At 47.4% G+C, this 144179-nt stretch overlaps 1 protein-coding gene and 1 long non-coding RNA gene across 2 annotated transcripts; one reads left to right on the top strand and one right to left on the bottom strand.

The window, feature by feature from the left end:
* Positions 1–1930: 1930 nt before the first annotated feature.
* Positions 1931–116075, top strand: LOC146833664 (polyisoprenoid diphosphate/phosphate phosphohydrolase PLPP6-like). The gene is made up of 3 exons (XM_085601548.1): positions 1931–2034; positions 101462–101927; positions 111799–116075. Exons 1-3 carry the CDS (start codon positions 1942–1944, stop codon positions 112167–112169), a joined length of 930 nt encoding a protein of 309 aa, XP_085457674.1. The 5' UTR covers positions 1931–1941; the 3' UTR covers positions 112170–116075.
* A 4710-nt stretch (positions 116076–120785) lies between these two features.
* LOC146833665 (uncharacterized) lies at positions 120786–122983 on the bottom strand. The gene is made up of 6 exons (XR_014960263.1): positions 122864–122983; positions 122316–122384; positions 122145–122205; positions 121933–122032; positions 121507–121599; positions 120786–121122 (listed from the first exon to the last, which is right to left on the bottom strand). It is a non-coding gene; the product is annotated as an uncharacterized LOC146833665 (long non-coding RNA).
* Between the last annotated feature and the right edge of the window lie 21196 nt (positions 122984–144179).

Here is a 144179-nt window from a genome sequence, read left to right on the forward strand (position 1 = left end):
TTAGAACAAGCATTTGCAATGCAGTCGGTCTCGCATTTATGCGAGTTAAAGCTATTGGGAATGTAAATGACAATGACTTTTATTTATGTTTTTAAAAACGACAAAAAAAATAAAAGGCATTGTTATATGAAATTTCAATAGCTCAAACTCGCATACATACGAGACCTATTGCATTGCAAATGCTTGTTTATATACAATATTGTTCTTCAAGAGTCCACATCCCAGAATGCACTTTGACTGGCGGGCATGAATAAACCTGGGCCATTTGTCAGTTTCTGCTCCGTGCGTTATACAAGCAAAGGGGTAGCTACTATCCGTCTCCCAGGGCTTTAAGTGGGATTTAAAAACTGGGGGGTCACTCAAAGGGGAGTGGCCAATATAGTTAAGGCTTAAAAACACATAAGCTAAAAATCTGTGCTTAGCATAGTGTGCCGCCCGACTTGAATTTTGCTGTCAGGACTATTGGCTTTGTCAATGGTTGTTAGTTGCATAAGATGAATAAGCAGCAACTATGGCTTGTATATAATATTGAAAAAGCTTCCACTTAAAGCCCTGTTGACACAACAACAATGTTGCTTCTCCTGAGTTTCAAAAAGAGAAGGGAAATCCAGAGAGAAAATGACTCTCTTTAAAGGATTTCCCTTCCCCTACAAGGCTCACCTGGTATGACTTCATGCTGTACCTTCTCCACTAGTTAGCAGTAAACCGTGTGAGCATCGCATATCGATGTGCCTACTGTCACTACAGTCCGGAAAAAAACGGACCGCCTGTGCCAGGGCACAAAAAACTGCCCGATAGAGACCCGTTTCGAGGCCCCTTTAAAAAAGCTGCCGGTGCTCAGCACCGGTGAGACTTGGTACACTTAAAGCCCCGCGTCCTCCCATCTTGGTACGTTTATGCAAATGCAATTCTCTGATCAGTCTTCTGCGTCATCTCATGCTTAAGCAGTCACAAACTGACAGTGATAGGGCTAAGACCCCCCTCCAGACATCATGTGGGTGCAAAAACTCTTTCTCTGTCATACTAACACTAACATGCAACCTACTGGGTCTCCTGTCATACTAACACTAACATGCAACCTACTGAGTCTCTTGTGAAAGGCCTTTAGGGCTGGGCAGAGTCAGTCACCTACCAGTGGCAGCCTCCAGGTCAAAGGCCGTTACAGATCAAGCACGCGCAGCACAAGGGCAGATTAAGTCCCATATCAGAGCCAGGGACATTTTAAGGATTTAGGGGGCCCTGGGCCAAACATATTTTGGGGGCCCCTGTTCTGAACAGGTTTGGCTTAATGATCCTATTTCTGCCCTTTCATGCCCTCTTTTGGCCAGGTCTTTGACCGTGCACAGGAACATTCGTCCAAATTCTAAAATTGTTGCATATGATATTTAGGGATAGTGACGTGCGTTTTCAATATTGTAACACAGCAGCATCTCGCCAATATTACTGCAAATAATATCTGTGACACTCTCCCATTTCTCAAATGTGAGGTTCTGTTTTGGTCTAAAAGGAACTTTTTTAAGGATGCTGCATGCAACATAAATGCAACATTTCTCTGCAAAATGTCTATAATAGACTCACTCATCACTCACATTAATAAAAATACATTGAAGGTAAACAGTATTCAAAACAATCTGTTTGAGAACTATTTAAGGTAATCAGTGCAAGACTCTCTGCAGAACAGAGCTGGCTCTATCAGGGGGCCCTGAAAAGCTGGGGCTCTGGGCCAGAGCCCACTTTGCCCATGCCATAAAACGTCTCTGATCAGAGCGAGCCTGAACAGAGAATAGGTGGCTACATTGCAGGCCAGGCCCACAGGTGGAGCCAGTCACGTCAGGCATACCCAGTCAGCACAGTCACTCACATTTCAGGAGGTGTCTAAATGCAGAGCCATTTGTGTGAGGCACAGCCCGAAGGCAGAGGCGGTCACGTCTAAGGCACGCCATGAACGTTTCAAGTCGAGCCCGGAGACAGACTCAAATGCAAGGCACAGTGACAGTCCCAAACAAGGGTGAAGAAGTAAAGACTACTACGGAAGTAAGTGTTAAAATGCACTGCATTTACCGTGATGCATTGGTGCAAATTGAGTGCTGGGCTGTCTCTGTTTTCTCACGTGTAAATTAAGCTGTTTATTCGTATAGCATTTTATGCTACTCAAAGGTCCTCTCAAAGTGGTGAAAGGAGACATGGAAAACAGGGAGCAGGAGAGAAGAATGGAGCAAAGGAGAAAGGCGAGGGAATGATCACTGTGTGGAGTGAGCTTCCTCAAAAGCTAATTCCTCACAGGAAAGAGCGAGAGAGCATTGTGGGTGAGAAGGGCCTCAGAATTACGAGCAACAGGGAGGCACAGAAAGATTATGGGGCAGGGAGGAAACCAAGATTATGAGTGAAAGTACCAGTGCCAAAGGAGCTGATCACAGTCTAAAGCTTAAGAGCTCAGGCGGGTTAAAAAGTTTAAAAAAATTAGCAAGAGCTGGAGGGGCATATCGAGAGAGATGGGCGGGGAGGGAAAGTGTGAGTAGAGAGAAAGGGTGTCGGAGTTCAACAGAGGGAGAGGACGAAAAAGAGTGACAGATCGAGAGAGCGTGAGATAGATAACAAGCATTTACAATGCAATGGTCTCGGCATTGTTAAAGTTAGAGCTATTGGCATTGCTCATGACATTATTGTTGTTTATGTTTTTGTTGTTGAAACATTTAAAAGAAACTGCATTGTTATTTACAATGTCAATAGCTTAATCACTCTCAAATGCGAGACCTATTGCATTTGCGCCCACACACAGAGCCACACACACAAACCCACCCACACACAGCCACACACACAAACCCACCCACACACAGAGCCACACACACAGAGCCACACACACAGAGCCACACAGCCACACACACACAGCCACACACACACACAGAGCCACACACACACACACACACACAGAGTGCCACACATACACACAGAGAGAGCCACACACACACACACAGAGAGCCACACACACACACACACACAGAGAGACACACACACACACATAGATCTAGACACATACACATTGATCTTGGGAGCCAAAGCAGAAGTGGCACCCACTTCACCTCCTGTTCAAATGTTAACTGGTCTCTTTGTTGCTTATGGCTGTACTTGCGTGTTAAACTGGTACTAACGGTGTAAAACCTTCGTTCATGCAGTATTAATATGTAAAAATGACAAACTAATTGAGCAATACCATCACAACATGCACCACATTATGATGCATAATGTGCCTTGCTGTGCCCCATAATTTAGTCAATCCTGCAACATAATTGGCTCCTTTCCTGTTGCATAATTCAAATGGCTTTTATTTATGCTTTGGTTTTTTAAACTTTAATAAAACGCATTGTCATTTACAATGTTAATAGCTCAAATCCGGTTAAAAGCGAGACCTATTGCATTGCAAATGCTTGTTAGAACTGCCGGTAGGACCCGGCCCACTTAAATAGTATTCCCTGTTTTGTTTCCTGTCCTTCGATTGGGACATTTCTCATGGTTGAGGACGAGGGGCGTAGAGGTAACGAGTTGCTCTCTCCTTCATCAGTCCTGTGGGATGCTCGTTCCTCTATCGCTACTCTTGCTGGTACCGTAGGTGTATATCACCTTGGCTGTTTATAACCAGAGCACTGACAAAATCAATAGGTGTTGCTTAAAAGCGTGAAAATGGATCTGCCGATGCTATTGTTAAAAAAAAGCTAACGACAGAATGTGTTCTAAAAAGCTGTATAGAAACACCAGTGACTTAATCCTATGCTCGTCTCACACGAAGAGTTCAGAAAAATGGATTATAACTTGTATCTACTACAAAATATTATTTTAAATAAAAAACACTGAAAATACGCCACTATTCGGAGTAGTTTAGCATAGTTGCGTCTCACCCTCATCCCCTAGGATTTTATTTGGGCTCCGCTCCTGACGATAAACTGTAAACATACTCTGGGTAGTAACTCATTTCCTCTGCTGGCGGGCAAGATACCAAACATTTTTCTCCCGTAAACCGCCTACACTGGGGATTAGTACTAGTATTTCAAAATCAATAGGGCACACGCACACAAAGCGGACCATGAACTAGAGGGCGTTTTGGTTGACAGTGGTTGAGTGAGCAGGTCCCGAACCTTTGGAAGTGAACACCTGGGAGCCGCATGTGTCACTGCGTGGTTAATCGCTACGGGGCGTGAGTGGCGTTACATAGCTAACTCGGCTCGCGCCAGTAACAATAGTGGTGTTTCTAAATCCCGCTGATCCCTACTAAATAAAAGTATCTTATAGGATATCGCTCCCTTTCATTACGCTGGGAAGGTGCAGTTACCATGCTTCGGAGGTAGCCGAGTTTCTCCTTCCCCCCTTCGTCCTGCGTCTCCAGCTGGGGAGATCAGCAGCAGAGATCTCGGTCAGAGAATCGGACGACACTGCGGAAGTAAGCATGGGCCCTTCTTGCAGCAGCCATGACTGTCCCTCTGACCGATGGCCCGCGGAGGAGGAGTGTACTTCTCTACATGCACCGAATAACAGTGACGGACGCAGGCAGTGACACTAAAAAGGGACTAAGATAGCTCTCGCCAGTGTAGTGTAAACCTGTCCGCCATGATGTGGCGGTACTGGTGCTTGTCTTAAGTGACCATAAAAAAACGCTTATGAAATTAGTTCCGTTGGAGTTTTTAAAGTACGTCATCGCAAAAGAATTAGCGTAAATAGGTAAAAATATTTGGAGGTTTCGCACTGGTGACGCAAGGGGCTTGTAGATATGCCCCTAAATTGATGGGTTGATCCTCCATAAATTAAACTGCGACTATTTAGTTTTGCAAAAATGAGTTGTTTAGTTGATGCGGCGCTCTTCAAAAGCACCAAAATCCAGATTCCAAAATTGCTACAGTGTTTATGCAAAAAAGAGACTAGGTTTAGTGGCCTATATGATTCGTGACATGAAATACGATAATGAATACTTCTAAATACTTCGGAAAATTCCGCTTACCAAATGTGACACTGTCACGCCTGTTTTACAAACATTCCTTTGCCCGTGAAGTTTCACATTTAAACATCATCGGTACGGGCTAGGAATTCACATCATGCAAAGTGGTAATGTTTACAACAAGGCGTCCGTCAATGGGTGGCACCGAGGATCAGAGGCCCACCGCCTTTCTCCGAGGCAGAGCAGAAATGCCTCGGAGAAAGGCAGCGTCCTTTTCGGATTCGGGGGCGTGTTTTGCTGTTGTCTCCTCCCTGAGACTTCTCGCAAAAAACACGCCCCCCGATCCGAAAAGGACGGGGCCTAATCGGAGTGACTGACCTCTTCTCCAGTGGCTGGCCAGCATTTACGAGGCCAGCCAATGGAGAACAGGGGAGAAGAGGGGCGGGTTCAAGCCCCTCTTCTCCAAGTCATTAAATCTCGGAGCGAGACTGCGCAAGCGCAGCCTTCGCAGCCGAGACCTAAAAAGCGATGAAAGGAAGAAGAGAATCAGAGAGAAAAATGTCGGATATAGGGAGAGAAAGCTCACGAGAAAAGCTTGGAGGGGGGTTTACAGAGCAAACGAAAACAATGGGAAAAGAAAGGAGACAAGTAAAAAGGAACCGCGGAGAGAGATTTGCTTGTGAAATGAGTTTGTGCTCAGAAGAAAATATCGACCATCTTCCCGCCCCCCCAATCCCACTCGCAGTCAGACACCCACTTCACAGGTACTTTGGGTTTGAATGTCAATGCATTACAGGTGATGAACTAACCTATTGGTGGATGGTATATACTCAATTTACATTCGCTATGATATTGTCTGCTGAGACTAAGCACATGGGAAGCCTATATTACTCGCAGGAAGGGTTCCATGACAGTTTCAAAGCTATTGGCTGACAGCAGTAAAACCAGAAAAGTGGGTGTTAGTCACCTAACATTATCGGGATTGAAAACAGCTTTCCAGCTGCAGAGATCACCAATAATTAAACACCCCCTCCTCCCCACTCAAGGCCCAGAAAGGGACAGGAGAGAAGTTTGGATGCGGGGGCGTAACACCCCCGCCGTATTTATTAAACAAAGATTAATAAACATTTATCAAAATTTACAATATTTACATAATGTAGCAGAAAATATACATTACACTGATTACAATTGATAAGTACAGACAGGGCCGGCTTTAGTGCTGGTGGCGCCCTGTGCGACAATGTTTGTTGGCGCCCCCCCCCCCCCCCCAATGACCACCTCCACCACGGATTCTCTCACTAGCACCCTTTAACAGTGACCAAGTCTCCATAACCACACTCTCTCAGATGCATTGAATTAGTTATATAGCGCCACTCATACCAGCGTAGGGTGTCAGAGCACTTTGCATCACACACACATATTACACAGAGACAATCAATCAGACGTGTGTAAATCAGTGTATAGGAAATGTTACTTAAGCCAAAGGACTAAAAGTGTAGGAGTCACATGTCATCCATACTGGGAGGCAGTATAGTTTAAGAGTGCTTGGTGTGGAGAAGCACAAACTCAGAGTCGAAAAACAAACAGCATAGTTGGGAGTTTTCTTTAATAATAAGAATCGATTTCTAGCCAAATTAACCCTTTTTGCAACATTAATCAATGTTCTAATAATGTATACTTTGCAGTGTGTATGCAGTTCTGGGATGAAAGTTAATAGCTCACTATCCTATATTAGGACTTTAAGTTATAAATTGCAAGTAACAAAAGGATGTCTCTTTTGAAAGCAGTAATCTGTTTACATCATAGGCACTCTGTAATCTACTTGGTACACGTTCTTTGCAGCAGGCATATTAACCCTCTGCACTAACTTCACCTAAGTCAAAACCTCAACTACACAAAACTTATCTCTCTCCAGGAAGATAATTAATCACACGAGGTATCTTGACATTTATGTGAGGCCTGGGAATTGCCGGCGGAAAGAAACGCTGCAGCAGGTGCTTCAAAAGCATAATGAACTTTCAAACACAGCGCCCCCAGGAAGCCAGCACCCGGTGCGGTGGCTCCGGTCGCACCGCCCTAAAGCCGGCCTTGAGTACAGATGTCAGATGGCTAACCTTAACATAACTTCTAATGCAAAGGTTTCCTATCTATATCTAACATATCTTTAATAATCATTACATTATTTATTTTCTGCGTACCTAATTGAGCCTACGGCAAGGCCACTAACTGGTGTCAGATCCTTATCAATTTCTAACCACGCCCTCCAGCCAGAGTGCGCATGCATAGAGGGTCCGTTCACCGTGAGGGTACTTCCCCCCCGCCCCCGGTTACCCCCGTACGCTCTGTACCTGATCTTCATAAAGTGGCCCTTGCAGCTGTGTGCCATTTACTGGCGCCGTTGTGCACGTGCAGGATGGCCAACCAGCCTAGAGAAAGCGTGACTCCCTCCTCCCCTGCACCCAACTGCCCCTGGAGTTCTAGGAGAGACCACTTGTCCCTCCCACTTGAGCAACCCCATTCAAGAATGGCGCCGCCCTCTAAGGACCTTAAATTTACTGCTCACCAATCATGACCTTACCGCCTGACCAAAATTAATCATAAATACTACGATTGAAGACCTGTGGATGAAACAAATTTGTATTTTATACAACCATGAAAATATATCTCATCATCTATATACTACTAAAATTAATACTAACACCTAATTAATACGCCTAACAACCAACTTGCTTTTAAGGGGATGGTGGGTGGGAAAACAAAGTTACAGCCTCCTAGCGAGGCTGGGGGCAGGCTGGGGAGCAAGGAGCGAAGAGACACACTCCTGTGCTCCCCAGCCTTTTATTGCCTCAGGTGGCCAGGCCAGTGCTCACTGGCGTGACGTCGCCCATTCGTGTGACCCAGAAGTGATTCCAATCACTTCCGGGTCACGCCTCCGGGCCTGGACCTATGGTGGAGGAGGCACGTCTGTCGCGTTACTCATGCGCGCGACAGGCCCGCCTCCTGTTCGTTCCGGAGGGAGGAGCCTGCTCGACCGCCATACTTTTGGCGTGGCCGATGCCGGCCCCGCCTGTTCTATATGGCCAGGTACTACCTACACCCCCTTCTCCCCACTCAAGGCCCAGAAAGGGACAGGAGAGAAGTTTGGATGCGGGGGGCGTAACACCCCCCGGCCGTATTTATTAAACAAAGATTAATAAATATTTATCAACATTTACAATACTTACATAATGTAGCAGAAAATATACATTAAACTGATTACAATTGATAAGTACAGATGTTAGATGGCTAACCTTAACATAACTTCTAATACAAAGGTTTCCTATCCATATCTAACATATCTTTAATAATCATTACATTATTTATTTTCTGCGTACCTAATTGAGCTTACGGCAAGGTCACTAACTGGTGTCAGATCCTTATCAATTTCTAACCACGCCCTCCAGCCGGAGTGCGCATGCGTAGAGGGTCCGTTCACCGTGAGGGCACTTCGCCCCCAGTTACCCCCGTACGCTCTGTACCTGATCTCCATAAAGGGGCCCATGCAGCTGTGTGCCATTTACATGCGCCGTTGTGCACGTGCGGGATGGCCAACCAGCCTAGAGAAAGCGTGACTCCCTCCTCCCCTGCACCCAACTGCCCCTGGAGTTCTAGGAGAGACCACTTGTCCCTCCCACTTGGGCGACCCCATTCAAGAATGGCGCCGCCCTCTAAGGACCTTAAATTTACTGCTCACCAATCATGACCTTACCGCCACAGGCTAGCATAGTTGACCGACTATCTAGCCCCCCCCCCTGCGCTCACTAGAAGGTCATCCCCTGCGACTAAGGCCACCCAACCACGCCAATATATTCTGTAGGAACACCTCATTGCCTACTTTGGACAGGTGCACACCGTCTTTTAGGAAGCATGGTTCACCGCTAATGCACCCATGGGCGATGGTCTGTAAGTGGGGAGCTCTGAAAAGTCTCTCTATTTTATTATTTATGCTCCTCGCGGAGTGATTCAGAGCCTTTACAGATTCCCCTCCCCTCCATTGGAATCGGGGTATCATCTGAGACCACCCGATAGTGCAACCCTGGCATGTCTTGGCTAACCAGCCTATTTCTGTGACTATAGTTTCTACTAACCCTCTTCTCCCCAGCTTTGCTGGATCGTTCCCCCCAAGTGCAGCACGATAATATTGGGAGGACCTCCTCCCATCCTTAATAGGTCCAGTATGATACCCCTGAACTGACTGAAGCAGAGACCCTCTTTCCCATGACATGTTATTTCAAAACCTGCTTGCCGTGCCCTGTCCCTATAATTTCCTGTAATGAAAAAATTAGACAGACGCCTTACATACGAATGGCCTACAATCCAAACAATCTGTGGTCTTTCCTTTGGTGCTGATGGTCCTTTCTTTGCCCAATGCTGCTATTGTGGTGTCCTCAGTTTCCCCCCTGCGTGAGAGGTTTGAGAAACTGTAATGAAAGCAGAGAAAGACACATGCATCAGCGTTTAGTGAACTATCCCACTCACAGCATATGTAGTCGCACATAGCGTTTATAACAATTGGAGGACCATCGCCCAATCCTTTGTACGTTGTTGCTAGGCAGACCCCTGGCTGTCGCTTCAGTGGCAGCCCCTATCCTAAAAGAGTGAGTTCCAAAACTGCCTGGGTTCAAACCTGCCTTTTGGATTGCCATGTCCAGTACTCTTTTGAATTGAAAACGTCTCAGTGGGACCCCATCCGCATGTATCACAGGGTCTAACCTGCAGGAAACTCTCCACATGTGAAAGAGGACAGCATGGGTTACCATGTGCCCTGTGCGGTACTACAATCAATCAAGGCATTTATACAGCGCACTACTCACCCGGAGGGTCTCAAGGCGCTTGGGGGGGGGGGGGGGGGGGTGCCGCTACTGCTCGAACAGCCTGGTCTTGAGCTTCTTCCTGAAGGAGAGGTGGTCTTGGGTCAGACGAAGGTCGGTCGGGAGGGTGTTCCAGGTCTTGGCGGCCAGGTAGGAGAAGGACCTTCCTCCAGTTGTTGCTCTTCGGATGCGGGGGACGGCGGCGAGGGCGTGGTTGGTCGATCGGAGGTGGCGTTTGGGAGCGTAGAAGTTGAGGCGGTTGTTGAGGTAGCTCGGGCCTTGGTCGTGTAGGGCTTTGTGTGCGTGGGTGAGGAGACGGAAGGTGATTTTCTTGTTGACGGGGAGCCAGTGCAGGTCTCTCAGATGTCCGGAGATGTGGCTGCGTCGGGGGATGTCGAGGATGTGTCTGGCTGAGGCGTTCTGGATCCGCTGGAGTCTCTTCTGGAGCTTGGCGGTGGTTCCAGCGTAGAGGGCGTTGCCGTAGTCCAGTCGGCTGGTGACGAGTGCCTGGGTGACCGTCTTCCTGGTCTCGGTGGGGATCCACCGGAAGATCTTCCGTAGCATGCGCAGGATGTTGAAACAGGACACGGAGACGGCGTTGACTTGTCTGGTCATGGAGAGGGAGGAGTCCAGGATGAAGCCCAGGTTGCGTGCGTGGTCTGTCGGTTTCGGTGCGGTGCCCAGGGCGGGGGGCCACCAGGAGTCGTCCCAGGCGGAGGGCGAGGAGCCCAGGATGAGGACTTCCGTCTTGTCTGAGTTCAGTTTCAGGCGGCTGGTCGTCATCCACTCGGCTACGTCTTTCATCCCTTCGTGGAGGTTGGTTCTGGCGGCGGCGGGGTCGTTGGTCAGGGAGAGGATCAGCTGGGTGTCGTCGGCGTAGGAGATAATGTTGAGGTTGTGTTGGCGTGCGATGGCCGCAAGGGGGCTCATGTAGATGTTGAAGAGGGTGGGGCTGAGCGAGGAGCCCTGGGGAACGCCGCAGATGACTTCCGTGGCTGCAGATCTAAACGGTGGTAGGCGGACTCTCTGTGTCCTTCCAGCGAGGAAGGAGATGATCCACTCCAGTGCCTTCTCCTGGATTCCGATGTTGCTGAGGCGCTGCACTAGGGTGCGGTGGCAAACAGTGTCGAACGCTGCGGAGAGGTCTAGGAGGATGAGGGCCGCTGTTTCACCGTTGTCCAGCAGGGCTCGGATGTCATCGGTGACAGCGATGAGGGCGGTCTCGGTGCTGTGGTTGGCTCGAAAGCCGGACTGTGAGGGGTCGAGGGATCCATTCGTCTCGAGGAAGGCGGCCAGCTGCTTGTTGACGGTCTTCTCGATGACTTTGGCTGGAAACGGGAGGAGCGAGATGGGGCGGTAATTCTTGAGTTCGGTGGGGTCCGCTGTTGGTTTCTTTAGTAGAGCGCTGAGTTCGGCGTGCTTCCAGCTCTCAGGGAAGGTGGCGGTGTCGAAGGAGGTGTTGATGATGTCCCGCAGGTGGGGTGCGATGACAGCGTCGGCCTTGTTGAAGACGTGGTGGGGGCAGGGGTCGGTCGGAGATCCGGAGTGGATAGAGTTCATCATGCAGATGGTGTCTTCTGTGTTGATCTGGGTCCAGGCGCTGAGGGTGGTGGTGGGGGGCGTTGGTGCGGTCGTGGGGAGCGTTGTTTGTGGGCTGAAGCTGTTGTGTATGTCAGCGATCTTGTTGTGGAAGTAGGAGGCGAGGGAGTTGCAGAGGTCTTGTGACGGGGTGATGTCGTTGTTTCCGGCGTTGGGGTTGGAGAGCTCTTTCACGATGTTGAAGAGTTCCTTGCAGTTGTGCGCGTTGTTGTCCAGCCGGTCCTTGAATGCTGTTTTCTTGGTGGCGTGGATCAGTTGATGGTGCTTCCGGGTGGCGAGCTTGAGGGTGGTCATGTTGTCCGGTGTTGGCTCCCTTCTCCAGGCTTTCTCGAGGGCTCGGCAGTTCTTCTTGGAGCTCTTGAGTTCGTCGGTGAACCATGGGGCCTTCTTGCTGCCGGGTCTGCTAGGCGGGGTCTTCAATGGGGCGAGGTCGTCTGCGCAGTCGCTGATCCACTTCGTGAGGTTGTCGGCGGCCTGGCTGGGGTTCGCTGAGCTGGCGGGAGGGTGCTGGCGCAGGGAAGCGGCGAGCTGGTCTGCTGTGATCTTGTTCCAGTTTCTTCGGGCAGCCTGTTGCTGGTGGTGGTGGATCGTGGATCTTCTGAAGGTGAAGTGGACGCAGCTGAGGTCCATCCAGTGGAGTCCGGTGGCGTGGCTGAAGCCGATGTCCTTGCTGGAAGAGAAGACAGCGTCGAGTGTGTGTCCGGCGAGGTGGGTGGGGGTGGTCACCAGCTGCTTGAGTCCGAGGTTGGCGAGGTTGTCGAGCAGGGTGGTGGTGTTGCGGTCGTTGTTGTTCTCCAGGTGAAAGTTGATGTCCCCCAGGAGGATGTAGTCAGCGGAGGGGAGGGCGTGCGGGCTGATGAAGTCGGCGATGTCTTCGCTGAATTGTGTGCGTGGTCCCGGGGGTCGGTAGATGAGGGTGCCTCTGAGGGTGGTCTTGGGGTCCGTGTGGATCTGGAAGTGCAGGTGTTCGGCGGTTGTCAGGGTGTCGTCGGTGTTGGTTGTGATGCGGATGGTGTCCCTGTAGATGATGGCGATCCCTCCTCCCGTCTGGTTGCCGCGGTCTCTTCGGGTGATCTTGTAGCCCTCTGGGATGGCGATGGCGATGTCGGGTGCTGAGGAGTCGTTCATCTAGGTTTCCGTGAGGAAGGCGACGTCAGGAGCTGTGGTGTCGAGGAGGTTCCAGAGCTCGATGGCGTGTCTGTGGACGGAGCGGGTGTTGAGTAGGATGCACTTGAGGTGGTTGCTGCTGGTGTTCGGCTTGGCGGGTGCTGGTGCGGGGCTGGTCTGGATGCAGGTGAACTTGCAGGCGCGGCAGCTGAAGGGTCCGTGGGTTCGTCTCGGGGTGGCTCGGTAGCATCCCGGGGTTCGGCCGGTGTTGAGTGCGTTGAGGGTGGTGGCGTCGTATGTCCGGCGGGTGGGCTGAGGTCTGCGGGGGCCAGGGGTCCTGGCACTGGGCACGGTCCAGGCGCGGACGGGCGCAGACGGGCTTACCTTTGGCGCACCTTCGGCGCTCAATCGGTGCTCCCGCTGCACGCGTCCGCTGCGCGGTCGCTCTGGGGGCGTCATAAGTAAGGAGCCGGGAGGGAGGGTCAGCTGGGTGGCGGGAGCGGGACGGCGAATGGGAGGACACGTGGGCGTGGCCGCCGGGGGCAGCGGCGGGAAACAGATCAGCTGGGCAGCGGCGTGCGGGGCTGAAATGCAGGCAGGCAGGAAGCGGCGGAGTCAGCAGGGCAGCGAGCAGGCAGAGGTGGCAGGAGGGAGAGGAGCGACGGAGCCTCGTGCCTCCTGATCCGTCTTGGACTTCCTAATTGATATTAGTAATGTGTCACCCTTCACCCTAATGCGGTCAAACTGTAGGCCGCCGTGTACATCCAGTTTGTTTTGGGCCACTAATTCCCCAATCCTGAATGCTCCGTAAAAGGCCAATGAAAATGCTGCTGTGAACAACCGCACTTCCCCTGAGGTGTTGCAAATTGCGGGGAGGGTCCCTAGTAATGATGTCAGGAGCTCCACTCCTATTGGCTGCCTTGTGTCTGGGGCCGACCCTTGGAGGCGTCGCCATCCTTTCAGAGCCTTCCTAACCGTAAAACTGTTAGTGGGATCCCCTTTTTCGCTGATCTGGGCAAAGAAAGAGATCGCCGCCACATGCCGCTTAGCTGCTGCAGCGGAGCGCCCATCACCTTGTAAAAAACCCAGGTTCTGAAAGAGCGCCCCCGTGTCGTGCCATCTCTCAGCCTACCCCATTCCCAAGAAAGATCAATATTTCCAGAAAGCCCCTTCGTATGCTTTCCTGGTCCTGGGTGCTAGGCTAGCTGCCACGAGGTCCGGTAGATGGGGGCACCAATCTGCCAGAGTCGTTCTGGGAAGGGGGTGGCGTGGACCGCCGCTGCTGAGAGGTGCCCCCTGAAAACCTGCATCTTAAAGCGAGAAAGTGCATCAGCAGCATGATTAAGGACACCAGGCACGTGTTTAGCTCTAAATTGTATATTCAGTTTCATGCAACTGAGAACAATCTCCTTCAAAAGGCGGAGAATCATCTTACACTGGGCTGCTTGCTGGTTGATGCATTCGACGACGGTCATGTTGTCGGACCAGAAAACCACTGACTGATTACGCAGTTGCTCTGGCCATACCGTCAACGCCACCCAGATGGGGAAGTGCTCCAGGAAACCAATGTTACCCGTCAAGCCAATCTCCACCCACCATGCAGGCCACCGTTGTGCCACCCACTTGGTACCGAGTATGGCACCAAATCCCTCACTGCCCGCGGCGTCAGTCATTAAACCCAACTCCGCGGAGGCAGTGGGCGGACCGGGCCACACTACCCTGCCATTGAAGTCCCGCAGGAATGCCTTCCAAATTCGCATGACCTGCCGAACCTCAGCTGACAGCCTTGTGTGGTGGTGTTTCTCCCTGAGCCCCGCCATGGCCTGTGAGATGGATCAGGAAAACGGTCTTACCATCGTAATAACCCTTAAAGCAAAATTTAGTTGCCCCACTGTCTGCTGCAGCTGGTGGAGTGTGACCTTCTCTTTGCTCAAACATACCTGTAAAGCTGCTCTGAACTTGGTGACTTTGTCCATGGGCAACTTAAAGCACCTCTGAATGGAATCTAACTCGATGCCCAGGAACTCTATCGTTGATGCTGGCCCAACTGTCTTCCCTGGGGCCAAAGGAACCCCAAAAGCCTGCATGAGCGTGCAAAACTCCTGCAGCGCCCACCCACACTCCGGGGAGCCCTGTGCCCCCAAGATAAGAAAGTCATCTAGGTAATGCATGACCCACTGATGCCCTTTCTTCTGTCTGAACACCCATTCCAAAAATGAACTGAATCTTTCAAAATATGCGCATGACACAGAGCAGCCCATTGGCATACACATATCCATATAAAAACTTCCCTGAAACTTAAAACCAAGCAGATGGTAATCGTCCGGATGTACCGGGAGTAACCGAAAAGCAGATTCTATGTCTGATTTCGCCATCAATGCTCCAGGGCCCAAACCCCTGAGCATCTCCACTGCTTGGTCAAAAGAAGCGTATTTTACACTGCAAAACTCATCATCAATTGCATCATTCAGTGAATTTCCCTTGGGGGCTGACAGGTTGTGTATGAGTCTGAATTCTCCTTCCACCTTTTTGGGCACTACCCCCAACTGGGAGCAGCAAAATTCAGGTACAGACCCAAATGGGCCCGCTACTCTCCCCAGGCGCAGTTCCTTGGCAATTTTTGTGGAAACTATACCTGGATTGGCCCTCGCAGAGAGTTGGTTCTTGCACTCTGGTGATCCTACATAACCTAGAGCTGGTATCCTAAAACCGTCCCTGAAACCCTCCAAAAGAGTTCTTGCAGTAAGATGGCAGGGATACTTGTTGAGCCATGGTCTCAATGCCGTTACATCAATGGGAGACCGAGCTTTGAGCGGGGTCACCGATTCACTCCTGCTTTTTCTTACCCTTATCTCTTGATTTTTTGAGGCATTTGGATTCGGGGTGAGATGGGTTGGCACAAATGGAACATGCATGCTTGAACCTGCACATTCCCTGCGGTCTGGTGCAAGTCTGTCTATTAAAATCCCAGCACGTCCCCTTCCTCCCCCCAGTGCCGTTCGAATTATTGGTGTAATTTGTGTTACCCTGTGACCGAAAGGAATGAAAAGGCTGAGAGGACTGAGGGGACTGGCTCTTTGTGTTACTATGTCCTTCACCCCCAAAAAGATCCAACTATGCTATTGTGTCGATTCGGTCCCATGACAGCGATGGTTCGGATGCCTTAGCCACCCTGAAATTATTATCATATTCCAACCCCCCCCCCCCCCCCTGCACATTTATCATGGGCCAGAACTATCCTGTTTTGGTAGCAAGCCATCTGAGCCTGCAAATTTGGGAAACGCTCAGCCGTTACTGCCATAAATATGGAAAAGGCTCTGATCCAGTTGAGTAAGTTCTCTTCCACCCTGTACTTTGACATCTGACTGGCCCATTCCCTGGGAAGCATATAATCTTTGTTTTTCCTTGCTTCCTCCCTTTCTCTTTCGCAAATCAACAATGAAAACATATTGACATATTCACCAGCTCAAATTCTGTTCTTTAACTCCAGAGAAACATGTCTGCCTAAGAATTCACGCTCAGAGCGGGACTCACCGACGTCCAACATTGGCAATGTTGGCAGCTTACCTGCTGCGGAGGTCCCAGGTGCCTCTTGCTGTTTTCCTGCTGCTGCACTGGAAACTGACACTCCCTTGTTCTCCAGTGCGCTGGTACTACCCCCTGTAATGATAGGAAATGGTGCAGCTGGCCCTTCCACAATTTTTTCCCCAGGCCCCGCATTAAACTGAGACACAATTCGCTTCGCCTCTGCCAAAGCATCAGTACCCAACTCCTTAGCCCCCACAGTTGGAGCAAGGATGCCTGCCTTCCCCAACCATGGCAAGAGTGCCGCCAAATGTGACACTATGTCTTGTGGGACCCCTCCGCAGTGTCTCCCCCGTGGGCGTGGGCTGTGCAACAGGGACCGGGACCCCTGTGCCAGTAGGAGGCACTCCTACTGGGGGCGGGTTGGGGCACTGGAGTCACAGGGAGAGCTGGCAGTGGTGTTGGGGTATGCGGCACCACTGGAGGCGCAAGTATTGGCACCAGGATGGGTGGTGTTACAGGTGGCGCTGGTACTGGGACCGGTGTCATCGGAGTCTCTGCTACTGGGACCGGGGTGGGTGTCGGGACATGAGGGTCCTCACCCTGAGGCACAAGTGGCACCTGAGGAACGTGGGGGATGGGAGCAGCAGGTTCTTCCCCCACCGGCTTCTTTGCTCTTACCCTTTTTGGGATTGGGGGAAAAGCTGCCTTGGGGGGCACATTGGTGCGCCTAGCCCTCTCCTCTTGCCCCTCTTGACCCTCCACTTTCTCCCTAAGGTTACCCAGGCCATGCCCAAGCTCATCCACCTTTTTCATCATTTCGTCCATCAGCCTCTCCATACGAGAGCGTTGGTCCCCCCTCTTTGCTTTTCCCGCCATTACACCCCACAATACAAAGGTACTCTGCCCGCAGTACACTGACCCCACACTTGTGGAGGAAGGGTATCAGAGCACAAACAAATCAACAGTCACTAGCACACACTGTGATAGTAAGGGTCACAGAACTCCAATTATTACGTTAAACGTTTAAATGTACTGTCTATGCCACGAAATACAGTGTCCCTTTACCTGTAATGAGACACCCTATTAAGAAAGCAACCACAGAGTCACAGCACCGTAGTGCTAAATAGTAGTGCGATAAAATAAACACCCAAAGGCAGTTACAACACGCCACAAAATTGACCTGACTCCACAATCACCGACGCACGGTGACTAGATTACATGTGGGCCTATCAATGGAGGCAGTACAGCCTTATCTTATGCCTGCCCTCGATTAAAATCTACTATTAGGGCTATTTCCCGTTCACTGCGCTATATCAGACAGTCCCAAAATAAATTACCACTCTTGTCAGTGCTCTTTGTTTTAAATGCCCTACTAGAGAATCGAACTCCTGACCTACTATTACCAAACTTATGCTCTGCCCACAGTACTAAGCAGGCCCCGGAGCGTGACGGCGCCGACCCGCAAAGCCTAATTGCTCACTCAACGCTACATGCGGGGCTTGCCGTTGTCTTTCCACAGCGCGCGCTACTGATTACTGCCGACGCGCGGTGAGCAAATGCAGTTGATTCTCTGGCTTTGAATCAATTACTGGACACACGCATGAACTAAGCACACACAATTTAAAATACTTCCAGGCGCCTCACAAACCGGAGGGGTGCGCGCTACTAACGGTACCTGCGCCACCCCGACCGGGTACCTGTATGGAGCTCCTGCTCCTCTGCTCAGACCAGGAATCGTATAACCCCGGCAGCGACCGCGACTCCACGGTGGTGACTCCTGGCTGGCAAACGATAAACGCAGTAGGCAACGTCCCGCTTTCGCTCACCGATAGGGCACCAAGGCAGTGGCAGAATCAATGTAGGGGAGCTTTGCAAACCCGGTCTGGAGACACCTTAAGAAAAAGTAAAAACAAAGTTACAGCCTCCTAGCGAGGCTGGGGCAGGCTGGGGAGCAAGGAGCGAAGAGACAGACTCCTGTGCTCCCCAGCCTTTTATTGCCTCAGGTGGCCAGGCCAGTGCTCACTGACCTGACGTAGCCCATTCGTGTGACCCGGAAGTGATTCCAATCACTTCCGGGTCACGCCTCCGGACCGGGACCTATGGTGGAGGAGGCGCGCCTGTCGCGTCACTCATGCGCGCGACAGGCCTGCCTCCTCTTCGTTCTGGAGGGAGGGGCCGGCTCGACCGCCATACTTTTGGCGTGGCCGATGCCAACCACGCCGTTCTATTACTTCATTGTAGCCACCTCTCTGGAGGGCAAATAACATGATCCGGGCTGCCCTTAAATGTTTGTGGTTCATTTCTTCCTGTTTACACAAACCCCAGTCACCACTCGTGCTGGTGTGGAGGCTATAAAAATGATTTAAGGCACAGATCTCACCAGAAATATGTATTTTACTTAAACAAATGTCCGACACAACGTGGGTCGGAGGGGCACGATAACCCAAAACTCACCTGGCTCTTCCTGGTCCCCACGCGGATAATGCGATTTTGGGAGACTGCGGCATCCTGGAAAAGATAACAAGCCTGAAAGCGTCCTGCACGAAAGTGAAAGCGCGCCAGCCCTACGCGGGGACAGGAGATGTGCACGCGTACGGAGTGCACATCTACTGTCAGTACGCGTGCACATCCATGTCCCCCTTCGGCCACCGAACCGACAACAATAGGTCTCGCCAAGGCGAGCAGTGCATGCGCTGCTTCGCTAGGTAAGACCTAAAAATAGAGAACACCTGAATAAATAAATCAAGACCAAAATGACAAAAATCCAGTCAGGAAGATCAGAGATATACAATTTTAATGATGTAAGTAAAATTAGCGCAAAAAAGCACAAAGCGCTACTCATGGTCATCTGGTCGTACAAGACTGGGGGAAAGTCACACATTCAGGCCGACCGTAATGGCGCTCGGGCTGGGTTCAGGGACTAGGTTAGTCCTTCTGAAATGTTTCCTTCTCAGTCCAGCTCAGAGAGTCCTGTTCGCGGTGGAGGGGGCCATGATGAGCAGGGAAGCGTTGCGAACGGTCAAGTTGGTGCTTCGCGGTGGCTCTCGCCGCAAGATGCTGTAGCTTGAAGGGTTGGGCTGACAGAACTTTGTGTTGGCAGGCTCTGTGAGTGACAAGGTTTCGGTGCCAATTGGCCCATTTGTCATGAAGAGCCACAAAACTTCAATTCAGCCGATCTGAGGCAACATCAAGGGTCCAGTACCTGAGGGGCACCACTTGGGGGTTAGGGGCTGGCTCCTTCGGGATCTAGGCGCTGGGTCAGGTGATTGGGAGTCTGTTATTTGCTGTTGGCTCTGCACAGGAAGTCAGCAGTCTAGCCCTTAAGAGTCACTCTGAGAGTTTTAGGTTCAGGTGCAGGTCGAAATCACTCTGACTGAGGCAAGAAGGCAGCATTCCAGCAAAGCAGTAGTCCAGCAGGGAAGTAGTCCAGTAGAGTGGCAGCCTTTTCAGCAGCACATCAGCCCTTCTTCCTGGCAGAGTCTTTACGGGTCCAGAAGTGTACTGAAGAGTTTGTGTCTGAGGCTCAATATTTATACCAGGTGCCCCCTTTGAAGTCTGAGTAGTTTCTAAAGGTGTCCCTTTGAAGTGTTCAGGTGTCCTGCCTCCCCTGCCCTGACTTCAGACTAACTATAGGGGGTATACTGCCATTTGTGTGTAAGCAAGACACAGCCTTTTCAAGTGTAAGTAGGTTTGTGCCCAGCTTTGGCATCCCAGCCTGCCAGTGATGGCCCATCTAGGCACACCTAAGCTCTGTCGTGTGCGGTTTTGGAGGAGGAATACAAAAAGCCCAACTGTCAGGCACACCCAGTCATGTGACCCAGAGACAGCCTGTAAGTAGTTAAGACAGAAAAATGGCAACTTTCTAAAAGTGGTATTTTCAGAATTGTAATTTAAAATCTGACTTTACCATAGGAGAGGATTTCTCATTACAATTCCAAAGATACCAAACTTGAACTGGTTATCTTTTCCCATTTGAAAGTTACAGCTTATCAAATGCAATAAGGAAACCCCAATGTTATCCTACGGGAGAGGTAAGCCTTGCAGTAGTGAAAAACAAATTTAAGAGTTTTTCACTACCAGGGCACATAAAGCTTAAAAGTTCATAACCAGGGGGCGTGGCCAAGATGGCGGGGTGAGCGGACGCCTTTCCTGCCGGCTCTCGCTCCGTTGAACCCCCAACCTCGGTTTTCTAGCTGAATCTCCCCCCATTTGGCGAGAGAACCTGCAGCGGGCGCAGAGGAACCTGAGAACAAGCCGGCGAGAGGCTTCCAGCCCCCAAGACGGCCCGGAGACGGACTGAGCATTGCCGGAGCTCCGGAGCCGCGAGGGAGCGGGGCTTCGCGCCGAGCCGGACGAGACTGCTGTCTGCTGCGGAGTCACGTGAGTGCCCGGGCTCGCTGGAGGGGCCAGTAGACAAGCGGTGGCGGCCTCGGACCCTTGCTGTGGAGACCGGGGGCCGGCCCAGAGGACGGACGGCTACCTGGTGATCGAGGGAGGTGGTGTCCGGCCCGGCGGCGGGTCGGACTCCTCCGCCGGCAGCTGCAGGGGACGGCGGCGTGGACGACCTCCCCCGAAGGCCCAGAGCAGCCGGGAGCGGCCACGGCCATCACGAGCTCCAGCGCCGGGGGCTCTACAAGGGAGCCTGAGGCAGTACAGTCGTGGGGAGCGCCCTTGCCCACCCGGAGGATAGCGGACTCGCCCCAGGTACGGGAGGATGCGGGCGGACCCTCGGGGGCGACCCCCGGCGGGAAGTTCCTCGGGCTGCTGGGGGCGCCATTGAGGAGACGCGACAGCCCAGCGAGGAGAGTAGCGGACGGGACTCGGAGGGGCCCCACTAGAGACCCGGCTGCGCACAGCTTGAGGGGGTGGCCCTGCCGCCGGACCCGGGAGGAAGTGCTGCCGGAAACGGCCAACAGCCCAACAGGTGCAGAGGGGTACCCCCCTCGCCCCCCGGTGGTGTACCTCGCGGAACCTGCAGAGTGTGGCGAGACAGAGGAGGGCTGGAGACCAGAGACCCTATCTACGGGGGAGAGGAGCAGAGCGGAGAACATCGCAGCCCAACAGCCCCAGCTTCGGCGTTGCAACACTTTCAGGGGAGGGATACAGTGGTGCCATCCATGGGAGAGTTAGACGAAGCGGGAAACGGCCTCTAGCAAGAAACGAAGTGGCCTTTCACACCGGAGGAGTGGAGTGGCTGCGCGCAGGAGTCCGGAGCTGTGCCGGGTGGAGACGGGGGGCGCCGTAGAGACGGTGACGGCGAGAAGTGGTCTCGTGACGGAGAGGGACCGAGCGACGCCGTGCCGCAGAGACCATGGCCGGCAGTAAAGGAGGGAAGAAGGGGGAACGCACCCTCCCCGAGCTACTAGGAAGACACAACGAGCAGATCGGGGGCAGCAGTCTCCCGGGTCCTCCGGAGGGGCACAGGACGCCGGAGGCGGAGAGCCTCCCATCACCAGGTCCTTTATGGAGTCTCTCTTCAGCACTCTCAGGGAGGACTTCCAAACCCTGAAGAATGAAGTAGCAGGTGAGGTGCGGGAGCTGCGCCGGGAGGTGGATGGCCTGGGAGACCGGGTAGTCGTGGTGGAAGACGCCAGCCACAGACGAGACGAGGAGTTTGAACATTTGCAACAAGAAGTGCTGCGCCTCGGAGACCAACAGATCGATCTCCAGGCACACGCTGAGGACCTTGAAAACAGGTCTCGGCGGAACAACATTAGGGTTCGAGGGCTGCCGTCCACAGTCGAAGGGACGGACGTAGCGTGATATATGCAGGCCCTGTTCCAAGACGTATTGGGAGAAGCGGAGGAGTTCCCTATCCGGATTGACAGAGCGCATAGAGTGGGACCCCAACGCAGAGCGTCGGCGCCGCCCCCGGACATTTTGGCTTTCCTCCCGGATTTCCCGCTCAAGGAACGCATCATGGCGGAGGCACGGAAGAGGCAGCCCCTGACTTTGAGGCCATCAAGTGGCCCTCTACCAGGACCTGTCAGCCATCACGCTGCAGAAGCGAAAAACGTTCAAGACAGCTACGGATTTCCTAAGAGCACAAGGCACGCCCTATAACTGGGGACATCCTTTTCGACTCATCTTCCGCTGGAACGGTACTATGCACCAACTACGTTTCCTGCGGGAGACTTGCGGAGTCCTAAGCATTGCTGCTCCAGACGATGAGGTGGCCGTGCAGCGGCAGGGTCGCTCCCGGGAGGACGGATGGCGGAGGGTGTCGGGGCGCCGGCCCCGTGAGCGGCCCACACGACCAGACTCGCCCGTCATCAGTGCCGGCATGGACGAGGCGGTAACGGCGGTGGCTGGGAACACTGGCGTCAGTGACGTCGCACTGACTGCTTGAGGCAGCTCCGGGGGGAGTTCAACACAGCCTTCTTCGAAATGCAGGTTTGGGGGCCGGGGCGGGGTGGGGAGGGAGTGGTGGCCAGACGTCCACTGGTATACTCTACCGAAGACCTGCTTCCCAGGGAGCCGGACTTGGACATTGATGTTCCAGGACTTGGGGGTGAAGAGAGAGGTGTTGTGTGCATGTTGTCAAGGAAGGGACGGACGGGGGATCCGGGAGTTTTGAGGGGCGGTTGGGGGAATGGGAGAGGGGAGGGGGGACTTCGGGGCAAACCGGGAAGGGGGGGGAGGGAACCAGGGGCGTGGGGGGGGGGGCAGTCCAGTGCGTGTCCGGGGAGGCAGTTACCATAGTGGTGTACATACTACAATCTGTAGATTCTCAGGAGACCGGGCAGTACTGACGACACTCCCACATGGCGCAGACACCTTTTAAAATTGTCACGCTTAATGTCAAGGGCCTTAATAATCCGATCAAACGGCGTGCCGTTCTGTCCCTTCTCGAAAACACCCAAGCAGATATCTGTCTTCTCCAGGAGACCCACCTCTTACCCCGGGACTGCTCTAGGCTGCGATCCTCCGCATTCCCTACACAATTCTTCTCATCCAACAACACTAAAACCGCGGGGGTGGCGATCCTGGTAGCCCGGCATTTTAGAGGGGAGGTACTCCACAAACATGCGGAACTGAAGGGCAGGCTCCTGGTCTACAGAGTCCGGGTGGCTGGTCTCACGTTTGCGATCGGGTCCATTTATAGTCCGAACGATCGGCAAGAACGATTTCTCCGCTCGGCACTGGAAGAGACCGCGACGGCACAGGATAGGCATATAATCTTAGGGGGCGACCTTAACATGGTTTTTGACGGTGCCGCCGATAGATCCGCCCACTGTTCTCCACAGACGGGGGAGTTCTCGGCGGGATGTAGAGCTCTGCTGGCGGCGATGGATGTCGGAGACCTCTGGCGTCACATGCACCCCACGGAACGGAGCTACTCGTTATACTCGCACGCACACAAGACATATGCACGGCTGGACCACCTCTTGGTCTCCGGGCCGGTGCGTGAGCTGGCTACGGCTGTGGACATAGGAGTGATCTCGGTTTCGGATCACGCCCCGGTGACGGCTACCCTCGGTTTCCCACGACCTCCTGTCCCCCGCGGATCTTGCGGCTGCGGGACGCACTCCTCAGTAGACGCGACGTGGTCAAACAGGTGGCGACGACAGTACGGGATTACCTGTCCCATAATGAGAACTCAGACACGTCCCGGGCGACTCAGTGGGCGGCTCTGAAAGCGGTACTCCGGGGGGAATTTATTGCGCCAACAGGAGAGGGAAGTGGGAGGAGCTTACGCAGAAGGTCCGTGAGCTGGAGCACATGCATAGCCGGACGGGGGCCCCCAGGATATGGCGGCAACTTCAAGAAGCAAGGAAACTCCTGACGGCCTTGGATATGGACCGCGCGGAATACGCGGCACTGCGCCTCAGGCATGCCTACTACACAGGAGGAGACAAATGTGGCAGATTACTAGCGAGTAAGCTCAGGGCCGCTCACCAGAAACACACGGTGAAGGCGATCACCGACCCTTCGGGATCCACGGTCACGGAGGATGCTAGCATAGCGGAGCGTTTTCGCAGGTATTATGCGAACCTCTATGCTGGAGATACCCCGTATGCTTTCGCAACTCGGAGGTATTTGGACTTAGTTTCCCTCCCGTCCCGAACGCCCTCCCAGGCAGAGGCTCTTGAGCGGGACATTAAAACTGAGGAAGTGATATCCGCAATAGCCCGCCTTAAACATGGTAAATCCCCGGGACCGGACGGCTTTACAGCACTTTTTTATAAGACGTTCTGTGCACTGCTGGCGCCAATCCTCACACGTTTGTTTAACACCTTTGCGACACCGGGTGTCATCCCCCCAGACCTGCTGCGAGCGTCCCTTGCGGTGATCCCCAAGCCGGGTAAGGACAGGTCACACTGCGGCTCCTATCGGCCAATATCTCTCCTTAATATCGATCGCAAACTATACACAGGGATCTTAGCGGCGCGTCTCGCCCCCCTCTTGCCGGGGCTTATCGACCCGGATCAGGTGGGGTTCATCCCCGGGAGACAAACGGTCGACAACACCAAAAGGATCATTCACCTTATTGAGAAAGCGTCGCGGATCTGGGGAGAGAGGATGTTGCTATTAGTGGACGCCGAGAAAGCGTTTAACCGCATACACTGGCCGTACCTAGAACAGGTGTTGGCGAAGGTGGGAGTAGGGGACAAATTTCGCCACATGATTTTTAATTGCTACAGATCCCCAACGGCCATAGTTAGAGTCAATGGGTACAGTTCAAAGAGCTTCGACATTGAAAGAGGCACGAGACAGGGGTGCCCGCTGTCACCCCTACTCTTTGCATTATATATGGAACCCTTTGCCCAACGGATCCGGGATAATCCGGCGGTGAAAGGAGTGAAGTTTGGTGGCTTCAGTCATGCAGTCAGCCTATACGCTGATGACGTGATACTCTCCATAGACGACCCGCTCTCGGCCTTACCAGCTTGCATTGAAGAACTGACCTCCTTTGCAGAGGTGGCAGGATTTAAAATGAATATGGGCAAGTCGGTGGCCTTGGATCTCTCCCTGGCCCCGGCGACCAGGGCCCTTTTGCAACACCGAGTCCCCATAGTCTGGTCCCGGGAACCGGTGCCCTATCTAGGAGTCCTCCTGGCTCCAACCCTGCCCACAATGGTATTGGCCAACTACACTGCCTTGGGCCGGAAAGTCAGGGATGAATTAGCACGCTGGGATCGTGGCACCCTGTCGCTGCTCGGAAGGGTGGCAGCGGTCAAGATGACAATTTTGCCACAGGTCCTCTATTTGTTTAGGGCACTCCCGCTACGCCCGCCAGCGGGTTGGCTCCGGCAGATGCAGTCGGTTCTGGGACGCTTCATTTGGCAGGGCAAGAAGCCTAGAATGCGGAGAGCACTCTCATTGCTAGCACCGGAGGCAGGGGGGCTCGGCGTCCCGGACCTCCGCAGATACTTCCACGCGGCGCAGTTGCGACATCTGGTGGAGTGGAGCAGATGGGAGTCGGATAAACACTGGCTTTTCCAGGATCAGGCGGTGGCGGGGCGACCTCTGCAGGAGATACCGTTTCTACGCAGAGCGCACCGCCCTGCTAACTTATATGCTTCCTTTATCACTAGAGTGCATCTCCAAGTCTGGGATGCCACGAATCTCACGCATGGGTTGACCACGTTCCCCTCTCCGCTGACACCTCTGGCGGATAACCCGGAGTTCGCTCCGGGGATGGAGAGGGGTGCATTCGGGCGCTGGCGAGAGGCGGGATGTAGGGCCCTGTGCCATATGTACAATGCATACGGGATTATCCCCTTCGCAGACCTCCGACGGGACTACGCATTGCCAGAAACCGAGAGATTACTGTATTTGCAGGTTCGCTACTGGGCGTTACACCCGCAGGTGCGCGAAACAGCGGACAGACGACTCCTCCCTTACGAACGCTGGCTGTTAACGCGCACGTCCGACTCCAAACTCATTAGCGACCTGTACCGATTCCTCCAAGTGCCCCCCTCGCACTTTTACAACCCAGGGCGGGAACGATGGGAGGGGGAGCTGGGAAGGACCCTGAGTCACGAGGAATGGGGACAGATAGCTTACAGGGCTAGGCACTCGGCATATCGCACGGGCCTTACCGAAACCTTCACCAAGGTCTCCACATATTGGTATTACACTCCAGCACGTATACGCGCCATGGACAGGAGTAAGGACGACACCTGTTGGAGGGGCTGTGGGCGGGTGGGTACATTGACACATATCCTGTGGGAATGCCCCTTACTTGCGGCTTATTGGAAGGAGGTGCTCGATGAGGTTGACTCCCACTTTAAAACTGAGTTGCCGCGCCTCCCAGCTTACATAGTACTGGGCCTCCCCAACGACCTGGCGTACCCCTTGAAATCCCGCAGAGGCAGACAGATCGCCATAGCGTTGGGATCTGCCATTCAGAACATCTTGGTACACTGGCGCTCTCCCACACCCCCGACGGTCATGGGCTGGCTGCACAGACTATGGCATGTCTTAGGCATGGAGAAACTCTCATTGACAGTGGCAGGGGACACGGAGATGTTTAATGACCTCTGGCAGCCATTCCGGTCCCTACTAGTCACAGAATTCAGGGAACTGACCTGACCAAGATACCTTCGCGTCTTGAGGCTTACTGCACAGGAGAACTCAGCCCCTTGACGGAGCTTGATGTTGGAGCAGGACGAGGTCCCCGGACGAGGCAAAAAAGCCGAGCGGGATTTACTGGAAGCACGCACTGGACTCGGGAGGGGGGAGGTAGGAGTGGGGGGGGGGTGGAGGGCGGGACGGGGAGAGGGAGGGGGCGTTGAGACGGGATTGGGTTTTGTTGTTTTGATTTTCCGAATGTCATGGCAGATAGCAGTCCTGCTGGACCAGGCTTAATCATAGAGCCCGCTGCAGGGACTGGGCCTCCACTAGCCAAATTAGGGCGCCTCGTTGAGGGGTGACCTGCGGGTCTGATCGCACAGAATATACGCTACACTGATCATAGCCTATAGTACTCCCTTTAAACGCGGCCGGCCCTGAGGGGTTGTAGGCGACATGCTGTGTTAACAATGACTTCCCACGGGGCCAGATGGGAGCGAGAGTAGGCCACCCCTCCGACACGGTAATGAGCCGGCCCGCAGGGTTGTAGGCGAAGCTGTTGATGCTGTCAATGACACTCTGTTTGTGTTAAAACTAATAAAAGATTTAAACATAAAAGTTCATAACCAACTTTTTAAATACACTGCACCCTGCCCTCTGGGCTGTCCAAGGACACCCTAGGTGTGCCTTACATGTATTCAAAAGAAAGGGTTGGGCCTGGCAAAAGGTTTATTTTTTATGTTATATGGAGGGTTGTGATTTAACAATGGGGAACGTTTTGGAAGACAGGTTGTTCTTTAAACAGAGGTGTGGGAACATGTTGCACGGTGTTTTAGCGGGAATGCGTTGATAACAAGCAGGGCAATATGGTTCGTTTGTTGAAGCATATTTGTTGGTAATGAAACGGTTTGAAATCACAATTTAATTGCAATATTCTTTTATTGTAGTGAACCCCTGAGGTAGGACTCTCTAATAGTCTGAAATGCATTGGGTATAAAAAGATTTGCTACTAAGGATGTTTTTATGATTTTTGGCGTGTCCAGAAAAAGGCACGGATGAGCATATCTGGGGCATGAGAAGCATCATAAGCATTTCACGTGTGAATGAAATCAAGAAAATAAATGAAGCATTACAAACATGTTGGAGTACTTAGATTAATTTTGGCTAAAAATTTGAAGCATTTGGTTAAAAAGATGGGACAATTCTAACCCAGAGCTGTGCACCTGGTCTAGGAGTGATACTTCTTTTCTGTTGTTCTGAACATTTACAAAGCGTGAAACTAGGGTAGATCACGCAACCCAGGGTGCACGCATACAAGAACAAACCAGAAAGGACTATGGTAAAACAAAGAGGAAATGGAAGAACAAAGGTGTGCACTGCAGACACTATTTGATGTATTGAAAAGGTTTATTTTGCCAGGTTTAAACAGCAGTTTAAAACTGCACACACAGGGTGCAATAGCAGCCCTGAAACATATTTGAAAGGGCTACTTAAGCGGGTGGCATAATCAGTGCTAAAGGCCCAATAGTAGCATTTAATTTACAGACTCTGGGTACTAGAGAACCACTGTAACACAATCACGTTTGCACTGGTTAGCTGTAAAGTGCGCAGTCCTAAGGCCAACAAAAAATAATTCAGCAAAAAAATAGAAGTGAGCCTCACGCATCAGTATATACCAATGAGGGGATAAATTGAGTACATTACTACTTCGACTATGTCAACAGGCGCTACACCCACCCAATGTTCTCAGTATCCCTGATTCAGACGGCATGGTACTCACTGACCCGTCTCAGATTGCAACTAGCTTTGCAGAATATTATGCAGAGTTGTACGCCCTTAGTAAGACATTACCGGAACCCACCATACAACATTTCTTGGATGACTTGCCCCCAGGAGCTCAACCCAACGCAGCACGTACAGAATTAAGAGAAGAAAGCACTTTAGTAAATGAACCGCTTGCCATCCGCTTTTAATATTGAATGTTTTTATAATTGAAGGCTTCAAGAATTGAATGTTTTTAAATTACATTTCTCGAATTGATTGTGGTTCTTGATCCTTACCTGAGCTAACGCGCACTTTGGAAGTACCGGCGGCTCTCCGGTCCACCTCAATCTGTTAGTCCGAATGATTGAAGTGGAGAGAGACCGCACATTAGTTTCTTTTCATGTGCAGGGCGCCATTGTAGAGGTTAGCGCTCTAGTTGTTAGCCCTCCCAGGTATAAAACAACTGCACTTCTGGCCGCGCAGCAGAGAAGAAAGCACTTTAGTAAATGAACCGCTTGCCATCCGCTTTTAATATTGAATGTTTTTATAATTGAATGCTTTAAATTACATTTTTTGAATTGCTTGTGGCGCTTGATCCTTACCTGAGCTAACGCGCACTTTGGTAGTACGGGCGGATCTCCGGTCCACCGCAATCGGTTTGTCCGATTGATTGAAGTGGAGGGAGACCGCACATTAGTTTCTTTTCACGCGCGGAGCGCCATTGTAGAGGTTAGCGCTCTAGATGTTAGCCCTCCCAGGTATAAAACAACTGCACTTTCGGCTGCACAGCGGATGCGCTGCTGGCGCGCCAAAGGAGCACCTAAGGCAAGCCCGTCTGCGCCCGTCCGCGCCGGGACGCTGCTGGCTGCCAGGGGATGCTGCCCGTCCTCCCACAGGGACCTATGTCCCCAAGGCTGGTTTACTCCAATGAGAGGTTGGTGGAACTTGGACATGCCTCACCCTGTACAGGGGGGAGAACTAACTTTCGAATAGCAGTTGCCTCCCCGTCTAGGAAGTGCGCTGAATGTAGATGGGCACTGGACATTTACAAGCGTACCTCCTCCAGGCCACTTTCAAAATCCTTCTCCAATCCTTTATGTAACGGGCTGTATGTTGGAAGAGAGACACATATTGAGAGAGGGCAAGCAATACCCTTTAAGGGGTTGTATCTTAATGCGAGATCTATCCCAAAACATGTGGCAGAAATTTGGGACTTACTAGATGACGCCAAGCCAGATATTTGTCTTTTCACTGGGACTTGGCTAAATAATGAAGCAACGCCAGCATTGCCAATGGCCTTCCCAGCAGACTATTCTGTTGTTCGTTTGGACAGACTAGGAAAACGAGGTGGAGGTCTGGCTATCGCCACGTGTCCCCCTTATCATATTAAGACCCTAGATACAGTATCCTCCCCCAATCTAGAGCTGTTGATCTTTAGGGTGCAAAGAGGCCAAGTGATTGAGTGGGTGGGAGCGTTAGTGTATCATCCCCCTTGAGGCAATAAGAGAGTTTTGTTCATCGCTGCTAGAGAGGCTGGCCCCCTATACGTTACAAGCAAATAACTTCCTTCTGGTAGGGGATTTCAACCATCATTTGGAGGTTCTCTTCAACGCTGATTCTGCCTGCTTGGTGGCAGCGATGGAAGCTCTTGATCTCTCTTCCAGAATCACTAGTCCCACTCACGTGGCTAGGCATGTGTTGGATACGATCTTTACCAACATCTCTGACTTAGTCACCGTACCACCCCAAAGGTTAGGCTGGACCGACCACTCGGCACTAAGCTTCTCTTGGGTGCCCACGAAAGTGCCCGGCCCGCCGCACACTCGTAAGGACCTCCGCAGATCATGGAAAAAGGTTACATCGGCTGCCTTTAGTCTGGCTTATATTGCCTCTGTACCGGAGAACTGTAACGACTGTGACACTGCATTAGAAAAGTTTGAGGCCTCCATAACGGATGCCCTCGACTCTATTGCACCATTCAAGAGGGTAAAAATCCAGGAGAGGGCAGCTCCTGCACCCTGGTACTCAGAAAGTATAAAGAAAGAAAAGGCAGTATGCATGGTTAAAGAAAGAAAATGGAGGAAATCCAATTTGGAGCAAGATGAATCACTTTATCGAGTGGGTCATAGAGCCTACCTAAACAGTTGTAATTTAGCTAGGCGATCCTACCTAGGTTCCCGCATCTTGGAGGCTAAGAACTCCTCGCGGGAGCTCTTTACCATTCTAAAGGAGTTCACTAACCCGAAGTCCAACAATCCACTCCCGCCACCTACCCAGGAATTATGTGAGGACCTAGAAAGCCACTGTATTAATAAAATCAACGTGATTTACCGCGCCTTTGGGCCTGAAGAGGGAATCTATGGTACAGCTTCACTTCAGGAAATCTGTTGCTCTTCGAGACTAGAGCTTTTTCCTAGTGTCTCTGGTGAACAAGTAAGCTCTGTACTGACCCAGGTGAAATCCGGTTCCCCCCAGACCCGGTGCCGCCTGTTGTTAAGTCTGAGCTAGCCCCAGTCCTAGCTGATGGGCTGGCTGAAGTTTGTAATATTTCACTATCCACAGCCACTGTTCTGCGTAAATGGAAAAGCGCACGCCTCAAACCTTTGCTTAAAAAGACACTAGCAGACCCAACTGATCTACAGAATTTTAGACTAACTTCTCTTCTTCCTTGTTGCTCTAAAATCATGGAGACATTAGTCAATCGGCACCTTTCCAGTTATCTGGAACAGAACAACATACTGGATATATCCCAGTCGGGTTTCCGTGCTTCATATAGTACGGAGGCCGCACTGTTAGAGGTCACTGACACCTTAAGGATGTCCCTTGACAAGGATATCCCTGCCATGCAAGTGCTGCTTGATTTGTCGGCTGCCTTTGACACCATCTCTCATCGCATCCTCCTGGACAGGCTTCGAGAGATTGGTGGCAGAGGCATGGCCTTTAAATGGATTCAGAATTATCTGTCTGACAGAACACAATGTGTCCAGTTGGACTCTTTTGTTTCACAAACTACTCCGGTGGATAAGGGGGTCCCACAAGGCTCTATATTAACCAAACCTTATTTAATATCTATGTTGTCCCCTTAGCTTCAATTATCAGGAGTTGTGGGTTTGAGACCATATCTTATGCAGACGACACGCAGGTGATAGTCTCCATTGAGGACAACCCTGCAATAACCAAACTAAAGTTTGAAATCTGCATGACCAGTATAGCTAGCTGGATGAAGAATACTTTTCTTCAACTTAACTCCTCCAAAACAGAGATATTGCTGTTTGGTAAAGCGGAGGAGTTGTGGACCCCTGACTGGTGGCCACTAGAACTAGGAGAAGCGCCCTCCCCTAGAGGATGGGCCATGAATCTGGGCATCAAAATTGACAACAAACTATCTATGGAAGAATAGGTGAAGACTGTGTCAGGTACCTGTTTCGAAACCATGCGAATGCTCAGAAAGATCTTTCCTTGGATCCCGCTTAGTGCCAGAAAGACTCTTATCCAGTCGCTCTTAGTTAGTCGACTGGATTATGGCAACTCCCTGCTAGCTGGAGTGAGGGAGGACTTGGTATCCAAACTATAAGTGGTTAAAAATACGGCAGCTCGCCTTGCCCTTAACAAACCATCACGGACCACCTCTTTACCTCTCCTGCGCCAACTTCATTGGCTCCCCATCAGAAAGCGAGCCATTTTTAAGCTGCTATGTTTGGTTTTTAAGTCTCTCCAGGGGACCGGGCCGGCCTACCTGATGAAGAAAATTGAACGTTATCAACCTGTACGACAACTGAGATCCAGTAACCGCAATCTGCTTTGCGTGCGGAGAATCAGGAAGTCTAAAATGGGTGGGCGTGCCTTTTCTTACCTGGCCCTTAGCCATTGGAACATCCTCCCTGATGAGATTCACGCCTGTTCCAACTTCTCCCAATTTAAGAAATTGCTTAAGACCTGGCTCTTTTAACGGATTCGTATTGCTATTAGGGTGTTTTTCTTCTCAGGCACCGAGAGATCCCCTTGGGGATGATTCGTTGTGCCATATAAAAGACTAAAATAAAATGAATGCTCCTCTAACAATCAAAGAATTGGGCCCTGCCAGGGTGGACTCGCGCTCGGGCAAAGCACCATGCCCTAACGGTTTTCCGTGGAAATTATATATATGATATCAATTCCAGCTCGGTGCCCACTACCTTGCAGTGATCCATGCGTCCATGGAAGTGGGGCGTCTCACATCTGATTGGAGGCATGCAGAGATTGCAGTGTTTCTTAAGCCAGGTGGACCCCCCGACCACCACGTCATACTGACCAAGCTCCCTGTTAAATGAGGAAGCCAAATGACTTGCTAAAGCTCACGCAAATTGCATATTGCCATACATGGCTGATTTAGTTCACCCAGATCAGGCGGGCTTCATGCCCCGTCGCTCCGCACGCCATAATATCTGTCGCGCCCCTATAATGCCATAGCAGCAATAGACTGCTTGGACGGCCCTGCAGCACTGCTACTAGCAGACCTAGATAAAGCCTTTGACTTGCTGAGCTGGGCAAATCTCTTTGCGCGTTTTCAACGTTTAAATATAGGCCCCCGATTTCTTTCATATATACAACTTCTATATACAGACCTCACAGCCTCTGTTCAGGTGGCGGGCTCGGTCTCCCATACTTTTCCTATTAGACGAGGCACTCGTCAAGGATGCTCCCTATCCCCGTATCTATTTGCGATGGCTATGGAACCGCTAGCGGGGTGGGTTAGAATCAATGCTCATGTCCGGGAATTCGAGTGGTCCAGGGAGATCTCATATCACAAAGCATTATACAACGATGATGTCCTATTTTTTCCTCACAGACCCCAATAGGACAGGACCGAGATTACTTCGAATAATGCAGATATTCGGCTATATCTCTGGTCTGTTCATGAATCCCTGCACATGGTTTCGACTGATAAATGCGATACTGGGTCAATTCCTCTGGGGGAGGCAGCTCCTTCAGGGTGAACCTAAAGAACCTGCTTTCAATCCACATACTGTGGGGGGTGGCAACCCCCGACATTCAATCATACCATGCAGCATTCCATCTCCTTGTACTCGATGAATAGTGATATGGAGATAGATGGGACCCAGCGCATGCAGCAGAGCGCTGGTTGATGGGCGATATGACCCTCCACTCATATCTATACGTGGGGCTGGCACTTCGGGCATTGCCGCCAGCGACGAGGGTGGTGTTCAGGGTTTGGAAGCAGTCACTGCACCGAATGGAATAGTGGGACTGACTGACCAGGGAGACTCCCTTGTGTCATATTGGTCTTTTGCCCCAGCTGTCCACACTGACCAGATTTAGGGGCTGGGAGGACATTGGCATATCCACACTAGGAGTCGTCATGCATGGCCTAACATTAAAATCCTTCCAAGATCTCCAGAAAGAATATGACATGCCCCATACACAGTTTTATAAATACCTCCAATTTCATCATGCCCTTTCCCCATATTTTGCGCAGCTGGAGACTCTGCCGGAGTTCAACCCTATAGAGGCCAACATTTTTTATGGGAGACCTCGGAGACCACAAAATCACCAAGATATACCAGTCTTTAGTTACCAACAGCCCTACCATCCTAGACAAACTTCGAGAGACCTGGCAAGCAGACTTGGGCCCACTTGACAATGATCACTGGATCGAGGCGCTGGAATCCCTGCCTGGAGCCGCTATAGCTTCGCGCTTACAACTTATTCAATTCAAATACCTTCACCAGGTATATTTTACCAGATATAAGCTGTGGAGAGCGGGTCTTGCGCTGCAGTAACACCGATGGCACTTCTATACACACAATTTGGCACTGTACTGCTGTTACTAGGTTCTGGAGAGGGGTTATGGCTAACCCTGGGCGTAGTTCGCGAAGTAGCACTTCGCGAAGCTACGCAAAGTGCAGTTCGCACTACGCGAGCTACGCGTAGCACTTCGCGAACTGCGTAGTACCTTGTTCGCACTGTGCCAGATGTCGTTTTCAATGATTGCACAGTGCGGACAAGCAACCGGCACTGTGCAATCATTGAAAATGGCATCTTGCACAGTGCGAGCTGTAGTTTTCTGCTGCTCAAGTAGATTTTTACTCGAGCAGCAGCTTTCTCAACGCGAACTGGTAGTTTCTCATCGCGAACGGTCTCGAGCATACGTGACCACTCGCAATGAGAAACCTGACCTCCTCGCGTTGAGAATCTCGCCGGGAGGTTTATTTTCCATGCTCGCGATCGCCAACTTGATGTTGCTGATCGCGAACAAGGAAAAAGTCTCGCTGGGATGTCATTTTGCTTGCTCGCGGTCGCCATCTTGACGTTGAGGACCGCGAGCAAGCAAAAAATGACCGCAGCACTACGCTACGCATGTTCGCACTGTGCTACGTGCAGTTCGCGTAGTGCGAACTTCGCAAACTACGCGAGCGTGGCGTACTGCTTTGCCCAGGCTTAGTTACGGCATGCGTTTCCGAGGTACTGGGAGGAGATATTCCTACGTCACTAAAACTGGCCCTCCTACACATAAAGCATAGGATCTGGGGCAATTGCTACAAGCGCCATTTACTATTCCTTGGTCTCACATTGGCGAAACAGGACATAGTCTGAGTCTGGAAGGCCCGTCCCCTCCCTCATTGGGAGTCTGGAAAAAGGGGTTGGATTTCTACATGTGTATGGAGCCACCCATATTTAAAGCCAGTGGATGCCTACAGAAGCACCCCAAAATTTGGAAAAAGGTGGGCGGAATACCGAGGTCTATATTTAGAGCCTCGAGCTCCAACAAGAACAGATATAGGAGTACTGGGACAATAGGGCGAGGGGGGATTGTATAATAATATGATCCAATAACATATAGGTCATGGTGGAGGGGGAGGCAGCGCAAGAGACTGTAACATTGACATGACACACAACATGTTGTATTTTTGAATGCTAATGTTTTAGTTAATTTATTTTGTTTCCTGTTTCATATTGATAAAATGGATGCTGACAACATATATATGTATTACTGAATTATATTGACTCTACTAAGAAACCTGGTCGAACTGGACCATGTATGGTTGTTGACACAATAAAATATGTTTTGGAAAAATAAAATAGGGGTGAAGGCAAAATGTGTGGGGATGACCCTGCAGAAAGGGTGAAGCCCGACACTCTTGTGATGAGACTACTGTGTTTTATGGTGTAATCGTTGCAGAAAAGTGAAAATGTGGAGCACTGCAGGCTATAGCTTGTCAATCATAGACAGTAGTTCATTGTTTTCGGTGAGGATGATCTTCTTGCTTCAGTCTAGATTGTCTGGATTGAAACTCATTTGTCAGCTTCCCAGTACCCCAATCACCAATAGACAGCACTTGAGTTCGTTTTTTGGAAGCTGGAGTCCTAATTTTGCTTTCCTAAGTGTTCAGAAGTGCTCTCCTATTTTTGGAGGTGAAATTCCATCTTGCGTAAGCATTTGTTACTAAACAATTCCTATAGCTAAAATTAAGGATCTGATTCACAAAGGGCCTCGGCACTCGTGGAGGAGGCCCCGCAGTCACGGGAGAGTATCCGCACTGGGCAGAATCACCGCAATGAGATTTCTCATTGCGGAGATTCTGCCCTGAGTGTGGAGACTCCCCCACAACAGTGGGGCCTCCACCATGGCTTGGGGGGTGGGTGAGGGACACACAGACTCTCCATTACCAGTTTGCAGAGTGCCAGGATGTTGCATGTGAAACGTTAGGAAGGCTCTAGGTGGGGCCTGCAGGTTTTTCTTTCCCTGATTCCTTCAGTTGGGCTGGTGATAGCCTGGTGCTTAAACCTCACCCTTCTTTTGTCCCTGTGTTGTGGGTACCCTAGGACGGTGACAGCCATAGGGCACTCTGCTGTGAGAAGCCTCACTGTATATAAAGGCTGTGTCTGAAGAACACCCTGGAAAGGTCATGTTAAAGAACATCCCCTCCAAATCAGTTCCAAGGTTTGAGACAGAGAATCCACTGCTCCTGAGTCTAGAAGTTGAGTATAAATGTGGGACCAAAATGACCCCACATTGTTCCAGTTTCATGTCCTTTCTGACCAAGTAAGAAGGTACCCTGTAGAGCACTCCGAGGACTGCTGTGCAACCAAGGCTGTAGTTTCCCTGACAGCCTGTCTCCCAGAGGCAGAGGGACCTCACCTGAAGCCTTTATTTCCTGTCAGAAGAGCTGTGTGCCTGCCCTCAAGCACCTAGAACCTTGCCTGCTTCTGAGAGAGGAAAGAAGCCTGCCTGGACTTGCAGGACGAGAAACTGTCCAGGAAAGAGTGAGGACCAGTGGCTGTGAGGGATCTAGGAAGAGGCAGACTTTACAAAAGCAATTTGTAGGCATCTCACCTCCGACTCTCTCTCCAGGTCTTGGCGGGAACCGCAACACTGTGATTGCATGATTGTCGAAGGCCCAGTCGGGCTGCATCTGCAAAAGGCCTGGACAGGGGCTGCAATTGCAAATTAAAACAACACACAAATATGCACTTTGTCCTTCTAGTCCTTTATAACGACAAGTAAGGCTGGCAGTAAATGAGGCGCAGTTACTGCCAGCCTTGCTTCTCGTAAGCAACGAGTGTAAGTCCAGATTGTGTGTTTACGCACTGCTTGCAGGTTTTCAAAACACATCAATAAAAGGCATTGTCATTACCAATGCCAATAGCTCAAACTCTCGCAAATGCGAGAGCTATTACATTGCAAATACTTGTTGAGCTCTGAGATGAAGGCAGCAGCCATATGAAAGCAAGTACCTGTGGGTTTCAAAAGCCGGAGGAAGCAGGAGGCAGCTGCAGCCAAACGAGATTACCGTCTCTGAGTTCAGCGCAAATATGACAAGATAAGAGCAAGCCCCGTTTACACCAGAGCTTTATAAACCACAAAAACTAGTCTCCAGTGCTTCATCTTAAAAAGAAATAGTGCTCAGAAGCTCGGTGTAACAACACATGTACATGGGTCAGTCCTTGAAAATTGGAGGAACTTTTAAAGCCCATATTCTGAATACAGCATTTCTCTCAGAGGCAACACAAGTGCTGCCTAGGTGAGACCTAAATATGAAAATTACAGCAAGAAGACAGTTAGAGTGAGCAATGGCTAAAGTGGAGGCAGGCCGACACAAAAGCAAAAGGATGAATAAATATTTGGACAGGCATGTGCCATGTGACTAGGAGAGACAGGAAGGCAGATAAAAGGCGTGGAAAAGCAAGCCACTGGAAGAGTAAACAGAGCATGACAACAAGGCAGGCAGACAGTTAAAGAAGGGATGCATAAAAGTTGAACAAGATGGGAAAGGCCCACCTCAATCACAAAAATAACGATTGTATGACATAATTTCGAAAGACAAAAATTCGACCTACAAAAATATCGCAACAAAAATATCGTGGTCAAGAATATCGACATCCTATCTACAACATGGTAAGTACAAAAATATCGATAATTTAATATCGATGTCAAAAATATCGTAATTCAAAAATATCGTTTTTTTTTTAGTTTAAAAAAATATGTAAAATAAACCAAATAATACTTATAAATCAAAGAAACATAATTAAATATATTGTATAATATGTAAAATGTATAATAAATATAAATAATTAAATGAAACTTTAATGAAACATATATATATAATATATAATATATACACTTACTTAATAATTACTTTTAATAATAATTTCTGTAACATATAAATTATTAAATATTTATTTAAATTACCAATACATCTATACACATAAAACAATAACATTAATAAATATTAAATAATTACATATATCAAATAATAATCAATAATTTTAATTTGAATAATTTTTATTATTAATTATATATTACAATAGCTAAAATATTACAAAACATATTTAATATCAGACACAATAAAACTACTAGTCCAACTTCAACAAAAACAACAGTAAAGAAAATGTTGGATAGCGTAGGGGTAAAAATAACTATTCCAACTCCCGAGAGTGCAACAGTAGGGAAAACATTGGATAGCGCAGGGGTAAAAATTACTATTCCAACTCCAAAGAGTGCAACAGTAGGGAAAGCGTTGGATAGCGTAGGGGTAAAAATTACTATTCCAACTCCAGAGAGTGCAATAGTAGGGAAAGTGTTGGATAGCGTAATGGTAAAAATTACTATTCCCAGTCCAGAGAGTGCAATAGTAGGGAAAGTGTTGGATAGCGTAAGGGTAAAAATTACTATTCCCACTCCAGACAGAGCAACAGTAGGGAAAACGTTGGATAGCGTAGGGGTACAAATAACTATTCCAACTCCAAAGAGTGCAACAGTAGGGAAAACGTTGGATAGCGTAGGGGTAAAAATTACTATTCCAACTCCAGAGAGTGCAATAGTAGGGAAAGTGTTGGATAGCATAAGGGTAAAATCTACTATTCCCACTCCAGAGAGTGCAATAGTAGGGAAAGTGTTGGATAGCATAAGGGTAAAATCTACTATTCCCACTCCAGAGAGTGCAATAGTAGGGAAAGTGTTGGATAGCGTAAGGATAAAATTTACTATTCCCACTCCAGAGAGTGCAACAGTATAGAAAACGTTGGATAGCGTAGTGGTAAAAATAACTATTCCAACTCCAAAGAGTGCAACAGTAGGGAAAACGTTGGATAGCGTAGGGGTAAAAATTACTATTCCAACTCCAGAGAGTGCAATAGTAGGGAAAGTGTTGGATAGCGTAAGGGTAAAATTTACTATTCCCACTCAAGAGAATGCAATAGTAGGGAAAGTGTTGGATAGCGTAAGGGTAAAAATTACTATTCCAACTCCAGAGAGTGCAATAGTAGGGAAAGTGTTGGATAGCGTAGGGGTAAAAATTACTATTCCAACTCCAGAGAGTGCAACAGTAGGGAAAGCGCTGGATAGCGTAGGGGTAAAAATTACTATTCCAACTCCAAAGAGTGCAACAGTAGGGAAAGCGCTGGACAGCGTAGGGGTAAAAGTTACTATTCCAACTCCAGAGAGTGCAACAGTAGGGAAAGCGCTGGATAGCGTAGGGGTAAAAATTACTATTCCCACTCCAGATAGTAAAACAGTTGGGAAAGCACTAGATAGCATAGTGATTCTATGAACATTATAACCAATTCAATAATTTGTTATAAAAAAATTGCATGTTAACAATGTTTAAAAAAAATAATTATTATTAAATACCAATTATGTAAAATAAATATTTAAATAAATAAATTTAAATTACATCCCACACTATTCCCCCTTTAACACACAACACACTACACATACAAAATACACAATATCAATGTATCTCTTATTTACAATTAATAATACATTCTTTATAAATAATATAGTTATTAATTCACTAATTAATACATATTAACTACGAAATTACAAATATTCACCTATTAATTATTAATTAACAATACATTAATTAGCAATAACAACAAATAAAATACAATAATCAATTATTTATATTTACTATATTTAACTAACTAATAACAATTAATTAATAATAATTACAAATAAATAAAATATATCATTATTTATTTTATTTTAATTACATCCAACCCTATTCCCCTATAAACCCACAACCCACTACACATAAAAATTCACATAATTAATTTTAATTATCAATTAATCACTTAATAAAATTAAATCACCAATTAATTACTAATTAACAATTAATTAATTAACTATAACAATAAATAAATATTATTAATAAACTAATTATAATTTATATAATTAACCAAATAATAAATTATTTTTACAATTAATAATTAATTAAAAATTATTTAATCTATTAATCAAATTAATTACCAATTATTAATTTATTACCAATTAATTAATCATAAATACCAATTAAACAATACATATTAATTCATTAATTATAATTACATTACTTCCCACCCTATTCCCTATATAAACCCACAACCAACTACACATAAAAATTCACATAATTAATTTAATTATCAATTAATCACTTAATAAACTTAAATCACCAATTAATTACTAATTAACAATTAATTAATTAACAATAACAATAAATAAATATTAATAATAAAGTAATTATAATGTATATAATTAACCAATTAAAAAAATAATTTTACAATTAATAATTAAATAACAATTAATTAATTAATTACCAATTATTAATTAATTACCAATTAATTAATCATAAATACCAATTAAACAATACATATTAATTCATTAATTATAATTAAATTACTTCCCACCCTATTCCCCTATAAACCCACAACCCGCTCTGATACTATAACGCTAAATTAAATGTAAAATAATTATAAATCTCTAAACATTTATTTTTAAATGTATTAAAATACATTACAATAATCTTTAACATACAAATAAAATACATATTACATGACATTACACTAAATAAATATCGATATTATTGACATCGAAATTTTTACTTACGATATTACTTACATCGATATTAAGTACTTCGATATTATTAACTTCGATATTACTTACCTTGGGATCGATATTCTGTCCATCGATATTCTTGACTTCGATATTCTGTACCTACGATATTAAAAACACGATATTATTGTAGGTCGAAATTTAAAACTCGATATTTTGGCTGAACACCAAAAATAACATTTGTTGAATCGGCCTAAATGCTACTAATAAAGATCACAAATAGGAAAAAACAGGGAGTAGCTCAAATGTGCGGACAGTCAGTGGTTTCGGTAGAGCTAGTGTCAGTGCAGAGTGATCTATGGGGCACTACCACGCGCCATCACTACTGGTTCCCAGATAGGAACATACAGCGATGTGTCAACTATGGGGCACTACCACGTGCCATCACTACAGGTTCCCAGATAGGAACATACAGCGATGTGTCAACTATAGGGCACTACCACGCACCATCACTAGAGTTTCCAGGATAGGACTATAAAGTACTTTAAATGATAGCGCGTAAGCAGGGCATGAAGTGTTGCATATGAAAATCCATTATGAAAGTAGCAATGTCCCATTCTGAATTGTCAAAAATCTGTGACGCCTGGTCACTTTGCTGGAGCTGCACTTGGGTATACTGCGCTATACTAAGAAATTAATACATTGAATAAATGTGTATTCTCTTCAAAATGCGGTGTGCCTTGAAAACCATGCAGTGCAGCCTGCAGCGTTTTTTGGCAGCCGGGGAACTTTGTGCTCGACATTTGATTACAGAAGAAATTTTCAAGTGTTTAGAAGATTTTGGAGCTGAGAAAAGTATGATAGTTACCCTTCTCAATGAAGGAAAACGCTGTCTTTATACTGGGGACAAATAAAATAAAACTGAACATTTTTAAATGCTCCATGCTTTGTCCATGTTCGATTTGCTCGATTAGGATTTAGAACTTAACAGTTCAGTTTGGTGGAGAGCTGGAATCCTTGCCAAAACTCCTATATCCATTTGACCGCCGCGCACTTATAGTATAGTATTCGTGTATCTTATAGCTAATTGTAGTCAAGCTACACACCGATGACCTGGAATAACTGAATCCCTGTTTGCGTCTGTTTACAGCAACATGACCAAACATCATTATTCAGAAACGAAGGTGTGCCACCTTGTGCAGTTCAAAGTTTGACAGAATGGATTTTGTTTAGCTTTACTGGTGGACGGCATGGGAACATCAACAGTGGGTAGAACATATTAAGGATAAACAGAGAGGTGCATTACCGATTCATAAAATGTTGACAGTTTTGCAAACACATCACAGGAGGAACCAAGCCCCAGACTGGGTAAAGAATGTTTTTTGGACTAGACGTGATGCGCCACTGCCTTCATCATCTAAGGCGTATTAAAGTGCAAACCAATAGCAAGAGGAAGGAGCCAAAAGCACATTTCCAAATGCAGGTCAAGATGATAATGCCTACTGTGAGAAGTTGGCCTGGTATATGCTGGCCACTAGTTATAGTGGCCACCTTGCACCTGTACAATTCGACTCTTATGGTAGATAGGTTAAAGACAGTCTTTTAAAGAAAGCTATCCTAGTGGTAGCTGTGGAGAGCAGCCTTCAGGCTAAGTCTCAGAGGAATGTAAAGCAGCTTGTTTTACCCTATAATCTCTTGAATCACTAAATGAAAGGACACCACACAGGTATATATATATAAAATATATATGTATGCACAAATCAACGTTTCACAACAAATTAAGCACCGATATGGCTGGGGCCCTAGGGGCGTACCAGACCATATACTAAAAAAGAGGTATAAGAAGAAAGACTTGAGAAGGCCTAAGGTCTTCAGAAGCGCTGGTGCCTCACTAATCCACCCAAGGCAGGTAAGTAAAGGACCCACGGGAGACGCATGCAGTGTGAGAACACAGCCGCGGATCCCAATAGACTTCAATGGAGCAAGTCGCGGTTGGAATTTTAAAGTTTTAGGGTACGTCAGGAGAGTCTACAAGCAAGTCACTTACAGGGTAAGTAGTGCTAGAGCCAACACACACAGGAGCGCCAGAGTACTTGAGTTACCTCACCCAGGGAAGCCTGGTGCATAGGTGTCTTTTGGTGTCGGGTCACGGCGTCATTTTCAATGGGAGCCAAAGAAGACTTGCTGCTTGTGAAGACACAAGAAGTGTCCGGTGGAATCCAAGGCTGGTTTCTGAAGAAAGAAGACCTGAAAGCAGAGGAGACAGTGTTCAAAGTCACTTGCCAGTGACCCGGGGCCAGGAAGCTGGATGCCCACAGTAGTCGGGTGATTTCAGGTGATCATGGGTGTCTTGACTCTTCAGCCACGAGGTCCAGGAGGCGTCGACGATGACCAGGAGCTGGATTCGGAGTGTCCCACGAAGTCCGCAGCTTACTGAGGTGTCGGCAACCATATTGGAGCTAACAAACCTTGGCAACAGCATGTCTCGTGGGAAGTGAAGAAATTCAGCGGTGGAGACCAGCAAGATCTGAGGGACTCACCCAGCGACGGTAAGTCAGGGCAGGCCTGGAGCAACCAGGGGAGCCCTTTGGTTCTGTAGAAAAGTCTTCAGGGGACCCACAAGCCAACCGGCAAGGGATCGCGAAGACGCCTCGGGAGGATTCACTCACCAGGAGCCCACGGTCACTCGGGACAAGGTAGGCCTCTGATTTTCGGAGGAAATTCTGCTGGAGGCACAAGTTCGTAGATTGTCGTGGAGGGGTTGCACTCGACAATAGTGCACGGTACCTGGGTATTGCTGTTCCTCGTCACTCGTGGGGTCCACTCGCCTCAGCTTTGCTGGGGACTCACAATGGCCGTCGAGGTCAGGAAATCCACTTCCGGGGCTGCAGGGACTTCGTTCTCCGGCGGGAGCGGGAAAGTTTGCGACCGTTGATGCAAAGCAGGGGAGTCACTCCTTGACTCCAAGGGAGATTCTTCAGTCTTCCAAAGGTAGTGAAAGGTCGAAGGTCCAGGATTCTTCTTCAGAGCGTAATCCAGGCATATCTAGTTTGCAATGGCAAGGGTTCCCTAACTTATACTACAAGGAAGGGAGGGACTAGCTCTATGACCACTCCTATAGGAGGGTCAGGGGAGTGGGTGGCTACACCCACTCCCCTTTGTCCAGTTTCGCGCCAGAGCAGGGGCGGGTAGCCCCTGAATCGATTTGAGCTGGCATATGCACAGAGGAGCCTACTGCTCCCCCAGTGCAGGACTTCAAAGCACTCTAGGAGTGCACCCACCCAGCCCCAATACACTAAATCCTGTCTGGAAGGTGGTTACACCTTCCTGTGACAGGATGCCTATTGTTGGGCCTCCTCCACTGCGAGTTTCGGTCAGCAGCAGGAGGGCAGCCCAGTGTCTGTGCTGGTGGCATCCATTTTGTGATGCCAGGGCTCTTCAGGATTCTACCGTGTTTCCACAGTGGGTACATGTCTATCCCTCTAGAAGGGTGGGATCATACTCCCACACCAGTTACTGGTGTGGGGGTATAATTCCAAAGCGTTTGACACCAAACACGACATGTTTTGATGCAGCCTCCCAAAGTTAGCATTTACCGCTAGGTTATAATGCACTTAAGAGTATATGGTTTAACCGCATCCACTAACAGCCACAGAGAATGGACTCTGAGAGCTGCAGGGGGGCCCTGCTCAGGCAGAGGCACCCCCTCAAATGGAAACCAAGCACCCTGCCCTCAGGATTGTTAGGGCCTGCCTTAGGGGTGACTGATAGGTTTATATGTGTGTGTAAGGTGAGATATAGGGAACCTATATCTCAGTGAGGAGTGCTAACACTACCTCACCCAGGTTGCAGTAGCTGGCCTGTGGTCTCAGATTTAGTCTGCTTCCCAGGGGTGGCATAATACATGCTCCAGCCCCTGGTAGGCCTGTGAAGTACCTATGCCCTTGGTACCTAAGGTACCATATACTAGGGGCTCATAAGGTACCACAGTATCCAAACACTAGTGCATCTAGTATGCACTCCAAGTTGCTTAGAGAGAACAGAGAGACTGGGGCCCTGATTAGCAGGGTCCCAGCCAGACTATAGCCAGAAACTAGTGTAAACATCAGAAAAAAGTGGGGGCAACATAAGTGCAGATTCTACTCTCCTACACCTACTATACACACAGAACGGGTCAGTGAGACTCAAAGTAGCCAGTCTTAAATAAGTTTAGATTTTTCAGTCCCCTACAAATCTACGTTTAGAATGTGATAACAATAGCTATTAGCAATAAATGATCCATCGCTCTACAAAGGACACCCTACTTCCTTACAATAACGCCTACTGTGTGTTTATGCACAATATCCCTTTGGGGAATATGGTTGAAGCAGCCAGGCTAACATGCCACATCACATATGTTCATTTAAACATGAGGTCTGTAAATAAAATGCATACGAGGAGCAGATTATGAACGTAATAACATTAAAACAAAACCATTGCCAGACTCTACGAATCAGCTTAAAATACATTTGTTAAAGCTACATTCACACCTCTAACACTGGCCGTGATCCAAACTGGGCCTTCGGCTAACATTACTGCACTGTAGTCCACATCTCCGCTGATCAGATAACCCTTGAAGCTTAAATAATGGCATCACTAGGCAGGCACTGACAGGCTGCTTCCAACAGTTTTATAATCTGTAGGTGGAGAGCCTACAGAAGGCATTTAATGGGGCAGAGTATCAGTGATGCCATGACAAGAGTCTGTTTTGTATGCACACATGCAACTGCGGGGCCCCATTTTGCAGTGCTAAGAACCAACAATGCCTGAGACGCTTGTAGTGCCAGTCACCTGGAGATGTGTGTATGTGCAGTCCCACACGTAAAAATCCAAGAAAAAACATGTTCTATTTCCCAAATGCCTGGTGCCAGGGTGCTTGGTGGTCCTGCAGGCAGGGCTTTAAGTGGGCCGGGTCTGTCCGGGTCTGAGCACCGGCAGTTTTTTTTTGGGGCCCTCGAAACGGGTCTCTATCGGGCTCTATTTTCGTGGCTACTAAAGGTAGTCCGTTCTTTTTTTTTTTGTTTGTTTTCGGACCCGTTTTGAGGGCCCAAAAAAAAACTGCCGGTGCTCAGACGCTGCCCACTGTTGCTGCACTGTTAGGCAGTGCTTTAAATGGAAAAAGTCCCTGAGGTGTTGTGACGCAGCACTGTAATAGTACACAGGCGGGCGGGCAACTAGAGCCAAATTTCGGGGGGGGGGCTGAAAAAGATTTCGGGGGGGGGGGCTAAGTCTTCCAGCCATAGGCAGAATGGCTGTAAGAAGGCGTGACAACACAACAAAAGCCTCATTAACGAGTAAATAGTCTTTTAAAGACCCGTGAAGTACTCTGGTGCGGCAGCAATTAGACGGACGCCAGCCCGCGAGGCTGTCTCAGCCGGGCTGTCACACACGACGGGGGGGGGGTGGGGGGGCTGAAGCCCGGTGAGCCCAATGGGTGTTGCGCGCCTGAATTTTAGTACACATTGCACTGCTGTGTTCTTCTGATGAAGATCGCACTATTGTGCTCTGAAAAAGCAATTATAGTCCCATTGTGCTGCAATGCATCTCTTTTAATACACGTTGTGTTGGATACTACGTTGTATCGCTTGTAATACACATTGTCCCGCAATGACACAAAACCTTAGATAGGCATTTCTCTGCAGTGATGTAGTTTACTTTCTAGAGCACTTTGCATTGCAGCGCTACACATACTATGCCAGTTAATTAAAGGATAGACTTCAAGATGCTGTGTATCGCCGATAAGGCTCTTCATGGCGATGACCCTGTTTATTTTAAACATAAACTAACTAGATGCACTACTACCAGGACACTTCGATCGTCCTCAGCAGGTAGCTTACAGTGCCCAAGGTCAGAAGATCGCAGGGGTAGGGGGAGGGGGTGCAGAAACTTCACATACGGCAGAACCAAACGATGGAATGCTCCACCCTTCAACTTAAAGACCAGCTCTTCCCTGTTAATCTTTAGGAGGAACCTTAAGACCCGGCTTTTCAATCTATAGTCTGCTTTTTATGGACATTAATATCTTCTGCTATGCTAACAGCGCCAAGATGCCCTAGGGTATTTAAGCGCTTTATAAAACTCTGAACAGAGAGCTCTGAGAGTCAATTTAAACATGCAATCAGAATATATACAGCACAAATGCCAAGCGCAAACACTTTTATTTCAAATATTTAGATCTAAATATTTGAAATATAGGATCAGAAATCTAAAGATCTCCTCTCGTTCTAAGTGTTTGCGCTTGGCATTTGTGCTGTATATATTCTGATTGCATGTCTATGTTGCCTCTCAAAGCTCTCTGTTCAGAGTTTTATAAAGCGCTTGAATACCCTAGGGCATCTTGGCGCTGGTAGCATAGCAGAAGATATTAATATTATTAATAGCTTAATATTTGTGGTTTATTGGTGGCAAACCATACTCTGAGGTGGGCAATTGTAACCATTTTGTGCCTTTTTTGAAGATTTAAAACTACACAAGTCGGTGCTATAGTATGTTCCCCTGGCCATCATTGTTAGTTTAATCGCTTTATAAAACTAATTTTCATTTTGATTTTATTTTTTACTACACAAATTGTTCTGCTTTGCTGTTGCATGTGCAATAATTAACATTATCCTGCTGTGACAGAACCTCTGCAGTGGTGATGTTTGTCTTTTGTGTGACTCTTACCCCTCAACGCTACACAATACACATTGTTCTGCTATTGCCACGCTGCAGTGTTGCTCCCATAGTACACACTGCCCAACTGAGACAAACCCCCTACAAAACACATTGCTCTGTGAAGCTGTGGTCCATCTTTTGTATTAAGTGTTGCCCTGCAACGCTACACACGACACATGATAATGCTGCGGTGTAGCTCCCATAACACTCACTGCACTGCTATGCTGTCACTGCACGTTTGTTATACAGGCTGACTTGCAGTGGCGTGACACATGTCTTGTGAAACATATCACCTTGTTGTTGGTGCCACTCCTGAGGGACATTCCCCAACGCTGTTGTGTAGCGGCATATGCAGGGCTTTAAGTGGGCCGGGTCTGTCCGGGTCTGAGCACCGGCAGTTTTTTTTTGGGGCCCTCGAAACGGGTCTCTATCGGGCTCTATTTTCGTGGCTACTAAAGGTAGTCCGTTCTTTATTTTTTTTTTTTTCGGACCCGTTTTGAGGGCCCAAAAAAAAACTGCCGGTGCTCAGACTCTGCCCACTGTTGCTGCACTGTTAGGCAGTGCTTTAAATGGAAAAAGAGAAGTGCCGGTACTCACCAAATTGATAGGGGTGAGCCTGGGAGGTGCGTTTCTGGGGGCGTGGCTTCAAGGCAGCCTTGTACACTATCAGCATTTTCTTCTTCACTGTTCAAAGTGCCTTTGGCCAAGTTCTGCCCATAGCTGCAGGGTGTAATTAGCGTTTGTTGTAACTATATATAGCGTGAACTTAGCCCGAGGGCATTAACATGAGAAGCAGAAGTTTTACGCGAAAGCAGACTTTTTTTTTTTTTCAAGGCACTCTGACAGACAACGGATCTGCAAACTTTCCCTATAACTCACAGCGCGACAGTTCCAATGTCGAGACCTCTAGCTTAGAAAAACACAGGTGTCTTCCTGTCCTGTTGCGCTGTCAGGGTGTGAGCAGGGCCGGCCTGTTTTAACACCTCATTGTCCCTTTCTTCACGCTCCTTTCACCGTTTCACCCCTGCTGATACACACACCAACAGACCCATCACCGTGAGGCAGCTAAACTATCGGTGATTTAGGTGAGCTGGGGAGGTCCCGAGGCGTTTGGGTTCAGGGGGCAGTCACTGCTTAGCTCAACTCAAAAAGGACCCCCTGCTGCCGCATTTCAGTCTCTATTAGCAAGGGCGCCAAATTTCTCTCCGCCTAAGGCGCTATCTTATCAAATGCCGGCTCGGAGTGTAGGGCTGCAGCCGCAACCTAGCGCCGGAATCCACTCGACATTAACTGTCAAGCACCCATAACCTAGAGACTGACCACAGCATGCCACTAGGAGTACCGGTACTCTCTTAACACAAGGAGAAGTCCCGGTACTCAATGGGAGAACACGGAGAAGTGCCGGTACACATTATTTTCTTAAGCACACAGTGCTAGTTATTTTGATTTAGACCACGCCCCTACTCGGATAGGCCACGCCTCTTCAAGACATTAACCACGCCCCTTTTAGAGCACCCCCAGTTTTTTTTTCCCACTTAAAGCACTGCCTGCAGGTGACAAGAACTAGCTGACTCCGTAATTCATACTTTGCATGACGTGAAAACATGTGGCACCTGCGGGGTCTTGCGCTGTGTGGTTCCCCGGTGGACTCCTGCATAAACTGTTCCAGTGGGATCAGCGCATGTTCCCTTATATGTAAGCGCTCGTGGGCACTTGTAGTCTGAGATGGAAAATCCACGCTCACCTGGAAACAGCTCCCAACAGGACCCTCAATATTCCTGCTCCCCGTTCAGATGCATATATTGTCAGTCGGAGTTATGGCCATGTTATAGTCAGTCAAAATATATATTTCCCAAAGAAGAAGGGGGCGGTGCTTACCGCAGTACAAGATGGCCGCATGATCGAAGAGCTCCGCGAGCCATGGATTCAATTCATCACAGATCCTCACACCTGAGGCCGTTGCACAATATCCTGTGGGTAGAGAGTGTAGGGCAAGACCTCAGCTCCCGTCCGGTACAAAGAAAGAGCCCTGAACCTGGACTTTCGTGGGAGAAATCGGATGCAGGGTGCATTACCCTGCGACGCACTGCACTCTATTTGCTGCCGGTGCGTCCGTAGCTTGCTACACGATACTGGTGTGGCGGGCGGCGCAGCCTCAGGAGGTCTCGCTGGGGGTGTGACGTCGTGCCTGCATTGTGTGCCCCACGGGATGCTGTGGGCGCGGTGCAGTCCCGTTGCTGGCCCTTACTGATTTCGGCGGACCTTGCTGGCCACAGCCCCTCCCGATGCCGCCGAGGCTGAGCTGCCATTGAGGCGCACAGCTGGGCCATAGGGGTGTGGTGTCCCTATACACCCCTCTGCTTCACCCTGGTGACGGACTCCGGGACCAGGTGGATGGTGCGGAGTATCATCACCCTGGTGTTTGCCCCACCGGTGTGGCCCTCTAAAGGATTAATTGATTTGCTGCTGGGCCTAAGCCTCTGGAGATCCCCTGGTGGCGCGGCTGTTTTGGGGCTGCTTCGACAGCTTCATATAGCTGCTGGATCTGCAAGCTCTTTCAGTGAAGGGGGGTGACTGCTGGCAGCCCCGTAAGGACGACGTCCCTACTCCAGTGTGACCCTAGGAATACCTATAATCCAGCCCCTGAGCGATAATCAACGGCTGGCTGAGGAACCGGACACTGGCCCACGGCTGCACCACAAAACACTGCTACTGTGGGTCTACAGCTCCTAGGAGGTTATCATCAGGTTTCATTCACCTTTGGTACACCAGGCCCTGTCTCCCCTGAGGCATTCCCCAGCTAACAACCTCTATAAGCACTGGTAGAGTCCTTGTGGATCTGAACCTGATTGGCGGTAGTGAACGGGAGATGACTTCCCCTCCGCTGTCAGTGTTCAAGGCTAGCGCAGCAACTGGAGGATTACAGCATAAAGCTCAGGAGTAATATAGATCCCATACCGGAGAGCTGGAGCGCAGCACAAGGAGGGTGCACTCCAGCCGGCACCACCATGGAAGTGGACAAGACCCAAACTAAACTACTCTTTGACCAAAGGAAGTCAAGGACAAGAGAGGCGTAGAGGGCCCGCTCCTGGGTGGACCGGGTAGATGCCCCTGAAGAGGAACCTGGTGATGTCAAACAGATGTATGCTGCAGTACAATATTGAACAGTTCACAGAGAAACTTATTGTCACCCTGCTGGGGCGTGAAACTTTCTCGGAAATGTTTGTGGTGGAGCGTGCCCACCGCTCGCTGGGCCCTAGATCACCGCCAGGAACCCTTCCGCGTCTGAAGATAGCTAAACTGCTAAACTACAGGGACAGAGATGTGGCCCTAAAGCAAACTAGAGAAAAGGGTGCTCTGTCATACGAGGGCTATGTGATATCCCTGTTCCTGGACTTTACCATGAAGGTCCAGGAAGCTAGACGACAATTTGCCCCACTGAAGCGCCGCCTTCGAGAGCAGAACCTGGACTTTGCTATGCTCTTCCCTGCCAGGCTGAGAGTCCTAATGAACAGTAAAGCTAAGATTTGCACGGATCCCAAATCCTTACAAAAAGCTTTTAAAGACTGCTAAGACAGAAGAGCGGAATTCGTAAGCGAATAGACCTGATGAGGCATCTGGCGGGGAGCCCGGTGGCGGCTTGGATGATCAAGACTGAGTGACCCATAGTTATGCGCCAGCTGCCTATCTCTTCAGCCCCGATTCATCAGTGTGTCTTCCTCCCATAGGGGGGTCTAAAGATCGTGCTCCACTGTGCAATGAATCTCTGAGTGCTCTGCAAAGGTCAAGATGATGGTGTGGAGAAATCCGGACTTTCGCAAGTATTGTTAAGTGATAATGTGGCAGCGGGGGAGGGCCATTGTTTTGGTGCGTTTGCACACGTCGCTCAATTGGGTGACACATGGTTTGCATATATAGACATGTGGATGCTTCTCCCATCCGCAATGTTAAAATACTGTTAGCGCTGCTGGTTTCAGGTGTGCCTTATTAGTTTCGATGAAATAGCAAACTGGCTGTGGGTTCCGGCGCAGTTCACGGTGCTTTGGTAACATCTGCTCCCGAGTGTTACACACGTTATGGCTAATGGCCTTTTTTACATAAGGGGGATGGGTGGGGGTACTTCGACTATGCTGAGTTGGAGTTTCCCTGGCGTGGGTGGCGGGCGGCAATCTTGACCTGGGTCTGTTGTGTTTTGGTCACAGTGTGGGTACGGTACTTGATAACATTGTCAAACAAGGTCCGTTGTAAAGGGCTGCTCTGGGATGACTACATAGGTGGGCATCAGAGGGACCCAATTGCGACACTATCCCCCTTTCATAGATGTCGGGTGATAGGTTAAGATTGTTGACCTGGGTCGTTAGGGGATTGAATGATTATCAGAAAACTAGGAAAGTAGTTGTGTACCTCAACAGGCATAACATAGATATTGCCCTATTACAAGAGACTCGCCTTCCCTTAACAGCCCAGTATTAAGTCATAGAGAGTTGCACGGCACGTTCCACGCGGCGGGTTTTTTAACACATGCACGTGGAGTGCTTACCTGGTCAAACCCAGGAGCTGGTCTCCCCCTAGAAGGACTCTATACCGATCCAGAGGGCAGATTTGTGAGGGGGAAGGCAGGGAGTTCATTCTTATAAACGTCTATGGGCCTAACTTTGATCACCCACAATTCTATCGTACTCTTCTTGATGTAGCATGACATCACCTTCGCTTCTGCAGATATAAGGAGGTGATTTTAACTGTGGACTAAACCCTGCTGTTGATAGATCTGGGGGCCCTGTTCGGCGTCAGTCATCAGCAGCTAAGGCGATTGAGGATGCGATTGCTGAGCTGGGCATGTTAGACGTCTGGTGTTCACAGTTTGGGGATGTGTGGGGTTACACACACTACTCTGCCCCACATGATCTCTGCACCAGAATCGACTACTGGTTTCTCACTGGCTCACTGAGACACGCAATACGTGGCTGCGAGGTGCTCCCTCGCTCATATTCACCACTCACCACTTCTATTAGACCTTGAGTGTCCACAGAAACGGCCTGCCTCATTTACATGGAGGTTACCCCCCATATGCTCTTCTGGATGCCGTCTATTAGGTGGAGATGTCAGAGGCCATTGAGACCTTTTTTGATACTAATATAGTTTCAGAACCTCAATTCGCCACCATTTGGGAAACCTTTAAGGTTTTTATCAGAGGGATAGCCATCGCTAAGTACTCCGGGGTCTTACGCTCTATAAGAGGGCGCCTCAAATCGCTAGAAAGGAAACTGGCTATTTTGGAGCGGGAAACTCTCGAAGGAGGCAGCGACCAGGTCATGGAGGAGCTTAAAGTTACACTGAAGGAATATCATGAAGAAGCTGATAGAGAGGTTAAACTCTTGGAGAAGTACGCCCTAGCAAGGACATATGGGGAGGGGGAGCGCCCCGGCGCTACATAGGCAACCACAATGAAAGGTAGACGGGAGGCGTCAGGTCCCATAGAGATCAGTTCAGTTTCAGGTGCAAAGACTAGTGACCCAGACTCTGTCGCTGACCATTTTAGGAGCTACTATTCAGAGTTATACCACACCAAATCGCACAGTACAGATACTACTATGCTAGATTACCTGTATCACTTTAAACTCCCCTGGTTGGCAGACGAACATAGAGAGTATATTCTGAGGCCTCTAGAAGCCTGGGAAGTCCTAGACGCGCTAAAATCCATGCAAGCAAGTAGTGCCCCAGGTCAAGACGGCCTAACAGTGGCCTTCTAGAAGGAGTACAAGGAGCAACTAGTTCCTCATCTGATCACACTATCTGAAGAGGTGGGTGAGAGTGGAATCATGCCTCCTTCAATGCGCGAAGCCATGCTGGTCACGCTATTGAAGCAAGGCAAGCCTCCACATGAATGCTCATCATACAAGCCGTTGCCTCTCTTAAACATCGACAAGATCTTGGCGAACCGGTTGGCCCCCCTTATCCTGACTTTGGTCGGCCCCAAACAGGCAGGGTTTGCCCCTGGGCCTACATTGACACATAACTTACGTACAGTATTCGGTGCTATCCAACACACTAAGCCAGATATCAGCAGCTGCGATTTCTTTTTTTTTTTTTTTTAGATGCCAAAAAGGCTTTTGATTCAGTTGAGTGGACCTATATGCTTCTGGTGTTGAGAGGTATGGGTTTAGAGGAACTCCTCATTCGGTTGGTGGAAGTCCTCTATAATTCCCCTACGGCCCGGGTGAGAGTGGGAAACATTGTAACCTCTTCCATCACAATTTCCAGGGGCACCCGGCAGGGATGCCCTTCATCCCCACTACTCTATGCTCTGGTGGCGGAGCCACTGGCTTGCGCCCCAAGGGAGAACCACAGTACAGAGGGCTTAGATTCCCCAATTATAACTTAATAATTTCCACCTATGCGGATGACACCCTTCTATACATTAGAGACCCCGAGACTAACCTCTCCCCTGTGTTAAGGGAGGTGGTAAGATTTGGAGAATTCTCTGGGCTCAAAATTAATTGGCCTAAGTCTACTATTTTCCCCCTCACCTCAGCAATGGAACCAATAGAATTGGAGTTCCCTCTGACCTGGTCTACAGACCCTGTACGTTACTTGGGGATTCAGGTGCACACATGCTCAGAGACGATCTTAATGGAGAATTACGGTAGAGCGATTGTCAAACTAGAGGAAGATATAAACAGATGGGTACGGCTCCCACTGTCGCTCTTAGGACGTGTATCCCTAATGAAGATGGTGATGTTACCCAGATTCCTCTTTTTGTTCCTAAACATACCTATGGTTCTCCCACACAATTTTTTAAGCACCTTACGTCCTTGCAGCTTAAGCTAGCTTGGGCCGGTAAGCAGCCTCAGGTTAGGTGGGACATCCTCACTCTCCCATATTCCATGGGTGGGCTTGGTGTTCCGGATTTGGAGCTACCGAGTGGCGCAGTGCTTGCACGGTTTCTACTGGCTCCACCAGCAAACCTCTCCTACCTATCTTAACATAGAAAGAGTAGCTACAGCACCCTCCCACTTGGCACCGGCTTTGTTCCGCGCTGCGGTGAGGCGCAACAACACTTTAGACTTGATCAGTGCCATCACACACTCCTGGCACAATCTAACAAAAAGATAGGCCGACTCCATTCTGTACTCCCTGCTAACACCAATTGAGTGGTGTGTTTGGGTTCCGACAATTGCGGAACCTGAAGTGGTGCGGGCTTTAAAAAATCTGGATATTTCTGGAATAGGTGATTTATTCACTGATGTGATAGGGCGATACTGGGAAGACTTAATTGCAGAAATACAGAATATTTCTCCAATTACAATGTTCCACTTTTGCAGAGCCCGTCATGCACTCCGCGAGATGCTGGGTGAGGAGCTGATGGAGCCTCCGGAACTTGCCTCCCTCTCGTTAATGCTACGTTCAGTACTACCGTGCAAGCTTGTCTCACATATTTACAGCATGGTGCAAGATTATAGTAAGAATCACTACATTAAGGCCAGATTAGGGTGGAAGACAGACCTGGGGGTCACGCTGGACGATGACACCTGGCGGTATTGCTGCGAAGCCACAGAACGTATTTCTTTGAATGGGCGACACAGACTCATCCAGTTTAAACACCTCAATATGGTTTACCATACCCCTGCCCGTTTGCATAGATTTGGCTTACGTGATACAGCTAAGTGCGAAAGGTGTGGGGAAGAGCCAGCAGGATTCATGCATCTAGCTTGGTTGTGCCCCTCAATAGCAAACTTCTGAACTTCAATATTCCAAAACGTAAGTGTCATAACCGAGCAATCCCTAACGCCTGACCCTCTGTTGGCGCTTTTGGGCTTTTCTAAGCGGGTACGTAAAGACATACGGCGTCTGGTTGACATGGGGCTGTTAATAGCGAAGCGGCTTGTTGCTATTCACTGGGCACGTGGTTCACCCCCCTACTCTGACATAATGGTCCAGAGATATGTTGTTCTGTAATACACAATCTGAATTATATACTTTCTCCTCAAAGTCGCCCCAAGAATTTTTGGAGCTTGTACAGGAGTTTTTTGGAAGGCAAGAAATGAACCACTATGTATTCTTTCACCATACTTGGCAATGTACTAGAAGGGTTGGGTGGATCCCGCAGAAATTACAGATGTCACGATAGAAATTTTACATTAGATATACGCCTAGTATATTATATCCTTTCTCTTCCCCAACTGGATTTGTATTTGCATGAGGGGTTCCAATGGTCATGTCAACTGTGTTCTTTTTATGGCAGGGGTTCAACGAGAAGTGTGGACTTATACAGAACATACGTTTCCCTCATAGGAAGAACAGTGCTGCAAATGTTGTGTGATGATTAGCTACAATGCTTGCGAATATTTATTGGCACTGCGATTTTTGCTATCGTTATACAATACCTTGTATTTGCTGGCGATCTGCAGACCACAACTATGTAAAAGCGTTTACAACGACCAATACATTGGCGGAGGACAAAGTGAATAAAGGGGTGCCGTTCGTGTTTGGAGTCTCTGTGTGTCATTTTACCAGAACTGCTTTTAAGGACCTGGCGAGTGCTGCCATAAGGAGGGAGCTGCAAAGATCAGGCAAAGGTGACGGGTTGCTGATGCAGAGCAACTGATACGGGACTGCGAGGACCAGCAGCCCCGTAACTCTTCACAGCTGTGCCCTCTTCCCGTACTCCCGCCCTCCCGCCCTGACGCCATAAAACTCCTCACGGCCCCCGCTTCGCGGGTGCCGTTCGTGTTTGGAGTCTCTGTGTGTCATTTTACCAGAACTGCTTTTAAGGACCTGGCGAGTGCTGCCATAAGGAGGGAGCTGCAAAGATCAGGCAAAGGTGACGGGTTGCTGATGCAGAGCAACTGATACGGGACTGCGAGGACCAGCAGCCCCGTAACTCTTCACAGCTGTGCCCTCTTCCCGTACTCCCGCCCTCCCGCCCTGACGCCATAAAACTCCTCACGGCCCCCGCTTCGCGGGTGCCGTTCGTGTTTGGAGTCTCTGTGTGTCATTTTACCAGAACTGCTTTTAAGGACCTGGCGAGTGCTGCCATAAGGAGGGAGCTGCAAAGATCAGGCAAAGGTGACGGGTTGCTGATGCAGAGCAACTGATACGGGACTGCGAGGACCAGCAGCCCCGTAACTCTTCACAGCTGTGCCCTCTTCCCGTACTCCCGCCCTCCCGCCCTGACGCCATAAAACTCCTCACGGCCCCCGCTTCGCGGGAGCCGTTCGTGTTTGGAGTCTCTGTGTGTCATTTTACCAGAACTGCTTTTAAGGACCTGGCGAGTGCTGCCATAAGGAGGGAGCTGCAAAGATCAGGCAAAGGTGACGGGTTGCTGATGCAGAGCAACTGATACGGGACTGCGAGGACCAGCAGCCCCGTAACTCTTCACAGCTGTGCCCTCTTCCCGTACTCCCGCCCTCCCGCCCTGACGCCATAAAACTCCTCACGGCCCCCGCTTCGCGGGTGCCGTTCGTGTTTGGAGTCTCTGTGTGTCATTTTACCAGAACTGCTTTTAAGGACCTGGCGAGTGCTGCCATAAGGAGGGAGCTGCAAAGATCAGGCAAAGGTGACGGGTTGCTGATGCAGAGCAACTGATACGGGACTGCGAGGACCAGCAGCCCCGTAACTCTTCACAGCTGTGCCCTCTTCCCGTACTCCCGCCCTCCCGCCCTGACGCCATAAAACTTCTCACGGCCCACGCATCGCGGGCGCGCGCCGGGCGAAGCCCGGGCCAAGGGCGGGCCCGTCTGAGCCCGTCCGAGATCGACCGAGAACGGAACGGGACCTTCCTCTAACAAGCATTGCCTAAGGAGATTCGGAAAGGGTAAGCACTAGCACCCTGTGTGTAACGCTGTGGGATTTTTTGTCAAGTGGCTGTTAGTATTATCAGAAGATGGAAAAGTCTACTAAAAGGGATGGTTTTACTACACAGTCGACTGGGGGAGCATTAATGGGAACATTGGACAACTTTTTGGTTCGGGTGCAATCAGTTCTTGCTAAGGACATCGAACTAACTGAAAAAAGATTATCCTTAGATATCCTGTGCGACAAGAGGTCCTCCCTAGGAAGTATGGCTAACTTAAGTTCACCACCTTGTCGACAGCCCGTTAGGTCGGATTCTATGACCTGTATATCTCCTTTGGAGGAAGAGCAAAATGATGATCTCTTGTTGTGTCCCACCCCCCCGGTAGAAATAGTGGAGGATAATGCCGATGTTGTGAACTATGTAAATTTGGGTCCAACCCCTAAATCTTTATCAAGTATTAAGACCCGCTCAACTAGTAATAAAACAGCGGTATCTGATCACCAACAACCAGCCCCTATGCTGAAAAAAACTCGAAAGGGAAATCAAAAAACTGCTGCGGGGAAGAAGCCTAATACTGATCATGTTCCTCCCCCCGCCACAAGGAGGGACTTACCCCCATGCCCGAAACCCCTACCGAATAAAACGCGGATAATTGCATCACCATCTAAGGGGTCCATGTGCGGGGTGGACTTAGACTCAACGCTATTTTGGAAAAGACTAGAAAGAACCGTAAAGAATCTGTGTGACCCGATTTATGAAAGGCTTGGTTCGATTGAAAGCAGACTTACATGCATGGAGCTTTCACTCGTATCGGCACAACCTCGAGGTGGCAGGGTCGGCTTGGGATTGACAAACGAACGTCCTAGTGCAGTAGGTCATAGCACTGGGGCCAATCTTACTGACAATAATATAATTGCAAAGAATATTCCCATTAACCCTCATGGATCCCAACCTATTCCAGCAGCTGGTAAACAACTCAGAGTTGATCACCCTCTTCCACCTGTGGTATCAAATAGTCCCGGGACAGGTAGAGATAAAAGGGACAAGCCACCCCCACCTGCCCAACCTCTTGTGCAAGCTTCATCGGGCTTAATTGATTTACATCTCCCACCGGAAGCCGCCCCCTATGTGGTGATTTTAACGGGGGTCCCACCCTTGACCGATGGAGCAAGAGAATCATATGGGGACTTAAAGAATAAATGTACTTTTTGGCTTAATGATAAGCGACCATTGCCGACCCACATGCGAGCTGAAATTTTGTATGCCAGGCGAGTGAACTGGGTGGGCAGGAGTCCTAAGTCATTAAAGGGGGATTGTGTTGTTATTAATTTTAGGGACAGACGGTGTGTGCAACATATTTGTTCCTGGCCCCAAACTGACCCCTCACCCCTAATACGCACAATGCCATTGTCATTTTTCTATGTACCCACGACCTTGCCCTTAGGTGGGATTATGAGTGGGGGCTCTCTGTGGAGGGGTAACGCACATGCGGACATAAGATCCATCAATAGATTTGATGTGCTCTCTGGGCTAGCGGACTGCGATTGACTTCATATGGGAAGAGTATATTCTAAACATAAATTGTCATACGCGGCCCAGACGTCATTGGACAGTCACGGAAAATTAAATGCAGTCACAGAGGAAGCAGAGGGCACATGTCATTGGGATCTCCCTAGATTAGCCGAAGGAACTAGCGATAGTAGGTTTCATGACCAAACTATCGTAGGGGGAGCCGGTAAGGGAGACTCACAAGGTGAATTCCCAAATGAAAATCTAAGCATTGAAGGTACACCTAGCTTTTCACAAGGCGTAGTCCCTTTACCTTTACTTACAATAAAAAATGGGTGTGCCAAAGGCGGAACCAACCCCGTCGGCCATGTGCTGTTTCTATCCTGGAATGTTGCGGGTATTGGTTCTAAACTTTTTTCTCCTATGTGGGCAGACTTCATTAACTAGCATGACATCTGTCTTTTCCAGGAGACTTGGTCAACAGAACCAGTATTTATGCTGGGCTATCTGAATTTTTACATCCCTGCAGTTAAAAAATCTAAGGGACGGCCATCAGGAGGCTTAGTAATTTGGATTAAACAAAGTCTATGGTGTAAGACCCAATCCATCCCAACACAGAATAATGACATACTGGGAGTCAAATTGACCTTTATGCCAAACCTCAAAATTGGCGTATACAATGTATACGTAAGGGGCTTACCTGGTGAGAAAATTTCTGAGGCGATGCCTGCACTAAGTAGTCTCGTCGAATCCAATCCCATCGATGTGCTCCCACTTATTGCGGGTGACTTTAATACAAATTTTGAGCCTTTAGGGTCTCAAGATATGCTCTTAGTAGAGGAAGAAGATCAGAAGTGGGGTGTTCCTCTGCTTGAGACAAAGGCAGTGAGCAAATGGACTGAGGCGGCCCTCTACCTGAATGGGTTTTGCCTGAGCAACCAACTGAGGGCAGCTAATGGCAGAACCATATCAGACAGGACATGCAATAAAACGTATGATAATGGCATTAGGGCAAGTACCATAGATTATCTCTTGGTCCATTTGAGGATGTGGCACACCCTTGCGGATATGGTGGTCGAGGCACGGATAGAAAGCGATCATAATCCGCTAGTTGCAACTTTCAAATTAGGATTGGCCGACGCAGAGGCACAAGGTTTGGAAAAAACGGATGGCCCAGCTGCTGTTTTATCAAACGACGAACGCCACCTCAAATGGCGTAATGTAGCTGAGCACCCTGATCTTTTAGGTAGTATCGAGTCCTATCTGGAAGAGGCGTTGTTAGCAGTAATGGCAATAGATAACAACTCCCAACCATTAGCCGAACAAGAGATTATATATGAAAAACTAGTAGCCAACTTGAAACCATGTTTTTGTAGACCTTCCAAAGCAAATCAAGCACCTAAACGCAAACAGGAGGATTGGTATAACGCCTCCTGTAAATACGCACGCAGCAAACTGAGTCTCGCTCTTAAAACTAAGAATATGAGCGAGATCAAAATAGCTCGAAATGCACACAAAAAGACCCTATGGAAAGCAAAAAAAGATTGGGACGAGGGCGAGTGGCAAGACTTAAAAGCAGCATGTGCTGACAAAAATCAGAAAAAATTCTGGGACATTTTTAAATGGAAGAGGGGCGAAATCACTGATAGTCCTCATAATTATGTTCCCCAGAATGCTTGGGTAGACTTTTTTAAGTCACAGTACTCTAAAGGTATTGAGGATACCAGAATACCCCAACGGGAGTGGCCGTTCTATAATAGTCCTGTGTTTACCTCGGAGGATGTTGACCTAGCGCTTGACATGGTTACCCAGGGACGTGCACCAGGCATGGATTGTATCCCGGCCGATGTATTTTTGTACAATAGAAAAAGATGGTGTCTATACATCACCCATATGGCTAATGCCATAGCCCAGGGAATGAGCATCCCCCATTCTTGGAAGGGTGCCGAAATTGTCCCGATATATAAAAAAGGGGACAAATCGCTGGCTTGTAACTATAGGCCCATAAGCCTAATAGACGCTATGCAAAAAATCCTGGGCAGATTGGTTTTGGGCAAAATTCAGACCTGGATAGAAGATAACAGCATACTAAGTCCCTTGCAGGCTGGGTTTCGTCCGAAAACAAGTACAATAGATCAGGTCTTCAGGTTTGTCGTCCTATATTGGCGGACAGTTGTTCTAGGGAAAGGGGTTTTATATGCCGTGTTTGTCGATCTACGGGCGGCGTTTGACTTGGTTCCACGAGGCAAGCTGTGGAAAGTACTGGAGGAGTTGGGGATGGCGCCGGAGTTGTTGGCTTTGGTGGTCCGTTTACATGAGAACAACTTTGCACGGGTCCGATGGGGACGGCCGGGACAGGTAACTGAGTCATTCCCCGTGGAGCGTGGAGTTCGGCAGGGCTGTGTTATGGCACCAACCTTGTTCTCGCTCTTCGTGAACGGCGTGGCCGAATTCCTCTCCCGGGTTCCCACGGATGCACCGGCTATGAATGGCATCCGTATCCCAGTTCTCATGTTCGCGGACGACACATTGCTGATTTCCAAAACTCCGAGTGGCCTACAGCTTACCCTCCGTCGCTTTGAAGAGTTCTGCTTGCTTCGTGGTTTGGAAATAAATGTTTCCAAAACCAAGTTTATGGTTCTCAACGGCCCTAACCCGTGTAGATCTAACAAACCGTTTGGTGGCAAAATTGTAATGGGTGGTTTGCCCCTGGAACAAGTTGATGCGTTCACATATTTGGGAGTGACGATACAGAAAAATATGTGTTGGAAAAGCCAACTAGACATGTCAATTCTGAAGTTCCGGCAGCAGACAGGCTTTCTTATGAAAAGATTCAAAGCTTCGCACTCACAACCTATAAGCCCACTCTTAGAAATTTATTCAATGAAGATTCGTAGCTCGTCATTATATGGCTCCGAACTATGGGGCTATGGTAACAATCCCAAACGCTTGAATACAATGGAGAGTGAGTTCATACGGAAAATTGCTGGAGTGCCACAAAGTACTCCCCTGTTACCCCTATTTTGGGACCTTGGCCTGAAAACCCTACAGGATACTGCTAATTTGCGACCATTGCTATATTGGCGTAGGGTATGGTCAACTGAGGAGCTCAGGCATTATGCTTTGGGATTAAAAGAAATAATGGAGAAAGACCACTTTCATAAAATAGAATGGCTGAAGTCCATCAAAACATTACTTTATAGACTGGGGTGGAGCAACCTATGGGATGATCCCCTTAATGCGGTTTTCCCGTCAAAAGATATTGTTAAAACTAAGTATTGGGAATTCGTAGCTACGGAGTCTGCTTCCAGGGGGAGTGCATCCCAGTTAACATCTAGGTACCTGGAGATTAAGGCCAATCCTGGTCAGGAACAATTTTGGGGCATGATCGAAGAACCAATCGATCGCAAACTGTATTTTCAGTTTAGGATAGGAACCCTACCTATTTGCACATTTACGTCCAAGTGGGCTAATGGGTCCCAGGACAAATGTCCCAAATGCAGAGACACGATTGAGTCTCTTAGTCATTTTATCTTTTTCTGCCCCCTCTATGAGCATCCCCGTAAAAAGTGGGTATTACCCGTCTGTCGTCTCATAGGCATTCGAAGGTATGAGGAGGCGCTAAGAATCTTGCGCTCGGATCCAAACCCGACAATTGCAATAGCAATGGCTAAATATATCAAGTGGGCCTGGATTATACGATATAGACACTCTAATATGAATGTGACTAACGATAAGGCACCCTAAAGTAGTCATGTTTTAACTATTTTATGTTAATTTTACTTGTCCATCCTCTCATGCAAAATTTTTTTAGTTTTAATCTCTTTGTGGCTCTGACCAATTTTTGCTGAGGATGAACTAATATAGTCATATTGCTGCTTAAAAATGAACAACTTTATTTAAATTGTATGTGTAGGAATTATCACCAATCTGTAATCATGAAATAATTCGCAATCTAGGGAGTTTCAAGTGGGAAATCATGTGTTGAGTTTATTTTGTCATATTTTCTTTATAAATTATGTTTATGATTCTGCTTGATGTACGATACTTTCATGACTCAATTGTCGAATAAAGTTTTTCAAAATTGTTAAATTGTTGAATAAAGGGGAGCATTGCAAAACAGAAAAGAGAGGGCCACCTCAGTACCATAGAGATCAGCATCGTCGTTCTTTGCATTGAAATGAAAGAAGAACAACGAGTGAGCTCTTGTTTATGTGGGAGGAGCATTTCGTCCGTTTCAGAATAGCAGTTGCATGGGAGAATCCAGCAACTGTTTTAAATAATTTGCCAAATCGACATTTCCGTAACCAAATTTCTGAAATGAAAGATATGCACCTTTATAATCTTTCTACTGTGATTAATAATAGCGTTAATTGTCAACCTCTGCGGCACCACTTCCCTACATGCCATTTAATAGAAGGTTCTGTAGTGTAAGAAACAAAAGAGGGACGCAAATAAATGGTGAGATCATAATGAGGCTACTGCCTCGGTATACAAAAACTCATCACTGTCAGAAGGCATCTGACAGACGAAGACAAGACTCGTGGCAGATGGCAGATCGGACAATTAGAAAACAATGTCCACCATCCGCAATTTCTCTCGCTTTTAAGTCCAAGAAAGAAAAGTAAACAGCCCTCAGCAAACAATGTTTTACATTCTACATTGTTTTTGACTGCACAGGAAATGTAAAGTAATGTGTCACCCTCTGCAGGCACACTTCCTTGCGTGCCATTTAATAGAAGGTTTGTTGTCGATTACAAGCGTGTTTCCAAAAGCATTTTTATAAAACTCTAGTTAGAGACGGTGCAGCATTTGGGCAGTGACAATATCTGCAACAGAGCTCAGAGGGGAGCGAGCGAAAGCAAAAAAAAAAGAGTTCCAGATAAACTACACATAAAGAATATAGCGTAACGATAAGGGAAGTAAGGTTCTGTTCCGTGGGATGATACAAATGCCAATTAGGCGGGACTAAGAAGGACTGACCTGTAGGGAGGAAGCCTTTCTGAAGGACAACAGTCTATGTGAGGAATGTAAATGCATGGGTGGGATGTAAGCTCAGAGACTAGATTACAAAGCGTTGAGAGACAGCGCATGTTCTGTCTAGGCTTGACCTAAAAATATCTCCTGGGACCTCACATACCTTTGGTCTGATCAGGGTTATAACCCTTCAAAACTGCTGTTTACCAGACATACGTGTTGCAACTGCTACAGCAGAACTGCACCGTCAAAACTGCTGTGGCTGGATCCTCCACATCGTCCCCGGAGGACCCGGGGCCTGAAGGAAAGGCTGGGAGGACGCACTGCTGAACGCAGCCCCTGTCTGACTCCAACAAACTCTGACAAGGACTCAATGGCTCTCCGGGAGTGTTTCCATTGCACTGGAGAGCCACTCCAAGTGTGGCACCAGTAGAAAGGACTCATAAAACTCAGCTAACTGAGAGAGGGGTAAGCGGACTGAGCACATTTTTTAACTGTGGGTATTCAAAACTGGCCCAGAGCCTGATTCATGCTACTCCTGATTGCCCTTAGAGGTGGAATTCTATGTCAGGACCGGAGGCTCCGATTATGCTTCTCATTTCTTTACTAGAAGCTCACAGCAGCCAATGAAAACACAATAGAAAACCATGTGATGAACCATAGAGTCCCAGGGTATATAAGGTCCCTGCATGAACATAGAGTCCTCTTTCTTTGCTGCTCCGCAGCCAGTTAAGTGCCCTTTACTTTATTTGTAGTGTGAAGATTTATATGATACTGTGAAGAGTTGTTTGATATATGACTTAAATTGTAAACGCTTGCATGGCGATCGCTGTGTGGATTCTTTAATGCCTATTGTGTCTGCCGACTACTTTTGCCCTGCGTGCTGAGCGTTGAATTTGCTGAACGTTGAATTTGCCTTACAGGTCTTTGTGTCGCTTGTTTACGCTCACCGTGCTTGTGCGGCGTGCTTGGTGGCTCTGTACGGGCTCATAACTCCAGCGCGGCGCGGGTGTCTTCCGGCGCTGGAGTTCGATGCTTTGTTGTTGAGCGGGAGGTCCCAGGGAGCGAGTGCGTGCGTCTGAAGGACGCGCGACCCTCTTTCTATTTCAACGAGCCTCGGCCAGCGTGCCTGCGCGGCAGCCATCTTTTGCCCTGTGATTTACTATCAGGCATTTAGTGAACGCCGAAGCAGCGTTCTGTGCTTCAGACCCTTATGCTATAGTAATTTATGCACAAATAAGGCTCGTTTGGCTTCCCTGACACCCTATATGTTTTCACATACTGTGGGTCTGCACAATAACGCATAGGCTTTGCCTAGAGTGGACATTCAGCAAGCTCTTCCTCCCTCCACGTCCTAATTTGAGATTTTGATCACCTTTGGTGAATTGTCTGGGCTTGCTTGGGGTTACCACTCCCACTGACCTCTTCTGCATATCTTCTACCTTCTTACAGGCCACAGTTCTCCAGGGTCAGTGACTCCACACTTAGTGTGTTAAGATGGCTGAATACTACGAGGAGGACTATTATTACTACGAAGAGGACCCCTCTGGGTTTATAGAGCAAGACCTCGTAGAGGCATTAGACGCGGGTGTCCAGCACTCCGTAAATTCGGCGCTGGTAAGGGCAATTGCACCCTTGAAACGTCACCTTTGCTCCAATGCCAAGCAACAAGGCTTGCTTCCCCCTTCGGGATCTAGAGCTAGATCTGAGGGTCACGGAAGGGCAAATCCCCATACTGCAGATTTTGCTAGATTGGCTAAATCTCTGGCGGACCAAGAACACTCTGCTTCTAACACAGAAGCCACGATCACCGAAATACCTCAGGACAACGATGATCAGGATACCTCCTCGGACCCTTCCACTGATCAGGAGGAGGCTCCCCGCCCTTCCAAAAATGCGCGGAAGGAGAAACATTCACACCCAATCCTGTCTCCTAAAGTCCTCAATTTTGAACATGCGGATATCATCCATCCTAATTCTACTGCTTGGCTCCCGCCTCAGGAGGTGGCAGATTATGTCCAGTCCCATCTGTGCCAGGCATTTGATAAAGAAGTGCGGGCAAGACTTCGGTCTGAGTGCCCTAGGCCTGATCTAGCAGATAAAATGGCGGAGACGCCAGAGGTAGACCCCTCGATGTTAACCTACCTAAAGAAATATTCTAAAGACCCCAAGAAGGGCCTTGACAGATCTTGGCAGTCCTGTCAGGACAAACTGTTGGATATACCTGGTCCCTTGACCAAAATTCTTGAGCTTGGCTTTAGGGCCAAAGAGTCGTCTCTCGCCATTGATCCCGACGAGCTGATTGGCTGGGCCCAGAGGGCGGTGTGCCAACTTGGCAATGCCCACTGTGCACTTTCGACGGAGTGCCGCCGTTCCATGCTCCTGAAATTGGATCCCAAATTGGCAGAACTGTCCACATCTAAATCGGGGCCTCTGGCACAAGGTCTTTTGTTTGGGCAACCTTTCTTAAAAGAATTGACCAAATTTGTGGCCACCTTCAGTGGGCTAGATAAGGCCCAAGGCTCGCTCAAACGAGCGTTCCACCTGGTTTTTGGCAGGGCCGGACGCTTTCGTGGGCGCTCGTTCGGCCGGGGGTACAGTTAAGGCGCCCAGCGTGGCCAGCAAAGAGGAGGGTATCAAGACAACTCCAGTACCTCCTCCTCCTTCTACACTACTTGACGGTCCCGGAACAGGTTCCGCAAAGGTGGCAGATTTGGCAGCAACTCCAATAATCAACAGGATGCCGGAAGCTCAGGTGAGCCTGATCCCTTGTTCCGAGGTGATATTGGGGGGGCAGAGTAGGTTGTTTTCTCAACAACTGGCGCAAGATCTCTCAAGATGCTTGGGTGTTGGAAACGGTTCAGGGATACAAGCTAGAGCTGTACGATTCCCCATCACAGAGTGTTCATCCTCCCCCCCTGTCTTTTTCCCAACGAGATCAGACCTTTATCTTAACAGAGATCGAGTCCCTACTACGGAAAGGCGCAATAGTGGTTTCCACTCTTCACCCCTCGGTTTTCTAAGCAATGTCTTCCTAGTGGACAAGAAAGGGGGTGGGCCCAGACTGGTCTTAAATCTCAAAGATTTCAATTCATGGATTATTTACAGACACTTCAAGATGGAGGGTATCCATCTACTACGCGACCTCCTCCAGGAAGGAGACTGGATGTTCCGGCTGGACCTGAAAGATGCGTATTTGTCCATACCCATCTTTCCCCCTCAGCGCCGGTTTCTACAGTTTCTGTGGAAAGGGGTTTGTTACGAGTACAAAGTTCTCCCGTTCAGCCTGTCGTCAGCACCATGGTGCTTCAAGAAGCTTCTGAGACCAGTGGTAGAGTCGCTCAGAGCCCGGGGAGTCCGTCTCATAATATACCTAGACGACATTATCATTTTGGCGGCATCCCCCCAACTTGCTCAAATACACCTCAATTGGGCTATCAGTCTGTTGCAAAATTTGGGGTTCATTGTCAATCCGAAAAAATCGGTGCTGTCCCCGACTCAATCGATCGATTTTCTGGGTTTCCTGGTCAACTCCTTGTCTTGCCGGCTCCTGCTTCCGATGCCAAAGATCAGGGCTATCAAACGGGAACTGAGGTCTATGCTGCACAAGCAGACGATCTCCCTGAGATCATTAGCCCGCATAGTGGGTTTATTGGCCTCTTCCATTCAGGCGATCTTCCCGGGTCCCCTTCACTACTGGGCCCTTCAACGGCTCAAGATCCGCAATCTCTGGAAAGTCCTCAATTATTCAGAACAGATTCCTCTCTCAGAGGAGGCAAGGCTGGAGATGAACTGGTGGTTAAACCACATGGAGGCCTGGAACGGCCGAGCATTATTCGGATCAGCCCCGGATGTTATAATCAAATCCGAAGCCAGCCGGTGGGGTTGGGGAGCCTGTTGCGGCCAATTGTCCACGGGTGGTCGCTGGTCGCCGGAAGAACTACAGTTGCATATCAACTGTCTGGAACTGTTAGCTTGTTTCTTTGCAATCCGATGTCTATCTCCCCAGAAGACAGATTGTTGTATCCTTCTTCGTATGGACAACATATCGTCAGTTCGATATGTCAACAAACTGGGTGGTACCAAGTCCCGGATGTTAGCCGAGATTGCCAAAGACTTTTGGCACTACTGTCTCCAGAACAAAATCTCGGTAGTAGCGGGATATCTTCCGGGCTACAACAACGAGGTGGCAGATTGGCACTCCCGCCATCTGCAAGACTTCAACGATTGGATGCTGTCTCCTCAAGTCTTTCGGAAACCTGATCCATCTATGGGGTCCCTGTCAGATAGATTTATTTGCATCCCGCCTCAACAGACAGGTCCCCCAGTTTTTCAGTTGGAGGCCGGACCCAGAAGCTCTGGCCTCAGATGCATTCCTGCAGGAATGGCCAACGTCCCTGTGTTATGCATTTCCCCCGTTTGTGATGATCCCCAGAGTTCTAGCCCGAGCCAGGGCTTATCGGGCGGAACTCATCTTGATCACTCCGTTATGGAGGGCGCAGGCATAGTTCCCGGTCATCTTGGGAATGTGTTGTGCAGTCCCAGTTCTTCTCCCTCGGATAGAGAACCTACTGCTGGACCCTCTTCAGAATCCTCATCCATTGGTGATATCGGGCCACCTTCCTCTAGTGGCCTGGCGGGTTTCAGGGACCGATGGAAAGTACCGGGCCTTTCACGCGAGGCTGACCGATTTATCAACGACGCCTGGTCGACCAATACCCATTAGGAGATATGGTTCCTCTTGGAACAGAAGGTGTGATTGGTGCTCTCAAAAGGACGTGGATCCCTCTACAGCACATGTCTCTTTTTAGTTGTAAATTTTCTGTCCTCTATTGCAGCCTCAGGTTTGGCATACAGAACAGTCAACAACTTTCGGTCCGCCATATCGGCAGGTCATTTACCTTTAGATGGCAAACCCATAGGCGAACACCCGTTAGTGTGTAAACTGCTTCGAGGCGTACGGATGGTTAAACCTCCATGTCATAAATATTCTCAGTTGTGGGATGTTTCCATTGTCCTTTAATTTCTGGAAGCTTGGCCTTCCAATAAGTATCTATCCCATAAACAACTCTCTGCTAAATTAACGATGCTACTATGTCTAGTTTCTTGTAAACGAGTCTCTGGAGTATGTGCATTGGACTTAGTGGGGCGTAGGTTTTCCCCAGAAGGAGTAACCTTTATTTTGTCTAGGAGAACTAAGTGTAACACTGCATCTGTCACCTACTCAGCTTTTCCAAATAACCCCAAGCTGTGCGTGGTTCAATGCGTTAAAGATTCTGCAGAAACCCTTTCACCCGGTGGCTCCGGCTACCTTGTCTCGATGGATGCGTTGGCTCATGGGCGAAGCAGGAATTGATACTTCTAAGTTTGGGGCTCATTCAGCCCGTGGAGCGATGGCTTCAAAAGCATATTTCTCAGGTGTCAGACTGTCAGAAATCATGAACGCAGCTGACTGGTCTACTGAACATACCTTTAAAGCGTTTTATTACAAACCCATTGTGGATGTAGCTTCTGTTGTGGTGGCTAAGCTTTGAACAAGCATAATCAGAACCTCCGGTCCTGACATAGAATAAAAAATTCGCGAACATTCGTGACAAGAATTTTCTATTCTATTAAGGAAAACGGAGGCGAGGATTATCCCACCCAGAGGATATTATGTATTATATCACATATTATCTGCTTGATCATGCTAATTTATTGCATAAGTTTGGAATGTTTTTTTCCCCATCCTTTTCTTGTACTGATTATGTGCTGTTGACTTTCACCAAGCGGTTTTGAATGGTTTTTACGGGGTGCTCTTCTTTTATTTCAGGTGCTGATAGCAAATAAAACTTAAATACGGTTCAGCTGTGGCCAGCTGGTATGCAGTTCCTTGTTCGACGCGAGTGAGTTATCCGGACCGGGATCCAGTTCGAGCTTCCAGCCCTGTTGGGCCTTCAGTTCTTTGTTGGAGAAGTCCTAGTCTGCCGGTGACCCTTCGGGAGCAGGTCGTGAATGGACTTAACTGTTATGTTTTCCAAAGAAAGAGGACTCTATGTTCATGCAGGGACCTTATATACCCAGGGATTCTATGGTTCATCACATGGTTTTCTATTGTGTTTTCATTGGCTGCTGTGAGCTTCTAGTAAAGAAATGAGAAGCATAATCCTTGCCTCCGTTGTCCTTAATAGAATTGAAAATTCTTGTCACGAATGTTCGCAGGTAGATCGACTGGAAGGGAACAGAGTGGAGCGGGTTGTTTAGGGCCAACATAAGATATCTCCCAGAGTCACAGACTTGTGCATCTATGAGGAAGTGTGTAGTATTCAGTACAGCTGTTCAGTGCTTTATTTGTAAAATAATAGTGTGACAATTCAGACTATTCCAGGCCACCCAAAGCTATAAGAATGGCTTGGGAAGCAGGTATTACTCCTTTTTAATGTACATTAAATTATTAAATTGTTGTTGTGCTCATTTCGAAATTAGACAAACAGCGCCACCATGTGGTGGACTGAAACAAGGGCCAGTGTTGGCAATTAAGTGCTGGTGTCCAGCCCCGGAAACCACTGGCCGAAATGAAACACTGCAGCTGTGTGTTTAAAGTACTCTCTTTTAGGCAAAGATCAGCATTGGGCTGGACATTAACTTTATCGTGTCTATTGGTTGATTTTTGAGCTCGAACACCTGTACACTACCTTTCTGAGAAGCCTGTGACACCCTCACTACTCTGAGAGTCAAGTGCAGAGGCGGGTTGTACTTGGCCTCATTTATAGATCCATATTCGGATGAGCCTTGATACACCAGTGGCAAACTACCTCCACGCCAACAGTTGAGGCCAGTTAGCCCCTGCATGACCTGTGATCCCCGAATGGAGCATTTTATTGGGTAAATGCTCAATCGCCTTTCAGTTAAAGTTCTGTTTGCTTATAGCAGAGAAACAAATGTATTGTGTTAACCAATACATTTCTTTGCATTTTATCACCCTAAAATCTATTTTGCATTTAGCTAAATTGCGGGGCAGGAATCGGAGATCATGGGTAAATTCTGGAGTTTGCGCAGGCATCGGAATTCCCAGATTAGCTGTAATGAGTGCATGGCATGCGGCCACTGAGATATTGTCAGGAAAAATCTGGTGAAATCGGGGGGAAATGGAAGGTGAAAATTCAAAACGTGTACTGTGGTGGATAAACATTCAATCCACCTGTTAGCCAGTGGCGGCTGGTGAATTTTGAAAGTGGTGGGGCGAAAAAGTTGGGCCGAGATACGTTAAACTTGCAGGGCCGGGGAAGTTTAAAATTGAAATATAATTTAAAAAAACTTATCGGTCTGCGTCGTCTTTGGCTCAGTGGGTACCTGCAGCGCTCACAGAATGTTACTATTAGATGCTTTAATAGCCAATTCATAAAATGTTCGCTTTGTGTCCGGTGTATGTTCAGAGTTCTGCCTTAAGGCGTGCCATTGAAATATGAACAGTGCTGTTCAAAATACTACACAGTCTGTATGAACCTCAGGTCAAACAAGCTACAGCAATGTTAGGCCGGCATTTGGTCATATCATGACAGTAAAATTAAAGCCAGCACCGAATTTTCCAGTTCTTGAAGATTAGACAGCCATTTTTAAGCTCGGACCTAAATATTGGAAGGTTGGGCTTCCCCACTCCCCCACCCCCGTGCAGGTTTTTAAAATTGAACTTTAGACTCCTTGTACAGAAAACAAAAACAGCATCTCCAGCTGATCTTGCATGGTACCGTCTCAGCTGTTGACCCTCTAATCAATTTTCTTACAAAGGAAGACCTTATGTGCAATAGCTATTTAGTGCGGGTATACCACTCTACTCTAGATACATGTTTTAATTGCCAATTTAAAATACATAAAACAGTAAGTCTTTCTTACTAATCCTTGTAAGCTCATTTTTAGCTTCAGGTGGAACAGAACTGTAAAGCTAAACTCATACTAATCAGTTGTTCTTGAGTCATACGCAGTATTATAAAACAAAAAATACAAAGCTTAATTAAATTATTATCTTTGCAACTTTTCTCATTTGCATATCTTCTTCATATCAAACTGTCACAGTGAATCTTTGAACACACACAACACGCATCCCAGTCATTTGGGTCTTGCCCTGTTGAAGTACTACTGTTAACATTAATCTGACAAATCAAAGTGATTACATATCTAGACAGGAAAATCAATAACATTACTCATTCCTAAAATGAAAAAGAAGCCATGTGTGAAATGATGGTCAGCCATTTTTAAAACCACATAATTTAGCAAAGAGACACCTAATCAATACCAGGCATTTTCTGTAATGAAAGACAACGAGGGGTGGGGGAATACAGCACTCTAACTCAAGCTTTTTGCTAGAGGTGTATAAAGCAACTAAATACACTCCGTACAAGCCTACATATTATGTTTACTTCTACATCAGGAGTCTCAGACATGCAAACAGATTGATTTTTTTGATTAAACCTATCAGGTCATAATTTCTGGGACTTGCTCATTTACTTTGGAGAGGACAGATGCAGTTCACAACTGTGAGATATTTAGGCCTGGGCGGTAAAATCCGTTCCGCTCGCGGAATTTGCGGAATTTGGGTAATTTCGCGTTCCGCGGAGAACGCGAAATTGACCAAAAATCTGCGTTCCGCGACTTCGCGTAATTTTGGGCTTGTTCGCGTTCTCAGTATGCATGTTCGCGAGATATTTCACCCCGAGCACGCAAACAGCGATCGCGAACAGGAAAAAAGTATCGCGAACAAGCAATTCTGCGTGTTCGCGGAATTACTGCGTGTTCGCTGAGATTTTTTACCGTTTCGCGGAGATTTGCGTAACGCGATTCCGCAAATTCCGCCCACCCCTAGATATTCAGTAAAATTCAGTTGGCTCAGGGACTTAAGAGAGTTGCCCGGAGGTGCGGTACGATCAAACGCCAGAGCCTCCTCGTTTAACCTAATTGGTGCACTGCAGGTTAATTGAGTAGATTGTGAAATGCCGAGATCGTGACTTTAACTCACCATACACAATACTACAGCAACAAGGTAAATGATGGCCGGGTGCCCAACACACTACCAGGATGGCACACAAACACTGCAATGCCATGATGAGGGTCCATGAGAGTGCAGAGAGCAAGGTCCTTGGCAATCCAGACTATTAGTGGCATTAGCTAAATCTTTACTAAATGTTAATTTCTGTATTGCTAATTTACATTAACATGGTTATTTTGAGGTTACGCGCTGCAAGGACAGGACAGCAAGCAGTTAGCTGTTGGAATACGCACCAAAAGTACGTGCCGCTTCGTGGGAATTCTTACATGTGGAATAAGGTCTCTTCAAAAATCTTGCCTACGTTGAACATTCGTTCATCTTGTTACACAGACACTGTTCTGAGTACCTCCAATGCCTTTATTTAAAAGGGAGAGAACCTGGACTTCTGAGCTATGCTACAATTATACATTTAAAATACCGGCACTTCCTAAAAGCAGACAAGTACACTGGATAGTGAGTAGATGCACTTCAGTATTACCACTTAAAGCATTGCTCGAATCACACACCCTACACACGGTAGAGCAGACAAGATTTTTTCAGCACCCGATTTAGAGGTAACCCGTGGCGCTAGTAACTCAAAGGTCACCCTTCTAATGGAGTTTGTCCAGGCGCGTCCGGCATGACTGGAGAGGGTAGGGGGGGGGAAGTTAATCAATAATAAAAGAACTTACCAGCCATCTTCTCCGGTCCCGCGTCGCATCACGTCTGCTGCTCTGCAACGTGGAAGTAACTTCTCCCCGCTCTTTTCTTTTGCCAGTGAGGAGACTGGGGGGCCGGGCGGTGGGCTGAACCTTCTTTACTTTCCTGTTGTTTGATAGGGCATGGGGTGACTTTGCGCAAAATGCATCACCGCCCAAGCAGGAGCCTACCTTCAAACTCCTGCTCTACACAGGGCATGCGCAGCAAACCTAATGGTTTGTGAATGTGAGTGAGGGGCTTTGCTCCTCTCTCACATGCGCAGACCATCTTTTTAACTCCTGCTCGTCTCTGCCTGCGTGCGCTGTGCGTGACATGCACACAGCGCACTTTCACCGGCAATGAAGCGCACAGGCGGGCCCGGAAATGTAAACAGACGAATTGTAAGCTGTCAATTCGTCTGTTTACATTCCATCCTGTTCACTGGCCGATTCTTTTGTGGGGCGCTGCCCCAATGCCCCTAATGGACCAGCCGCCACTGCTGTCAACCATCATTTCGAGAGCGGGAACTCAGAATGGGTAGTATTTCCCGAACCTGGTATGGACTCCGTACCTTTAAGGGCGAGAGCACATTAAAAAGTATGGCTAGAAAACCTGCCTGACTTCGATCGTCAGATCAAAGGCTGCAGTTCGGGCGGAAAATAAATATCCTGGCGGGGCTGCACTCAAAGTCCTGTTTGTGCCGAGAGCAGCATGAAAAGCCTCTCTAGGCATCGAGTCAATACTTGCATTCGTTTATTTTTTGCAGCACTATCACATTTTACCCTTATCGGACATATTCTCGTGTCGGCCTGCCCCCTCGCTCCTTCAGGGAAGCTTCGCATCACTTTTGGTTTTGTGGCGCAAACCCATGCTCTGCACACTCGTCTGGGCGTCAGGGTAAAGAGGGTATTGGGGCTAGTCCGTCTTCTAGGTCCTAGTGCCTAAAGATGTGATCAATGTGTAGGGTGCTATTGTATTGTAATTTCATTTATATAGCGCTTACTACCCCTGACGAGGAGTCAAAGTGCTTTTTCGGCGAGTAGCACGCTACTCCGGGACCCATAAAGGATCAGTGTGAGATTAGTATAGTGAAATATGAAAGTAATTTAAGTGGTGGATAGGTAAGTCAGTTATTTGGATTTGGAAGGATAGCAGAAGGAAAGAAGAGGAAAAAAGGTTTGTATTTATATAGCACTTGTTACCCCTGATGGGGTGTTAAAGCTCTTTTTTTTGGCAAGTAGCACGCTACTCCGGAAACCCATAAAGGATTAGTGGTGAATTAGTATGGTGAAATATGAAAGTAATTTGAGTGGTGGATATTAGTCAGTTATTTGGAGTGAGAAGGATAGCGGAGGGATAGAAGGGGAAGAAAGGTTTGCATGCATATAGCACCTGTTACCCCTGATGGGTGTTGACGCGCTTTTGTGGCGAGTAGCACGCTACTCCGGAACCCATAAAGGATTAGGGTTGACAATTAGTATAGTTAAATATGAAGTAATTTGAGTGGTGCATATGTTATTCAGTTATTTGGATAGAGAAGGGTAGGCGGCTGGATAGAAGAGGGAAAGAGATTTGTATTTATAGCGCTTGCTACCCCTGATGGGGTTTTGAAGAACTTATTTGGCGAGTAGCTTGCTACTCTGGAACCCATAAGGATTAGTGTTGAATTAGTAAAGTGAAATATTAAAGTAATTTGAGTGGTGGATATGTTAGTCAGTTATTTGGATTGAGAAGGGTTGGGGAGGGGTAGAAAAGGGAAAAAGGTTTGCATTTATATAGAGCTTGTAACCCTGATGGGGTGTTGAAGCGCTTTATTGGCGAGTAGCACGCTACTCTGGAACCCATAAGGGATTAGTGGTGAATTAGTATAGTGTAATATGACATTTGAGAAGTGAAAATGTTAGACTGTCATTTTGATTGAAAAGGATAGTGGAGGGATAGAAGAGTGAAGGATTTAGATCATTTTTATGTTTTTTGGAGGTTATAGCAGTAGGAGGAGGTTTTTGGATGAGTAAAAAGGGGTTGTGGAGGGGAATAGTCAGAGGGAAGAGTTTAGAAAGGTTTGTTTTGGGGGATCGGTATAGTAAAAGAGGTGTCAGAAGATGCAAGGAGGGGTAGAGTAGGGAAGAGTCTAGAAAGGTTTGTTCTGGGGATCATAGTAGTGGTATGGGGTTTGGGATAAATGAGAGAGTGGATGTAGAGGATATATTGATAGATGTATAGGGTGAGAAATAGGGTTGTGCATTGGAAAAAGTAGTAGGAAGAAGTATGAGGTGAGTCAGAAAGTTAGGCTACAAGATATATAGAGAGAAGTATAGGCTTAGAAATAAGGTAGTGCATTGGAAATGCTAAATTAGAAGAAAGTGATAAATATATAGATACGTAAGTACATTGAAAGTATATAGATGCATAAAGGAGGTAAGTATATGTAGATTAAAGATATTGATAGAGGTACAGGATGAGAAATACGATAGTGCATTGGATATGCTTTTTCAGGAGAAAAGTATCAAACGCACAGAACCAAGTACATGGAAGGTACATAGAAGGTACATAGATGCACAATGGAAGCAATGTACATGTGGACCAAAGACGCACCAGATAAACTCTGGTTTTCAAGTTTTCTTGTACTTAATTTATTTTTATAAACAACATAATTATTCTACATGTTTATACAAAGCAATACACAAAGATAGGTACATATCTTTAGTGAAAATAAATGCTTATATACAGAGGGATATACTGTAAATTTCTGTTTGCGTATGGTGCTTATGTGGGGAAGAGCCAATTCTTGAGTAGTTTTCCGAAGATAAGGTGGCTGTTCGTGGATCTTATGTTGGGGGGTAAAGAGTTCCATAGTTTGGCTGCTTGAACAGAGAAGGATGTGCCACCCATGGTTTTTTCTTGTATTTTGGGAGTTTGAGGCGAGGTGCCCCTTTAGAGCGGAGGTTCCTTTGTTGAATGTGTTTGTTGTTTTTAGTCCTGATGAAGAGCAGTCCCATTCTATGTATTGCTTTGTGGTTGATACAAAGCAGCTTGAACGTGGATCTTCTGGCAACCGGTAACAAATGCAGGGCTTTCAAGGCAGTTGAGAAGTGGACTCGCGGTTTGACATGCAAGAGTAGCCTGGCAGCCGAGTTCTGAATCCGTTGTAGTCTTTTCATGGTCGTTAAAGGTGATCCATGGTAGAGGCTATTGGCGTAATCGAGTTTGGACAGAACAAGGGAGATGGCAGCTTGGACCTTGTGTGGAAATCCGAAATGAGGGAAAATTTGTCGCAGCATTTTTATAGTGATAAGGCATGATCTTGCTAGTTTGTCTACTTGGGCATTCATCAATAGCTTGGAGTCCATGGTCATTCTGAGGTTTCTTACTTCCTTCGATACTTTAGGCGGGGATCCCAGTTCATCAGGCCAGGTGGCAAGCGGGTCATAATGTTTCCAATCGCCACGCGTGAGTATTTCCATTATGGAAGCATTCAATTTGAGATGGCTCTAAGTCATCCTCTGATCCACGGCTTTGAGACAAGCAACTGCCTTCAAACCCACGCACAACCATACCCTTCACTGGCACCAGATTGGGGCTCTTACGGAATGAATGTGTGTTTACGTCGGGCTGGGACAAAAAATGGGCCCGGGCACCAAAATAAATATGGCTCCCATCAGTAGAGCAGAAAGCTAAAAAAGTGGCCCTTATTCTGAAAGATAGGTACATATCTTTAGTGAAAATAAATGCTTATATACAGAGGGATATGCTGTAAATTTCTGTTTGCGTATGGTGCTTATGTGGGGAAGAGCCAATTCTTGAGTAGTTTTCCAAAGATAAGGTGGCTGTTCGTGGATATTATGTTGGGGGTAAAGAGTTCCATAGTTTGGCTGCTTGAACAGAGAAGGATGTTTCACCCATGGTTTTTTCTTGTATTTTGGGAGTTTGAGGCGAGGTGCCCGTTTAGAGCGGCAATTTTGAATTTGTAATGACCGCAACGTATAGGTGTTTTTCAAGGTGTAGGAGACTGCACGCATGAGTTCTTGTTGCAAGGAATGTGTATGGTAATATCAGAGCAGTCAACAGTAAACTAGCGTTGTCAAAGCCAATAGTCTCGCCTATGCAAGATCTTTTGGCTTTGTCAATGTCTTATAGCCATTTTGTTCAACAGCGTGGCTGCTGTGCAGCATGGCTGAAAGTTATGAAAAAATAGCGCTGTGCTGCATTATATTGGTATGAAAAAGTGCTATGACGCAACAGCACTGGACGCTTTATACTGCTTTTTTTTCTGCCAGGCATAGCAGCCGTGCTGCTGCACAACATGGTTAAAAGACATTGACAAAGCCAATAGCTCTTGCACAGGCATGGCATATTGACTTTGCCAATGCTTGTTTTTATTACTGGCCCTGCAACACGGAGGCAGGGAAGGTGTTTGGGCGGTAGCAGGACAACGGAGCTGCTGGTAATGGAAATTGAAGATTAGCAGGTAGCCAATGGAAATTATTTTCTTGCTAGCCCTGGATATGTTTGCATGCAATCTATAAACATTATTAATCCTTGAAGGCAAACAAGTAGTTTGAGCATATGCTGCAATAGGACAAAATATTTTTAGGGGTCTGGTACTTTGATCTCTTTATTCAAATCAAGTGGCTAGTAAATAAGTTTGCCAGTCACAGCGTCATCTTGTGGAAATTGCTCTGGCCTGGAGCCTTTGACAGCTGTTTGTCATTTATCTGGATATGACATTTTTGTATGTGTTTTTTATATGTGCTTCGGAGGAATCAAATCGCTTCTTGGTTCAAATCAAAGCCTAGAAATGCCAAGTTCAGATTTTACATTGTACGTAATTGCAGTAATCTTTGTTGTAATTGTCTTGCAAATGAAGTAATTTGAACTTCATCACATTTATGACTCTCACCCTCCAAACAGTTGGTTGGTATGGGGAGCAGTAGGACTCATATCTACTAAATCGACCATGTAAAGTGTTAAACTCGCAGACAATTGTTGCTTAGTAGCAAAGAGCACTAAACATGCTGAGATATTGGAGTGAAGTAGCTAGAAGTTACAACAAGCATTTGCAATGCAATGGGTCTCGCATTTACAAGAGTTTGAGCTATTGGCATTGTAAATAACAATGACTTTTACTCATGTGTTGTTTTTAAAACAGATAAATAAAAGGCTGTGTTATTTACAATGCCAATAGCTTAAACTCTCACAAATGCGAGACCTATTGCATTGTAAATGCCAGCGTCTGTGCTATAAAAGTAAAAAAAAAAAAGCGTTAGGAGAGAGCGTGTTCTGCCTGCAACAGCAGGAGGACAAAGTTATTTGAGAAAATAGTGCTGTAATTAAAACCTACCGAGTAACAACACACGTAACAGGGGATGTCGACATGGGAGGTTACAAAATGAGACAAGGCGGTACTGCTAAGCTTTTTGAACAATGAACAGCCACAGTTTACAGTGGACAATGACACTAGCCAATGTAAAATATGGGTGGAAAGTGGGCGGAGTCTCAAGTCCCTACCTGAATACAGCATGCCTCGCAGAGCAGCGCATGCGCTGCCCAGGTCGACCTAAAAAAGCGCTAAGACACGGTTGCCGTGTCATAGCACTTTCTTTTGTTATGGAAGGAGTGCTGATCATTCGGCAACTCAGAGGGAGAAAGGGTGAGAGAAGGAGAGAAATTGACAACAGAATATGGGGGGGTGGAATTAGGGCCTAGGGGCAGCACAGATAGCAAAGGGTGGTGGAGAGGATCTGGGGTAAGCAGCAACAAGCACATCAGCGGAGGGCGAATGGGAGAAAACAACATAGGAGAGAGAGGAACACGGAGGGGTTCTGTTGAAAAGTCACACTCTGGTACAGTGCTTAAGCCCAGATTTCATTTTGCACCATCACTTACAAGCAAATAGATATAAATTAGGCAGTTTTAGAACTGCTGTGCAGAGCTGGGGGTGACTGTTTGTGTTGGTGCTAGACCTGCTTCTGCTCTCTCCTTATGATCTTGGATTTACAGCTCCTGTGACTAAATGAGCCCCAGAGAGTGTTGCAAAAGCATCAAGGCCAGCAATGTACGATTAATGAAGTGTTCCTGCAAAGGCATTGGACTGCTAACCCAAGTAGAACACGAGGGAATGCAAGTCATACTGCTTTCTTAAAATGTATTACGGCGGGAGGGCGTCTCAGTAGGCAACACGAAGGAAGGGAAGGAAGGATGCGGGCAACTTACACAACTGAAGGTGGCATAAACACAGCGAGGAAATCAATGGAGGGTGATTGGGTGAGAGCAAGTAACACAAGGGAAGGGCACAGAGGGGATAGAAGTACATGAGATGGTCTGCTGAAAACGTTCACTTTGGTTGAGTGTTTAAGCCCAAAGAAAAAAGTAGCGCCTAAAAAAATAGGCAGTGGAAGGTCACATGTAATGTTGCCAAGCTCCAAGGAAGGCACAAATGCAAGAAGAGAATGGGAGATTATGCCAGCTGGCCTATAAGAAGCAAGTAAATGAGAGTGGCAATGAAGCCAACTAATGGTAAGTAGTGGAAGGACTCCAAGCCCACTGATAGAAAACAACAATGTCTCGAATAGACAGTGCATGCGCCATCTAGGCGAGACCTAGAAACCGCTCACCTGCACATACAAACAGGCCCACCAACAGCCCCCCAAAATGGGCCCTATACTGTTCTGTCAAAGCAATTCTTCAGGCATTTCTAATTCATCTATAGGCCAGTCCAACCCTGCTTCAGATCGTCTCTTACTGGAACCAGTTCCGATTTTTACCTGACATCTGAAAATTAATTCAGCAATGTTAGAGTTGCTCACACCATATACACATAAGACTTCTGGGGATGTAGTGGGGAACAAAAGGGGGGTGGGAGAGAGTAGTAATTCAGGATTTATGTTTATATAGAACTGTGCCACAGGGAGAATATTAAGGGGTGCAAAGTCTTCATCCTCAGACAACACATACTTCACAGAAGGGAAAGTAGGTAAGAGATATATATGTAGGGAGGGGTGAGGGCTTAAAGTAGGGTCTAGAAGAGGGCACAAATATGATTGGCGAATGCAACCGAGTGGGTAGTGGTGATCATTACAGAAGACTCGAAAAACAGTTTATCTAACTCTTAACTTGGAAAAAAGATCATTTTTTGTTTCTGGTGCATGGACAAGATTAACTGTTCTGTTCAGATCCTGATTAGGAAAGTACAAATAGTCAGCTGCTACTCCTTGTTTGTAGACCTAAAATATGGCCATTATGTATTTAAATGTGCACAGAGGGTTTGCCTCAAGATCCCAAGAGCGTCTCAAGATGATCAATAGGCTATAAAGGTTTGTTGTTTTGTTCAGATGGAGACAATTAACGCAAATCAATTTTTACTTAATTCTTGAATCAAGAGGTAGTCATTCTGATTATTGAGCAGAGTGACCGTGATTAATTCAGTTATTTGTTTTCTATTTTATGATTGTTCCGGCTATATGGTGTAGTGCATTTTAAGCAGCCTTTGGGGATTAAGAGAGACTGATTAATGCTTGGGAAGCTGAACAAAAGTATTTTGGCAAATTAAAGTGTTTGACTAGTGTAGTGCTTGAAGAAAATGTCGTTGAGATTACAGCCATCCTAATGTCCGGAGGCGCAGGCAGGGACTTCAAGAGCAGACTAAGCAAGGCTAAGGATGCTGAACAATGTATCCCGGATGCTGACCCCCTGAGCAGCACGGCGCATTCATCGACTATTGGTCATTACGCCGTCCGAGCACACACCTGTGGCTCCACTCCCATGAATCCCTCCAATTTCATTACTTGAGGCCATCGCGCTGCCATCGCGAAGTCGTATTATACGCAGCTCCTCCTGAAGTGCTCCCTGAAGTGCCCCTTGATCCTCACCCTGCCAGTACCGCATATCTGCGACGGCTGTTATCTTAGGCACTTATATACAGGCATGCTAATATAATGTCCTGAAGATGATCCACGCATTGCTCACTTGGATCGAAAAGTCGTCGACACCTTAAAACGCCCCATGCACTAAATGTGATGTCATTATTAACTGTGTAGAGATGTTACTTGCGATTTGTTTCTTAAAATTCATACTACTTGTCAAAACAAACCGTAAGCGTTGCCTGAGCCTCGCTTAAATGTTCTCCCTATTTTATGTTTGTATAGTTTTGTGTAGTAGGATGCAGGCTTGTGTCCCACTTTCCAGTATTTGTGTTTGTTTATATCCAAAAAACTTGCTGATAAATTAAGTATTGAACCTCTGTCCGGCTGGATAAGTTAACCAATACAGCACTGATTGGGTCTGTATTCATTTGTTACTTCCTATCCCTACCTCCCTAGAGACCATTGTAGCACAAAATCAATAATATGTGTGCAGGTCATCTCAGTGCAGCACCAACACCAGGATAAGGCTTTACAAGAGCTGTGTTCTGTCCACACTCTTTTATGGATCAGAATGCTGACAGAAGACAAAAAGTGACATCACCACAACTTCAGCCTTCCACACAAGTTCCCTCAGAAGAATCTTGTGCGTTTTCTAGCCGCGGACCGTCTGAAACCAGGAACTGCTCACAAGATGCAAGCAAGAGAGCATGGACACCATCATCATGAGAAAATTATGTCTGGAACACCAACAAAAGAGAACAAGATTATCTCTCCGCTGCACGCCAGAAGACAGGTGAAAGAGAGGAAGGCAAAAAGAAACATAGAGGTGAATTGTGGAAACCAAAATGAACCACAGCTGGGGCTCTATACTGAAAGATGCCAAGACAGACAGAAGAGGAGGTCTTCATTGCTCTCCTACATTCCTGTCTGCATAACGGGTAGTACGTAAGTACGTAGTGTCCAGAGGGATGGGGAGTTGTGGTTCCAATTATGTTGCCAAAGCATTGACCCAAGAAGATAAAGTCCCTTTTAGGACCCCATGCATCAAACTAAAAAACGGTCGCAAACGATTCTCAGAATCTGCTCCTTTGCGACCGGTATTTTTGCATTTGTGGTGCATCATCCCAAATGCAAAAATCGCAAATTGCGATTGCATTTAAGGAATCGCAAATTGCGATTCCTTAAATGCAATGCTAGAAGCAATTTAAAATAGCGATTTCGCTATTGGGGGTCGCAAATTACCGAAAAAACAGGTCGGTAATTTGCAAAAACGTAAAAAATAATGCACTAAAGAGCATTTTTCACAGTTACATGTTACACGCACACATGCCCTTGGAGCATGTGTGTGCGCAACATGAGTGCACATTACAATTTCAGGGGTGCAACAGGGTGTCCTTTTGACACCGTTGCACCCTTGAAATTGCATGCGCAATTTGCGAGTACCTAATGGGTACTCGCAAATTGCGCATGCAATTCCCATTCATTCCTATGGGCCTGTAGGCCCATAGGAATGAATGGAAAGCCATTCCTTAATTGCGCCTCGCAATTTGCGAGTCGCAATTAAGGAATTTGTAGGAATCGCTATTTTTTTTAGAGAGTCCTACTTGCATAGGCTTTTGCAATTTCTTATTAGCGAATCCTTATTTTTCGCTAATAAGGAATAGCAAATGGCATTTTTGATGCATGTGCCAGTTATTTCTTTTAACCATACTTGGATGAGCTTATTGTGCCCCTGAGTGATCGTCACAATCTCACGTCTCACTAGAAAATGTACAGTCTACCTGCTCAACTGTATTCTCATCAGCGAAAATTTCTAGAAATACAAAACAAGATAAGAAATCTCAGAAGACTCTGTCTTGCACAAGAGAGAAACATAGGCTAGTAAAAAACACCACTTCTTCACTGTGTTCGCTTTCACAGAGAAACATTCTAGCACCGGCTAAGTGCAGCATCAGCATTGAATGAATGCTTTTAATGTTGCAGAGATAATGGCAGGGTTTATCACCTGAATTAAAAATAAGTTTTTAGCCTATTCAGTAATGCTTGGCAGTCTACAAAATACCATAGTAACTCCCCTTCTAGACAAAATAAATCTGGACCCAGGGGTTTCCGGTAATTTTGGGCCTATATTGCAAATACCAGTGAGCTGCAAAATTATTGAGATATGACAACCTTAGCTATTGTAGGAATATCTAGGCAAGTCTCCAACTCTATGCGCACTGAAGTCTGGCTTTTGGCCCAATCATAAGACACAGACAGCTGTCATCAGGCTGAGAGAAAAATAGGACCCATCTCCTGAATCGCCTGGTGGGTGATGCAGAGAATTTTGAATATAATTCTAGCAACGGAAAACCAGAGCAGGGCCTGCTTAAGGGCAGGGGTGATGTGGTCCCACCAACTCAGGTTTAGCACTTGTCTAGCTGTGATATTCTATATTCGTAGTTCTTTGTTGATTAGGAGTCTCTGATAGCCTAGGATAGAGCCCCTACACACAGCCAAGACATTGAAAGGTCCAGTTTCCTGAGGGTTAATGGTGGCGGGGTCATATTCTTGCCATGCTTCGCAGGTGAGGGACTTACTTTTTTTTCAGAGTTGGGTTTAATGTGCTTCTTTACCACCCAAATGTTTCTTGTTTGTAAGAATTCGCTGAGTCCTGGCATGAAAAAGTTTGAAGTCTTTTCCAGTTTTAGAATTATTTGGGTATCGTCAGAATAGATGGAGCAAGTAATTCTTGCATGGACCTTCTCCTCATCCTATTAGTTGGAACGGAGATTTCTGATCCCCTAATTAGTTTGGTTTTCTCAAGTGGTTAAGAGGAAGATTGTTTAGTCAAATACATCTTAGCTTTTTATAAGGAGGCAAGCCGAACTCTGTTGGGAAATCATGGCGGCCGCAGGCTAGCGCGGTACGCACGTCTCCCCCGGAGTTCCTGCTCCTGCTTTGTTGTTTTTCTGTCTCTGTGAAGATGGTGAGCCGGTGTGAGTCAGCCGGATCCTGAGCGTGCCTGGTGTTTCGGGTCTTGGATCTCCGGACCCCCGGAGCATTTCGATGCAGCGAGGACCTGCGTAGACTTGCGAAATTTGAAATACCGCGTTTTAGGTGGCGGCAGTGGCGCTCTCAGCGGTCCAGCCTCTCGTGCGTTTTTTGCAGGCGGGGACGTGGCGGAAAAGAGTGGCCATTATGAGGGAGTTCAGCATCTGGTGTCTGGCGGTTCGGTGCCGGCGCCAGGGCTCGGAGTTTGGGTGTCGGATCGGTAATTCACCAAGACCAAAGGGGTTTTATAAGGGGACGCCAGCTGGCTGACCACACTAGAGATCTGGTAGGGGCGATTGACATCGCAACTACATTTTCTCTTTGTTGGAAAACCACTCCCACACTAGAAGGGGTGGTGGTGGTCTTCCGGACACACTGTGGTAGCTTGGCTCGAGTGGTCAGGAATCAGGCTCCGTGCTAAGCATACAACATACCCAAACAATAACCATGCGTGCATCCGTTCCAAAAACGACTCTACACCGTAAAAAATATGAAAATACTTTCTTTATCTGCTTTTTCTCTTAGTTGCTGATTGGACAAAATAAATAATGATGAGGAGGGACCACCCAAAGGGCTGACAGGTCTAACACGCGTCCCCCCCAGCTGAAAGTGGGGAGAGCTACCCAACCCCTTGGGAGTTCTCATCACTAAGGCGGAAATACCTTGAGAGACCGTCTGCATTGGCGTGGTCCACTCCAGGCCGATGTTCCACCTGAAAGTCCATCCCCTGTAGGGAAATAGACCACCTCAACAACTTGGGATTCTCCCCCTTCATTTGCATCAGCCAACGAAGGGGTCTGTGGTCGGTCTGAACAAGGAAGTGCGAGCCAAACAGGTATGGCCGCAACTTCTTCAGAGCCCATACCACTGCAAAGGCTTCACGCTCTATTGCACTCCACTTCTGTTCCCTGGGAAGTAGTATCCGGGATAGGAAGACCACGGGTTGATCCAGACCCTCTTCGTTGAGTTGCGATAACACTGCCCCAATGCCATGTTCTGATGCATCGGTCTGGACAATGAACTCCTTGGAAAAGTCTGGGGCCCTTAAGACCGGGGCCTCGCACATAGCTTTCTTCAATCTCTCAAAGGCTTGCTGACAAGCCTCCGTCCAGACTACCCGTCGAGGTTGTTTCTTGGACGTGAGCTCCGTGAGGGGGGCTACGATGGTACCGTACCCCTTCACGAAGCGGCGGTAGTATCCCGTGAGGCCCAAAAATGCTCGGACCTCAGTCTGTGTCTTGGGGGGTTCCCAGGCCATGATGGCCTCGATCTTCGCCTGGAGGGGTTGCACCGCTCCCCTACCCACCAAGTGTCCAAGGTACACTACCGACCCCTGCCCGATCTGGCACTTGCTGGCCTTGATCGTCAATCCAGCTTGTCTCAGGGCCTGGAGAACAGCTTGCAGGTGACGCAAGTGATCCTCCCAGCTGTTACTGAAGACGGCTATGTCATCCAGATAAGCAGCAGAGAAACTCTCCATTCCGGTGAGGATCTGGTTTACCAGGCGCTGAAACGTGGCAGGTGCGTTCTTGAGCCCAAAGGGCATCACACAGAACTGGTAGTGGCCATTGGGCGTGGAGAAGGCTGACCTTTCCCTTGCTCCATCAGTCAAAGAGATCTGCCAGTACCCTGAAGTAAGGTCAAAGGTACTTAGATATTGGGCAGCTCCCAGCCGGTCAATCAATTCATCCGCCCTAGGGATCGGATGAGCATCAGTTTTGGTCACTGAATTCAGTCCCCGATAGTCCACACAGAACCTCAGTTCTGGTTGGGCACCCGGTGGTGCAGCTTTTGGTACTAACACCACCGGACTGGACCAGGGGCTGCTAGAAGGTTCGATCACTCCTAGCTCCAGCATCTTAGTGACTTCACTATGAATGCTGGCCTTCACCTTGTCTGACATCCGGTAGATCTTGGACTTCACAGGTGGGCTGTCTCCTGTGTCCACGTCATGGACGCACAGGTGAGTCCTACCCGGGACAAGGGAGAACAACGAAGAGTACTGCCCCAGGACCTGGCGACAGTCCTCCTGCTGTTCAGGAGTTAGAGATGGGGAGAGAATCACTCCCTCCACCGACCCATCCTTCTCTTGAGACGCAAACAGATCAGGGAGAGGCTCGCTTTCCACGTCCTCTCCTCCGTCAGTCACCATCATCAAGATGACTTCGGGCCTCTCGTGGTGGGGTTTGAGGCGGTTGGCATGCAGCACCCGCAGGGGCTGACGAGGGGTCTTCAGGTCCACCAAGTAGGTAGCCTTACCCTTCTTCTCCAACACCTCAAAGGGTCCTGACCAGCGATCCTGGAGGGCACTAAGCTCTCCTGGTTCGATCACCCACACCTTCTGGCCAGGCTCCAACTCCACCGGGTGAGCGTTGTGGTCATACCACGCCTTCATCACTGCTTGGCTGGCTTCCAAGTTGTCAGAAGCTTGCTTCCACAACTTAGCCATTTGGCTCCGGAAGGCCAGCATGTAGCTCACCACATCCTGGGGAAGCTTTCTGGGAGTTCTTTCCCATCCGTCTCTCACCAGGTTGAGAGGTCCACGTACAGGGTGCCCATACAGAAGCTCGAAGGGGCTGAAGCCCACTCCCTTCTGTGGCACTTCCCTGTAGGAAAAAAGTAAACAGGGTAGGAGGACGTCCCATTTCCTCCGCAGGCTTTCAGGCAGACTTCTGATCATGCCCTTCAAGGTTTTGTTAAACCTCTCCACCAGACCATTTGTCTGGGGGTGGTAAGGAGTGGTGAACCGGTATGTCACTCCACACTCCTTCCACATCGCCCGCATATACGCTGACATGAAGTTGGTCCCCCTGTCGGACACAACTTCCTTGGGAAAACCCACCCGGGTAAAGATTCCCATCAGGGCCCTTGCCACAACAGGTGCTGTTATGGTCCTCAGAGGTATTGCCTCTGGGTACCGTGTGGCATGATCCACCAGAACCAGGATAAACCTGTGACCATCTGTAGTCGGCGGATCTAATGGACCCACAATGTCGATGCCCACCCTTTCAAAGGGGGTGCTAACGACAGGAAGTGGTTCCAGGGGAGCTTTCAGCTTCACCCCTGTTTTCCCACTGGCTTGGCAAGACACACATGTCCGGCAATAGGTATCGGACGACACTTTCATCTGAGGCCAATAAAAGTGTGGGACAAGACGGGCGAAGGTCTTGTCTTGCCCCAGGTGTCCTGCCAATGGTATCTCGTGAGCCAACTCCAGAAGGAAGGCTCGATAACGTTGAGGAACTACCAAGGCTCGTGACGATCCATGTAGGGGTGCCTTGGGTTCACTGTAGAGGAGGCCATCCTCCCAGTAAACACTGTAGTTCCCTTCAACGTTCCCTGCTGCCTGGGCTTCGGCCTGTCGCCTTAGCCCCTCAAGGGTAGGGCACTCCCTCTGGCCCTGGCAGAATTCCTCCCTGGACGGGCCTCCCTCCACGTGCCACTCGGCCGGGATGGGTAGGTCCTCCAGGTTGGTAACGTCCCCCACCGCAGACTCCTGGTCCACCACCTCCGGTGGCCTATCCGTCCTACGGGGTGGGGACGCCGAGGCAGGCTCCTCCTGTCCTCGGTTCTTCCCTTGACTGGCAGCTGGCTGGGCCTTTGTTCCAGGCTCCAGCCGAAATGAACTCCCTCTTCGGGTAGTCGCGGACCTTGTGCTAACACAGGCCCAGTCAGGTGTACCCAGCATCTCGGTGTGAGTCCGGTATTCCACCTCCTTCCAAGCGTTGTGCTCCATGTCATTCCCCAGCAGACAATCGACTGGCACGGCAGGGCTTACGGCAACTCGAAGTGAACCTGCAACCCCCCCCCCATTCAAAGGGAACCTCGGCCACTGGATAGTGGCCTGTTCTGCCGTCAGCCATCGCGGCTGGGTGGAGTACATCGGGAATTACCTGCTCTGGAGACACCAGTTGGCTACGCACCATAGTCATACTGGCTCCTGTGTCTCTCAGAGCCTCCCCTCTTTGGCCGTTGATGGTGACCCACTGCCCATACTTTGCGGTATTTGCGGGCACCTGGATCTTAGGAACCATCTCCCGTTCTCCCAGGGACACTAAAGTGACACCCGCCCACTCCCTTCCCTTAGTTAAGGGCATCTCCTCCCCGAGCACTACACTAGCTACTCCGGGGGTCTTTCCTCCAGTGGGAGGGGGTGGTCGTTTCAAGCACTTCGGATCTCCTTTATAGTGTCCAACGCCACCGCACTCATAGCAATGGACAACCCTTGGCTGCTGACTCTGGCCAGGATTAGGGTTTCTGGGTGGGTTAGCCCTAGGGGTGAATCCTGTTCCCTTCCCTTGGAAGTTATTTTGGGGGCCTTTGGAGAACTCCTTTTTCTTTTCCCCTCCCTCTTTCTTCTGGGGGGCGCCCTGTCCGGCCTTTTGAGTATCCCCTCCAGTCCCCCTTGTGGACACCCGGGTACTAGCCCAAATGTCCGCCTCCTCAGCAAGCTTCCGGGGACTGGTCAGCTTGCTATCCACCAGGTGTTGCCGCAGTTCAGGGAAACATTTCTCGAGCAGGTGTTCCTTCAGTACTAGGTCAAACAACCCCTCGTAGTTCCTCACTTCACTGCCCTGAATCCAACCTTCCAGTGCCTTCTTTGCATAGTCCAGGAAGTCCACCCAATTCTGTGTGCCCAGTTTGTGACTACCCCTGAACTTCTATCTGTACTTTTCGGGTGTTAGTCCAAACTTCCTTATGAGCGCCAGTTTCATGGTGGGGTAGTGGGTCTGCTCATCCTCTTCGAGGGCCAATAAAGCATCCCTACCAGCTGGAGGCATGTACTTGTACAATCCCCCTCCCCAGTACTTCTCTGGAACCCCATGGGCCCTCAACGAGACCTCATAGGCCGCTAGCCACTTGGCGATATCGTCGCCCACTCCATAGCTAGCTACTATGTCCTTTGGCAGGTATGGTTTAGGTTCCCTGGTGATCTCTTGGGTTTGGCTGCCACCATTAGGAACAGGTTGTGCCCCGATTCTCAAGATCTGAAGATCTATTTCTTTCAGTCGTAATTCATGGGCCATCCTCTGCTCCTCCTTCTCCTTCTCCAGCCTTGCTAAGTCCCATGTGAGCTGTCTTTTCTCCCTCCGGTCCGTTAGCTCCACTTCAGACAAGCCACCGCTAGAGGCACTGCTGCCCTTCCTAGAAATGGTTCTGGGCCCTGCTGACAGGTTCCCCACCTCAGGTTGGTACATTTCAGCCCCCTCGGGGTCAGGCTCTCCATCCCTGTCTTCCTCCTCAGCCTTGCTTTCTCGGCGTGCCTCCCCCCAAGCCCTTAAGCTGGTTTGGAGTGCACCCTTCTTTGCTCCTGGGGGACAGTACACCCCCTCCCGCTGGCAAAACTCCCTGAGTTGGGCCACAGTGTACGTTTCTAGATTTTCTAGTACAAACTCCATCTTGCCCACTCAGGTTAGAGGACAGGTTTTGTGCAGTAACTATGCAGGGGGGTACCTTTAATAATACCTCCTCCCACCACCAGAGTAAATTTGAGAAAAACAAAAACCCACAATTAGGAAGGCCGCTTTGAGAAAACTCCCGGTGTAGGCCTATGGACTACCCACAGTTATTGTTGAGTATACGTAGGCACAGCTCTATCCCACCGCTGCCACCAATTTATGTTGGAAAACCACTCCCACACTAGAAGGGGTGGTGGTGGTCTTCCGGACACACTGTGGTAGCTTGGCTCGAGTGGTCAGGAATCAGGCTCCGTGCTAAGCATACAACATACCCAAACAATAACCATGCGTGCATCCGTTCCAAAAACGACTCTACACCGTAAAAATTATGAAAATACTTTCTTTATCTGCTTTTTCTCTTAGTTGCTGATTGGAGAAAATAAATAACAATCACAATATACAAACTTTTTAGAAAGTGCAGGACAAATAAATACTGGCTTAATGATTCAATAAATAGGGGTGATCATAAATACTGAAGGCATAAATAAAAGTGCAATACAGACAGGCAATTAAATATTCTGAGGCAATAAATACTGTAACCAATAAATATTGTGCATCAATAAATACTGTGGACCAATAAATACAGTGGAACAATAAATAGGTTAAATACAATAAATACAGTGCCCCTAATAAATACTTAAAAGCTGACAGTGACACTCATGGATTCAGATCACTTTTGAATTCCTAAGGGCTGATTTGGCCCAGGCACAGCTTGTGGGGATGTGGAAGGCTTGGGGGTGTCTACTCCCTGGCTTGGTCAAGGCTGAGGCCTAAACTGAGGTAGATAAGGGGGGAAATACCAGAGACCTGGCTCTCTCTCTCCACACAACCTCTCTAGATTAGTCCCAGTTCACCCCTGGCACCTTAGAGCAGTCTCTCAGGTCTCCACAGGGCCTAAGGCGCCCTCTACTCCACTTACTGCCCTTTTTCTGATGCTCCGACGCCGCTGGAGTCGTGTCGATGCCGTGAGGCGGTTCCGGTTCGATGTCGGCGGCCTCGGCACAATGTCAGTTCTTTGACGACGCCGGCAGGCGGCTCCGGTCTCGACGTCAGCGGCCTCGGTTCGATCTCGGCCTCCGATTCGATGGCGTCGGGCAGTCTTACTCGATGTCGACTTCGGGCGGCTCCGGTCCGATGGCGACCTCGGCTTCGATGACGTCGGCCGGCCTTGCCTCGATGTCGACTTCCGGCGGCTCCGGAGTGCGATCCTCACTCCCGACCTCCGGTGCTCCTCACAGGTTTCCGGCGACTCCGGAGTGCGACCTCCACTCCCGACCTCCGGCCCGATTCTCACAGGTTCCGGTGACTCCGGAGTGCGATCCTCACTCCCGACCTCCGTTACCCTTCACCTCGGTCTCCGACGACTCCGGAGGGCGGACTTCACTCCTCCGATGACGCCGCTCACTCGACCTCGGGTGACTTCCTCCTCGACCTCTGGTATTCCTCACAACCTCTGACGGCGCCCTCTCTCGACCTCTGGCGGCTCCGGGTACGACGTCTGCTTTTCCAGTCAGCGCCGCTTCTCCACCTCGGGCCCCAGGTCTTAGGCTACTCGACGTCGGACTTCAGGGAAACCAGCTTCCAGGTCAGGATCTTGCTGTTCTCTTGTTTCTAAGGCCTGTTCCTGCTGTCCAGGTCCTCAGGATGGTTTTTCTGACTTCTTCCCACACAGGGCTCTAGGCTGGGCTCCGTCAGTAGGGACTAGTATCAAGGGTGGGTTTATGGACCCCACTCCAGGCACAAGTTTCCACCCCTGCTGCTTCACTCCTTCCTCCTTCAGGTTTGTGCTGCTCACTCCTCACCAGTCAGGTGCCAACTGCCAGCTCCAACTGCCAACTCTCCCTCTTAGCTTCCCAACATTCTAAACCGCCTCCAACTGTCACAGGGTTCTGGAATGTTCTGGAAGGTGCTGGTAGGTTCCAGTGGATGCTGGTGATGTCACAGGTGGCCACCATTTTGTGCTTCAGGCCTCCAGACAGAAGTTTCAGGGGTAGCTAAAATGGCTCCCTGAATCTGCAGCAACACGAAAAAGTCTGGTGGTTCCCAAAAAGGAAAAATTCAAACAGGGTTTGAGGCAAAAGTGGGACAAAATAAATAATGATGAGGAGGGACCACCCAAAGGGCTGACAGGTCTAACACTCTTCCACTGGCTACCCTGACCTTAGACGCCACAAAAGCCTTCGATAGGGTCAATTGGCCCTATCTGGTGGAGGTGATGAGAAGGTTCGGGTTGGGGAGGTTTTTTGTCGGGTTATTGAGAAATTGTACAGGGCCTATACAGCTAGATTGCTAGTCAACGGCATTTTAACAGACCCGATAAAAATTACCAGAGGCACTAGACAGGGCTGCCCGCTCTCGCCGCTTTCATTTAATCTTTACATAGAGCCGTTTGCTCAAGTGTTAAGAGAGGAAGCGGATATTCCTCCTTTCGTATTTGGGGAATGGGAGAAGCGGACAGCGCTTTATGCAGATGATATCTTGGTTTACACGTCAGATCCGCAGAGAGCTTTCCCGATGGTAATTAAAAAGGCAGGAGAATTTGGGCAAATCTCTGGCTATGATATCAACGCCAGCAAAACAGAGATTATGTGCTGGAACGTCCCAAATCTACAGTTAACAGTTGTAACATCTATGAGATACTTGGGAATACGTATTACCCAAGAAATAGGAAAGCTGGCACAGACCAACTTAGATCGTGTTGCCACGGAATGCAGGAAAGTTTTGAAATCTTGGTCGTTCCTGCCACTCTCGATTTTTGGGAGAACAAATTTAGTTAAAATGTCCATTCTTCCAAAGTTTACTTTTATTTTTAATTCTATTCCCTTGTCTTTTGAACTAAAAAAACTCGAAAAAAGTCAGCGAGAAATCAATTCGTTTATTTGGAACTTTAAAACAGCTAGGCTGACCTGGAAGAAGTTGAGAAGGAAGAGGGAAAAGGGAGGGCGGGATTCTTTTTTTTTTTTTTTTTCCCGGGTCCGATGATTATGTCAATTAGTCTCCAGAAGACCTTGGGAAGTGGTCCCTCCCTCTCCCGTACGTAATCCCAGGTCTGTCAGGTTGAACACCATTGACTGGAGTTTCTCCGTTTTCCATTTAAGAGGTTGGTCTCCCACCTATCAAATAAATCGTGCCTGGAAAAGGCCATGAAGCAGGATAGATCGCTAAATCACTTCAAGGCAGACACGTGTGGTGGTTGGCGTACCCTATGGATGGAGGTAATGGCAAATGAGGACAAAAAAAAGAAAGAAAGAAAAAAAAGGAGGCAAGCCAGAAGCAGAATCTAGTACACCAGCTTCAGAGTGCAGTGGCTGAGAATTTGTTAGACTTTTTCCTACTAGCTATTATCTCCAGAAATGCAATGAAAATGTTAAAGAACGCCATAGTGGAACTGTATATGGCATCCCAAATTGCAGATGCATGCACCAGCCTGAAAGCAGACACCAGAATGGCCTACTCCTAACAAGGAACCCGCAGACGTACCAGGAGCACTGCAGAAAGTTCTTACTATCACCAAGAGTTAGGCAATCTAAGACAGTCATGTGAAACTGTGTGAGGAGAGGCGGTATAGAGGCTAGGAGGGGGCAGGGCCTTTTGCCAAGAGCTACCTAAGAGGCCCTCTGCCCCTCACCAAGCCCCCACCTCCTCCCAAAACACAGCAAAGGGTCATTGATGCTGTTGCCGAAGTCCTGCAGTGTTTTCACACCTCTAAATGGACATCTGCTGCTTACTGCCTCCGAACGTGAGCTAGTAATCTACTGTTTACAGTGGTTTTCAGCTAGTTTTCTCTAGCACCCTGTGATTTTGGCTACTCACCGGGTGACTGTGTGAAGTGAACCGAAACCATTTGACACACTGTGGTTCCATGTGGGCTGTACTCTTCGGAAACCTGACAATTAACCTGTGCACCAATATACCAGTCATCTCTCGGCGCAAAGATACCTGTGAAGCTTTGAAGGGACCTTAAAAGCCCTGACTTAGCACTGGCTACAAGCTTACTAGCTTGACATTTCCAGTAGTCTCGGTGTAACTCGTGTGCCACATGGTTTGTTTATAGCTCCTTACCTTTCCAACTGAAAGTGCTAAAGACAATGATGCTGATGAATTGGGTGTGCTACAATATGTCTGCCTTTGGTTGTAGTTTCTGTTCTCGGTCACCATGGATACAAGAAAGGACAGCTCAGAAGGATTGAGCCATGGCTAATGAGAATCTGCCCGAAATCTTTCAAAATCTGAAAACTTGCCACCTTAAAGAGATGGTATTCTGAGACCAAAAAAGAGATTCCTGTTTGGCAATAGAAAGCTGTATCAAAATAAAATACCCACTGGCCATCTATTAATGGCCACGGGGTATCTGGTAGTATTTGAACGGGTGGTGCTTAACACAGTTGAAGGGGAACAAGTTACTGTTATAAGTGGTATCAGCGTTTAATTGTAGGGCCATGAGAGAATCAAACTGAATGGATGTGTTTCATAAACAACTGATCAGTAAGATAATTCCAATTAGAGTGGGGGACACTCACTTGTCCTATGGCACCCACCCGTTTTTCTTACTCCTACTGGAAACACTGGGATGAAATGTGTGAGTGCTGCCACTCTCAGACATCTCCAGAACTGTATGTTGGAGAACGATGGCTCAAATGGTTCTGGAAGTAAGAAATAAGCCGTAGCCAAATGAACACCATCCCAGTACATTGGGAAAAGCACTGTTTTGGGTTGGAAATCAAAGGATAGGGCTATCACAAAGTTACGTGTGGTGAAGGCCCCGGACTCCTCAACACCAGGAGCACTCCTTCAATGGGAGCACACCTTCAATGAGAGCACTCCTTCAACGGGAGCACTCCTTCCAAAGGAGCACTCCTTCCAAGGGAGCACTCCTTCAACAGGAGCACTCCTCAACACCAGGAGCACTCCTTCAATGGGAGCACTCCTTCAATGGGAGCACTCCTTCAACGGGAGCCCTCCTTCAACGGGAGCACTCCTTCAATGGGAGCACTCCTTCAATGGGAGCACTCCTTCATTGGGAGCACTCCTTCAACGGGAGCACTCCTTCAACGGGAGCACTCCTTCAATGGGAGCACTCCTTCAATGGGAGCACTCCTTCAACGGGAGCATTCCTTCAACGGGAGCATTCCTTCAACGGGAGCACTCCTCAACACCAGGAGCACTCCTTCAATAGGAGCACTCCTTCAACGGGAGCACTCCTTCAACGGGAGCACTCCTTCAACGGGAGCACTCCTTCAATGGGAGCACTCCTTCAATGGGAGCACTCCTTCAACGGGAGAATCCCTCAACACCAGGAGCACTCCTTCCATGGGAGCACACCTTCCATGGGAGCACTCCTTCAACGGGAGCACTCCTCAACACCGGGAGCACTCCTTCAACGGGAGCACTCCTTCAACGGGAGCACTCCTTCAACTGGAGCACTCCTTCAACTGGAGCACTCCTTCAACGGGAGCACTCCTTCAACGGGAGCACTCCTTCAACGGGAGAACTCCTCAACACCAGGAGCACTCCTTCCATGGGAGCACTCCTTCAACGGGAGCACTCCTTCAACTGGAGCACTCCTTCAACGGGAGAACTCCTCAACACCAGGAGCACTCCTTCCATGGGAGCACTCCTTCAACGGGAGCACTCCTCAACACCAGGAGCACTCCTTCAACCAGGAGCACTCCTTCAATAGGAGCACTCCTTCAACGGGAGCACTCCTTCAACGGGAGCACTCCTTCAACGGGATCACTCCTTCAATGGGAGCACTCCTTCAACGGGAGAATCCCTCAACACCAGGAGCACTCCTTCCATGGGAGCACACCTTCCATGGGAGCACACCTTCAATGGGAGCACTCCTCAACACCGGGAGCACTCCTTCAACGGGAGCACTCCTTCAACGGGAGCACTCCTTCAAAGGGAGCACTCCTTCAAAGGGAGCACTCCTTCAACGGGAGCACTCCTTCAACGGGAGCACTCCTTCAACGGGAGAACTCCTCAACACCAGGAGCACTCCTTCCATGGGAGCACTCCTTCAACGGGAGCACTCCTCAACACCAGGAGCACTCCTTCAACGGGAGAATCCCTCAACACCAGGAGCACTCCTTCCATGGGAGCACACCTTCCATGGGAGCACTCCTTCCATGGGAGCACTCCTTCAACGGGAGCACTCCTCAACACCGGGAGCACTCCTTCAACGGGAGCACTCCTTCAACGGGAGCACTCCTTCAACGGGAGAACTCCTCAACACCAGGAGCACTCCTTCCATGGGAGCACTCCTTCAACGGGAGCACTCCTTCAACTGGAGCACTCCTTCAACGGGAGAACTCCTCAACACCAGGAGCACTCCTTCCATGGGAGCACTCCTTCAACGGGAGCACTCCTCAACACCAGGAGCACTCCTTCAATGGGAGCACTCCTTCAACGGGAGCACTCCTTCAACGGGAGCACTCCTTCAACGGGAGCACTCCTTCCATGGGAGCACACCTTCAACGGAAGCACTCCTTCAACGGGAGCACTCCTCAACACCAGGAGCACTCCTTCCATGGGAGCACTCCTTCAACGGGAGCACTCCTTCAACGGGAGCACTCCTCAACACCGGGAGCACTCCTTCAACGGGAGCACTCCTTCCATGGGAGCACTCCTTCAATGGGAGTACTCCTTCAATGGGAGCACTCCTTCAGCGGGAGCACTCCTCAACACCAGGAGCACTCCTTCAACGAGAGCACTCCTTCAACGAGAGCACTCCTTCAACGAGAGCACTCCTTCAATGGGAGCACTCCTCAACACCGGGAGCACTCCTTCAACGGGAGAACTCCTCAACACCAGGAGCACTCCTTCCATGGGAGCACTCCTTCCATGGGAGCACTCCTTCAACGGGAGCACTCCTCAACACCAGGAGCACTCCTTCAATGGGAGCACTCCTTCAACGGGAGCATTCCTTCAACGGGAGCACTCCTTCAACGGGAGCACTCCTTCAACGGGAGAACTCCTTCAACGGGAGAACTCCTCAACACCAGGAGCACTCCTTCCATGGGAGCACTCCTTCAACGGGAGCCCTCCTCAACACCAGGAGCACTCCTTCAATGGGAGCACTCCTTCAACGGGAGCACTCCTTCAACGGGAGCACTCCTTCAAAGGCAGCACTCCTTCAACGGGAGCACTCCTCAACACCAGGAGCACTCCTTCCATGGGAGCACACCTTCAACGGAAGCACTCCTTCAACGGGAGCACTCCTCAACGCTGGGAGCACTCCTTCAACGGGAGCACTCCTTCCATGGGAGCACTCCTTCCACGGGAGCACTCCTTCAACGGGAGCACTCCTTCAACGGGAGCACTCCTCAACACCAGGAGCACTCCTTCAACGGGAGCACTCCTTCAACAAGAGCACTCCTTCAACAAGAGCACTCCTTCAACGGGAGCACTCCGCAACACCGGGAGCACTCCGCAACACCGGGAGCACTCCTCAACACCGGGAGCACTCCTCAACACCGGGAGCACTCCTCAACACCGGGAGCACTCCTCAACACCGGGAGCACTCCTCAACACCGGGAGCACTCCTTAACACCGGGAGCACTCCTTCAATGGGAGCACTCCTCAACACCGGGAGCACTCCTTCAACGGGAGCACTCCTTCCATGGGAGCACTCTTTCAATGGTCCAAGCACATTCTCAACCCTCCGGTGAAGCAGATTTGTATTATTTGGTTTTGGCCAACTGACTATTAAGTCTTAGTTCTATGACAGCAACAGTTGCTCAAGTCATCGTCGAATCCAGATAGCTGGACCCTAACAGCTGCACATTTTTTGACCTGCTGCAGTAAAGCTTTTTCCAGTAGCTAAAGCTTGGTGCCAGTCTTGGGGAGAATATGTCAACATCCATAGCCTTGATCCTGTATAGAAAGCCCTCCCAACTGAGGTTACTGGGTTTTGTTGGAGATTCAGTTGAATGCAAGAAGTTCGCTCAGGGACCAGGATTAGGGACATTGGCAGGAAGCCAGAGTCAATGTAAAGCTGGGACATGTTCAAACACAAAACCTAGCCAATCAGTGCTGGCCAAGTTTTCCAGGCTATTTTCACTAAGGTGGGGAGGGACAGTCACCAAAGACTAAGAGGGCTTTATGTTATTTCTGCACATATTTTATTTGTAAAGCACACTCACAACTAGAGGCTTCCTGACACCTAGAAGACCAGGAAGAAAACTAGCTGCTGCCTGAAACATGATCACCCACCATTAAACCCCTACCAAAACAGATAAGTGTACAGCACCTTCCTAAAAGCCCATTGACATTCAATATTGCTGTGTTGTGAGGGTAAGTAGTTCCAAAGGGTAAGGAAAGTAGCATCCTTAATGCATGGAAAACACAGTAAACCCTGATTTTCAGAGCACAGTGTCCTCCCTTATATGTAAGGTTGTGGGATGCTGACAATTTCCAATGTTTCATGCCCATTAAACACCCTATGGCTGAAGTAGAGACATTTACAAAAACAATCTTTGTTCAACCATCAGGTAGTTCCTCTGAGACATCGTCGAATTTCTGAAGGTTGTAGGCAGTCCTGACTGTAAAGTTGTAAACCTGTAGAAGGATGACCATTAGATGAGCTCAGAAGCCAATGTAAAGACCATCGCAATAATCTGTTCCAGAGAGGATGATTGCCACAGAGGATACCTGCGGCTTGGTTGGTCTTAAGGCTAAATGTAGCATTTTTCTCAGCAGCCAAAGTATGAGAAAGCCTGAGCTTGCCTCGGCCTTCCTAGTAATTTCTCCACCTAACCCAGCTCTCAGCAGCTTTGGTGCTGGTGCAAGAGTATGATGCAGTACCATACATGAAGGACACAGGGCACTGTCCCGGCAGTCTACACTGTCCCATTGTAAGATGAGCTTTTACATCCAATGAGTTTCAAAAGTATGGGACCCATCCATTGGTGAACTGTTGTGAATAACACGATTACTGTAGGTTGCCATCCCCAAGAAACTGCATTTCTCAGAGATGCCTCGTGGAGGTGACACACTTTTGATGTGGATGCCCTTCTAGAAATTACCTGTTTCGGATTGAGAGATTTAGAAACTCACACTTACTGAGAAGTGGTGTGTGGCCACTCTCACAGATTCTGTTGCGCACTGCTCTAAGTCGGGTATGGTGTTGCTCGATGATGGCAATGGCGGCATGTACTATAAGGTCATCACTGATGTTGATGACCCTAATGAATCCACAGAGTACTTTAAATGCCAAGTTCAGGCTTTTACATCATTGAAGGTACACATGAGGTTATATATCTCAATGATTTGTCAGGAGTGTGGGATTGCCCAATACCCAGGACCTCTTGTTTAGGGTCAAGGACAACACGTTTTCTTGTATATTGTGTCCACTGGACAAATAAGCCCCAATCCATGCATCACACACCATTTGGCTGACAGATTACTGTCCCACAGTATGGATCCATGAAAGAGGATTGTCTTCCATTAAGACCGTGTTTGTATCTACATTCAACTTGTGTATATAATTCAATAATACCAAACCTTTACAATAAGCGAGAGCCCTTTAAGGAAATTATGTGAGTAAAAGCATGTACTATGTTTGCAAAATGTAACAATTGAAGCTGTTAATAATGATGATAGGCAGATACATGCATAAGCATGGAAGCATGATCGGTGATTGCTCACTTCCAAAATTAAATGTAAACAAAGAAATTTGCAACTTTAAAAAAAGGTTTTACTAAAGTATTGCTCAATTTTAAATTTCTCTGTTCACTGAGGCCTCATTTAATAAAACATGTTTGATAAATGCCAATATTTAAAAAAAAAAAAAAGATTACCAAAGGAGAATGAGTCTAAAATAATTTTGGGCAACTTGAAAATAAGTTAGGGTCTGATTCGTAAACAAAGTCACAAAATTGCACCACAGGTGTATGTCCTTTCATTGATGCAGATTTATGACTTCCAGAACTCACAAGAGCTTGCAGAAATAGGCCTTGAACCTGCACTCCAATCAATTTTTGGGGAATTTCATTTTTTCATGGGAAAACACATACGTGTATGTTTGCTTGTGTGAAAGTCAGCTGATCAATTGCAAATTAACTTTCCTTACACCCTGCCTTTTTCCCACTCTGAAAAATATTTGACTCCTGTCCTTGTCAGGAGTACATTTCCAACCTTTTCCAGAGTGAGAAGAGATTGTCAAAAAGTTATTGAATACTCTTAAACATGTTAGTTTGTGCGGGTGTCCGGACTTTGAGGGGATTCCAACCTAGAACTACTGCTTCCCGCCTACTTCCAGCTAATGTAGATTTGCAGAGAAGTAGCAGAATCGGAGCCTTGCTAGAATCCATACCCTAACGTATCCAAAAAAGTGATGGATGAATGCTTGAATAAATCTCAGCCACTGGTAATTACTCAGGGCTGCATCCCAATCCATCATTATTTTGCCCACCATGTCACCTCAGTTTTGACCCAGCTATATGCAAATCAGTCTTGCTTGACCCTGCTCCAATTGGAGCAGTCCAGCCCGAACTGTCAAGCCAGGTCCTCCCTGAACCGGAACATAAGCAACCCAGCACCATTTTCCCCCTAGTTATGGGCTAATCAGCCAGGTACAGCTTGGTTTCAGGGAGGACTGCTGCAGAATGGAGAGTATTTTAGCAGAGTTGGTGTCTTTATTCACTGCTTTGTAGTTATCAGCATTTGTGACCTATTCTATGTTGAAACCACTGATTATCAGGCAGCTTAAATCAAATGGCAAAATAGCAGGGGTGCTTTGTACCTACATCTTGGTGTACAATTCAATGACATCGAAGGACAGTCTATTCTTTATGTTGTTTGAGTACGTTAATCTCTGTGTGGACTGCCCTTATTTTGTCCTTTCTGTCTGAATGTGGCCTATGGAAAATCATGGTGAATAGTAGACTTCATGCAATGCTCACTTGTTGGAGTGCTAACAATGATGAATGTCGCTTTCGGTGGCTTGACTTCCCACATGTGTGCGGGAGCAATGCAAACTTGAGCAGTTGGGACATATGCATAGCCAGTGGATCTGGCGATGATTTCAGCGAGTGTGCTGCCCATCAGATGCCCCTACGTGTTTTAGGATTATAGGCGTACACGTTTCACTTTGTGCCCCTAATTTCTTGTCTTTCCTGCTTCTTTCAGGCCGCAATGCTTTTGTGCAGGAAGCTGCTGGGGTTGACTTGGCAATCCTTGATTTCTTGCTCTGGTTTCAGTGATGTTGAGGCTAGGCAGGATAAACAAGACATGGCCACGTGCCCACTGGCAGACACGCGGGCGCACTATGAGGACTTGATGGTGCTAGCGGGACACTTGAAAAGGGTACCATCCTCCACTGTGTGAGCGACTTCTCCCCTAGAGATCCTGGATGTGTGGGTGTAAGACAACGACCAAGCCCTCCTCGTTGCCAGTATGAGATCCTGGAGTTGGCCAGAATCGGAGCACAAAGTAGTCAATGGCTGTAGGTAGCACACACACAAATCTGCTGGTTGAGAAGCCCTGGCACTTGAATGTGCCTCCCAACTATTTAGTAGCCCTGTGACATCAGCAAGAACAACCAATTATACTCCAAATAGGGAAGGGTCAATGTTTTTTCCTAAAGCTACGCTCACTGACTTTATGGACATAGCAGATATATTTTGGAGTTAATGATTGCGTGTGCTGTACTGTTAGAATTTGTTGGTACAGTATACTGCCTCATAGGTACACAGACACACATAAATATTATAAACAGACACCTTAAAAGTGCATTTACCATTCAGAGTAATCTTGGGTGCCCTGAAGGGTGAGTTTGAGCAACACACAACAATTCATCATTTTAATTGATCTTTTTTATTATCTGTTTAGGTTCTCCTAAAGTACACTGAGATGCCCAGCCCGAGGATTACACGTGAGAGCAGAACAGCGAACAGCAGCGCCGGACCCACTAACGGAAGGTTGGAGTTTATCTCCTTGGTGAACAATCGGACTCAAATGGCAGACCCCACCACTATCCGCCTGTTTTCCTCTGAGAGCCCTGTGCGGCGCAAAGATTCCTCCTCCTCCCAGAAGGACTTCCCTGAGGAGGACTGCATGAAGCTACATCCATCCTTTCTGGGTATTGCTCTGTGCTCACTCCTTGCCATCGACCTGTGGTTGTCCAAGCATCTTGGGGTCTGTGCTGGTGACTGCTCGTCCTGGGGCAGTGCTCGGCCTCTCATGAAACTCATTGAGATCTCTGGGCATGGCATTCCATGGATCGCCGGAACCCTCTACTGCCTATACAAGAGCAATAGCTCAGCAGGACAGGAAGTCACCCTCAATCTTTTCTTTGGTGAGTTCTTTTCTTTTTGACACCATTTGTTATGCGGTATTAGGAGGTCATGCCTTCAGCCAACAAATATATGCATGAGGTTTGATCCCTACCATCACATAATTCTGCAATAAACCAACTACGAGTTTACAGGAAACCCTCTAACTTTCCTATCCCATTGCTCACAGTGCAGTGTACACCGAAAGTACATTGCAGTTCTCTTTTCAGACGTAGATGCTTCATTAATGTCATCATGTAGTGAGATGTAGGGCCCAAATTCTAGGAGGATGTGTTATTTCTAAGCAATTCCCCACCTAAACAATACAGTAGGACAGCAGGTCATACTGACTGGAAGTCTTTTCACTAAGTGCCTAGTTAGTTGGTCTTGACTATAATTTTTCAGTACTAAATGATGATGGTTTGACTAGTTGTTTGTTTCCATTGTCTTTTAGTTGCCAATCTGGCCACTACTAACAGTTATGATATCATCCTTCACTTCTTGATACCCATTTCCTCCCAAGCCGCCAGTCTGAAACCTTGAACAAGTGTGATGGAGCTTCAGGAATGAGAGGGCCTATTAGCCCACTACTTCCCTAATGCCCACTAATGTCTCTTTCCAAGACGTCTTCAGTGTGGGCAAGACCACCAAACATGAATAGGTTCACCCACCTCCATACTGACTCCAGCATGAGGATCAAGTATCCCAGAAATGTCCTGCTTTGTTTGTCTGTGGTTCAATACCAACCCGTCAAAAACTTAAAGGACGATTGTCTGTACAGAGTGCCTTTATCATATTTTAATGTTGTTGTTCCATTATCTTACCCAGCAGGGCCTCAGAACCTTTCTACCCAGTGTAGCCCCCTCCTCAATATATATTTCAAAATGATTTTCATTAAAGGCATTGCGAACAATTTACATAACCCCAAGACAAACTATTGCGTTCCCGTAAAAGTAGTGATCAAAGTTTCATTGGGCATCTTCTGTGTCACCGCCATCCTGCTAACTGAGTACCTCCGCAGCCAGTGTCTAAATTCATGGTATCCGAAGCATTCTTTCTCTGTCACCCCATGTATCCTCTTCCAGTTCTCAAAACTTCTAATCTGCCCACCTTGCAATAGATTGGGTTTGGAGGGGCACTCGCTCCCTCTCTGACTCTTAAAAGCCACTCCATCCGTTGGCAGGGAAAAATAGTTCTTTGTTTGATTTAACCTTATCCGGTATTTTGAGATTAATGAGTGCCCTGCTTTTCCAGAAGTTTCATAAACATATCTTCAAAGACTTTGATCTTTGGATTCACCCTTTCTGCTCTCTCCTCATTCTTACCACTCTTTTAGTTTCAATAATAAATTGAATCTTCATCGCTGACGTCCAAATGGACATGATCCTATTTAACATTGTTCTTACCTGGTTCAAATTGTCCTGTTGTTTCTACAACTCGTGAAAAATGGGCAATCTAGTAGACAGTGGACAGGATCCCCTCAAAATGTAATGCAGTATTACAGATGCCATGCTGGTCCTTGACAGAAGGACCACATGTTTCCAGTCATGGGCTTTATTTTACAAATCATTGTTGTCAGATGCATACTTCCAATGGGTTCAATGCACTCGAACAAAGATTAAAATTCCCAGAATGCATCAGTTCCTCAGTTTTTGTCTGCTGCGAATGCCACACTGCTATTGTGCATTGCCTCTCTATACCATACATGTCACACTTCTGTTAAACATCAGACATGGATTCTACTTCGCACTCATGTTTCCACAAAATGTCCTGTTGATTTTGCTTCACACTCCACATAAACATCACTGAACACAGGTGTTGAATATACACAAAACAGTAATGCAGCTCATGCAGCCACTAATAAGCAATCCAGAGGGATTCAAAAGCAAATATGTGAACCAAAATAATGTGTTTCCTTAAGCTAGGAGAATCCGGCATGAGAGAGGTAAGAATGATACAAAATTTTAAGTTGAAAACAGCAGCCACTCCCCCGCTAAGGCAGAGGAGCACCGCCCCACTGCTCTTTGAGCAGTGGAAATAGTAAAAGTAAAATGATAATGCAGTGTTATCATTTTATTTTTCTGTACCCAGGAAGTTTTAAGGGGCGGGGCTGGGCTTTAGTCACGGCCAGCAGGAGGAGGAGTGGTTGGTGCAGGTAAGTGCGCATGACGGTTTGGCCTGCCTTTTTCAGCCGGCCAAACAGTCATGTGCACTTGGCTTATTCTCCACCTGGCTGTATTGCACAACCTGGGTGGAGAACATGTACAGGCTCCCACTCCCCGTCTGAACACCGAACCAGAGTGCTCAGACCAATCAGGACGCTGCTCTCATGCAAATAACAGCAGATTCGTAATTGGCTTAGGTGAGTCTGTGTGCTTTCTGGAGCAACAGAACTGGATGGAGGAGAGGCTGTGGCTGGCAGCCAGGTAAGTTCCATTTTCAAACCTCCCCACCCCACCTGTACTATTCAGTGGTAGCTGCCACTGATTTAAAAACATCAGGCCGATGGCCAATAGGACGTACATACACACCACTTGTAGGTAGATTTACAATTCTATGTCATATTTGAAATGTTGATAATGTGTTCCCAGTTGCCTCTTCTCCCTTAAGTATCTTGGCAGAAAATCCTAAGTGATGAGGGAACACTGTTATCCAAAACAGGGTTACGGACGGCATAAGCTGCAGCTCAGTAAAGCAAGTTATTACTAGGATATGAACTGTCACTGTTAGGCCAGCGATTTTTCTACAGCTGTGTATGATGGTTGGATCGAGCATTGCTTTGTTGACCCAATATTTCACTGGAAAGGGTCTTCAGAAGGAAAGAAAGGGATGGGTAAAATGACCCGATTCAGTTTTTAGCACTGTTAATTGAATGAATACATCCCATTCCATTGTTTCAACCCAAATCAGTGGCAATAAAGGACTGAAAAGGGCCAGCCACAAGCAAATCAATTTTAGATCTCCAAAAAACAGATTGACTAGCCTGAATGAATAGGGCATGTTCCCGCTGAACAGTAACACAGGCCACCTTTTTAGGTCTCGTGAGCCAAAGGCTCGAAGAGACATTTTATAACTGGGCATTTTCAAAGTGCTGCCGTGGCCTAAAGCTACAGTGCACGTGAACGTGCACGCGCGCAGCCGCCAATCACTGCTGCGCGCGCACCACTCGCGTGCTTGCCACACAGCGCTCCCGTCCAAGCGATCGCGATCACTTGCTTTGATCGCGATCGCTATTACTTTCGTTTTCGGCCGCGCGGCCGAATGCTTGTTTCCCTCTGTTGTGGTGGGATCCATCTCAGCACTAATGACTGGGACTTGGCGATTGGCCTTACAGAGATCCAAGAATAATGACTCTAAGGGAGGTGATGAGGAGGAGCAAGGGCATCAGTTGTTAGGTTATTGCATAGCTGATGCTGAGAGTGTTTGTGGTGGATGGCTGGGTGGAGGGAGAGAAATGCCCAGCATATTGCACTCAGGAAAGATCTCCTCACAGGGGTTCAAACATGGAACAATCTTTGTCAATGAAAGCCTTTGGGGGAAATTCATTACATTTGTGATGTATTTGTCGTAGACAGCTAGGGAACAAAGGCAACTACTTCTACAGATTGTCTTTTAATAATTTAGGAATCCCAAGTGTATTGTCCTTTTAAGCATCGAGCTCTGTATTTGTTACGATGATTTTTCTCTGTCGCTTCACATTTTAGTTACAATCTTCCTACGTCTGTTCTGTACTGTTGAAGCTTTTTTTGATAGATCAAGCAACGAACGCCAAGCAAAATCAGCCAAAAACGTTCAAAGCAGCTTCACGCTGGAGGAGGCCACGCCTAAAACCGGGCAAAGGGGGATTGCTTACATGTCCGGCAGCTCACCCAGCTCTGAGTGCAGCTCTGTACCCTGTCGCCCAGTGGGGAAATATCCACTACAACACCCCTGTCAACAATGACCGCAGCAACGGTACTTGACTCAAAGTAGACCAATTCGAGGGCTATTTTATTTTAAATATTCCTGGTTTAACTCCTTTCCCTGAAAATATTGCTGCTCGCTTCAGTGACAACACCCAAGTTTCAAAAATCTGCGCAGGCGCGGCTCTTCACATGTACCGTAAGGGCCAGCTCAAATGCCAATCCCTCTCAGGAACCTACTTATAAGTTAGTGTAGCAGGCAGGGCTTTAAGTGTGATGGAAAACTGTAGGGGCGTGGTCGATGTAATAAGGGCGTGGCTTAAAACACGTAAACTGAAAATCTGTGCTTAGCATCGTGTGCCGTCTGATTGGTATTTGGCTGCTTCTGTCATTGCATCCATGTATATATTTTACGTAAGTAACTTAACACTTAGCCAGGACCATTGGCTTTGTCAATGGTTGTTAGTTGCGTAAGATAAATAAGCAACAAATATGGCTTCTGTATAGCATATTGAGAATGCTTCGGTTCTGACATGGTGAGACTGTGAAAGAACTTAACGAGCCTCTTTGAAGTGACATCAAAGGCAATGAAGGGTGGCACTGCTGCAGAGTTAAGATTTATTTTTTTCACCGAGAGTGAGGGCAAAAATGGAGAGCCCGATATGGACCCGTCTCAGCACCATATTTTTAGAACTGCAGGTGCTCCGCACCGGCAGGACCCGGCCCACTTAAATCCCAGGTGCAGCTGAACGGAGGTCTCGGTGAGTGGGGGCCCTGTGCGCCTCAATTATGGACGTCTTTCTACAAAATATAGTCGAAGGGCAGTTGAGCTTATTTCCCTTACCTACTTTATGATACATTGCCCCCTTGTTACGGTGCTGAATTCCACGGAATCTGCCCTAATGTGCTCTTAATACCTCCCAGTCTCCTCCCGCCAACTCAGAACCTTCCAGTCTTACATAAGAGCGAAGACGCTAAACAGAATCTCAAGCATCCACTCTGCTTCCACTTTCTATTTAATCAGGTAAACCGTAAACGTGTCCTGGTCTGGGCAATTAAGACTTGCCTGGCACAACAGTTACTCCATCTCGTCCAGTCAAAGTCAACTAGAAATGCGCGCCGTCTAAATATGCCACCAAACCCTATTTAGCGTGCTCATTAACAGCTCTCTGTCCACGCTCCAGCACCAGATGCACATTAAAAGGAAGGCTCGTGTTGCCGCAGACTGAACGTTTCCTTAACTTTAGACTGCGAATTGTACATTTAAAAACAAATACATTTTATTGCATGCATTTAACAGTGGCCCTCTTTGTCTCACGTGACGAGGTAAATCAACAGTTGTGCAAAACCAAGGAAGGCACCAGTGCCAAGCAAGGTTATAGTGGGAGCACTCAGCTAATAGGTTGCATTCTGTACCTATTTGAGGAAAACGTATCCATTATTCTTGTCTTCGAATTTCCCTTGTGCTGCATGAGCTAAAAATATCCTGCTGGCACTAGAGACGCGCTGTAGGCAGGATCATTAAGAATCTACTGTGTGAAGAATGGCTGCACCTTGCATTGTGCAGTCGTCCCTGTATCTATTATGTGACACCAAGAGACAGAGAGAGAGAGAGAGAGAGAGAGAGAGAGAGATAGATAGAGATTTACAACATCTGACGTCTGCTTTTGGATAAGAGCTGCAATCATTAAAGAAAAGTAAGCGAGGCCTTTTTATCTTTACACGTGTTGCAAAGTCATGTTGAGACAACTGGAAACAAGCATTGGCATAGCCAATAGGTCTCGCTTTTGGGACCTTATAAGTGTTTAGCCATGCAACAGTTGATGTTGTTGCACCAAGGATTTTGTGCTGCATAACTAAATACTTATAAGGTTCCGAAAGCGAGACCTATTGGCTATGCCAATGCTTGTTTGGGCTTTGAGACTGGCTCAGCAAGTTTATGACCCATCTCTTTACTTAATCCTCACCTAAACTGCTCGCAAGTTGCCGGATGACGCTTAAATATACCCGAGTAATTTCTCTGTGCACACTCCATTCCATTCCATTCCATAGGTTTGCATCTCTCTTTACCTACCCCTTATGCACCTCATGCAATTGCTGCTGGGCTACCATATCTACCTGCGGACTGTACTGTCCACATATCCTACTATCTACTGTATTCTGGTTGTATGACACCACCACGCATTGATTTTCCACGTGTTCCTTAAGAAGGCGGGCGGAACAACGAATGCGCCTGAACCACGCATTCTATTTACAACACATTTACAACACAAGTCGTTACAAAGACTTACCTTAGGGGGTGCTGGACTTTGGAATAGTATAATTTACTATTCCAACTCCAGTCACCATAACAGTAGGGAAAGCGTTGGACTTTAAAGTCCAATGCCGCTTGACCTAACGCATGTCCTTGTAACGACTTGCGTCGTAAATGTAATTCGTGGTTCAGACGCATTCGTTATTATGTTGCAAAGGCAATGCGTTGTTTTGCTGTCGTTGTATTTGCCGTTTCCCCTGTATTCTACTTTTTATATATTGTCACTACATATTTTGGATTTCTATGTACGGCACATGCACCTCATGTAATTTGCTATTGTGCTAACTCTGTAAAGCGCTCGGATACTCTCGGGCTTAGATTGCGCTATACAAAACTCGACAAATAAATAAATAAACCCATATGAAAATCAGTACAGGTCTGCTTCAAAAGGGTCACTCCTGCCCAATCTGATAATCCATGTTCCTCCTGAATGAGGTTATAAATAGAATAAACAGTTATGTGGGCGAGCAGTGTTGACAACGAAGCTTTGCAGTTATAGTCATGGAATATGAGTGCTAATTGGTTTCTGATGAATGTAAACAATACTACAGAGATAACTGATAGCTTCATTGCAGTAATTTTAAGCTTAGAGAAGAAGCCCTATTTTTAAAGCAAATTGAGGTGCTATTTACGAAAACACTAAATCATTTACAAAAATAGCTATGGCTAATGACAACCGCACACTACAGTCAGTCCTTCATGGTCATATCCAGTATTTGTATGCAAGCGCCTGGATACCCTCTTCGGTGAGAAGTGTGCTATAAAAATCAACATTTCAAGCAGAAAACAACGTTCACAGGGAACTCATTTGAATCAATTAATAAAATTTCTTGCAAGGAATATTATATCTTGCGTGACTTAAACAGAGACCGAAAAAAATGAAAAATTAAACCATAATTCAATTAGGCCTATCACTTTTGTAGCAAAGTTTTTGAAGACACCCACAGAACAATTATTTTAGCTGTTCTGTATGTGTATATATATGTTTATATATATAAAATATTATTTATTTTGCATAGACAGTATTTCAAGTAAAAAGCAGACATACAAGAATTTCCAATTGTGTATTTACACTATATACATTTCCACAATTTTGACATGACTTTGTGACCCCAGTGTGGTGCCCATAACCAAAACGGTGCATTAAACGTAGTGCTATTAAGGAATGGAGGAGATGGTTATTGGTAACTAAAAGGGGAGCCCTTGGGAGATATAATAAACTCAATTCTTCATAGACAAATTGGAGTTCACAGGGGCTCTCCCTTTTTCAGTTGTCGACGACGTTTTGACCCTCTCGTGATATGGGGTCTCTTCATGACGGGTATACTGGGGACTGGAGGTGGGACATAGTATTAGTGACAGTGTAGGAATAATAATGATCTGTGGGCTTGTAGGTCAAGGACAGGACTTGCTTACCCAGCAGGACTGTTAAGGTGCTCAAAGTGCAGGAATCTTCCTAATATATAAGGGTACTTCTCGGTTGTATTCAGGTTTATGGTTCCTATCAATGACATGGGTAAGAATGAATATCAACACCAGGGATGGTGTATGAATTGGGGCAAGTGATCGAGGTGCTCATGGGACAGTTTACCCTTGTGGAGAATTAGCCACTTTGTGGCTTCAGGCAGTATTCACAGTAACTCAAGGTAACCGTAGGTCCTATCAGTAAAAGACTAGTTAATCAGTGTATAATGATTAATAGTGGGTATTACCCTCACCTGAAAGTACAGTGTAGATATATGAATTAAAATCAGCACAGAGGTCTGTGACCCTACTCACCGATAGACCGCGGTGAGTGAATAATTCAATTATTGATGATTTTTTATCACTGGTCTAAAGGTAACATGGACAGTCTAAAATAAGTCTTAAGACATAGCTGATATAGACTTAAGTTCACAATGCAGCATGTGGGTCATTGACCCTACTCACCAATTAGCATCACAGGTGAGCGAGTACATTTATTACTGTTCAGTTGCCGTCATGGGTTCTGTAAGTGACAATAGCGGTCAAAATTAGTCTGGCGGACTTAATAAATCATGTGAGAAGTAAGCTACGGGATTTGGCTAACCCAATAAACCGTGCGGCGATCCGCTCTCGCTGGTGCTCAATAGGAAAGACACGATCGGCTGGTGAGTTGAAATACCGGCTGCCGATACGCGTGCGTGCCGCACCACGGCCGAGCAGAGCATGCACTTTAAGGTCGCTGGAGTGGTTGAATCTGATCCACTTCTAAGGCAGCGGCCATTAGGGAATGGATGTCACTTGAGGGAACTCGAACGCTTTCCAAAGAAGAGCGATAGTATTTTGAGCGATGTTGTATTAACTTCACAGAAGGATGCAAACTTACTTCAACATAACATTAACATTATAACATAACTATATAGGAAAGTATGCCCTGTACTACTGTCTATAATATTGCCACATGGTATTGCTTCTATCCACAGTTAAACATTGTGAATCTATGTGGCGTGTGAGGAAGACTCTGATTCTATTATGGAGCCAAAACTGTAGAGATTGTGGTTTAATAGTTGAGCTGCTTTCGCTGAGGGTTTTCAAGACTTATCAAATGTGGCCCATGCACACTTCATTTCTGCTGATAGGGCCAGATATGTGTCCCGCATTTGTTGGGAGAAGCAGGTTAAGCTTTGCTGAAAGTGGTGACTTACCCCTTTATTGTTTGGATTGTTGGGTGTTGGGAGCCCTGCACTATCTGAGTATTGAATGCTTTTGTTAGTACTACACCAACTTGTTTTTAGTCTTTACTAAGTGAATATTGATGTATTTGTATTCAAGCAATGCATGACTATGTTCTGTTGTATTTTTTCACAAATGTATTATTTATATAAGACTTTGACTGCGCAAGTTGAGTGTGGATGTGTGTGTCATTGATTAACACCTACCCCCATGGGCAGTAGGTGGATACATGAGAAAATAAGAGTTACATTTAATGAAAATGTAATAAATCACGCTTCTGGTTACCTTCTCACCATTTCGTAAAAACCACACGCAGACAGATGTTGAATTCACAGAAAACATCTGCTGTACAAATAAATAAATAAATAAATCATTGTTTATTACTAAGTACACGACCAGCCAATAACATGCCAATATACACATGAAAAATCCGAGACCTATTGCATTGCAAATGCTTGTTCTATTTAGATTCCATGAGGCACTTTCATTGTCGAAAACAATAGTTTTCCCAGTAGGCTACGAAACCTGCTGATGCCACCTGACCTAAGAGTATTTCGGACTTTGAAAGTTTATGCCTTGTACCACAGTGTTATGAATATTTTGGTGAGTTCAGTAAAAGCTGACTAAACTTGTGGTTTTTAGCTATCCAACCTTCGCATTAGGTTCCCGCCTAATGGTTTTTTTCAAGACAATGCTCGTAGCCCCCTGAAATAGGATGAGCAACTGTCTCTTTGATTGGTTAATATTTGTTCATCTTACAGTTACGTTGGGATTGATCTTGAGTGAGTGTTGGTTACCTGAATAAGCAGTTCATAGAAATGCTTTAATGGTCCATTTAAATAGAATATTGTTTGTATTCTCCTTGGTGGGGCTTCCTTCACCACTTTTTCTTAAGTGTAAAAATTGAAATTGTGGTCACCTTTATATAAACATGATTAATGGTCTCTCTCTCTTTCTCGTCCTCTCTCATTCTTCTACACTCAGCACTCATTCTAGAGATCATCCTGGTGGGAGCAGTGAAAGGGCTAGTCCGACGCCGCCGGCCCACCCACAACCGAATGGACATGTTCACATCTTTCTCCGTGAACAAGTACTCATTCCCATCGGGACATGCCACGCGAGCTGCCATGGTGTCACGCTTTATCTTGAACCATCTGGTGCTGGCCATCCCTGTGCGAGTGCTGATTGTGCTGTGGGCAGCCATAGTCAGCCTGTCCCGGGTCATGCTGGGCCGCCACAATGTTACAGACGTGGCTTTCGGCTACTTCATGGGGCACATGCAGTACAGCTTGGTAGAGTACTTCTGGCTGTCCCCTAGCTCAGCACCCACTCTCTTCAGACTGTGGAACAATTGATTTGATTGTCATAACGGGGACTCTACAATGTCTGTCTACGTCTCTGTGTTTTTGGTGTGCATGCCTGTTTTGGCGTGGGGTTGGGCTTATTTTTTTTAAAAAGTTTGTTCCTCCTTTCAGGTGGCAGCTATTTTCCAGAACCAACACATTTTCATGCCTCTGGGTTTCCAGTGTTTAACGCGGTTACATATAGGTAAAGAGCAAGATAGGGCAGGTAGACACTGTATCCACATGTAGGCCGTGAATTCCAGTATCTAGCAGGCCCTCCTGGATCGCTGCCTTCACACATTGTTTACCTATTGTCTGTGTTTTGGAGGGCAGAGACAGAGCAGGACTTCTGGAAACAGTGTTCTGGTTCCGGTCTGGCTTACCTGCACCAATGTTTCACAATAGGTTCTATTTATTATACAACAGAATTTCTAGGTACTCTTGTGTCACCAGCGTTAGTTAGACACCGGCGTGCCGCAGCCACTATTGGGTTAAATTAAATGACTTATCTTTCCTTAGAGTTTTTTTTATGTAAATGATGGGTATGATTTATCAGAAAGAATATTGTTTAAATGTTTTTTTAAAAATTGGACTGTTTACAAGAAATAATACCTTATTAAAAATCAAACATGTACCCCTACTTTAGTCACTCTCACTCACTGCCCTGTATTTCCTAATAGAATTAGTTGAATCAGACCTCCTCAAGATTTTTCTGTGCAAAACTGTAACAGGCTGTGGCTGAGGCTGGGATTCCCTGCAAAGTCTTAAGTGTTGTGGAAAGAAGAATTCTGCTGTTTCAGACACGACTCTGAATGCTCTTAGCACTAGTAGTTAAAAGCATATATTTTAAAAAAATCTTGCCATGCCACTTTTCCAAAATGTGCTTTACAAACAGTTCATGCTTATGGAAAAGGCTTAAGTGGGCCAAGATCATACCAGGATGCCTAAATGATCTGAAGCAGGGGAGCTAGGTGTTGGCTTCAGGGCTGTTTAAAGAAAGATTTTTTTTATTTGAAATCACAACTCAAAATTAGACATAGTGCTTTTTTAAATGCCTCTTAGAATCTACATCCTGAGGCACTATACACAAGGATAGAGATTAAGTGCAGTGTGCTTAAACACGTTGTGTGAGACAGCAAGAAACATTTTCGGTAATTTATGTGGTATTACTAGGTGGACCTACTGCAAATCAAAAATAAGCCAGGCATTGAATGCCCCGAAAGAACTCTTTAAAATTGTGAAATCCCTTACTTCTCCAAAAACACTCTTGCTGCCCCTACGATAGCACGCTGCAACAAACTGGCAGAGTCCTTTGAATACAAAATAGCTGATATCTATCTGTTGCTACAAAAGAATAAATACTCTCACATCAGAGAAGTGTACACCCAGCACATCCCACATCGTTCTGCCTTCCTTTCTCCCATCTCTGCTTGACCCCGCACCCTACACATATTGTCGCATGGAGCACCAGCCACCTTCTCCATTATATTGGAACTCCATTGCCTGTCTCTCTCCACTGGAATAGTGCCCTCTAAATGGAAACATGCTGTGGTCAAACCCCTGCTGGAAAAAAACAATCTTGACCCGACTTGTCCAGGGAACTATCGGCCAATATCCCTGCTCCCATGCTGCAGAAACATGTCAACCAAACATTGTCTGCATTTCTTGAAGAAAATCACCTCCTGCACACCTCTCACATGGAATTCTGTACACATCACGGTACAGACACCACCCTCCTTGCAGTAACAAAGGAGTGAAGAATGCTGCTAGACCAGGGAGAAACAGCTGCTATCATCCTCCTAGACCTAAGAGCAGCGTTCGACATGGCGGACCATGAGACACATACGCACAGAGCGGGTGAAGCCCGAATAAAGAACATCACTCTTAATTGGCTCGTCTCGTTCTTGAAGGACAGATTATTCCAAATCTGTGAAACTCTTTAACCCCTAAATGCGACCATTGGCAGATATTGTTTAGTAGTTGGGCTAGCAATAGTCTCAAATGCTGAGGACACACAATTTGTCATCTCTCTCGCTCCTGGAAAAGGCTCACAGCCCCATCAGCTGTCTCCCTGCGTGGAAAAAGTATCCAAGTGGATGGCTAACTGCTGCTTAAAACTGAACAGGGAAAAAACAGAGCTGGTGATTCTGGGGAACAGACCTGATCCACAACCACCAATAGACTGGCCGGAGTGTCCAGGCAATCCACCCATCCCTTCCTCCCCCATAAAAAGCCTTGGAATGTGTGTGGACAAGTCCCATTCCAGGGATGCACAGGCTAAAAAACTTGTGTCGACTTACTTTGGCACCCTCAGAACACTTCGTGAAATCCTAAACATTATCCCTAGTGTGTCCAGGAGAATCGTAGTCCATGCCCTTGTTCTCTCCCGGTTGGACTAGGGGAACTCTCTTTACCTAGGCTTCCCCAAATATGGCATCAAAATGCTCCAGGTTGTCAAAAATGCAGCACCAAGGATCCTATACAAGGCCCCAAAATTTGCCTCAGCAAACAATGCCCTGGCATCTCACCATTGGCTTTCCATTGGGGCAAGGATAACAGTTAAAATCCTCTGTCTGGCACATAGAGAGCTTAACGCCAAAGGACCCCCTAGGAACAGGGCACTCTTGACCCCCTACTTCCCCAGTAGGGCACTAAGATCCTCTACGGGTCGACTGCTGAAGTTGCCTGGAGTCCACAAGTCCAGATAGGGTGGTAGGTCTTTTTTATGTCTCATTCCCAAACTCTGGAACACTCTCCCCATAGAATTAAGATTCCTAAACAATAAGTCGCAATTCAGAAAAATGCTATGAGTGATTTTTTAAAATAATATTTCATAATATTGAATGATGGACTTCATTACTGATTGGACATGGCTTAATTTCCTTATCCACTGAAGAGCAGACTGGATAATTTGAGACCATTGTATATCTTTAGACCTAGACATGACGTGTTACCTCAAACTTGATTGCGCAATACCAAACTAAAAAGGTTTTCAAAAAATATACACAGGTGGCAGCGCATCATGTTGATCAGGTGCATTTGTTTAGCACAATCTGATTCCAATCGCCATCTTCTGTGATGCAAAAGCAATAAGGGTGCACTTACATTTTCATGCAAGGCATCTGAATGTTGGCTCATTTATGATTAGGGCTTCCGGTTTTCCGTTTTTACTGATTTTTACAGATAAATACAGACAGAAAACACTGTCTCTCCTGTCTGTATTTATTTTTAAAAGCGGAAAAATACAGATAATTTAGCTTCTTTTGAGTGATTCACCATGCTGAGATTAATGACATTCAGGCCAGTAGCTGTAGATAATGACAGCATGGGGAGCTACAAAGCACAACGAGATGCACTTAAATTACTGCATAACTCAACATGTACATGTGTTATTACAATTTGTTTTTAATGTGGGTTTATTCTTTTATTATTTTTGGCTGTGTATGTGCTAAAACCTGACTGGCATCAAAGTATGAGTCCATCTTTATCCGGTAAATAAATGCAGAAATATACGCGCTATCACCACGTCTGTTTACAAAACACAAAATAAATATGGATAAATACCGATAAAATGGTCAAAAAATAAATGTGGATAAATACCGATAAAATGGTCAAAAAATAAATGTGGATAAATACAGACGGAAATGTTCAAAAAATAAATACCCTAAAACCGGGAGCCCTATTTATGATTTATAAATGATGAGATAACAATGTTTGTTTGTATGTTGGAACATGTAGAATTATCTACTAATAAGATTTTGTGATTGCTTGATGGGTGTCCGATAATATAATTGTGTAAACCCATACAACTTTGAGACAGTGTTATTCCTTCTGTGCACTAATATTCATTAAATGTCATTGTTTATGTAAATTATCTAAAGTACTGGTTAATCTAAGTCCTTATCAGAGATGTACAATGTATTTAACATTAAACTATAAAAATGTACTTTTCAAACCATTAAACCTTCCCATCACAAATATTTTGTTCCTCTTACCCAAAGAAAGATTTTTGAAAGCATTTAACAATACTTGGTTGTTTAAACGTAAATGTAGATTAAGCATTCCACTCGTTGGCCAACTGGCTTTGGGGTGATGTATATTTACATTTTGTTTTTCAACTATAAACCTGCTCTGCTCAAAGTTTGGTTGACTTGCTATAAAATGAAATTATTTTTTTTAATGAACATTTCTGTAGTCAATTATATCATATGAAGATTGTTTTAACCGCCTGTGCACTAGGCTTTGATCAGGTGATTCAGAAAAGAAACAGACATGCACTAAAGGTAGGAAAAACATTTTATGTGTTGCATGTATATATTTTTGCTGTGCATGTTTCAATGTGTTTTTAGTTTATAGAAATTGCCTTTGTGTATGATATTGAGTTTGTTTGAATATGTAAAAATTGGCCAATCTAATAATCTTGTGCGTATTTTATACCACTATGCCTAGTAAGTGTACTTAGGCCTCACACCACTCATATAGAGAAGGATCTAGGACCACCAGCCATTGACTCCCACTGAAGCAAGAAACAACCCATTCGACCAGACAAATTAACCCCCTGCCCCCCTCCCGCGGTGTCTCTCCCTTATCCCTTTTCCCAAATTAAATCAGACGAACATAAATTGGGCAAGCCATATCCCCCTACTCGTTCCATGCCAGGCAACCCCCTCTGAGTGTCCATCAAGGCAGTCTAAACGGTGGAGATGACGAGTAGGACTGGACTACGGCTACTATGCCCCCCACTAAGGTCTTTTGTCCCCAGCAGGCGTTCTAGTCGGCATCATCTCAATCGTTCCCATCCTCACTCTCCTGGAAATAAGCCAGAATCAGGTCCCGCGCTTCCACAAACTCCATCGGTCTCCTACCCTGGCGCACCTCTTGCGGCAATGCCGGTTCCTCCCAGGCAGCCAGCCTAGCACATCTGCCTGCCACCCCTCAAACCGGGGCCCCACAGGACATCTCCAGGGCATCGTAACCAGGTATTTGGCAAAGCCTAGAGCCAGGCCAATAAACTGATTAGTAACTTTATGCTTGTCAGGACAGGGATAAAGGCTCAACAGGCAGAGCCTAGGTGAGGGAGTCATGGACCGCTCCGTAACCCCCCCCACACTTGCACACCACCTCAGGCCAGTATGGGACCAAGCAATGACAGCCCCAAAGTATGGGGAGAATATCCCCATGATAGTCATAGCAGTGTGAGCAGTCTAACGGGGTCTTTGGGAGATAAATGTTGAGTTTTAGGCGTGTTAGGGACACTCGATGCAGGATGTAAAAGTGTATGAGCTTAAGTCTGACATTTCAAGAGATCTAGGGTGCAACCAGGTGCGCATTGCCCATTGAGCTCAAAGGGCTTCAGACCCCCCTCGTGTGTGTCAGCCGGCTGAGACAGCTTCCCTGGCACACACACAGCCGCACCCGAGTGCTTCATAGGTCATTAAAAGACCATTTACTTGTTCACAAGGCTTTTTTGTTTTTCACCCCTTCTTAGAGTCCCTGCATCTCCACTCTGCATATTGCTGGGAGAGTCAGCCCCCCTACCGCACCGAGATAAAAATCTCTGGGAGAGTTGCCCCCGCGAAATTTGGCTGTAGTTGCGCCTCTGGGTGCAACCTCCCATATCTTAGCCCAGACTCCGTCTCTCAGGGGGTAGTCCAGGTCAGTTTCGTAGGGATCACGCAACACCAAAAGGGAAGAGCATAGGTCCCCACCAGAGCACGATATAGCCCGGCGAAAAGTTGGCGCGTGTCAGTGGCAGTGCAGAGTAACTGACTGCTGAGGAGTAGCTGCAGCTTCGCTTCTCCCCCAGATCCTATATACTGCCACACTCGGGGTACCACAGAGAAGAAACTGTCCAGCTGGAAGGTCAAAGTCGGCACACAGATCCTTAAACGGCCGAAACATACCGTCCATATATAGCACAACTATCGTGTCTAGTCCCGCCGCCTCCCAATCCTGTTGGCATCCTTTCTCCACTCCCTCTAACTGCACACAACAAGGGCCTGATGCAGGATATCCAGAATATACAGGGCCCATATTCATGCCTGTCTGAGCATCCTCTTCCAGCAAATTTTGAGCACCGAGAAGTCATGACGCCCAGAGCAGGGGGCCCTCTGAAGCAAAAGTGACCACAACTGTTATGCAGCCTTCCACCGAGAGGGGCAGGGTCTTCCAGAACCTGATTCTCGACAGGAAGACCCTCACTGCCATCCCAATATTACCCTCCAAGAGTTTGGGAAGCGTGCAATAAACTTGGACCCCCAGAAACTGCGCCATCAGTTATTCCTATCTCATCTTCCCCAGAGTGGGAAGCTCAACCCGGTCTTCACGGACCAGAAACAGGCTGGTTTTGAGCCAGTTCACGAGCAGGCCAGAGGCCTCTCCAAAATCCACAAGGAATCGCATTGCCTTCACAGGTTCAAGGCTCTGGGATATGATCCACTAGAATTATATGGCAGGGTAGGACCAAATAATGCAACAGTGGGGGATATTCTCAAGGAGCTATTGCCGAGTTAACGGCACTTTATTGCAGCCAAAGTTGCGATAAATCGATCACCCCATTCACAAGCTGGTGTTAACAGCCCACAGCACCAGTTTACCCGTGATAGCAGCCGCCAAAAACATTGCCACAGAAGAACCCCGCAACTATCGCTATTGAGATGCAGAGTAGGCGTTCCCGTGCCCAAAGCCGTGACAACACCATTCCACAACATTCACAACGACCAGCCAGAACTGCGATAAGAGCACAAAACAGGCGATAAGGCATGTTAGCAGCAGGAAAATAACACCTGCACTGACCTGGTGCAAAGTCAGACCACAGCCTGCACCACAAAATGGAGACCAGCCTACAGCCACATCGGAAGGGCAACAGATGCCATGGAGCCACCGGTCATGCGGGCCAGACACCTAAGAGGGCCACAACACCCACCGCCACCACCCCAGGACCCCAACCCCCACCCGGACCACCACAGACGCAGCGCAGACAAAGACAGTGGACCCCCAGGAAACACACCAGCCACACAGACCTAACACCTCACATTGTCATTGCCCACTACAGGCACAAAAAGACAACCATCCTACGCATCCTGACCAACAACACCCAACAGGCCGCCGGCACCAAGACAGCGGACAACCAACATCCCACCCCACACAAAGCTGCTGGCTGTGCTGCACCTGTTGGCCCCTGCTACCCCCAACCAACACCCACCCCAGTCGGAAGAGTCACACAGCCAGCCACATCCAAGTCCCTCACACCCGACCTGGACAACACCATCAGCCTGTTACCTCAGACCCTATACGTCCCACACAATGCGCAGGATCCTCTGGACACCAAGCAAGGACCATACGCCATAGCTGGATGCACGCACGTGTCGGGGGCAATCCACAGCACACATGTCATACCTGTGCCCCCTGCCGACACAGCACACAATCACCACAACAGAAGGCACACGTCTCACATCAATGTGCAGGCAACAACCGAACACAATCTTGCCTCCAAATACCCAACCACTGTGCACGATTCCTCCAACCTCCGACAGTCGAGTAGCAACCAGCATACCCAGGATGGCACCAAGGGAAATGCACAGCCCCTTGGCAAGTTCCAAATGAACACTCCACTCACCTCAACTCCACAACCATGCAACTCACAACTCTGGCAATGCACACATCACAAAATCAAAACCAACATGCCAAACAACATGCCCACCCACTAGACATGACAGAACAACTCACAGTGGTAACCTGGGCAAGCCGTGAACATGAGCAATCAACAGCATGGCACCTCAGCCACACACTAGCCCAATGTGGGGAGAGGTGGCAACCAGGCATGTGTGAAGGAGGCAGGAGAAGCATGACTGGGAAAGCACACAATGCCAAGAGTGGTGGAGATGTGCTGGACAGACCAGAGTATGCAGAACACACCCATATCCATGGCGACATACACCTCTGGTGTATTGAGTGTAGTGGACAGTGGACGCAACCATGTCACTCCGGCCAGTGGGGAGGTTCACGCAAATGTTGCCTGTTACGTCCCCCAATAAGGGTGAGCGGAGTGGGATGGACAGGCGTACGCAAGGCCAGCATAGGGGTGTGAATAAAAAGCACGTAGCCCTGGGCGTGGTCCACTTCCGAAAAGCCCAACGTCTCTGCCAGGGCGGCGCCTCTCACCACACCACGAGGCCGACGCCGTCCTCGTGAGCCAAATTGCCTGCGATCCTGTGCGCCTGCCGTACCCCGGCCCGCTGGACCCCGAACCCGCCAGGTCCGCCCCTATGCAGCCAGGCCACACTGATCACCTGCTGACACCGGCGTGTGTCAAGGAGGGTCCACCACGTGCCGGTGAAAGCTCCAAGCACCAGTTCTGTGACCTCTGCAGCGTCCACAGACCATACCTGGCCCCCCGACGCTGGCCCACATTACTCTGTCCACATACTACACCGGCGTCCTCTTTGGCTCAGTAGGTCTCATATGTGAAACGGTGTCCTGAGTCCTGAATAACTGTAAAGATAAGGGACCCCTGGTACTAATGTGAAACTCACCTAGGCAGGAATATACATACTGTAAATATTCTAGGGCAACTTCAATTCAATGGAAAAATCAAAACATGTCAAATAATAGTAGTGACACTAAGAATTAGAAAAATACAAACACATTTTATTATTATATACTATTTTGTTGAAAATTTAAAAAAATGATAAGTATGAATTTACAGAGACAATAATTCATGCAACAATACTCACTGCATACATCCATTACACATGCGTACCACAGTCTAATGTTTGTTTAAATTGTCAAAATACATGATGATACAACTCATTGGTTTATATAGTGATTAGTCGAAGACAATACATTTAGAATATGACAGAGAATCTGAATAATCATATAATTTTCGGGTGGTTTCCAAGTTGTCTCAACGCACGTTTCGGCAGAAACCTGCCTTCCTCAGGAGTTCCACCTCCAAATTTATTCTCTGTAAAAACAATTATATATCAAAACCAAATAGTTTAGTGTCTCTACTATATATACAAAATATCTTCTCACACTGTTTAGCTTCATATAATCCAATAGAGTTCACATTCAAGAGCCTTTAATGACAGGTTGAGAAAAGAATCTCATAAAAACGTAAACTGTACATAGCCGTATTAAACAAAGAAAGAAGGGCAGATATATAAAGAGAAACTATAAATAAGGGTATAGCTAACATACAAAGTGTGTCTGAATATATACTCCTACTCTAAAATAGGCTTCACAGCAACGAATATCTCTTCCTGAGTGGAACATAACTTACAACCATGAAACTGTATTTGTTCATTTACTTGACATGGCAAAAAACGCAAGTGGATGGAAAACTTACCGGTTGGTAAGTATCTCAAAAAGATGAGGCTGAAAATTTGTGGGTGTTGCTCACAGACTCTGTTTATGCCAGAGGTTTCAGACCAGTAAAGTCCTGTGGGTTTGAAAGCAGCAGTATTTATATGAGCCAGATGAATATATAAGAACCGATTTATTATGGACACAATGAAGTCCTATGGATATAGGTGAAACAATACTTATCTGAACTATAGGGTCCTATTACTTAATATGAAAAAACTATTTATGAAAAGGGACCTGAAGTGATGACATGGGAACTATATGGGTCGTTTAAGTATATATTTGGTTTTAACCATATTAAATGAACGTGGGTGCCGCCAAGACTTTAAATAGACATACTGGTGTTGTTACAAAACACTGAAAACAGGGGAAAGGAGGAAACTGGTTTAAATGATGTGTAAAAGCTTACCAGTAACACCGGAATTGATGAATGCATCAATATATTTTAAAAAGTGACGGACCAATGGTCAGATATTATTGTTCCTCCTTAATATGATTCTTATTCCAAGCTGCAATCAGGCCATAAAACAAAAGAGAGGAAAATACGTCTAGTTACCCATAGCCCAAATCTAATTGGTAGACAAGCACAGATGAAGAACAAGAGTTAGTTAAAGATAATACCTTATAGTAGTGGTTGCTTTCATAGTGAGAGGATTATCACTTTTCAACATGTCGAAAGGTCCTGTGAAGCCATGCCATGAACAGGGAAAACATGCGTTTTAGTGGACCACAATGAAATTATTCTAAGATAGTCATATAAAGTTAAAGACACTTTAAAAGCTGGAATAATACCTCACGAAAATTATTCCTTTCAGGATGGACGAGCTGCTACGCCATTAGATACCATAAAATATATTGGTTCTAAAGGAAAGCAAAAGTCAAATATTGACGTCCATGATCGATCCATGACTCTTAGACCTTTTGTTCACAATAATACTGTGACCTACTATATGGATTCACCCCTCTAAAAGAGACCTTATAAACACTTGACTGTAATGGCAAGAGTACAGTTCTGTAAGTACTCAACTAGTGCTTTTGAGTGCAGACAACCAGTTCATAGTATTAAACTTGTACCGCTCCCCAGGGCCTTATTTTAAAAAGTATTTTTGACAACAGTCAAACCGGGGAGGGTGTTAAGCGGGTGCTGCTCGCAAAGGACCTTTTTTTAAAAAACATAACATAAATGACTGCTGTAGAGTTCTATTACTAAAAAAGGTGAGGCTGCACAAGATTATTATATCGACATGCCCAGCTGTAGGAATAAGAAAACCTGACCCTAACCTGTTAAACTAACCGCAAGATAAACCAAGTTGCATGCTCTAAAGCAAGCTAAAGCTTACCGTTCTATACGGACACGATGCAGGCAGCTCTAACTGGTGCTGGTTATCACGGATGAGTACTCTACTGGAGCCAGAAGTTCGGTGAGCGCGAACTAGACGTATTTAACCCAAACACGATCGGTCACGTGACCATCAGGTGATCAATCCAACTCTAGCCATAACAATGAATATGAAATTACATGGCGGCCATATTGTAATGGTTTAAAAGCTCTAACTTGACAATGGAAGCGAAGGCTAAATACCGAAGATGGATGCAGAAAGACAAAGAACCATTAAAAAAAAACTAAATACAATTACTATTAACGGGTGAGAAATCAGGCGATCACATGATGGATCACATGATGGACAGGTGAATGATCACATGCTAAGTAAATACTTCGATGTATATAAACAAATTGACACACTAAGAAAAAGGTGGGAAGATGAAAATGATAAGAATGGGTACACAGGTAATAAGAAGATATTATCCAATCAAGAAACACAGGTGAGGATCACGTGTGGGATGAACTCACACCGCGCTATATATGTCAAAAAAGCATCACAGGGGGCAAGGCTAACAATCTGAAGCCCAAACAGAATACAAATGATTGGCTATGGACCACATAAATTCCTAAATAGGAATTTATTATTCATGCAGTAATACAGATTAAGGATCGAGATAAAGAGAAACAGATTAGTTATTATAGCGTATTGCTTGATCCCATGGAATTTCTGAATTTAGACCATGGAAATGCGTGTCCAATGCAAAAATCCAAAAAACTTCCCTGCGCTTCCTGACTGCTTCAGATTCGTGTTTTTTTTTGTTGTCAATTTTTTCCAGAATTAACCATCTCATCTCATCTTCTTTGTGGTTTGGCTCCTTGTAGTGTTTTACTAAAGGTGCCATGATTTTGTTTGTTTTAATGGCTGACCGATGTTCCGTAAGACGTGTGGAAAATTGTCGTGAAGTCTCACCGACATAGCCCTTATTACACGGACAGAGCAACAAATATACTACATTATCAGTTTTGCAGTTGGTAAATGTTTTAAGCTTGATTTCTATTTGATGATAAGTGTACTTGTCCATTATGATGGCACCATTGCAGGCCTTACAATGGCCACGTTTATGATCCTGTGATGGGGTGACTGTCACCTATAGTTTTTTGTATAAAGGTGTGTTTCGCTTTTTTCCTAGAGTGAACCACTAAATCTCTCAAGTTTTTGTTGCGTCTATGCTCATACATGGGACGTGGGAGTAAAGTGTTTGGTTCAGCGTTGACATTAAGTATATGCCATTGGGCATTGATAATCTCCCGGATTTTTTCATTGAAAGTGGAATGCCTGCTAACAAAAACCAATTTCAGAGCCTCATTCTTGATAATGGTTTGAAATAGGTGGTCACGGTCATAGAAGCGGGCTCTTTTGTACGCTTCTCTTACCAGTCTCATGGGATAACCACGATCCATAAATTTCTGTTTCATGGTTACCGCTCTGAGATCAAAATCGTGTGCACTGGTGCAGTTACGTCGAAGACGTAGGAACTGTCCCATTGGAATGCTTTCTCTTTGGCACTTAGGGTGATAGCTCGAGAAATGCAACAATGTGTTTCTTGCAGTAGGTTTTGTATAAAGGTCCACCTCCAGTGTGGAATCTACGTCTTTGATTTCAATGTCTAGAAACTCTATACTACGTACTCTGATGTTGGCTGTGAAACGCAGGTTGGTATCACAAAGATTTATCCATTCGAGGAAATCTTTGAGCTTCTCAGGATCGTCATTCCAAATAAAAAGAATATCGTCGATGTATTGCGACCAATGATGTATCGACTCGTAAAATAGGGCTACCTCATTATATATGTAGAGGTGCTCAAAATACGCCATGTAAATATTTGCCACTGTGGGGGCACAAGATGCCCCCATGCTGACACCTTTGATCTGCTTAAATAAATCCCCATTACATTCAAACGTGTTTTCATCAAGTGCAATTGTTAACAAATCAATGATGAATGGCATGTCGCTGTCAATGGAGTAGGTCAAAATGAACCGTTCCGGGGACGTGGCTTAGCAGGCCATCATGGCGGACGCAACTTAGCTGAGCTCCGTCCACCCACGCTGTAATCCGTTGATGATCCTGCCCTGAGACAACTTTTCTAGCTCTGCCGATTACCCCATCAGCTCTGGTGTGCGGAGATATCGTCGATTTGTAGTTTGGTGGAGTGGATGCAGAGAACGCCCCAGGACCTCCGATCGGCGCGCCGTTCTTGTTGCGGTGTTCGTCCCAGGGACTGCTGTGTGGCGCTGCGTTGCAGGGCACTGTTCGGGGCCCAGAAATCGGACCGTTGCAGGGAAGGAGGCCCGTGCCCCCGGCGGCCCGCTTTGGTGTGGAACGCTGCAGCAGTATGAGGAGTTCGCCGCTGGCCCATCCCCCTATCTTTCGCGGCCGCCATTGTGCTGGTGCTCTGCCGGGGGAGAGACGGTGCCTCCCTTGGGATATCGCCCTGGTCCTGGCTGATTCTTCTTGGTGCCTGGGTCGCGGTCGCCCTGGGAGTGGCGCCTTGTACCCCTGATGAGTTGCGTGGTGGGGGAGCAGAGCACTGGCGTGTGTGGATTGCTGCCCGGCCCCTCCCCCTCTGCCCGGCGGCCGCCATTCTTCTTGAGCCGCGCTGTGGGTGCAGTGTTGCTGGCCCAGTGGCACTGCCCGGCCTTCTTCAGTGGGGTCGTGGTGATCTCGTCACCCCTTAGGCCACTGAGCGGGGCCCTTCCGCCTGCCACTGACGTGCACAGGCCCTGGTAGGGCGGAATGAGCGAGGTGCTGGCTGGACACTTAGGGTCGGGCCGCGACCCGGACGGTGAGTGCCACTGTCTTTCATCCTACCCCCCCCCCCACGCCTGGCATGAGATGAGCCCGGCCCGGGGCTAGTGGGTAGAAGCATCATCGTGTTGTGGCACCTGGGGACGGTCCTACTCTTCTTTGTGGTGCTCGCTGCTGCTGCGGTCCTGATCTGGTATGCTGGTGACCCTGAGGTCACACTTCTTGCTGCTTGGGGCAGGTCCACACAGGCCCCCAATATTGGTCTGCACTGCCCAAAGACACTAGTGCGTTATCCTGAGGAAGCTGAGTCGTGTGCGCTGGAGCTTCCAAGGGCCCACGAGTTGTCGCGGCCCACTGCCCTTTCCAGTGCCCCCCCCTGTGTGGGTCCTCCCTGGGCCTGGGGGCCTGACTTGGTATATTGGGTGGTGTGTCACGATCCTCAATACACGCTTTGTGCTTCCTCTGTGACTGTACCCTCCTGGCCTCTGCCATCTGAGTTCTGCCTGGTGGGACCACCGCCTGCCCAGGGGGTGTGGGCTCACCGCCCCCTTCCTTACTCCACTGCCAAGACCGACCATCCTCATGGGTAAGGGCGGGCCGAGTGGGGCCGGCCCCTAACAGGGCACTATAGACCAGTACACCACGGCATCTGGAGGTGCGGTCGGCGGGGATGGGAGTGGCTCGGCCCCGGATAATGCGGCCCTTCTGGCAGCAATCAACAGTGCCTGGGACATGTTGGATGCCAAGATGATTGCGGTGGGATCCGAAGTCTCCTTTCTGCAACAGGATCTTCGTAAAGCAGTAGACCGGATAACCGAGGCTGAAACAAGGGTCTCTACGGTGGAAGATTCAGTGACCTCCCTCCAACAGAAAGTAAACAAGCTATCTGTTGTCACGCAGGAACTTGCTTCTAGGGTGGAGGATGCGGAGGGCGGCGCCCGTAGGAACAGTCTGCGCTTCGTAGGCCTGGCCGAGGGTTGTGAAGGGGCATCCATGACAAACTTCATCACCACGTGGCTCAAAGATATCCTGCTAATGACCTCTTATCCTCTGCCTTCGTTGTCGAGAGGGCGCACAGGGCTCTGACGCGGAGGCCCCCCCGGGTGAGGCCCCAAGGCCTGTCAACACCAAGATCATGAACTATGCCGACCGGGATGCTATTCTGCGATTCGCCAGGACGCACAGACTGTTTTATACATGACTCTCGCTCTATCTTGATATTTCCGGACTACACGCGCCTGGTCCAGCAACAACGTCAAACCTTCATGGCCGTGAAGCGCAGACTCAGGGAACTGAATGTTCAATACATGCTGCTGTATCCGGCCCGGATGTGAGTAATCTACAACTCCAAGTCATACTTCTTCGACACCCTTGAGGCGGTCTTCGCATGGTCGGATGAGCGCCCTTAGCTCTGAGTGAACTCTCCATCTGCCATAGACTCGGACTCCTCTCGCGCTCAGCGGCCACGCTGCAACAAGTCCCAGAAGTGGCGGGGCCCAGGGTCGGACAGAATGTCACAGAGCCCCGAGCGACCGCCATGATAGCTCCGGACTGCTCCACACTCCAAATGGCGATCTGAATGACACTGCATTGGTTGAATGTATATCAGTAATGTCGCTCTCTGGGTGGGCGTGGGTTCTTGACCACGGGCCGTTAAGCCAAGGGCGCCTTATATTTCCTGTTTCCTTAGGTTTATAGGGTGGGGTGGGATCTTTTGGTGTGATTTCTGGGGGCTCCCCGTTGGGGGTCCGCTGCTTTTTACACCGCAACAGATGCTCCTTGTTTCTGGTAGTGTCGGGTGGGGGGTGGGAGGGATATCCTTGCGGATGTGTTGTTGTTTTTTAAGGTTCTTATGTTTTTATTTATGCAGATGGAGGGACGTCTTTTCTGCAGATTTTCTAGCTCTATTTAGCTGCTATTTCAACTCTAATGACACCCGGTGACGACAACCCCCTTGAGGACCTCATGGTGGTGTCTTGGAATGTTCGGGGGCTACTGAATAAGGTGAGACGTGGGGCCATCCTGCGACATGCAAAGAGGCATGGGGCAGACATCCTCCTTTTACAAGAAACCCATTTGATGGGTACGAAAGCCCCGTGCCTCGCTCGCTTTGGTTTTTGTCACATCTACCACGCAGGGTTCACAAGAGGCTCCACGGGGTGGCAATTCTCGTTCATCGTAAAGTACTGTTTACATACATTGCACATAGGGCAGATCCTGGAGGCCGATTTCTCTTCATCACAGGCATGATCTGTGGCAAACAGATTACTATTGGTAGCATTTATGCCCCCCCCCCCGCTGGGAGCCACTTTTATTGAGAAGTTACTGGGGGTCTGGGGCTCCCTTCCGACTGTTTTGACCCTGATGGGTGGAGAATGGAATGATACAAGGGGGCCGCTGGACCGCCAGCATATCGGTGACACCCCTCAAGCATTGGGTCCGACTAAACTGTATACCCTGACATTGACAATGGACTGGGCTGACATATGGCAAGAATTCCACCCTACTGAGCGCGATTACACATGCTTATCGACGGTCCATGGGTCCCAGTCCCGCCTGGATTATTTTTTTGTCCCTCGGGTCTTCCTTCATAGATTCTCTCAGATACAGCATCGACCCCGTGGTCTTTCCGACCACTTCCCGGTCACAATGCAATTCCACATGTGCTCCCGCAGGCCTCCATTCCGCTGGAGAATGTCCTTGTGGCACCTCCGCAGTCCGGCCTATCACGATATGCTCAATACAGCGATTACTACTTATTTAGCAGACAACAGCCCCTCAGCTCCCTCGAGCACTACCCTCAGGGAGGCGCTCAAGCCAACCGTCAGGAGCTACGAAATTAGCTATCGCACACATGAGAAACGTACACGCCGCGAACCGCTCGACACCCTAGAAATGCGCCAGGCGACCTTAGTTTCCCAACTCAGTACAAATCCCTGCCCCATCATTTGCCGCAATTTAGTCCCCGCACAGCAAGAATTGCGTCAATATCTATTGGGCAAGGCCAAAGAGATCTGGGAGGCATCGCAACATCGGATATATCAGTGGGGGGATAAGTCCAGTAAAATGCTACACAGATTGTGCCAGGCAAACGGTGCCCCGGCCGTCACACCCACTATTCGTGGCTCGGACGGGTCCTTGCACACATCGCCGGCGGGGGTAGCCGAAGAATTTTTAAAGCACTTTACATCACTATATGCCAGGAAGGAGCAGATCTCTGCTGAACTTATAGCGGAGTTCCTCGTGGACATTCCGCCTCGTAGGCTCCCTGACTCTGTCCGGGAGCATTTGGAGACCCCAATTACACTGGAGAAATTGACTGGCGCCCTCAACGCGATCCAGCCGGGCCGCGCATTGGGTCCCAACGGTGTTCCCATGGAATTTCTTCAATCCCATATGCCTCTCTAGGGGCCACATCTGTTGGCGACCATTGCGGACGCATTGGACATGGCAAGGCTTCCGAGGGACTGGCGTCATGCGGAGATCGTGCTTTTTCTCAAACCTGGCCGGCCCCCTGAAGACCCGTCTTCCTATCATCCCATCTCCCTAATAAATTTCGAACCTAAATTGTTTGGAAAAGTCTTGGCCGACCACCTTCGGGATTGTATTACCGATCTGATCCACCCCGACCAGTCGGGCATCATGCCGCAGAGGGCCACTAGACATAGCATCAGAAGAGTTCATAACGCTATTGCTGCGGCCCCCGCCTTAGGCCGTCCTGCTGCCCTATTTCTAGCTAATATTGATAAAGCATTTGATTCGTTGAGCTGGGTCTACCATTTTCAGCTGCTCGAAGCAATCAACTTTGGACCCCGGTTGCTGTCGTGTGTACACCTGTTGTATACGGACTTGACGGCATCGGTTCGAATTGCGGGACACCGTTCCCGCCCCTTTCTAATCCAGAGGGGTACACACCAGGGTTGCCCACTGTCTCCATTGCTGTTTGCCCTGGCGGTCAAGCCTCTGGCGGCTTGGGTCAGGAGTGACCCGGTGATCAGGGGATTCGATTGGTCTCGCTCACGATCAGATCGCATAGCATTATATGCCGATGACGTTCTCTTTTTTATGATGGACCTGTGGTATTCTGGCCCCCGTATACTAGAGATTCTCAGGGTGTTTGGCGGCACCACCTGCCTCCACGCCAATCCAGCTAAATCTATCCTTTTCCCTGTATGTGGACACCAGGGCCGTGAATCGTGGGCCGCGCAATTATCCCGGGCCTCACATGGTTTCAAATATCTAGGGATTTTTATTTCCCTGTGCCCCAAGATTTCATGGACACATAATATCACCCCACTGTTGACCAGCCTCAAAAACGAAACGACGATATGGTCTGCTCTTTCACTATCCCTCTATGGGCGCTCAGCCATTTTTAGAATGGTTTCTCTGCCTCGGATCCTGTATCGTCTCCAAAATGTCCCCTATCCTATCCTATCCCTCGCACGTGGTTTGCCCAGGTAAACGCAATACAAAACAATTTTCTCTGGGGCGGGGGAGCTGTTCGCGTGGCGCCCCACACCGGCGCACAATCTACATATTGTGGGGGGATCGCGGCTGCTGACATTTACTCATATAACCTCGCATCTCACTTCCTCGTAATCAATGAGCTATGGTATAATTCTCCCACCGATCCGGCCTACGCTATTGAACATGATGCAATGGAACAAGTCCCCCTGCTTCATTTGTTATACAGCTACACAAGGCTAGATCATTTACCACCTGCTAGTAGACAAGCTATCCAGTTATGGAGGGCCAAGACCAGACAAATGGGATGAAAAGGGCGACTCACTCGACAGACCCCACCCTGTGGCATGGTACGTACCTCAGAACTTCTAACACATTGAGAGGGTTCCAGGGATGGGACCTGGTGGGGATTTCTACCCTGGGTGATGTTATGAAGGGCACTACCTTAAAATCATTCCAGCAACTACAGACGGATTTCGGCCTCCACAAGTCGCAATTTTATAAATTTTTACAGCTCCGACATGCACTCTCTCCCTAGATCCGACATATGGAGACTCTCCCTGAGTTCCAACCCCTAGAGGGTCGTCTGTTGTTGGGGAACCTTGGACTGCACAAAATCAGGCAAATTTACCAAACACTGACGACACACACTCCCACCACTCTGGACAGGACCTGACTAGCCTGGACAGCAGACATTCCCGAAATAACTGACGACGATTCGGCGGAAGCGATCGCAAGTCTGCGGGGCGCAGCCATCTCCACACATTACAGGCTCGTCCAATTCAAATACTTACATAGAGTGTATTACACGAGGGTGCGACTGTGGCGAATGGGGGTCATTCAGTCCCTTGAGTGTCTGCGGTGTGGCAGAGAGGACGGATCTTTCTTCCATACGGTGTGGACTTGCACGGCTCTACAGCCCTTTTGGAACAGAGTTAGGACATGTCTTAATGAGGTCCTGGGGTGGGTACTCCCACTGGACCCACGGCTGTTTTTGTTACATTCCACCGACGACATTGGGGGGAATAGATACAAACACCATCTACTGTTCCTCGCCCTTACTATAGCCAAATGGGACATAGCACAGGGATGGAAGGCATCATCTCCTCCGACTATAGGTAAATGGAAGTCCGAATTGGATAGGTGTATGGGAGATGAGATTGCTGTATTTAAGGCTAAGGATTGCCCACGGAAACATCGCAAGGTATGGACGCGATGGGCAGCTCATCGTGGAATCGACCTGCCCCCCCTCCCTGAGGAGGACCCCTGAGTTGCTTTCTCTGCTACCTGCCATGTGTCCCCCAAGGTTTTATCGCCTGACTGCTTTATTTTTTCGCTGGGTTGTATATTGTGAATTTGCTAAATCATGTATTGTATCTAGAAATTGGACCACTGTCTGCACATTGTTTAGATTATCATTTTACCTGCATGTATTGCAGGGTTTGTTTCTTTTAATAGAAATGGTTATTGATGCACACATTGTTCAACTGATTCACCGTACCACTGTGGGGCCGCTGCCCAATGTATCAAAAAATGACCATTTAAAATTTGTTGTTAAAAAACAAAATGAACCATTCCACAGCTTTGTGTGCTTCTAGCTGGGGGATGTTGCTGTAGAGGGACTCGATGTCTAAGGATACCAAGGTATCTCTATGTCTATTAAAAGGTAGTCCCTCTATCTTACAAATCATGTCTTTGGTGTCTTTGACATGTGATAAAGTTTTGGATACATGCGGACGCAGTATTTGATCTCTATATTTAGAGATCGATTCCATGACGGACCCTATCGTAGTAACGATAGGTCTGTAGGGTGGATTGTTACTGTCCTTGTGCATCTTCGGAACCCCGTAGACACTTGCCATACGGGGAAAGGATATCTTCATGTAGTCACTTTCTTGTTGGCAAATGATGCCCTGCTCTACTGCTCTTTTAGTTTGTATTTTACGTTGAACTCTGGCTGTGGGGTCAGAGCCTTTCTGTAGTGTATGGGGTTGTTCAATAAGGTATACATGTTGTCAATATATACTTCAGTATCTAAAATTACAATCCCACCACCCTTGTCACAGCTCTTTACTGTGATGTTTTTTCAGGTTCTTCAATTCTTTCAATGCTTCGAGTTCCTCTCTATGTAGATTTGGAATGGGGTTAGGATTAAACTTGGTGGTTTCTTTAAGTTTGTCCATAACTATTGACTCAAAAATGCCTACTTCTGGCCCTACTTGCTCCAATGTTGGAGTAAAGATGGACACTGGCCGAAGGCCTGATTTGTTGTCTTCATTAAAGACTAATTCTGGTCTATTTTCAAAAGATTTCTTCAAAGTATTTTACGAAAGAAGGTAGTAATGTCCTGGGATATTTCAAATGTGTCAGCTTTTGTGTGGTGTATAAATGATAGACCCTTTGATAGGAGGGTAATTTCAGGTATAGTGAGTGATTTTTTGGACAAGTTAAAGATGGGTATAGTTTCTATGTTCGCCAATACTGGGCATTTGGTGTCACTAAATATTGAGGGTTGTTCTGTGGAAAATCGTTGTGATTGTAATTTGTTCGAAATCTGGACTGGTTTCCAGGGGCCCCTGTGGGGGCCTCGTCTCCCTAAAAAAGGCTGACCTCTTGATTGATCTTGTTGGTACCCTGCTCTCTCAAAACTGTAATTTGTATTATGTGGACTAGACTCATTATCCGAGTCGGACGTATCCGAGAACGTAGTGACTTTGCGTCTAGATGGTGCTGATCCGTATGTCTCTGATTCTTGATATTGAGTATCAGAGTAGAAATGATCATTAAGGTATGGATATGCTTTTTATTTAGAATAAAACCTTATATCTTTTCTTAGCTTGTCTGTTTATCTTTTGACTAGGTATTCACTATATACTTCAACCTCCTGATTTAGCTCTTCAAGCTTTTTCTTCGCTTCATCCACAGCGTTGCATTTTTTGATTTTATCTTCCAGTGTCGACATTTCTTCAATTAATACTTGAATTATTTCTTTTGCAGTCTCTACTATTAATATCATAAGGTCTCGCGAACACCTATTTGCAATAAGTGACCATTTTTCAAGAAACTGCTTTACTTGGACAAATAAGCCTAGAATGTTGCAAATTCTTAAGCCTTGGGGTATGACTCCTGCCTTTAGATATTACAACATAAAATGTCCGTGCATTTCTATTCTTTTTATTTTCTTTTTCAGCCTCATCTTTTTGAGATACTTACCAACCGGTAAGTTTTCCATCCACTTGCATTTTTGCCATGTCAAGTAAATTAACAAATACAGTTTCACTGGTTGTAAATTATGTTCCACTCAGGAAGAGATATTCGTTGCTGTGAAGCGGGAAACATCGTTTACAACGCGGGGATTACATCGCGATGCCATTACATCGCGGTTTTTACAACGCAAGTCGTTACAACGACTTGCGCTAGATGGCGCTCTAGGACAAGGAATAGTATAATTTACTATCCAACACCTTCCCTACTGTACGTAGACTGGAGTTAGCGCCCTCCAACGCAAGTCGTTGTAACGACTTGCGTTGTCAAAACCGCAATGTAATGTACCGCGATGTAAATTTATGCGTTGTAACGTCATACATTCCTGTGAAGCCTATTTTAGAGTAGGAGTATATATTCAGACACACTTTGTATGTTAGCTATACCCTTATTTATAGTTTCTCTTTATATATCTGCCCTTCCTTCTTTGTTTAATACGGCTATGTACAGTTTACGTTTTTATGAGATTCTTTTCTCAACCTGTCATTAAAGGCTCTTGAATGTGAACTCTATTGGATTATATGAAGCTAAACAGTGTGAGAAGATATTTTGTATATATAGTAGAGACACTATACTATTTGGTTTTGATATATAATTGTTTTTACAGAGAATACATTTGGAGGTGGAACTCCTGAGGAAGGCAGGTTTCTGCCGAAATGCAACTTGGAAACCATCCGAAAATTATATGATTTATCGGATTCTCTTTCAAATTCTAAATGTATTGTCTTTGACTAATCACTATATAAACCAATGAGTTGTATCAGCATGTATTTTGACAATGTAAACAAACATTAGACTGTGGTACGCATGTGTAATGGATGTATGCAGTGAGTATTGTTGCATAAGTTATTGTCTCTATAAATTCATACTTATCATGTTTTTAAATTTTCAACAAAATCGTATATAATAAAATTGGTTTGTATTTTTCTAATTCTTAGTGTCACTACTATTATTTGACATGTTTTGATTTTTCTATTGAATTGAAGTTGCCCTAAGAATATTTACAGTATCCTGAGTGGCAGTGACCCCAAAGCCGGGGCAGCGGCCACAGCACCAGAACCCCCCGATCAGTGAGGCATAGTTCCATATGGGCATCTTGCGACACGTGGTGCCACTAACCCTGTTCAACGCCAGCCAGCGACACGTGGTGCCACTAACCCTGTTCAACGCCAGCCGGCGACACGTGGATGAGGAACCAGGATCACCATGCGGACCAGTAGGTTCCACAACCAGCACCTAGTCGCGAATCACGAATGGCAGAGTCCACACCAGTGGTCGCACGGAGAGGAGTAAGAGGAAGATGCGGCTCAGTCCGGATGAAAGCCGGGTCACAGTCACGAAGGTGACTGAACACTATCAACAACTGACCTGATGCCATCAACCCTGTTTATCGCAAGTCCGCGTCCCGTGGTGCCACTGAACCTGAACTACGCAGGCCGGTGGGGCCATCCAACCTATGCCAGCGACACTCAGTGAATGTCCCCTGCTGACCGCTACCTCAGGCCTACACTGCGGTCCATTAGGTCACACATGTGGAACTGTGTTTTGGGTAAGATGTGGAGGAATCCACACCATTGGACACGCCTCATCGCAGGTGGCATCCCCTAACTGCACTGGTGCCACTAACTCTGTGCGCAATGAGTCATTTGCACCATCTGGTTTGACCCTGGTGGCGTCAGAGCCCATGGCCTGGTGGTCTTCTGCATCTTCTTCTGGCTGGACCGAACTTGGTGTCCGACATGTGTCTGTTCCATTCATCTCCACCATAGTGACTGTATCAGCATGGGCCTGCCCTATGCATCCTGCCCTGGGGGTATACCTTCCACTGTCCATAGAGACACTCCGCGACAAGGCCCCTTGCCGTCCCGTGAACCTACTCTGCACACCGTGACCCTGCCCCAGTGCACCGCAAGTCAGCAGCCCGTGGCGGCAGGCCAGTGCAGGACGATGTGCATCCGGGCTACTAACTCTGTGCAGCACAAATCATGGGGCCTTTATGATTGTATGGTTGTGTCCTTTGCGATGTACACTGTTGTCGATTTCTGACTGCACCAGGCAGCCCTTGCCGGCTGGTGTGCACAAAGCCCACACACATCCAACACAAGTGTCACTCGGTAAGTGTGCCTGATAATAAATGTGGCTGTGCGCACGTGCACGTAGCCATTCACACCATCTGAGCAAGTGTGTCCGTTTGTTCATTGTGTCAGCTTGATGTGCAGGGGACCTGCAACATCACAGTGTGCTGTCTTTTGCGTATGTTGCCATGTCACCTCAGCGTTGGCAGTGACCCTGGACATGTAGCCCCACACCTGCCCCCGTATGCACAGGCTGCATGTGCTGGTTCAGCAGGGGGGGCAGGGCGTGGTCTGGACCTGGCCCGGTGCACGAAGTGCGGTAAGTGTGTCTTTGTATTGGGATGTTGTCGCCACCAGGGCCACAGTACATGATGTTGCAATGTGGCATGTACCAGGAGGGTGGGCCCGCAGGTACGGGGACATGTAGGAGCGCTAGAACGCTCAGGGTCTTGGCACATGTATGCCAGGTGTGATGTGTATCAGTCTTGCGGATGCATGAGTCTGTTTCCTGGCCTCATTTGCAGCGCGATCACAGCCAGCCATGTGTTGGACACCTGTGTCCACCCTGTCCGGACCATTGGCCTACACCCAAGTGGGTGCACACCTTCGAAGGCCAGCGTCGCTGTGTTGTTGGCAGGCGCTGGACATGCGCAGACAAGCATTAGAATGGTGTCCCGTAGGAGTGCACGTGATGCAACCGTGCAGCGCACACAAGTGTGGGTGCCTGTGGCAGGGTGGAGCAGCTGTGTGGCAACGTGACACTCAGTGAGTCCGCTCATGTGCATCGTGCTGGGCATATCATCCATGATTCCCAGGGTCACAGATGTCCCACCACACCCACGACCGGCCTCTGTACATCTCCTGTATGCATGCAGCTGGTGAAGTTACTGTAGGGATAAAAGGTCCTTTGTCTGTACTATCAGGCGGTAGCACATCTGCAGTTCCGAGCAGGAACTTGCATGAGCCTAGCACTCCCTGACAGGTACTATAGCATTTTCTTGCGACTACCACACTACGCACTGCCCGGCGTGAGACCAACATGTACACATCCCACATGCAGTAGTCCTTGGTCGTAGTTGGCGTGTGTGATATGGCCTTCACATGTATCCCCACCCTACCCAAGGCCTGCACCTGTTGCACACATACACTGCTCATTGCACCAAGCTGTGCCATTTCATCCACAGGACTGTCTCAGGGCAAGCCAGTGCCGCTTCAGGCAGAGCCACTGACGTAATCGCAGACCATCCAGGACACATGGTCTACTCACTGCTGCATGTACTGTGGGCACTGCCGTTGGCAGTGCTGCAGATCAGTTACCGGGTGGGCTTCGGCCTTGCGCACGTCACCTGTGTGCAGCCTGTGTTGCATTGTCGCTCGTGCATATTCGAGTGGTCCATGGATGTCTGCCTCTCCAACGTAACGGTAGCTGACCTGGATTTCGATGTGTGTGTGCCCCCTGTTGGACTACGACCAGGAGTGTCACCAGGATGACTGCTTATGGTATGCATGGATGTTCGGCATGCAGGCTGGAAATGACCTGGGAGATTGCACGAGTCGTCGTTTACAGTGAGCACATTGAGCCACTACCCGATTGGGCTTTGGTACACATTGGGTCCACTGGTTGGAGTCAGCACATCTGTCCTGGTCAGCTGATGTATTACGTCGACGACATGTCAGATGTGGTGGATGACGATCGCTCATTGGAGATGTTGGCCTACGCAGCTGCACTCGCGTTCATGGGCGAGTGACAAGGTACCTACAGCCACAACTGGATGTGAGCCATTGCACTTGTCACGACACATGGTTGTATGTTGTGGATATATTCACAAGTCCCGAGACGATAGTGGACATGGCTGCATTGGCCAGGACTCATGTTCCAGGCGCGGACAACCAACGCGGGTTGGCACTGACTTGTGTTGGTGAGGGACTCCCCCGAGGTGGACATGGGCGCTTTCCTACGTTCTCATTCAGACATGCTGCTGCATTGGTCTGCATATCGTGGCACTTCTCTTGGCCGTACTGACTCGCACTTGTTGATAACGTTTACGCACTTTCACTTGTCTCCAACTGTGTTGTGTCTTGATTTGTATGCCAATGTGTGTCACAGACTCTCTGGCTCCCTGCCATCCATGCATTGCTACCCCATTAGAACTGTGTGTTTGTACTTGTGCATTATCATGTCCCTGTTTCTTGCTTTGCCAGATGCGTGTGGCCGTCTACCTGCCACAGGCGGGTGCACTTGTGTCCCTTGTTAGGTTGTGCACAAGTTGGTGTACCACATTGTGGTGGATGTTGGGGTGCTCTGCTTCCTATGTGTGTGTGCTGCATTGTGTGTGAGATGTCCCTTCAGCTCTGATTTGGATCACCCTTCTCCCTTTCAGGCGGTGTTGTGTTCACTTTTGTGCCTGTGCAGTGGAGTGACATTGCCGGGTTGTGTGACTTGTGCACCTGGTTGGTGTTGTTACTCTTGGGCATGGTTTGTCTGCAGTTGTGCTGCGCTTAGTTGTGCATGTGTGCCTTTGTGCCCATCTTCCCCCGTCCCCCAGTCCCTGCTGGTTCCTCTCCCTGTTGCTGTTGTGTCTGTTGTTTGGTGCACTTTCCGGTCCCTGAGTCCTGCCACCATCTCCAGACTGATGTGGTGGAGACCATTTCCTTCATGTAATCCAGCTCCTGGTGTGGCGCTGGACTCCCGCCTCCGGTGTGCATTGCTTCCTTCTTCTTGTTGGCGTGTTTCTGCTTGTTTGTGCCTTTCGCATCATTGCTGGAGTTCTGGTTTTCTGCCATTGTCCTCCTCCGCTCTCAGGCTGCATTCATCTTGTCCAAGTTGGCCTGCCATGTACAATGTTTTGTTGCCAATGGGTTTGGTGGGGTTGTCTGCTGGCTCGGGTTGCCTCCATTGTGGTTGGCTGTTGTTTTCTGTTTGGTCTGTCTTACTTTTTCAGGATTATGTTGTACTTATTCCCACCTGCTGTGTGTTTCGCGGTCCTGGCGGTGCTTATCCCTGCTTTCCTCATCGCGGATGGGCTAATCACAAGTTTTCTGATGTTGTGGTTTGTGTTTTATCTCCGTCGGGGTGGTTGTATCGCAGACATTGGCCGCGTTTTCGGCGGACTATCGCATGGTACTGCCGTGTTGTGAATTCCCTGTTAACACGGGGTTATTTTCCCGCGATGGGCTGCGATGTGTAAAGTTGCGTTAGCATTTTTTGGTGATGTTTAGTACACGTTCTTGTGAATATACCCCAGTGTTTACTAATTTATGAGTCAAGAACATACAAATAACATTGCCTAATGTGGGCTATCTGGGTAAATGTTTAACCTCATTAGAACCAGTCTGACACCCAAATAAAGCAATAAGCACCAGAAAGATGGCCAGTCAACCTTTTGGAAGGGCCTTACACTGTTCAGCAACATGTGTTGCCACGTTTCTAGAACCTTTTATCCCTTTAAAATAGAAACAATCTTTTTTGTTAAAATCAGCAGATTGTGCAGCAAATGATGGATTATGTGGCAAATGCGACAAATCCATAATTTTGTGGAAACCGCCATGGCCGCAAAATCACATAATTCCAGTGGCCCTGGATATAATATGATTTGTCCATCACCACTAGCACGAACCATGGGAAAGAAATGCTTTTGCCTCTACAATAACATCCAAACCTAGCACTTGGGTAGTATGCTGTGTACAGTAATATAATTTGACTTAAATACCATATTCAAAACTTAGTTTGAAAAAGTCTTCCCATTGGGTGTACTTTTTCTAATATTAGCTCCAGTGGGGCAATAGTTTTTGTAAGCGATATTTAGAACACAATATTTATGTCAGACAACATTCCTACCACTATATTGCAGCAGCGAAGCCTTACACCAATAGATTTCAGATGCACACGGGTGCTTGGGCACCAAAGCTTTTGTGAGCAATTCCCTCTTAATTAAAAAACAGGCTTTAAGCTGACTCCAGGCTGAAACAGAGCAATGTTAATCAAGAGCACAGCCTGCAGCATGGGCTTATGTTGAATTGGTACATTTTTTGTGTGTTTCTGGTGTCATCACTGAAAGCCAATGAAGTTCATCTCCAGTTGGCTTGAGGGTAGAATAACACACTGGTTTCTCAGAAATATTGCTCAGGCGGTACCACCCTGCATCAGATATAGAACAAACCCATCAAAGCTAATTTTAGGAATAAAAGCTGCGCAGGTGTGAGGCACACATGAAACTGAGAACACCAAGGCATCAAATGTGAGCTGCACCAGGTACAAAACTGCACCTAGAATGTCCCTCAATGTTTTTGTTCACAGACTTTTCCTGCTTAAAGCAAGAGAAATCCCTCTGAGGAAACACAGCCAGCACCAGAAAAAACATGTTCGTCCCTATGTTGACTGGGAAATATAGAAGTGCAGGTACTCCTTCTCCCAGAGTACCTGTTTGCTGCTGAGAAGTGCCAGTACTCTTCCCATTAAAAGCATTGGAGCAGTGTAGCGAAGTGCCAGTACTATCCTTTGCAATTTAAAGAAGCACATGCACTGAGTCCCTGATAGCACCTGTCCATTTAAAGCACCAGTAAAGCAAAATGTCTGATATGACAAACAATGCTCGTAAGATGCATGATCTCAACTAAAGCCCCCCCTCACATTTAGAGTAGTGGAAAGATATCACAGTGTGAGACTTGATAAAAAGCATCCTGCATGCGCATATAAAGCGCCACTATCACACAATAACCAGTAATAAATAATCTCCTTATCGTATTGTAATTTGTTTTCTTTTTTTTTGTGCAAAGTGATGTTTCTGTTTAAGGCGATGGCATCAAAAATATGAAATGCTGATTTATCTGGCAGAAATATTGTCATAAATACTGTTTTAAAAACTTTTGGCCCATTGTGTGTAGATTTTCTATTATTAGCTCCAATGGAGTGAATTTTTTGGAACTGTTTTTATGAAAAGATACTTCTTGTTACAATATTCAGTACCAAACTGATCTGACACTACATGGAGACTACAGACTTCTGTTTCATGTTACCACTCCATTTTATGGTTTTCAGAAAAGTGCTTTCAGGCATGAGTGCTGAGAAGTCAAGTGCTTGCTGGCCCCTAGACTCAATGAGTAGAAAGAATCCCTTTGTGAGCCCAGACACAGGGACAGATTTCCAACATTTTGGATTGGGTTTGCATCACAAAAGTGACAAACTGGTGCAAAATGTTTATTCAAAGGAGATATAGCATTCCTGCTATCTTCCCAAGCACTGGTACACAATAAGCCTGTCTAGCGCTACGCACACACCTTTGCACCAGAGGGTGATGTCTATTTTATGTCAAGCATAGGTTTTGTTCTGGAAGGGAAGCCTTCCTGTACAAACGACTATAGTTGGGAAAACTTTAAAACGTTTCCCACTTTGGTTGTGTGCTGTGCTGTACAGCACACATACAAAGTGGGAAAAGTAATTGTCAACACCAGCACGTGTGACAGTCTGCCACATTGTGGCAATGTTTAAAGCGCACAACAACAGTTTTTAGGTCTCACCCGACCCAGCGCTTGCGCTGGTCTGGCGAGACTTAAAGTAAGGGCTTTCAAAAAATGCTACCCCCAGCCACAGCTTGCAGTGCATGTGCGCGGGCGCGCGCTTGAGCAGGGGCGCAATATGGCGTGATTACTGCTGCGCGCGCACCACTCGCGCACATGCACTGCAAGCTGTGGCCAGCAGTAGCATAAGCGGGCGCTTACTTTTTTTTTCTCTTTGTAACTTCTTTGTAGTAATGGCGGCACCCGTGCTTTAGCTTAAACATCTTAGGCTAAAGTTGGGTGGTGAGATTGCTTCAAAAGTAAAGAAATAGACAATTCTTTACTTTTGAAGCAATGTTGGCACCCGACTTTAGCTTAAGATGTTTAAGCTAAAGCATGGGTGCCGCCATTACTACAGAGCAGTAATAAACAGAAACAAGCATTGGCATAGCCAATAGGTCTCGCTTTTGGGACCTTATAAGTATTTAGTTTTGCAACTGTTGCATGGCTAAACACTTATAAGGTCCCAAAGGCGAGACATATTGGCTATGCCAATGCTTGTTATTAATTTAATATCCATTAAAACTAACTAATACCTGCCGCCCAAGCTAATATTATAACTTTGGGGACCTGGAATAGTCTGAAGTTTCACACTTAGGAGGAACGTGATGTTTGGTAGTTATACTGCAACTGCCATTGGCCGCCCTGGCAGGGGCATTGGGTACTGAAAGCTGCAGTGGCCCAAGGACATTTATTTATTTTACAAATTAAGCACTGCTGTACAACCAACCTCAAACTCTCTTACCTGGGTCTTTTCAGTGGCAGTCCTACTAAGAAGTTCCAAGTAGTACAAGCGTTTCCTAACAGCCCCTGAAATGACAGGGGGAGTCTGCCAACTGGCTCAGAGTCCAAGAAAGAAAGGAACCCTGTTACTCTTCTAATTTAGGAGTAAACATTCACAAATAAACACGAATTACCCACCACTGCCATTCTAAACTGCCTGTCCAAGTCTGTTTTCTGCTGAGTTTTATAAGGATTGGTAAAATACGTGCGGGCGCCATGTTGGAGAGAGGCTTTCTTTCAAGAAATTGTATTTTTGGGCACATTGACTTAAAAGATACTATTTTAGGCCTTCCTAGAAAGAGCAGCTCCTGGCATGGGTTTTTGCTTTTGTTGGAACTCATCGAAGGGGTGTGCTTGTCCTGACAAGACCTAAGCAACCATTGCAGGTAAACACATTAATTAAACTTTTATGGTGCTGTTTAAATTATACAAAGCAAACAAAGGAACTTGTTTCTTGTCAATGTACATAGCGAATGTGTTCTGGCCTGTATGTTATAATAATATGTTCTCATGTTCATGTCTCTTTAAATATGACGTGCCCTTTAGATTCCTGAGGGCATCACACAGAATGTTATGCGTCCTAAGAACGTGTAAGGAAAATTGCTGGAGAACTGGGTCTGTTGGTGGCTGTGCATTTACATGGTAGATGCAATAAAGAGAACTGGACAAACTGTACCGCATAGGTGTTCTCTCAACAGAATGCTCTGAAAACATTATGTCAGTAGGCCACAAGCAGCACTCTGAATTGCCCACTAAAATGTCTCTTTTCCTTTGTCTAACACTCCGATATAAAAAAGGCGTTTAAGCATTGAGTTTAAAAGTGTTGGTTGATTACAGATGCAATTTATTGTCCACACGCTCCACATAATTGGGAATGACCCAGTGTTGATTTTTTCATTTTGCATAATCTATGTGGCACCTTAAGTTAAGCAGAGGTGGTTTACTTTGTAATGCATACAAGTGCACGCACTCCACAAGATTAGTCTTAAATGAGGAATAATACAAAAAGGGTCCATCAGTCTGTGAGGATCTGGGTGTACTATCTTGTTAGAAATGGGGGTCTCTAGTTGGCAGAGGTAGGTACCTTAGTCCACATAGAGGCCCTTGCTTCTAGTCAGGGTAAGGGAGATACACTCCTAAAATACTATAATATTCCACACCAACCTTTACAATACATATCTAAGGAAGCATAAATACTATAATGACGGGCCCATAAGTCATTATCATTTGTGTTAGCAAAATAAAAGGTCATCCAATGGATCTTTGTTAGAGCTAAAAGGGACTAAGTAGAGAAATCAGAGAACTATTCCTTCATGGGGACCTGTAATGAAGAAATAGCTATACCATGAGTTACACCACAAATACATCAATATTATGACAAATGTTATCCTAAAAATAAGTCATGACTCAGGAAAATTATCTTCGGTTCGTTCTCATTCTGGTGACTTGTCCTGCATCCGTGGTATGCTGTGTGCTGTGCTGATTCCTGATCTGACTGGCAATCCTGACTGTGGAGAACTTATCCCTAGAGACTTTGCACATCATCGACTAGTGATGCTGCCCACACTATACTCCTACAGTCGAGGAAATAGTTTTCTTGACTAATTGCACGCTGTGCATTAGTTTTTTCTAATTTACCGAGAGGTAACTGTACTGTGATTACCCTGATGTTCCTTTGTTTTCCTCTCTTTCTCCCTTATTTCTCACCTGAGTTTGATGTTCTCCGAGTTACTTGTGATAACTGTGATACTGATGCAGCGGAAGCAGTTGGGGGCCTATAATATCCCACACCAACCTTTACAATACATATCTAAGGAAGCGTAAATACTATAATGACGGGCCCATAAGTCATTATTATTTCTGTTAGCAAAATCAAAGGTCCACCAATGGATCTTTGGTAGAGCTAATAGGGACTTAGTAGAGAAATCAGAGAACTATTCCTTTATGAGGACCTGTAATGGAGAAATAGCTATACCATAAGTTACACCACAAATGCATCAATATTATGACATGACAAATGTTATCCTAAAAATAAGTCATGAATCAGGAAATAACAACAGACACTATTCTTTCTAGGTACCTTTTTAGTATTATTTCAGTCAATATGAATGGTCATACACAAATACAAATCATAAGAAAACACTCTGCTCATAGTATCACAGGTAAAACATTACAGTTATCACAAGCGGAGTAACTCGGAGACCATCAAACTCAGGTGAGAAATAAGGGAGGAAGAGAGGGAAACAAAGGAACATCAGGATAATTACAGTACAGTTACCTCTCGGTAAATTAGAAAAAATGAATGCACCGCGTGCAATAGGCAAGAAACCTATCTCCACGGCCTTAGGAGTATAGTATGGGTAGCATCACCAGCCGATGATGTG

Source organism: Triturus cristatus, chromosome 4_2 (assembly GCF_964204655.1).
Source record: "Triturus cristatus chromosome 4_2, aTriCri1.1, whole genome shotgun sequence".
Taxonomy (NCBI): Eukaryota; Metazoa; Chordata; class Amphibia; order Caudata; family Salamandridae; genus Triturus; species Triturus cristatus.

What these genes read in the sequence shown, in the direction of transcription:
- LOC146833664 (XM_085601548.1), top strand. Translation starts at nt 1,942, where the DNA reads ATGAACGTTTCAAGTCGAGCCCGGAGACAGACTCAAATGCAAGGCACA. An exon ending in AAGTAAAGACTACTACGGAA is followed by an intron (nt 2,035 to 101,461) that starts GTAAGTGTTAAA and finishes TTATCTGTTTAG; the next exon opens with GTTCTCCTAAAGTACACTGA. An exon ending in CACCCTCAATCTTTTCTTTG is followed by an intron (nt 101,928 to 111,798) that starts GTGAGTTCTTTT and finishes TTCTACACTCAG; the next exon opens with CACTCATTCTAGAGATCATC.